Here is a 141,443-nt window from a genome sequence, read left to right as displayed (position 1 = left end):
GAACAAGATGAACGAGATCAACCATCTTCCTCAACTACGGTGCTACCCCCAACTCAAGACGATGAACAGGTTCATCAACAGGAGGCGGATGATCAAGGGGGAGCACAAGATGATCATGTGATGGAGGAAGATGCGCAACCGGCACCTCCAACCCAAGTTCGAGCGATGATTCAAAGGGATCATCACGTCGATCAAGTTCTGGGTGACATTAGCAAGGGAGTAACTACTCGATCTCGATTAGTTAATTTTTGTGAGCATTACTCCTTTGTCTCTTCTATTGAGCCTTTCAGGGTAGAGGAGGCCTTGCTAGATCCGGACTGGGTGTTGGCCATGCAGGAGGAGCTCAACAACTTCAAGCGCAATGAAGTTTGGACACTGGTGCCTCGTCCGAAGCAAAATGTTGTGGGAACCAAGTGGGTGTTCCGCAACAAACAGGACGAGCAAGGGGTGGTGACGAGAAACAAGGCTCGACTTGTGGCAAAAGGTTATGCCCAAGTCGCAGGTTTGGATTTCGAGGAGACTTTTGCTCCTGTGGCTAGGCTAGAATCAATTCGAATCTTGCTAGCATATGCCGCTCACCATTCTTTCAGGTTGTACCAAATGGATGTGAAGAGCGCTTTCCTCAATGGGCCAATCAAGGAGGAGGTGTACGTGGAGCAACCCCCTGGCTTCGAGGATGAACGGTACCCCGACCACGTGTGTAAGCTCTCTAAGGCGCTCTATGGACTTAAGCAAGCCCCAAGAGCATGGTATGAATGCCTTAGAGACTTTTTAATTGCTAATGCTTTCAAGGTCGGGAAAGCCGATCCAACTCTTTTTACAAAGACATGTGATGGTGACTTGTTTGTGTGCCAAATTTATGTCGATGACATAATATTTGGTTCTACTAACCAAAAGTCTTGTGAAGAGTTTAGCAGGGTAATGACGCAGAAGTTCGAAATGTCGATGATGGGCGAGTTGAACTACTTCCTTGGGTTCCAAGTGAAGCAACTCAAGGACGGCACCTTCATCTCCCAAACGAAGTACACGCAAGACTTGCTAAAGCGGTTTGGGATGAAGGACGCCAAGCCCGCAAAGACGCCAATGGGGACCGACGGACACACCGACCTCAACAAAGGAGGTAAGTCCGTGGATCAAAAAGCATACCGGACAATGATAGGATCTTTGCTTTACTTATGTGCTAGTAGACCGGATATTATGCTTAGCGTATGCATGTGTGCTAGATTTCAATCCGATCCTAAGGAGTGTCACTTAGTGGCGGTGAAGCGAATTCTTAGGTATTTGGTTGCTACGCCTTGCTTCGGGCTCTGGTATCCAAAGGGGTCTACCTTTGACTTAGTTGGATACTCAGACTCCGACTATGCCGGATGTAAGGTCGATAGGAAGAGTACATCAGGGACGTGCCAATTCCTAGGAAGGTCCCTGGTGTCGTGGAACTCTAAGAAACAAACCTTCGTTGCCCTATCCACCGCTGAGGCCGAGTATGTTGCCGCAGGACAGTGTTGCGCGCAACTACTTCGGATGAGGCAAACCCTCCGGGACTTTGGCTACAATCTGAGCAAAGTCCCACTCCTATGTGATAATGAGAGTGCTATCCGCATGGCGGAGAATCCTGTTGAGCACAGCCGCACAAAGCACATAGACATCCGGCATCACTTTTTGAGAGACCACCAGCAAAAGGGAGATATCGAAGTGTTTCATGTTAGCACCGAGAACCAGCTAGCCGATATCTTCACTAAGCCTCTAGATGAGAAGACCTTTTGCAGGTTGCGTAGTGAGCTAAATGTCTTAGATTCGCGGAACCTGGATTGAATTGTAGCATACATGTATTTATGCTTTTGATCATGTTCCTTTTTGCATTTTGTTGCTTATTATGGTGCTCAAGTTGTACAAACACTCCCTGGACCTCACAAGTCCGCTGCAAAGTGATGCACATGTTTAGGGGGAGATGTGTTACAACTTGATCCTTTGAGACTAACCATGTGCTTGAGTTTGATGATTTAGTCTCGAAGGAGGATTGAAAGGAAAGAGGTGGACTTGGACCATGAAAGACTTCCACTGCACTCCGATGAGAGGGTAACTTATTCCAAGTTCATCTTTAGACTCTTATTGCCTTTGTGTTCTCATTTGAAGATTTTGGTAAGGCAATGGGGTTAAAAAGGCCAAGATTGATCCCGTTTTGGTGCTTGATGCCAAAGGGGGAGAAAATAAAGGCCAAAGCGATAAATGGATCAGCTACCACTTGAGAGATTTTGAAAATAGTAAAATAGAGTTTTTGTTTTGTCAAACGCTTTTATTGTCTCTTATTGTCTCTCTTGTCAAAAGTTGGCTTCTTGTGGGGAGAAGTGTTGATTATGGGAAATAGGGGGAGTTTTTGAAATCTTTGATCAATCTCTTTTGGAATGACTCTCTTTATGCTTCAACATGTGTGTTTGACATAGAGATAGAGATTTGAGTTTGATTTGCAAAAACAAACCAAGTGGTGGCAAAGGATGATCCATATATGCCAAAATTGAATCAAAATCAATTTGAATTTTATTTAAAGTGATTTTGCACTTGTTCTAGTTGCTTTATGTTGTGTTGGCATAAATCACCAAAAAGGGGGAGATTGAAAGGGAAATGTGCCCTTGGGCCATTTCTAAGTATTTTGGTGATTGAGTGTCAACACAAGTGCTTAAATGTGATTCATGCCCATGGATGAACAAAGTGCAAATCTAGAGCAAAGGTATGTTTCTAAGTCTTAGTACATTGGTTTTGTGTACTAATATATTTATCTAAGTGTTAGAAACAGAGAGAAGAAGAAAAGGAGGGCACCGGACTGTCCGGTGGTGCACCGGACAGTGTCCGGTGGTGCACCGGACAGTGTCCGGTGCGCCAGGCTGCCTCGGCCGAAGAGGCCGCTCTCGGGAATTCGCCGACGACGTACGGCTAAAATTCACCGGACTGTCCGGTGTGCACCGGACTGTCCGGTGAGCCAACGGTCGGCCGGGCCAACGGTCGGCCGCGCGATCTGCGCGGGACACGTGGCCGAGCCAACGGTCGGAAGGGGGCACCGGACTGTCCGGTGCGCCAACGGCTCCCGCATCTGCAACGGTCGACTGCACTGTTTATGGAAATAAATCGGGCACCGGACAGTGTCCGGTGTGCACCGGACTGTCCGGTGCGCCCGACGACAGAAGGCAAGATTGGCCTTCTGGATTTGCTCTCAACAGCTCCTAGCTGCCTTGGGGCTATAAAAGGGACCCCTAGGCGCATGGAGGATATAACCAAGCAACCTTAGAGCATTCCTAATCATCCACACTCAGTCTTTGCGCATCCGATTGTCATTCTAAGTGATTCGAGCTCCGTTCTTGTGAGAACCTTGAGATAGTCTTTTGAGCTCGACTCTTGGCCGTGTGTGTGCGCGTTTTGCTGTGGATTTGTGTGTTGCTTCCCTCCCTTACTCCGTATTTCTTTGTGAATCTCAAGTGTAAGGGCGAGAGACTCCAAGTTGTGGAGATTCCTCGCAAACGGGATATTGAAAGAAAAGCATAACACTGTGGTATTCAAGTTGATCATTGGATCACTTGAGAGGAGTTGAGTGCAACTCTCGTCCGTTGGGACGCCACAACGTGGAGTAGGCAAGTTTTGTACTTGGCCGAACCACGGGATAAATCACTGTGTCTTCTCTGTGTTGAACTCCTTGTGATTATCATATTGTGCAAGATCTTCTCTTCAGCCACTTGGCATTAACTGTGCTAACACTTAATCAAAGTTTTGTGGCTTAAGTTTTAAAGTTTACAGGATCACCTATTCACCCCCCCCCCCCTCTAGGTGCTCTCAGTTAGTTAAAATATAATCCGGAAACTGCAGGAGAAGACCTTGGGGCAGTAGGATAATACTATCATAGAGGTACATCTGAGAGGGTAGCTTTCTTTCATAACTTATCATGCATGGGTGCGAACCAAAGGCCGGGTTTATGGGGACAGACCCCACCGGGTTGGCGTACACGTATGCGCTACCTAGTTATAAAAAGAGAAAAAACTTCGACCCCTCAGACTTGCTCTTATAGATAAAACTTACAGAGATGTTCCGGCATTGGGGGAGGTACTCCTTCAGCCGCAGCTAGATAGTTGCCCTTGGGTCGGGGGATTCCCATTACCATGAAGGGTCCTTCCCAGCTGGGGGAGTGTTATGGAACCCTAATTTGGTCTGGTACTTCCGTAAGATTGGGTCCCAACCCTGGGTCCCCATCTGCGTTTGACGAAGGAGGCCCCGCCTTTGGCTGTGGTCATTCTTAGGTGAACCTGTCAGAAATCCGGACCCGCGGGGAGCCCAGATGAGTTTCCGGAGGAAGGCGGGCTTCAGCTTCGTAGGCCAGGGGACATGGGGTCCTGCCGGCGGTCCGTCTAGTCGCCTCCATCGGAGTGGGAGTCCTAAGTGAAGATGTCCTTTAGGTCCCCCTCGGGCAACTGATACCCGAGGTCTCGCTCAGCCGCGGCTTCCTCGTCGTCGTCGACCTTTTCCTTGCCAGGACGGCGGCGAGGTGGGGAGCCGTCCTTGGAGGACTGCTCACGTCGCTCGCTGACGCGCTTTGCGAGATCAATGATCTCGCGACACTCCATGGCACTGTGGCGACCGTTGGGGTGTACAGGGCACGAGCCGCTGCTACCCCTTTGTGGTCATGAGCGCTTGTTGCGGTCGCCCTGGCCCCCGGTCGCAGCTGCAACGACCAGCACGGTTGACTGCAGCCTTTCGTAGCCGCGGCCCTTCTTTTTCTTTTTGCCGTCCCGGGGGCGGCGCCCGAGCCACCTGTTTGGGCGACTTCGGTTTGTGGGGCCAAGTGCCATGCACGGCCCTCGACGGCTTTGGCGCATTTGTTAGCTAGAGCGAAGAGCGTGGGGACAGTCTCCACGTCGTGTGTGGCCAGCTTCTCCAACATTTTCTTATCACGCACCCCCTGACGGAAGGCTGTGATGATGGAGGCATCGGAAATACGAGGAATAGTACCTCGTACTTTGGTGAAGCGGGAAATAAACGTCCGGAGGGTCTCTCCGGGCTCCTGCCTTACTGCGTGTAGGTGGGCCTCCACGCCATGCTGCTGGTAAGCGCTGGCGAAGTTCGCAACGAACCGTGCACAGAGCTCTTCCCAGGTGTAGATTGACCCTGGGGCAAGGTTCATGAGCCAAGTCCGGGCAGGCCCAGACAGGGCGACATGAAAATACGTTGCCATCACCGCGGTGTTTCTACCTGCTGCCGTGATGGCGGTGACGTACACCTGCAGGAACTCCGACGGGTTTGATGTTCCATCGTATTTTTCTGGCAGGTGCGGCCGAAACTTGGGCGGCCATGACGCCATGTGTAGATGGTCTGCAAGGGCGGCGCAGCCCACGCCGGTCAAGGGGACATCCGTTTGGGACCGGGCGCCCATTAGGGTCTGTGGTGCTTCCGCAGCAAAATCTCGGTCGAGGTTTCGACCCTCGATGTTTTGTCGGTGCTCCCGCGCCCTTTCCAAAGAGATCCGGGCGTCCTCCCCCATACGCCTACGGTTGAGCTCTGCCCGGAGGTCATCGGTCTGTGCTCCCCTTACGGAGGGTGAGCGCACAGACGTCGTCGCCTCGCGTTGGCGTCGGGATGACCGAGGCCTAGACCTGGTCGAAGTGGAATGCGCCATGCCGAGTAGGCGGTCGACGTCATCACGCCACTATTTCATGGCCCCTGGCGAGGCCATGGAGCTAGGGGGTGGCGTAGCAACTCTCTGGCTGCAGACAACATCGTCGGCGCTGCCCTCGACGGAGTTCGGGACGCCTGCGCTGGCGTGTGTTGCTGTACGGCGTGTACGGCAGCAGTCCCAGAGTCGGGGCGATCGGGTACTTGTGGTGCGGAGGATGCAACCTCTTGCTCCATCGCGAAATCCTCCGATGCCCCGGCGCGTGGTCGATGATCCGCACCATCATGCTGAGCAAGAAAATAAGCAAAAACTTGAAGCCTAGCCCCTACCTGGCGCGCCAAATGTCGGAGAGGAAATCTCCCCAGCCGGGTGGCGGATTGCACCCGCCCTAGATCCTAAAAAGAGGAGGGGCCTAAGCGTTTTGCTTGTTACGAGACTGGTGGATCAGCACACGGGAGCACGCAAGGGTTTAGAGTGGTTCGGGCTGCCGGAGCATAATACCCTACTCCACTGTGTGTTGTATTGCTTTAGGAGCTTGTATGAACTTGTGAGTGTCTGCCTAAGATTGGGTGTGTCTTATAACGCCGCATGCCTCCCCTTTTATAGCTGAAGGGGGGCATGCACAAAGGTACTGAGCCCCGACATGTGGGCCCAGGGGCTTAACAAATATTGTACTTGGAGCCACGAACGTGTGCTGCTGAGGCGATCTTCTAGCGCTCTGACACCCGAGATCTTCATATCCTCGGCGTGCAGGGGAGGCTTCTTACAGAAGGGATGATAAGTACGGTGCACCGCTCGGCACGAGCGCACTGTTTCCCAGCTGACCGGTCAGACGTGCCGCCTGCTGGATGACCCTGACGCCGCCTGCCATTGGATTGGACAGGACGCATTAAATGCTGGGAGGGCGCGTCGCCCGCTGGCGTGGTGGAAGGCGGCGCGTCCTTTCAGCAATAAATGTAGAGGCCGCTCGGCTGGGTGGGCTTTATGCCAGGCTTGGCCCGCTGGTTTATGTGTCGGGCCACAAGCCACGCGACAGCAGGGGGCAGTGCAGGACAAGGTCTGGGCACGTGCCAGTACCGGACCCCTACCTTCGCCGGGGTCCTCCCCGTCCCGGGACCCTGCCAATGCTGAGGCCTTCCAGGGGATCCGGCATACCTTCTTGGGGTCCCGGACTAGTATGTTTAGGGGTCCGGTGTCTTCCTGTGGGGTCCGGTCCTAGCGACGAACACCGGGATGTACTCCCTTTCCTTGCCACGTGGCGCTCCTGGACCTACCCATTGGGCGCCATTCTCCACGTGGTCTTGAGGCGTTGCACGGGTGCGGCGCCTTTATGCAGTAGCAGAAGGTACCCCTGATTGAGGGTACTGACACATATACTTTTCAAAGCCATGGTAGAAATGCTAATACTCCCTCCATATCTCTAAAACTGTAACCCCCACTTTTCAAGGAGTTAAATAATATCAAATTTAATTTGGACTAAATATATTCAAGGAGTTAAATATAAAGATGCTAACCTTTATGATAGCTAAGAAAAGTATTATTAGACTAATTATGAAATACATATTTTGAAAACAAAGATATTCGAAAATAAAATTATTCCTATTTTTATATATAAATGTAGTCAAAACTCAATTCTTCAACTCTTGGGAAACGATATTTAAATGGTCGAGTGGTTTTATTGACCTCATCTATTTTTAAATGAATAATTGGTGATCATGTGGCCTACATTCGTTCTTTATGATATCACTATATCATTCGATTTTTTGCTCCCTGAAAATTTCTTAAAGATTAAAAGGTAATGTATTAAGATTTGTTGCTTAAGAGTGAGCATGCCATTTTTAAGGAACTTATTAATTAAATTTACTAATGAATCATAGGCTCCAACTATTTCCATGCATTTTAATATGAGCACTTGTTTCTTGAGTGTTGTGTGATGGTTGCTTTTGGTTCAAATTTAAATCTTGCGTTTGAATTTGAACTCATAACCAAAACAAATAAAAACTGGAAACACTAATACTTCCCCTTCCTCCTTTCAGTTTTACATAATGCAAGTCACGTTTTTTAAAAAGTTGAACATTTTAAAGTTTGATCAAATACACACAAAAATATATGATACACTAGATTAAGCATAAAATATACTTTCATAATAAATTTATTTGGAGATATAAGCTCTAATAATTTTTCCTATATTTCTACTCAAGTTTTTGAAATTTTGGCTCTTCGAATTGATGGAGTAAATAAATACTGTTGACTAAAGTTTTAGCTTGAAGTCAATGGTTACATTTATTTAAATACAGGGGGAGCTATAGATTGCAGGGAAGAAACTAATTATAAGGGCTAGTTTGGAAACACCATTTTTCCAAGGGATTTCTATTTTCCCAAACTATTTTCTCTTGGGAAAATGAAAATCCCGTGGAAAAATGGTGCTCCCAAACTAGTCTTAAGAGTCTAGTTTATATTTTCTTTTGCTAGGATTAAAGTTAGTTTTCAGAAACTACACCATGCCATCAAATGACGCCTTATATTTTGAAAGGATACCAAGAAAAATAGCCAAGCCAAGAAATCAAGTATTGGGAAAATTGCAGTGACTGCCAAGAGAAATCTTGTTGCAATTGAATGCCAGTGCCAATATATTCTCCACTGGTTTAACGGCCATCCATGACTCTCCATGAATGAATGATCCAATGCAATATGATGACCTACTTTATGCGATGTTTATACACCATCGACTTCAAAAAAAAAAACACAACATTGTTGACTTTTTTTTAATTAATTTGACTATGCGTCATCTTTATGTTTTAAAATTATTTGTGTAAATAGACAAGCATGCTTATAGTATTCTTTATGACAGATCTATTTACTTAATTAAGAAAATGAATACAGTAAGTATTATCGGTCAAAGTCTCAGCAATGATAACATATATTTAAAAATAATGGGGTTATTGTGAGCTATAGTTTGCATGAGAGAAACTGTTGAAGTTTAGTTGATCTCTTTTCCTCTTCTAGGATCAAACGTAAAAGCTACTTTTCAAAACCGCACAATGTCAAATTATGCTTGTGCCTTTATATTTTGAGAAGATGCCAAGAAAAATAGCCAGGCCAAGGAAACCAAGCCTTTGGAAAATTGCAGTAACCGACAAAACTGCCAATAATCTTCACTGGTTCAATAGCGATCCTTGGCACTCTATGAATGATGCTACGGATATTTTTCTGATAACTATTTGTGTAAATAGACAAACAAAGAAGCATGCCTAATAAATAAGTACTATTTTTATGATAAATGTATTTACATAACTAAGAAGTTGAATATATTAATTGCCCCTCAAAGTCTGAACAATCGTAGAACTGATCGTCACGTCGAATGGTGGAACGTAGCCTTTATCTCTTTCTCTATAATAACTAACGACTACGAGCACAATGGCGGTGTCGCCCCAACCCAGGGCCGCGGTGGCGGCTCCGTGGCCGGCGGTGGCGAGGCCCATGGTGGCGGTGCCCTAGCCAAGCCCCTCGATAACAGCTGCGTAGCCCATGGAGGCGACGCCCCAGCCAAGCCCCGCGGTGGTAGCTGTGTGGCCTGTGGTTGTGGCATCACCGCCAAGCCCCCCAGTGGCGTCTGCATAGCCAAGCCCTGCGGAGGCGGGGACCCGTCCATGAACGGCGTCGATAGAGGGATTTCCCCGCTCGATGGGGACGCCTCGCTAGAAGAGGACTCGATCCATCTCCTGGGTGCACAATCAATTACAAGAAAAACACAAGCGAATAGAAGCAAAACATAATGACATGCAATCTGGTGAGTAATTTTCGTGTAACTTTACGAAGGGGTACGAAAACCTTGTTTTTGAAGCAGCTATTTTTAGGTAGAAGAAGCTACAACGCACCTATTTAGGTAGAAGCTACAACAGACATGAAATACTTGGATTAAAGCCCTCCAGCCTGAGCTGGACCTGAAATTCGTAGAGTCGAGACGCGTCGGCATCTCACATGCATCTACGATATACCACCATCATATCATACAAACAAAAAACTCATTATGTAAATTATATTTTATTACAGGCATAATTTATGAAATCATACGACAACATAACGGCTCCCTCTGCTGATCAAAACATATCAGCGATCTACCTCAAAAACAAGTTCTATTCTTAGGTACATCCTTCTATTCTTAGGTACATGCTCGAGGGTGAAATACAGTGAAAACATAGCACAGAGCTATACATCCGGCATATCCCCGCTGGCTTCGTCTTCACTTGATCAAGAGTGAAGGGCATATCGACAGAAACACGTCAACAGAAACGCAAGGCATCCTCAAGCTCCTTCTCATCAGTGCAGTTGTAGCCCAACATAATCGCCCGTGCTGTTTTCGTTGTGTCAAAGGCATGATCGCGGTCAGTAACTCAGTGTAATGGAACACTGCAATACTAGAAGACCAGTGTCCAAAGAAAAGAAAACCACAACGAACAGTATGCAGAAGATTACATAGTGCAACGCAGTTACTTGCATAAGATGGTTCTAAAAGAAGACATGACCAAGACACAGTAACTCGGTGTAATGGAATATGGAACACTGCAATACTAGAAGACCAGTGTCCGAAGAAAAGAAAAACAAAACGAACAGTATGTAGAAGGTTACATAGTGCAACGCAGTTACTTGCATAAGATGGTTCTAAAAGGAGACATGACCAAGACACAGTGACCCACCTACTTCTATCCTCACTTTCACTATGTGTTCACATCTTGATATCAATAGACACTGTACTACATAACATGCAAAATGAGTAAAAGAATACTTTGAGGGTGTTTGATTGATGGATGGATGAAAGCCTAAAAAGCCATTTTTTGGCGGGACTATTCCGTCCCTATATTAATCATGTGCACATGAGGAATGAGGCTGATGATGTTCATCCCATTCCATTCCTCAAAACGAACAAGAATGTGAGGGCATGAGATTGCTGATGGGTCACCTCATTCCTCAAACCAAACAAACCCTTTATCCGTAGTTTTCCATTAATTCTACGAGGTTAGAATTAAAAACGAAACAAATGAAGAAATATTTCTTTCTTAATTTCAAACAAGAAAACTCGGCTCACCGTAACGTCCAGATCCCATGAATGGCTCTGCTTCATCCACTACACCAGCCTGTTGCAGATCCTGAAACTTACCAAATGTTAGCTACAAGGGCAAAACAGACACAGAAACCTGGTAGAATTTGCTAATACACTAGTGACATGGCAATTGAGTGCATAGTGCAGGCTATGGTTGATTTTCCCTAGCAGAGACTCGACTTGAAACCGTGTACATGCACATCAAAGGAAAAAAGAAAATCAAGAAACTTTGTAAAGAACTTACGGTATCATCAGCATCCCATTCATCATCAGGACACAGCCACCTCTCAAAGCAGTGGCCAGATATCGTACAAAGAAGCAGCCCACTAGATTGGTCCAAGACAAATTCACGACAAGCGTCATCACAAACTGAAAGCAAAAGTAACCAAGACATTTTATGCATGATCTAATTACACATAAACAGATAGAGGAAATATGTACTACCGTGGACACGACCAGTCTTCTCACAAATGTAAGCATCACCAATCTGGGTGTACGAGCATGTATTTCCAGAACAAGAGTGCCCCTTGACAGCTTCATCAGTAAGCCCCCGGCTGTTTTTCCAACTAGATACCTGGTCAGCTACTGTCTTATCAAGCATAACCTTGTCGTCGTTGACCTTCAAAATCCATATGAAGAGCACTTGAAGTTTCATCAACACAACACAATTTTGTTGGAGTGAAGGGAGACTACAAGATGGACATGTGACAGAGATTAAACAAGAGTCTGAATTTAGTAATTACTTCTGACGGACGGGGAGCTTGACTCCTTTTTGCAGCCTGCATCTGAATATAGTACTCCTTGAACTCTGTAGGAGTATTCCTCACAAATTCAACCATATCCTCTCTATCTCTCTGGAGATTAAACACAACAAAAAAACGACATTAGCAGCAGTTCATTAATACAACAGTAGCACCAAACAAAAATATTGCACAACAATACTACTATTTTGTTCTGCTGAGCATGGCGTAAAAATGGAAACTTTGCACTTCAACGACCTGCACCTAGTGCCCAAATTGGTTCACATTTACAGCATGTAACTAGACCATATCCAAATCACCTGTGAGCACTAAAACTAACTAAAAATGTCATTTAAAATCTCCCTGAGACCCTGACTACCTCGAATTAGAAGCAGTGATGATGAGCGGATGAATTTACCTGTATGTAGAGGTTCTTCCAAGCGCACTCCCTGAATTTGGCATTGGAGGCCAGTCCCCACCTCATGCAGTACCTGGAAAAAACATCGGAAAGGCATGCAATATGTAAGTCTCGATCGAGTTGCGCCACATTTGGCAACGAATCGATACTGCAGCCTCCCCAGCCAACTTACAGGCGGCGCCAGAGGGTCTCGTCGGACGCGGCAGCATTCATGAAGCGGCAGACTAGAGCGCAGGAGATGAGGTCCTCCGAGGAGAGGAACTTGAAGATCTGCAGGAACAGCTCAGGGGGGACGTTGCTGAACAAGCCCGTGTCGATCTGAGGCGCCACGGCTTTCCCTTTCGCCTGCCTCCTCTTCTCCTCCCTCCTCGCCCTCTTCGTCTGCTCCCCCTCGCTGCCGCTGCAGCCATCCCCGTCCGATCCTGAACCCTGCTTCCGCTTATTCTTCGCAGCATCACCTTCCTCCTTCTGCTGCCGCTGCTCCTGCCGCGGCAACCAATTCGATTGCTGTCAGAAACCCGATTCCCAGCCATGAGAAAAGATTCGGTTCGAAGGGAGAGAAGAGACAGAGAGCGCTCACGTCAATAGGATCCTCGTCGCTGGATCCGGAGAGGATCTCCGACTCAAGGAAGCTGGCGAGGCCGTCGACGTCCTCCTCCTCTTCCTCGTCGCCTCCGCTGATGGGTTCTCCTCCACCTCCCTCCTCCGTATCTAAGGGCCCGTCGTCGGGGAAAGCGTCGTCCTCCAGAACTGCTTCGTTGTCTCCCTGCACGTCGGCCATCCTCCTCCACCGCTCCGACACCACCGACGGATCGCCTCACCGGCACCGCCCTTGCCCTAGCGGAGAGGAAGATATCGGTCGGTGCGGTTGGAGAGAAGGACGCGTGATCCACCAGAACACCGGCGATGGGCCGAATCTCTAGGCCGGCCCTTGGCGCAAGGATCTGGGCCGTATCATCTTATTTGTTCTAAACGTCATTAGTCATTTAGTCTTATAGGCCTGTCTTACTTTTCAGTTGGGCCATGATCGTAGCTGCTAATTCATCTTTTAGTCTAAAAAAGAGAGAGAAAAACTATATTTGTAGCATGTTTGGTTCGAGGAATGAGTTGGTTCATCATCTTCTTACTCCTCATTTTTTTACTAGGTGGATGCCCGTGCGTTGCAACGGGAAGATAAAATACCATGATAACTCATGTACAAATGTGTTATAATATTATAGGAAAAGATTTCGTAATTTATTTGTGATCCTACCCATACATTAATATACAAAAACACTAATTATTATTCTATATTTTTGTTAGTATCACTAAAAGTAGATGTTTACATACCTTAAAAGATATAGGTGTATATTCGTCTGTTGCTATGGAATCAATATGATAAGATACATTGATATGCAAAAATATACTAATTATTATTCTATACTTTTGTTAGCATCACTAAAAGTAGATGTTTTCATATCTTAAAAGATATAGTAAGGTACGTGCCAGAGTAAGTCACTTTTTAAGGAATATACTCTGACATCATGAACTTAGAAAACTTAGCAATCCACCACCTACTGCTTGTCTCTCTAGAAGAGGTAGTCAGCTCCCCTTCCTTCAAATACATGGAATGCTTGGTGTGATTTGAGTACACGGAATGACAATTTCTACAATCAGAAGCCGCTAACTGCATACAAGCAAAACAAAAGGAATAATTCCATTTCACATTGAATCAGAGATTAGAAGTTGGAGCACAACTCGTTTGTCAGTTTTTTTGCCGAAGCCCGACGAAAATTACAAACAGGAAATGGATAGAGCAAGAAAAGGAGTGCTCCAAATTAATGACATCTAAGTAAAAGGCATCAACCTTTTCCTTTCTGCTTCTATGTACCCTAAATAAACAACCTAAAACCTAAAACTTAACCCCCCTAACTCTGCTCGTGTCAGCTGCTATAGGTTTCCCTATAATGTGCCATCTATCAGCCTCTCAATATCAGACTCACAGAATGGTTCTAGAATCTTGAATTCAATCTACAAGTACTCTCTCAGAACCCACATGTTCAAAAACTGAAAACATTGTGTTATTAGTGTATCAAAAATGAGTATATGAGTGGCATTATCTGGGGTTGGGAGGTGAGGAGAACCAGAAATGGTTTCTTCGGATGCGCTTCTTTTTTTTCTGATTTAGGAGAAGCACATCCTATTGAAGTTAAACAGAAGAGAAATGCATACCATTATTAAAATGCCAGAAGTTAAATAGAAGGGCAATGGATACCTATATATACACACACACGCCCCTTATTAAGCTACGATGCAATATGTTTAAGCATGAAATTAGCATTGATTAGGGATGAACAAACCTCATGCAAAATAGAGATACAGATGAATTAGGTTACCAGACGAGTACAATGGTTCTTTTGTTGTATATTATCTGTAGCAATATCATAGTGATGTTTGACCTTGACAGTGAATTCGTTAATCCCAGCAGAGCTGCTTTACGGAGCCTCTGATGCTAATGATATGGCAAGTCATTGGAAATTTGGATTGGATAAAAAATAATCTATTTAGATTAAACAAATTCAAGCCCAAGAAATATATGCACATCCTGAATTGCAACCTCACCTTAAGCATATCTTGTACATGCCGACCATCCTGCATTGCATATATCACGACAAATCGATTGGAATGAAATAAAAAATCAATGGAAGCATGCAGGGAGAGGGCTCGAGACTGGACCACCTTGTACATGTTGATCTTGGTGATCTGGTAGGAGACATCGCGCCAGGTGGTCTTGGCGACCTTGTCGCTACTTCCTCTCCTCCCTTCTTTAGAGCAGCAGCACACCACCTCACTCGATGTTCTCGATGAAGCGCGTGAGCGACACCCGCCCTGTGGACCGGCCTACGTCGTGCATGTTGAAGGTGACGGCAGTGTAACTCCACCACGCAATGCCTTCCGCCATCCCCCACAACATTAGTACTAAAATATTTGACAACTAATATCCTAATGTGAATTGAGTAGCAGATTTCTCACTCTAAAATGGAGATACAATACTAAAAGCATTTAAGAAATAATATTGGCAAACATATGTTTTTGAAAGGCTGCAAGTTGATGTAAAAGGATAATTTATGATTGTAAGATGTCCAAAAACTGAGAAAGGAAACATTGCATTTAATCTGGAGTTACAAGTAGCCAAATTTAGGTATGACACTCAAATCTGGAACAACCCAAACTGTAGTTCCTTAGACTCCTGGTAACATCTAAAAGGATGATTTACTCAACACGTCTTCTTCATTCCTATATTTTGATTTAAACTTTATTTTGATTTCTCATACTAATCCTACAAACGACAAACCTAGCTAGAACATAAGTCATGTAGTAGCTAGCTAGTAAATAAAGGTTATTGTTTAAAACACAAGCAAGGGTTCACCATGCACCCATATTGCACAAACAAAAACACACACATATATGCATAAATGGTAATCAATCAAGAAGGAAAAATTTATTGTAGCAACAAGTGGCAACAACTACATCTTCTACTGAAAAGAAGGATCGACTTTTCATTTGACAACAGGAACTGTAAGACAATTTTTTAGAAACTGAGAAACAGTTGCATAATCACCATAGCACGATCATGAATCTGTTGTCTAACCAAGAGCCTTTATTTTGGTCTCAAATAAAAAAAATAGCGTGATTAAAGAGGTCCTTGAGGCTGCCACAGCAGGCGCAGGGGGCCTCCATGCAGGTGTCCCAGTCCTCCTCCTGGCAAATCCTGCACTCCACCACCTTCATCGCCGAGCCGCCGCCTAGCTCGCGATGGCAGTACTCGACGTCCACCGTCTCCTGACGCAGATCGACCATCTGCTTCCCACCGCCGATCGCGCGTCCAGCATCGACTCTGTCACCAGCCGGCCCACGATCAACGCGAGATGGTCGCCCATCAGTCCTGCGAGCACGTGATCCATGGTTCAGTTCACGGAAACAATGCCACCATCCTCGCGAATTGCAGACACTCAGATGCAGAAAAGCAATCAAACGCAATCACAACTGACAGATTGAAATTGTGTTTGAAACATAGGTAAGAGTAACCAGAGGTAGACCAAAAAGCCAAACCCAATGAATGAGGAGCACGCGGTTGCAAGCGGTGGGGATCCAAATGTCCAAGGAAACCGGGCAACTGCTCCCTTATGATATAGGAACTGACTGACAGGAACTAACCGGAACCGCTTGTTGGAGATAAATTCTTTGATATATATAAATATACTGGTTTGACAGACTCAACCAAAACTCCACCCAATTAAGTACCTTGTAGATGGTATTAGACTGGGTAGAAATAATAATATTTCATTCAGCAAACTCATTGGTGGCGTCTCTGATAGCATCCAGATCAAAACTCTGCTCAAGGTGGGCTATAATCTTATTAGGCCTGGTGCATGCTCATGTTCTGTTCAAAACAATTATGATTGAACAATCTTTTTCCCATGAATGAAATTATATAAAAGTCATGATCATACATAAAAATCATGAATGGTAAGTAATAATCGTGCATACCAAGTGCTAGCATTAAATGCTTCTGTTGGCTACGATGATATCAAAATCCTAGCAGTGCAGAGATAAGCAACTAACCCTCTGACAACAGAGACAGTGATGAGAGCAGTTTGTCAAGCTGTAAAAAGAATTGATCCCTATGGTTGCTAATAAAAACAATAGTGATACCTGTGTGCGGCGGGTCATCATTATGAGAAATCCGAGTTACAGATCATTGATCCCTAGAGTAAACTGAACAATATCATTTCTACCGAGTCTAAGACCATCTGCAAGGTACTTAATTGGGTGGAGTTTCGTTTGAGTCTGTCAAACCCTCTGACAACAGAGACATGCGATGAGAGCAGTTTGTCAAGTTGTAAAAACAACAGTGATCCATATTTATAGCAATAAAGTACTAAATAAACTATTACATAGTTACATTGGTAGGACCGATCATACCTGTGTGCTGATGGCCATCATTATGAGAAATTCGAGTTACAGATCATTGATCCCTAGAGTAAACTGAACAGTATACCTGACCATATGACATAGGCATTGTCTCTCGGCAATGCGTTGCTACAAAAGCTTTCAGTCTGCTGCAAATTGAATTAATAGGCTTTCTAAGACACTGCATAGCCTAAGCATTGCTACAAAAAATAATATCAGTAAATTTTTTCCTATTACCCATAGGTTTTACACATGCAAAATAACATTTTATACCTTTGCAAACATTTGATACCTTTGCAACTAAGAGATTAATCGAAAAGCATGATCAAGTTTACACCTTTTCACCTCTCTTGCAACCACTGGCAGACTGTATACACTTTACTACTGCATGTCTGCAGCATCACATTTTTTGTAGTCTTCACCTGTCAATTTTTTTGGTAACTTAATATTTCCAAAATGTATCAACTCCATTTTTTTTATTTTCAAGTCATCGGTCCAGAGTAAGGAGAAGACTGAAGAGCATAAACAGATGCAAGCTAACTTATAAACAGATGCTAAGCAAATAAGGACACCCCCTTTATAGACAAACATTCATGTCAACCCGATATTGTTTCTATATTTTTTAAGAAATTGGAACTGACGAAAGGACACTAAGAATCAATAGAAGATAATGTTACTCCCTTAAATTATCAAAAAAATCTACAAATAAATTCATAGTCTCAAACGAATTACTAAATAGATTAAAAAGACAAAAACATGAGTATATAAATTGGTGATTGCATAACAACATCCCCTAATCTCTACAAACATACACAATAGGAGCATCTCTGATATAATATAATGGCTCATGGATTCAAATAGAAACTCCAATATTATCAGGGAGTCCTTCGGATAGGCATAAATCAGAATAGATAGTCATAGCTGATAAAAATACTTTGACAAACCTTTAGAAGTAACGAAGGTAGATAATAAGATTAGCTACAAATGTAATTAGGAGAAGCATAGTGTACACCTAACCAGTCCATACTTTGCAGTTACTTAATTTGGAAGGTTCTCTGTCATGTCAGGAATATGGAATCCTTTCTTTAGAGAGGTTGGGATGGAGAAGCTACCACGACATAGAAGAAATGAGGAACAATTGTGTAGCAAAAGAAGCTGAACAACCAAGACAATTATTACAAAAATGATGGTTACGAGGAAGACCCTACCTCAACATTTCTTGATTTTTTCTACCATGTGTATATGGGTAAGACACAATCTGAAAGTAGTTTTTTACCGAGCCTTGAATACTTGAAGGGTCTACAAACTCATACTTAGACTATAGAAGTTATAATAATGTAAGGTTGCTATTAACAAAGAAAAAGCATTTCATGTGATATCAGAAGAACATATCAACATACACTTAGAAAAAAATGTAATTTGAGTTCCACGTGTAAGCATTTTCTCAGGACCAATCTCATCCTTGATGACATAAAGAGCTACCACCAGCCATAGCTTCCCACACATACTGTTTATCTGATTTTAGACTCTTGGTGGACACACCACAACCTGCAGATAAACAGTATCCATGAATGGCACCATCGAATGATTTGTCATAGATTTCCAGATGAAGGTACTAACCAAACAAACTCACGAAGAAATACTTCCTTATGACTATACAGACTTCAGACCATTAAATCCGTTAGGCGGCTCACCTATAAGGTACAACAGAAAACAAACATTCATGTTTCAGTAACCACTAACAAGTGGTGACACACAATAAAATGTGCCTTTGTTGAAAACAAGTGTCCAGCGGACTAAACATAAAATAGTTCTTGCATGATATTATTAGATCTTTCAAGTTCATGTTCACCATCCGAACTTTCCTGTAAAGCAACCGCAATAAGATCCAGTTTGGCCATCCTACAGTAAACAAAAAAAGTTCTTGCATGATTATCACCTCCAATTTGGTCATTCTCATTTTCATCATAGACAGCCTCAATCTAATTCTTCCCTGTCGTGCCCCTAGGAACCCCGTTCCCTCATCTTGCTTGGACAAACAATCAGGAGTTAGAATGTAGAGTTTCACCTTCTTCACTGCTTGTTCCCGCCTCCCCCCCGCCCACCATGCTCCCTGACCGCCGCGGTGGGGCCCTGGCGAGGCAAGGAGACCCGAGCGAACCCCAGACCCAAACCTGAATCTGCACCACTCGCCGATCTGCAGAAACGATGGGGGCAGTGGGTCTGGTGCGCAGAGACCTCGTTGGGGGCGACAACCTCACCGCAGGCCACCCCGGCGGCTGTAGCGGCGGGGACGCGGGGAGGCCGGGCTAGGGGAAAGGAGTTTCGGGGGGGGCAGGGCAGGGATGACGCGACAGATCTCGTGGAGGGGTGCGTGGGCGTTCGGTAGCAGCGGATTTCGCGGCGGTGGGCATGCGGGCGTGCGGGCGCTTCGGTAGAGGCGGCGAGCGGTTGCGTGGGCGTTCAGTTGCGGCGGGATTCGCGACGGCGTTGAGCGTGCGGGCGCTTCGGTAGCGGCGAGATTGGCGGCGGCGGGCAGGCGGGCGGTTCCGTAGCGGCGGGGGCAGTCTACAGATGACTCTTAATAGTTGTAGAGATTTGATTTATGTAATAGAATAAGTTGATTCGTCGCTATTTCATTCCTCATATGCTAATAATTAGTAATAATACTATAAATGAGTTCACTCCACCAAATTTGTGAAATTAACGCATGATACATCACCTCATCTAGAATGAATTGACTCTTCAAACCATATAGATCACTTTTGGTGTTAATAATTGGTCATAATAATATAATGTTATCAATAATCACCAAAACACGACTAGAAAATATAGAGGGTTTTTTTAACATCGTCACTGTGGGCTGGCCTTCTCATCTAGTGAGCTCTCTATGCTCCTCGAACCCTAACTGTAGCCAATGGGAGAGGAAGTCTTGGAACACTCAAATGCCAAAAAAAAAACTTGAGTCCATGTAAGCGCTACAGACAATGCGTATACTTCCTAAATCCATGTATGGGCTACATACAATGTGTGGTTGCCAGCAACTCAAACATTGAAAAGAGTAAAATCACCTAAACATAAACCATAGGTTAAGAGCATCTCCAACAACGTGACCTATAAAAATGCCCTATAATTTGAAAATAAGTATATTTTATAGAATTTAGGACACCAACAAAACACCTCGCTCCAACAGTGTAATACCTCAAAATCTCATTTTGAGAATTAGGTAAAATTTTCCAAAGGTTTTGAGTTATAATATATTTTTTTCTTTTGAAGTCACACCTCCTAAAATAAATGTCTTATGATAAAGATTCAATAAAGGGGGGAACGAGGATTCTTATATAAATGATTCCTTGTTGAAATTGATAAGTAGTATAAGGATAAATATTAGAGCTTCGTTTAATCGATATTATACAATCAAAAATATTTTTTGCAAAATAATTATGTGGAGCAACATATCCAAAAGTATGTACTTATGTAGGATAATAAACAAATAAATCAATTAAAATAAATATATCTATTGCTTTATAATTAATTTTGAGTATGTATTAAAAATATGAAATTCTAAACTTTATCTGGGATTTGAATTTTAAATTTGTAAACCAAAAAGGAATAGAAAATAGGAGAGGAAGGAAAAAAACTCAATATAAAATGCAAAGAAAATTGTATAAATAAATATACCATGTCATATTGGTAATTCGTTTTATTTTAATTATGCACTTAACCTCGAGGATGGATCCACAACTCAAATGATAAATTCAAACACTGAAATTTGAATTTGGAAACAAAAACAAAAGAAAATAAAAGGAAAAGAAAAAGAAAAGAGGCGAGATCCTAACTGGGCCTGACTCTCCAATTCGGCCCATCCACTCACTCACTCCGCGCGGCCCATCACCCTTCGTGTACGCGCACCGATCTGTGGACCCACTGGTCAGTCTCGTTGATTTTTTTTCTTTCCATCGCACTTTGCGCACTTGGTCGCTGACTTCGGGGGTCCGCGTCCCAGCCTTCCACACATCGCGTGTTTGAACCATCTCTGATACTGCGGGTGGGTCCCACGCGGCAGCTCCAATGCTCCATCGTCTTCACCGAATCGCACCGGCTCCTGCGGGATTCACGTCCACGGGTTCGTAACCTCCGCCGCCCGTATCGGCCTCGCCGGCGGAATTGGGGTCAGTTACAACCACCCGGTCTCCCAGCTGGCCGCCAAGTGCGGACTCCATGGGCCATATAAAGTCGTGCCCGGGTCTCCTGTTGTGGGGAGAGAGGAAGCCCTCGCTCGCGCTCATCTCACCAGGACGCTAGACTCGTCGTCTACCTCCGTAGTGAACGCAAACACAACAACAGACTCAGCGCAGATCCGCCAGGGAGCTTCGCGTGCGTGGGCCACCATGGCCGACGGATGGGAGAGATCCAGAGGGAAGCCCGCTGCTGTAGTCAATCCCATGTGCATTGCCGCGCCGAGAAGATGTGGCCGCCGTGGTCAACTCGCGCGGACCTCGCCGCGCGGTATGTCTTCCCCGCGCGCAGATTGAGGTGGGGGCATCCGCCACCGCCGAGCTCAGGAGCCCCAACTCGAGCTCTTCTTCGCCATGCCGCGCGTGGCACCTGTGGTCGTGCATGCGGCCGGCCATGGCGCCATGGCAAATCAAAGCGGCGCTACCGGTCTTCACAAGGAAGAAGATGCACTAGGATCGTAGATGTGTGGATGGATGGCCCAGATTGAAGCAACAGGTACCCCTTCGAGTTATTTGATCACAGCCGTCGATCTCTGGTTGTGTGGCTCGGGTTATGTACTCGAGTCCGATCTAATCTGGGCCACCGGATCGTGATCGTGCGGTTGTGGTTTGGTCGTACCCCTTCGTCGTGTCCCTTTTCTTAAAGAGCCCCTGCCTTTGTATTTATTCAACCCGGCGTCCATCTCGAGTCTGGGCTGAGTCTTGTAAATCTTTTGAAATTGCCCCGGGGTTTCTGCTTAATTGACGATCAGTCCAGGAAATAGAGAATAGGGAAAATGAATTTCAGAACTTATTTAATGCATAGAAAATTCATTTTAGCTCCCTTTAAATTCATTCCAGTTGCATTAATTTTGTTTTAGTATTGTTTATCACCTAGTACCTTTGTTTAGCCATGAAACTTGATTTAAAATTATTCACTTGAATTACTCTATTCTAGGTACTAAATAATTCCAGAAATTCATAACCAGAGAACCATAACTCCGATTTGATCCGTTCAAATTGCGTTAGCTTCGTAATAAAATTATCTACACTTTGGTAACCTTATTTTATCATGATACATGTTGTAAATAATTAATTTTTTATCCTATGTTAATTATATTAATTTATGTCTATTGGATTAACTTCTTTAATATTAATATAGTATTATGATCTTATGGTTATAATTTGACTAGATGATCTTTAATCAAATAATGATTTAGATTAAAGTGGAGATATTTATTTATAGAATAATCTCTCATATGATTTACACCAACCAATTTATAATATAGTTTAATATTTTAATCACATAGATCTTCTATAAATCATAACTCCTTAATCGTAACTCCGAATTTAGTGATTCTCATAGCAACGTGTAGATTATTATTACACAATTTGTTTTTATGTTTGGTGTAATGTTAATTTTGCCTATACCATGTTTGTTTGTATTGCTACGACTAGCGTGAGGTCACGAGTCATCTGAAAAGCAAGTTGGTACGTGGAATCTCAAGTCCCAGGCAAGTTGTGCCTTTGATCACTTCTTTTTACCCACTCATGTTCTAATTAATCATAATGATATGCATAGGTTAATTTTGATGGGACCCAATAGGATACCCTAGTTTGTCTATCTTTATACCTTGTTTACCACTGAACTTTTTGGGTAGTACTTGCTAGTGTTATATGTGGTTTTGGGTATGGAGATACATTATTCATGATTACACTTTTGTTATCAGTTGTTATTTACTATTCATGATAAGATCATTATGTTAATTGGAACATGGAGAACCACCCGGGAAAACAGTGCTACCATAAGGGTTTATGGACGCCCTTGGCTGATTAATTAGGAAAGCTAGTGGATGACTACCTTACCCGAAAGGGGCAAGGGCAGTAGGGGAGTGGTCAGTGTAGGGAGGCCCTTGGGATGATTTTGCTGCGATGGCGGTCATGCGAGGGATTCCTGCACTGGAGCTTCCTATAAACTGTAGCGGGTTTTCTGAAGCTAGTGGAACTTTGTAAAGGCCTCGTAGTGTTACCCTGCCTCGCCTCCTCGGTAGAGGTGTATGGGATTGGCCGTCTCTTGGCAGATGGGTAACATGACTTGTAGGTAAAGATGCGCAACCTCTGCAGAGTGTAAAACTGGTATACTAGCCGTGCTCACGGTCATGAGCAGCTCGATTAAAGATGCGCAACCTCTGCAGAGTGTAAAACTGGTATACTAGCCGTGCTCACGGTCATGAGCAGCTCGGACACTCACATGATTAAATTATGGAACTTAAACTCAATTTGTCATATGCATTGCATCGCAGGTGATGTTACTTCTGTTCTACTACTTAATTGGGTTTGGTATTTACTTATACTTAGTAACTGCTAATAAAATTTTGACCAACTTTAAAAGCAATGCTCAGCTCTAACCATCCTCTTTGGTAAGCCTTACACTTCACATGAGCTCCCATCTTTGGCGAGTTCATGCACATTATTCCCCACAACTTGTTGAGCGATGAACGTATGTGAGCTCACTCTTGCTGTCTCACACCCCCCACAGGTCAAGAACACGTACCACAGGATGAGGTGCGTGGAGGATGCTGAGATGTGTTCGTGAGAGGTCTAGGTCATCGTCTCCCAGTCAACTTTGGGTTGCTGGACCGTTGTCTCCTTATAATGTAATTATTCATTTATTTTGTATAGAACTCCAATTATATAGTAATGATGTGACATTCGATCCTGTGCCATGATTCATCATATGTGTGAGACTTGGTCCCAGCACACCTGGTGATTATGTTCGCGTCCGGGTCTTGGTGCCCTGAAACTCGGGTGTGACAAACAGTAAAGCCACAAATCTAGATTATAGGGCAGCCCACTACGGTGTAGTATATTTGAGTCACTTGAGAGGGTGCCCTATTTTTTGATAAAAAATTATGAAATAGGGCACTGTTGAAGTAGTTTTTCCTGTGTAGAGCCTCATATTTCAATTTGAGGCACTAGTTTGAGGCATTGTTGGAGATGCTCTAACGTTTAAAAATACAAATAACTTGTTTTATACGTGCTCTAATTTAAGATTTAAATTTATAGGTATATTTTATACTTTGAAGTCTTGAAATAGCAGAGCCCGACGCACGAAAAAGAGCATCGGAGAAAATAAAAGGAAGAAAAAGAAAATAGATGAAACTTAGACCCGTGGAGCTTTTAAGAACGCGATGAAAAAATCGACAATATTAAGCCTGTTTATTTGGTTTTAATCCATATCAATTTCTACTAGGTCCGTGACTGTGCGTTGCCACGGTAGTAAAAATTTGTATAAAACATAGATAGGGAACGATAAACATCACTATAATATGTAAAATACGTGTGGCAAACATTATTAATATCACATAAATTATTTCTAAAGAGTCAATATAGAACTTTTAATGACAGGCAAATATATCGACAACCGTACACTAATCTAATCCTTTTTAACGATATTGATAAGTCTATGTATTTAGAAACATAGGTACAAAACATCTTAATTGCAAGAGAACGTGCAGCAGTATTGGTTCGCCGGTTAAGGAATCTCGGGGATACAGCTCAAGGTATTGTTGGGAGGAGAGCATCAGGAGTGGAGCACTGCTCTATGCTAGAGGTAATTGCTGCTCGTTGGAGCCTTGGTTTAGAGTTCTTTGTATGGCTTTGATAGCGTTTGGAGTTGTCCTGTAGCAGCTCCCGATAAGCGTAGCCCCATCTATGCACCATTCATTTACATAAGAAACAAAATCACCATCTGATACACCAGTGGATTCATACACATCATATGAAACTTTCAGAGCTTAGGCCCACTCTGGCTTATTGTCATGTACTAAATTTGAACAGTTTAGGAGACAAAAAAATTAAGTAGGTAGCACCGTATCAAGATACTTGCAAAGTTAGTGGGGCACGAGGCCATAGCTACCTTTTCCTTTAGCGTATACAATTATGAAACAACATACACAAATGGAATAGAGGGAATACCTACTGTGTAATTTTCAACTTCCAAATATGCAGACTATTTCATAGTTCTTACCTCTGTCTTGGACAGAGGCTTCTAAAACGACCCCTTGGCTTTGGATTTTCTTCTGTAATTATACCCCGATGGCTGCAAACACAAACAAGAAGGTAATGCTTAGTAAGTGAAATTATTTAATTGACTAAGTTGTCAAAGACAAGATGTGAAATTGTCACCTGCATCTCTGACTAAAGTAAATATACATAGTTTCATTCATGTTGTACAATATTACCAGCAACAAACGTTTGATGCAAAAAGAGCTCACAATTTGCAAGTATAAGGCACACGTATGTATATGTAGCGTGTGTGAGCTCTTTGTATCAGTGTATGACTTGCCACTGCAAGGTTTACAACTACAAAAATGTGACCCAAATAACCAGTGTTTTAGTACAGTTTTAGGGTGTAAAGTCATGCACAAGTGTTTTTCATGCATATTGGTTAATGTCTATTCGAAACCACACCATAGGATTATGAGTTATGACTACAAATTTTTTTAGCTATTTACACTATGGGTTCCTGGTCGCTAGAGCATGTTTCTTAAAATCTAGCAATGGCAATGGTTACAACAGCATGCAGCTACAAGTGTAAAGTAGAAACTTTCTGTTTGTCTACCACAACATCTATAAGCGTCATTATACCGTACAATAGTGTGGTTCGGAGACAGTTTTAGAAACATGTTGATCCATGTCCTGGACCATCCGGATGTCAACAAGCAAAACTATCACACAGTGCAAGCCAAGACATCAACTGTATTAAGTGAAGTAGCGTGTTGCATATGTAACGAGAAAAGATGAGCTCTTATTTAGTGTGTTTTCATCGCAGTACACATCATTTTTCAAAATTGTCTATAGTGTGTTTATTCATTTGGTTCTACAGTATCTTCAATGACAATACCTACAGTTTTTGTATGTGTAAAAGTGTCTAACAACATTTGATCTAGTGATATTTAATTATCCACATAGAGCAGTAAATAAATTACTAACTTCAGAAAACAGTGGATTGGGAGCGACACTCACCGGATAATGGCAACAATCTGCATTATAAACAGAGGCGGGAGATCATGGTGTCTCAAACGTGGCGTGTGGCTGCATCGAAAGCGGACGGGCTTGGTTGTTGGTGGCATGCACGAAGCGGTTGTTGGCGTGGTCGCAACATGCGCAGAGGGGGAGGGGCATGGGTGCGGTTGCGGCTTTCGCGGGTTTCTGTGCGAAAGGGGGAGATATGCAGGGGCAAGGGCATGTTAGGCGGAGGTGGGGACATTAGCTGTGGACGCTGACTTTAGAGTCTTAATAGAGTAACTAGCTGGATGCCCGTGCGTTGCAACGGAAACATATCGTCAGTATAGGGAACGTGGTTCCTACCAATCTGGTATCAAAGGTCTCGACGATCATGAGCTCTGCCGCTGCCCCCAGACAGCAGCCGCCGCCAGCATCAGGCAGCCCCCAGCAACGTCCACCGCGCTGGTCGCAGCCCCTGCTTCGTCGGGAGCCATGATGCTTCACCGATAATCCCCCAAATACCCGAAATACACACAAGTTTGGAATATTATACTATAGAAAAGCCAAAGTGACCAATAATTAGGAACACAGGGAGTAGATAATAATGTAAATAACAAAAAATCACCTCCCATGGTGCAGGATAGATACAGTAGTTTTACATGTTATAGCAGTAAGAAAAATCTTTTTAAGAAATAAATGGAAACCAAAATAAAATTAACAATAGCATAATATTGTGTGAACTGCGAGCACTTTAATGCTTAACACATGTATAAATTAGTGAATAGTGAACAGATCAATGTATTACGTTTTCCATATAAGATCATGTTCAAAATATCGAGTATCTGAAGGCTGGAGGGAGTATAAAATTAGTTTAGAAGTCTCACATTATGTGCATCTCTAAACATCGACTTTTGCATTTTCCATGTTGGAATCTGTTCGTGCATGGCTTCTGCCTGTCAACGGTAGGTGCTTCTAGCCGCGTGGTACAATTTTCAGTCTGATAGTTTCACCACGAACACAAACTCGAGATGACAGCAACACAACATATGACGTTCAAACTCAGAGGAATCACAAACCCCAGCCAAAAAGTAGAAAACATGATTAACAACCGTCGATCGCCATCCCTTCAACACAACACCCCTGTCATCTCAGGACGTGGACTTGCACCACTTGGCATTGGGCGTCGCCGTGGCGCTCTTCTTCCCCTTGGGCGGCGTCCAGCGCTCCATGCCGCTCTCCGAGTCGTCGACCTACGTCGGCGCCCATGCCGCCGCCGAACCAGAACGCGCTCCACTTGAAGAACCCGCCACCGCCGCCCCCGCTGCGCCGACGCCTCTCGGAGCCCAGCCTGTCCACCTGGGCCTGCAGCACGTTGCACTACACCTGCACCATAGAGCACACGTATGTTTCAGCGTCAGTCGGAGCACCACCGAAGTTGGTGTACATGTGCGGGCTCGAGAACTCAAGACAAGCCGACTGACGGACCTGGAGCCTGGCGACGTCGTCGTGGAGGCGGCGCACCTCCTGGTGCTGCGCGAGGACCTCGCGCTTGGAGGGGCAGCGGCCGGGGAGCTCCAGCGCTGGGTTGGGGCTGGGGCTGGGGCTGCGCTGGCCGCTAAAGGAGGCGCTCAGCTCCGCGAGGCGGTTGAGCTTGCCGTGCTCCGAGAAGAGCACCTGCACCACGGCATGCACCGGCATGCGCTCGTTCTGCACAGCGTGCGCCGCGGCCTCCACCGTGAGCTTGCGCGCGTCGATCAGCCGTGCCAGCGACTTGCGCTCCTCCTTCGCAGTGCTTGGGTGCGCCTGCCGGAGATGGAGCCATGCCGAGTAATGGATCAGTGGACATTCGGACATTTCCACAAGCACGTTACAACACTTTATTTTGGATTCTTTTTAACGCGATCTTAATTCTAGCAAAACGTGAATCGTCAGCGCGCGCCGCACGAAGCATCGATCCTGATTCCTGGATCTTTACGTTACGTGGCTTTTCATGGGTGGCTAGTGTATCTTCGACTTGACATGCGAATCTGTCAGCTTCGTCAGCATTATGTTCCCAATCTATGACAGAGTCTCAGCGGCGGAACAGAACAGAACGCAACACAGAGCAGGCTGTAGGCCCATGAAATCCAAGAACAGATCCTGTCACTGTTCTGTCCTTCACCTAGCTAGGCCCCAGCAGACCGCAAAGGCACACCCAGGGCATCTAGGATTTCCGTTGGCACCTGCAAGATCCCTGAGCAAGTTGCAGGCGCTGCTGTAGCTTGCTTGGGGAGTTCCATCCGCACATTTCCACCAGCCACATTTGGACGGATATTAGCGGGTACTCCTACTGTACCATCAGGCACATCTAGTTTCCTGTGGGAATAAAAAACCACAGGTGTACAGTAATCCAGCTGGTGGTTGGTCGTAGCAGCTAGCAGGAGTGCAGGACAAAATAAAGGAAAATGCGGCCGAGTAGTTCGGCGCACAGGGCACCAAACCAAAGCCCAAAGGGACAAAGCAGTGGAGCGCCTATTCCCATGTGTTTTAACAGGTCCCTCCCTCTGTTGGTTAACTGGTGGAGCTCACGTGACACTGGCATCTCTCTCTCTCTCCTGATGTCTGTCGTTCACTAAACAGAGTGTCAATGCTGCAGAGCGTGAGGTTTCAGCGATTAGCGGTGGTTTTGGACACTGCCGTGACACCAGTAGACAAGATGTTTCGGCCTTTTTTCGACACAAGAATCGCCTATGCGATGCAACATGCCGATGCTGCTAGCTAGCGATGGTTCCAGCGACAGAAGGGAGTGAGGTTTTTTTTATCCTGTGCATTGGCAAACCGGGCAAGCAAGCATGTTCGTTTGGCTTTAATCTATACCGTTTTTCACTACATCTACAGTTTTGTTTTTATAGATTATAGCACCAGTACAAAGAGCTAATTTTAATCCAAAACGAACAAGCAAACCAAACGATGTCATTCTCAGTTCACTCACAGGCGGAACAAACAAACCCATGGAATAAAATTCACTGCAAGTGTGTGGTCTGTTCCCGTGCCTCTAGAACATAGTAGAATAAAATAAGCATGGTTGTGCGTTGCTGGCTTTGATATGATTCTGCTCTGAATCTGATGACTGTGCACTACGCCTAGGACCTCTTAAGGCCAGTTTGGTTTTGAGGGACTACAGATTACTCTCTTTATTTTAGTCTCGTTTAGTTCATAAATTATCGAACGACGAGATTAAAACATGAACTAAAATGTTTGTCTCTAGTTTTTCGAGGAATGGCAAAAAGAGACTAAACAATATTAATTTCATTTGTTGCCTCTTATTTATTTTAGTTACACTAATTGTGAAAAATGTTAAATAGTATTTTGGTCCTCTTATGATTCATTTAATGTGTTCTATATACTTTTAGTCCTTAGAACTAAACAGATTAAAGCCTAAACTTTAGTCTCCTACCTAAATTTTAGGTTAAAATAGGATGAGGCAGGGACGACACCGTTCACTCGATTTTTTTGGATCACGCCACCACCAAAATTTTCTATGGTGTTTAGCTCGCCTCGTCTCCACTCAACTCTTAGCCAAACACTATAAAACTATGGCCGCACGCTTTCATTCCTCGTTGTACATCCAACCAAAAACACTATAAAATAACCAAACGGCTTAAGGTTGCAGATTTCACCTAAAAAACTAATGATTGCATGATAATTGGATTTACGAGCAGGCAGAAGATGCCTCGAACAATAATAGAAATGGACACTACTACAGTGCTAGCATTGCGTTGCGTGGTCCGCTGCAAATCACAGGACAGTCAAACACACACCCACATGGACATGCGTCGCAAGTTTTCAGGCGCTCGAGAATCAGAGCCACCCTAGTATATGTATATGCATGCATGCCTGGTTCGGTTGTTCCTATCGCTTTTTTCACTTTATTACTACTGATTGCTGCTATCTGAATAGCACAGATTCAAACCCGACTTGCTGGGCTGGGAATTGGGATTGTCTGCAACCCAAGGCACCCTCACTACCCATCATCGGTTCAAGAACACAGACTTCGCCGCCCCTGCCTTTTCCCCCTGCACGAAAAGGCGTCTCCGAGCGAACCCCAAACCAACGGTCTCTCCTAGCTTTTGACCAGTGTGACTGCGAGAAATGGCGGTTGCCGATTGCAACGCAACAAATAAGCACTCTTACTGTCTTACCTAACAATATGGGTGGTACTCGTCAGTTCAAAGGGTTTCTGAAAACTGAATTTAGTATTTAGTTCTGTTAGTTCAGCATAAACTGTGGTGCTTATTTGTTGGAGTAAGCCTATCCGGATTGCATTGCATTTTTGGCGAACTATAAGTTCTGAATGGGGCAACTATTTTATTTATGTACAGATGCTGCTAAAAGATGGGTATCCCATAGTTTGTTTGCGCTTTCACAAGTATGTTTAAGCTCATATGGCCATATATATGATTTCCTAACAGGACTAAGCACAAAACTGATTGTGCTTCTACCTTTATGATGTTGAGTAGGCTAAGGAATGATTATGTCATCCATGTAAAAGCTAGAGCAGGATCACCACTGGAGGTGTAATTACCAACCCATTGTGTCCTTACTCCTTAGTACAATGTAATATTGCATTATTGCGGGGTTGGCAGTTCTGATTTCTGAAGTTCAGTTATGCTTTGTGAACTACATTTTTTCATCATTTTTTTTCCTAATCAGGATAGCTACTATACTGTGGAATCTTGTGAGTGTGTCGGTGTGCACTGAATAAGAATGATAATTTTGAGTTGTGTGTTGTGTCAGTGTCCTATTAATTCTTGGGCCTTCATTCATTTATGCTTGATTCAGGTACTGCTTGACACATCACAATGAGAAGTTGATAGAGGACAATTCAACGCTTTCTTCTTATGACGTTCAGAATAACTCTAAGGTAGTTCTTCCTTTTAATAAATACATATAGTTTATTACTAGTAGGGTGCCCGTGCGTTGCAACAGAACCGAATTATAATACGATAACTTACATGTCTCTGTTGTATGTTATAGATATGTGTCCGTGCGTTGCGACGGAAGTAAAAGATTTGTATGAAACATTAATACGGAACGACAAACATCACTATAATATGCAAAATCCGTGTGGAAAACATTATCAATATCACACTAAGGGATTTTATATGTTTACAGGTGGCCCTAAAGCTACATGCTTTGGATGTGTGGGGTTTGCTGCGTTCTCAGTGGCAATTGAGAAGTTCTTTGATCGGCATACTTGAAATGGCCATGTTTGTTTGATTCCAAAACCATAGGGATTGAGGTGGATTGGAAGGGATTAAAGAGGATTTTGACTTGTAGGGGATTTGATCCCCTCAATCCCTATGGATCAGAGCCTTAGCTGAGCATGAGCAGCATTGGCAGAAGAACCTGATTGTTTGCAACATTCAGTCATCTACAACTCATGAAGGACTGTAACCTAATTTTTTTTACTTATTCCCAGTGGATTCGTAATTACTGAACTACCGGAACGCCTAAGAGATCTACCCTGATCAATATCGATGCACGATGACATTGACCAGAGTTGTTGTTCTCGAATGTGTTTTATGTTATTCTCGACATCTGTAGCCAACGGGTCTCTATTTATTGTTGTAATCTGTTGGCGATGCTGACTGAAGTCATTGAACGTTTGTTGTTCTTCCCTTCGCTGCTCATGTAACCAAGTGATCCACACAGAACTCCTTTCATCCTTCTGCATTTTATCCGTCAACGCAATAAATGTGTCAGGATAAATGTATAGTTCGATAATTAAATCTTTGATTTTGTCATTGCCACATAAAATTGCCAGCCACAGTAGTTCTTACGGCTTGTCTGAAATGAAAGCATCATTTCTGTCCAATAATGATTTGTTAAGTTATAAGGGTCATCATGCAGTACCATGTAAGATCTTTTCATAGTATAAAAGAGAAAAGGAAGTGATACAGAAAGAGGGCATAGTTGTTTTGCAGAACAATCGCATGCTAACATTAGTTGTTGGTTATCAACTCACAATATCGGTTGTCTTAAGGAATGGTTTCTTATGGGATAGTCAAAAGAACCTTGATGATGTTACATTAGACGTCGCGCTGTGGACTGTCCATGGATACATGGCTTACTACTGGAAAAATAATCCTAGAACAAATCTAGCCCGTGTCGAGGACATGTGGACTGATTCTAACGTGAAAAAAAGCAATCTGCTAAGCCTCGCTACATGATGTTTACTATGACCAGCTGCTTGCTTTTCTTTATTGTTTTCAGTCTCCGGCTCAGCTGATGATTTGATCCTGGCATTGAGGACGACCTAGAGAGCCTTCGGAACATGGAGCTAATCTTCGATAATGGCGATGAGCAAGGAAGCTTCATCGGCATCAGGCGCCTGATCATCTGCAGTAAAGAGAGAGGAAAAAAAGATTGTCAGTTCAAACTCCAATACAAAATGATGTCACGACTCACGAATGGTCTATATATTTTCCTCACAAAGTGTAGCTTCCGTAATCATATACCTGAGGGCAGATTGGAAATGATCTGCTCGACTATTCTACCACCGTTCACACCACGCCCCTTCTCCTCGCCCTTGCTACCGTGACCAGGGTCGCCAGCGCTCGTCTTGGCACCATCCTCAGCGCTGCCGCTGCGGTCCCCGTTGGCGCCGGACACGACCACGCCAATCCTGGAAGCCACAACGCTAAGTATCCCGCCACCGTTGGATTCATCCCCCTGCTTCTCTCCACCGTTACTGCCACCACGGGCCGCTTTGCCATTGCTCGACTTAGCGTCGTCCCCGCTGCCGCTAATGCAAACATTTATTCAATAATATTGACATGTTGGAACACCAATGCAAACATGGCATTTATGATACGACAACTAAAATAACAGGAGAGAAAAATGATCATGACCACATATCACAGGCATGTATGCCCTTAAAAAAAGCAGCAAGCTTTCCAAGTTACTACAAGAGCCAGAGATCGACTAACATAAACGAGCACATGAGCTCAACATATCGCTAAGAAAAAACAGTGATGTAATCTCATTCAATATACAAAACAGAAGGATCCTTTGCATTGCAGTCACTGAGCATCATCCACCAAAACTCCAAAAAAACATTCTGACAGCACCAACGGCCTTCAGCCCCTGCTAAACAGCCACCTGAAGGTTCAGTTCAGGCAGGGAAGCAAGTACAATACCAGGGAGATTAAGCATAAACAAAGACAAGCAGTGTTACCTCACTTAGTCTCTCCCTCATTGTTAAGCATGAAGCGAGGGAATATAGCATGGACATCATCGACAGCATCCTAACCAAGAAGTTAGCGATAGAACATTAGTGTTGGAATTTTCTTAAGCCTGTCTGCCTAATTATCTCCCAGATGTGATGGTTGCTTCATATACACAACTTCAATGTCCGTGGAACTAAAGAACTTTTAAGTATGTTCCAGCAATTTAGTCATTAGAAAACATTCCCATCACTTCAGTTATGAGGTTCAGACATATTATTTCGTATTATTGTTTGAATTTACTTTAGGAAACGTATAACCAGATTTTACAGTGTAGGGTTCAGATATATCCTATTTGTAGTTATGTTTCCTATTCTCTTGTTTCTTTTCAGTGTGATTTCTTTTCGAAAATCAGTGGATCAAGTTCACCTGCCTCATCGCTACAATCCTAGCCATCAAAAAATTTATATGTTAATAAATGGACAATATATTTGCTATTTATCATTAGATACTTGAGAAGATTTTAAACTAAAGCAAAAAATAATTAGGATTCAGAAATACACAGAACATGTTATTCACTATTCTATTTGCTAGTTGTTAGCCACTTAGTCTGTTACCTGAAGTCCTGAACTGGCCAAACAAGTGAAGTCCTTGTCTCCTGCGATGCGGGCTGCTTCTCTCCTCTGCTTCTTATTGACATATATAATGCTACCTGATCTTCATATCGTTCATTATTCTAGCCCTAAATACACAACAAATTTACTGATTAACGATTATGACCATAACAATAGAGCTGGTTAGAATACAAAATGCACCTAGGAACGGTTCATTTTAAAAATATGTGAAGCCTATAAGCTTAAAAAACAGTGATTAATAATTAAATCATGTTCCTGGTTGGATTTCTTTCTAATTGTTCAACAGAAACAATTATGTCTAAGAAACACGTAGTAGTAATGCGAAGGTTAGTGTTCCCAAAATCTGTCCATGTGTACCTAAGCCCTGCTGAACTTATTGAGTTACACAAAATGCCACCAATAATATATCATCTAAGGCATTATAGTGCTTGAATGGAACCATAAGTACCTTCCCTCTAAACTGTTAGTTCAAATCTAGCACTAAAAACATACTACAGATTAAAAGGTGCGCATAACTACCATACATTGTGAACCAAATACCAATTAGAGATTACATTGAAGTATTGAACCAAGCTCTTTGGTTGTGGCTACCTCCTCCTCTCTCGCATGTTAGTTTCCCCTTGCGATTCATTTCGTCTTCTGTTCTGTCCACCATGAGCAGCCTCATTCATCCCCTGTATACTCAGCAGAAAATCAAGATGAAGTAGCACTGAGGAACGATGAGCAAACCTAATTAAGCATTTAGAGCCATGCAAATAGTTATTAAACCGTGTAGATTCAATTCCTGGGCCATGAATCTGAGTAACTCATCGAACATGCTTTTGGTAAGCATCAAGTTTGCTTTGATTCAACGTTTTTCCTGTGGCCTTTATGCAAACAGGGAACTTAAAATTTTAAGAGCTATGGGAGACAAAAATAGTAGGGAAGGGAACCTACGGCGACGTTAGGAAGAGAACTGCCAAAGGAGGGTGGCAAAGGAGGAAACCTGGCTAGTGTTTGAGATGGATCACTGGAGGGGCCAACCTGTGATGTCCATCGCATGTCCCCATCCAGCTCGACCTTCCTGCCACCGGCCGCAGATGCATCTGGCACCATGCCCATTTGCTCACTGGAGGCCTGGTACACACCTCCTTCACTACCCGGCTCACCAGCTACACACCTACACCAGTCCCGCTTTGTTGTTGCTCTGGTGTTTGAGGATCATGAGGTGCTTGGGCTTCAGGTTGTGGAGACAGAGTCTGCGGCTTCAAAGCTACCTTTGGTTTTGTTATGATCGGTTTGCAGAACCTGTAAAAATGGTTTCAGAAGCAACAGTCTGAATCAATGTCATACTAAAATTGATGAAGAGTGTTTTTGTTGCAAAGACCAGAAAGTGGAGAAGCGATGCAAGCTTGATTCTGGAAATACCAAGCCCTTAGCTTGGGAAAAGAATCAATATAAATCGGCTGAGCAGGAACCTCATTTACTGAGCCCATATCATTGCAAGAATCCCTATTAGAGGCAGACGAATTTGAGAACTCAATGTGATTATTGTGCATCAACAACAGATAGTCCAGAGTCAGTTCCAGCTTTACTGAGCCTCCACGACCAGCAATACAATACTCTTGAGGAGGTCTATAAAACTTCCACAAGCGAAGAAGACAAAGAAATGCACAAGAGAAGACTCTATAAACAGATATTTCACCATGAATGGTAGACTTGTGATTAGGAGGCGGTGGTATTGACCCAAAAGCCTCACATATTGGCATTAACGCCACAACAACATCTGGAACTTGTATCACATAAAGATTTTCTTAAATTCAGGAACAACAATCAGTGCAGCAATGTTAAATAATTTTGTGCCCAATTAATAAAATGATTTACATTTGTGACATAGAATATTAGAACACGCATAACACTACTACTACTTGCAGGATACCTAAATAAATGCTCTGATTGTTGCACTGATTGCTGTAATGTGGGGAATAATGTGATGTGTAAGCTGAGGTACTTGAGGGTCAGGATACCCCTCTTGGACTGCACCTCGTCACCGACGTAGGCGTCCTTCTGCCCCATCCCGACCATGACACCAATGTGGCGCGGGCGCCCCACGATGCTGGGGAAGACGGCCCTCGGGGCGTCGTCGCCAGCGAACCCAGCCTGCCGAGGTTGGTGTTGTTGTTAGGGCCCCAGCAGCCACCGAGAACCTTGCATTCTCAAGAACAGATGTGACCAAACCGGTGGCTTACCTTGACCATGCCAGTTCCGTTGTCGCAGACGAGGGGCTGGATATCCTCGGCATCGGCCATTTTCTACCTACACCAGAGCTCGCCCGATGCCACGTTTGTTAAAACAAGAAGAAAGTGTCCATGAGTTGCTCTACAGAATCCGTTCTAAAAGGCATCAATTGAAGCTATTCTCTGTTTCTGTTTTGCTCCCAGCAGAAGACAGTAAGAAAAAAAAACATGGCATTGACCACCAAACCACAGATCGGGCCATGCATTTCGTTAACGAAAGGCCCGCGACGACGCCAGATCACGCGCGCAAGCACGCGGATCTGCTGCATTTGAAATAAACGCACGCCCCAATTCTAGCAAGATCTAGCCGGATCCACGGCAGGAGTGCGCAAGCGCGAGATCGAATCGGCTTGGCACGACCCCGAGCGAGCAATGCTAGGCGAATCTTGGAGAGCCGCACCACGCCCCCGCGCCACGCGCTGGCAGGAGCAGGCAGAGAGGGACTCTAGGGTGAATGCAGAGATGGTGAGAGAGTTACCGGATTAACGGAGGATCCGCGGTGAGGAGGCGAGGTGCGGTGAGCTCAGGCAGGCATTGAAGAGCAGAGGAAGAGAGAGCGGTGGTGGTGATGGTTCTGTAGGGTTGCTCCCGTGGCCGCGAACCTCTTGGCTCAAAAATGACCTCGAACCTCTTGGCTCGCGACGGGTGGGAATCACGCCGAGCGTCGGCTTTCTGCTGTGGCTGCCATCACCGCCTGCAGAAGAGAGAGGTGGGCATCGACGGGAGCGCTATCGAGGGGCAGAGGGAGAATAGAGGTTGCGGCGGCTGGAAGAAAAGGGAGGGGTTAGGGTTTGCCCCCACCTAGCCTTCCGCCTCTGGACCCGGGCCCAACGACGACGATGGAGTGAGGCAGAGGGGAGGAGTCGGGAAAGGCTAGGGGACGGTGTAATACTCAAAAGTGCAATAATGAGAACAGAGATAATCTCAGTAATTTGTGTCCTCTACTTATCATCACATGTGATCAACCCTAGTTATAAGTGGATAATTAACACAAAGAACACATAGATAACCTGTGCATCATGCTGGAGTTTATTTGATTGTGCATTTGTGGATAATAAAAATAAAAGCATCAATAGCAATGTAATAATGTGCCCATGACTTCCAAACCCTAAATTAAAAACAAAACCATGAAAATGGAGAAGGAAAGGAATAAATATTGTACAATGCAAAATAAATATATAAATAAATAAATTCCTCTCATTTTTGGGTATGTTAAAATTGCACTTATAATCTGTGGATAAACTTTACACAAGGGTGGAATTTAAATTTGAAATGGAAATATGAATTTGGAAAGGAAGAAAAGAGATTAGGAAAGAAAATAAAAAGAAAAGGATTAAAACCTTACCTGGGCCTCGGACTCCTAATCTGGCCCAACAACTATTTCCATCCTCGCGCCAGCCCAACTAAACACCCACTGCGCCGACACCTGGGGTCGCGATGTCAGTCGCCTTGCGCTGCCCTGTCGGCCAGGACCACACGCCAGCGTCCGCTCTACAATCGGCTAGCTTCCCTATCGCTGTCTGGGCGGGCCCGCTTGGCAGACCCGTCCTCTTCCCCGACCGGTCTTCGCGGCGACGGAATCGCGCGCGCAACGGCTCCGCGCGAGTCGGCCGGGACCGTTGGCGCCTGTGCCCACCTCGCTCTGGGTATATGACCGACCGCTCGAGACCTCTTCTCCGTTTAACCTCAGCCGCCGCGCCGAACTTACCCGCCAAGAGAGAAGGGAGCTTGAGATTCGCTGTGTGAGTTGGGACCGCCGCCGTCGCCTCGCCTCCGTTCGTCGCTCTGGGCGGTCGGTTGGTCGTCGTGGGAGCTCTGGTTGGCGCAATTGGTGAATCAGAGCATTGCCAGTGCGACGCCGCCAGGATTCTCGCTCGCGCCGCCGCCGCGGGGTGGTCTGCTCGGCTACCGGCTCTGGGGCGTCGGCAATCATCGTGGGTATCCCCGGGGACACACCGAAGGAGTCCGTGCTGTCGCCAGGCCAACTCGGTGGGCGAAACCTCGCCAATTTCTCGCCGTGATTTTCAAGCCGCCGCGAATCCGCCTCTCGTCGTGAGCAGCTTCAACCAGCGCCTAGTCACCGGTGAGATAGCTTCCAACTGGCTCGCTTTATCCTTACGAACGTGTAGGACCTTTTAATTAGGGTTTAGTGCAGTAGCGGGCCCGATTGGCCATCACCGGCGTCGCGTGTTCGTCGGTGGTGGGGGTGTCGTCGGGGGTGGTGAGTCGCTGGGAGAGGGAAGAAGAAGAACGACCGTGGACCGTTGCTCTGTCCAGGAACGGCGAGGGTTAGGTTTTGAGTGATCTCTTCGCCTATTCGATCTGAGCCAGAGATCGGAAAATGGGCGGACAACATTAGATTAGGCTATTTTAAATCTGGATCGTCGACCGTCGATCGGACGAATATCATTGTGTACCGGTTCACCTTGGCGCAGATCTAATCTGCAGCGCCCACTTGCGATCGCACGGCCAGGAATAGACAATACCCCTTCGCCATACACATTTCACAGAAAAGACCCTCTGTTACTTTAGAATAAACCCGCCATCCTCATTCACTATTTACTGAGTCTAGGGAATCTTCTGCGCTAGCCCCTGACCTTTCTGCAAAATGAGGCCCAGTCCAGAGACGTTTAAAAACAGAGAAATAATATTAGAAATTCATTTTTAATACAAAAACAAATCTAGAAACTTGTAAAATTCATAGAAAATTCATTTTAGCTCCAAATTGAACCATTCCAATTTCTAAAATTTTGTAATAAGATTCTCTATCATTTAGTATCACTGTTTTGACATGAACTCAGTTAGAAAATTAATTTATCATCTAATCCTATTTTAATCACATTAAACCTTAGGAAATTCATAACTTGAAATCTATAACTCCAAATTTAATAATTCCAGTTCCAATGATCTCATTTTAATGTGTAGATTTTTACTGTATATTTTATTTACATGTTTGATGTGATGTTAATTTATGCTATACTATGTATGTATTGTGTTGATGCGAATAGACGAGCAAGCCACTGTGGAAACTGAGGTTCAGCAGGTAGAAGTAGCTGAGCAGGAGCTCATTGAAGGCAAGTTGTGCCCTTGATCACTTACTTTCCCAGCCATGTTCTTATTAATTTTAATGATCTGCATAGGATAATTTTGATGGGAGCCTTTATGTTACCCCAGTTTTGATTACCTCTATACCTTGTTCACCCCTGAAATATTTTTGGGTAGTACTTGCTATTGCTTTATGTGGATTGGGTATGGAGATACACTATTCATGATTATTCTGTTATTAACTTGTTATTATTATTGTTCATGTTAAGATCATTAAATTAATGGGAACATGGAGCGACCACCCGGGAAAACAGTGCTACCACAAGGGTATAATGGGACGCCCTTGGCTGACTAATTAGGAAAGCTAGTGGAAGACTACCTTACCCGAAAGGGGCAAGGGCAGTAGGGGAGAGGTCAGTGCGGGGAGGTCCCTGGTTGATTTTGCTGCGATGGCTGTCAGCCAGGAACCCTGTACTGGATCTTCCTATAAACTGTAGCGGGTTTTCGGAAGCTAGTGGAACTTTGTAAAGGCCTCGTAGTGGATCCCTAGCCATTCACCTCGGTAGTGTCTAAGGGCCTTGCAAACCCAGGCGACATGGGATACACGACTTGTGGGTAAAGATGCGCAACCTCTGCAGAGTGTAAAACTAGTATACTAGCCGTGCTCACGGTCAAGAGCGGCTCGGACCCTCACATGATTAATTATGGAACTTAAATTCAATTTGACATTTGCATCGCATTTGGGATTATTTTACTATTACTGTTCTTTATTATTATTAAGGTTTGGTATTTACTTACACTTAGTAATTGCTAATAAAATTTTGACCAACTTATAAAAGCAATGCTCAGCCTCAACCTCTGTTTCATTGATCAGCCTTACACTACATGAACTCCCACCTTTGGTGAGTTTATGCCACATTATTCCCCACAACTTGTTGAGCGATGAACGTATGTGAGCTCACTCTTGCTGTCTCACACCCCCCCCCCCACAGGAGAAGAGCAGGTGGTCGAAGAGGAGCCGCCTAACACTGAGGAGTTCGATCTGATCTAGGTGGCGTGTCTCGGTCGACATTGGCGCCGGCGATCCTTAGTTCGCTTTATCTTTATTATTTTATTTTGTAATAAGACTTCCGCTATGTAATAAATACTCTGATGTTTTATGACATTTATCTCTATACACTCTGTTATTGTATATGTTGTCTTCTTGGCGCATGTATGAGATGCACCCGGCTTGGTTCCTTAAAACCGGGTGTTACAGAAGTGGTATCAGAGGCAAATGTTGACTGTAGGACGAAACCTAGATAGAAATGGACAGAACCCTTATCTACTTATCTTACTCTGATTCATTCCATACTTACCTTATCTTGATCCTATCTCACCTTCTACTGTTCTACTCTGATCATTCTTACCTTTTCTACTCTGAGACAAGATGGATTTCAAACCTTGGAATCCCTACCCCTATGACATTCTTAAGAGTTAGGGAACCCGAAACAAAAGTTAAAACTATTTTCTTAAAAAAATGTTGGTTGATTGTGCTGATGCTAAATGTCTGATTTGCTTCTTTGATTGATTGAATTATTATAGATGGACATCTTAGCATGTACCAACATAAGGTATTGAATTAGCTATAGTAGGTGAAATATTAATCTGCTTAGCTAATAAATCCCCCAAAGTAACACGATTGTAATTACTGCCTTGTCTACTGCTCTTTCTTACCATATGTATCTAACTCAGATGGTCAATACCAGGAGGGGTGGTGGAATTGATTTGCCTCCTAACCGACACACTCGAAGAATTTATAGACAACCTCAGCCGCAGCCTGCAGAGATGAATCCCCCTAATCCTCCACCAGGCGGAGTTGACCCACTGGTTGCTGCTCAGATGGCGGTGATGCAGCAAATGGCGGACACTATGGCTGATATGCGTGCCCAGATGCAGCAAGAACGCCAAGAGATGCGTCAGGAAAGAGAAGACATACGCCAGGAGTTGCGCCAGGAGAGAGATGAGATACGCCAAGAAAGGAGGGCGCAACAGCAGCAACTGCAACAGCAAATGCAACAACAGCAACAGCAGCAACAAGTGCCATTGCCTCCACCACCACCACCAGCTCCACCAAGCTACATAAACATATATATAAATTACTACTATTTGTAAGATCTACATGTTCCTTTAGTTAGTATTCGGTATGATACTATTTTAGGAGGAATAAAAAGGTCTATTTGACCCCACGAGTGGCTAATAAAATTGTGCGTCATGTTGAGATTTTGGTTTGGGCACATGTGTTGGACAATATGAGAAAACCCGTGAGAGTAATTACACCTAAAGGGCCTATTGTGGCGAATCAAATGACACGTAGATTGACATTAACCATTATGGGTAGAGAATTTGGAGCTACTGCTATAATATTGGAGTCAAGCAGTATAGATTTGATCCTTGGTATGTCATGGCTAAGAAAGGCAAAGGCCGTTATAGCATGTGGTAGAGGTACCGTAGAACTCACTACTACTAAGGGAGAAAGGTTTCAAGTTAATATTGCAGTAACCTCCTCACCCATGCGTGCAATGTTCTTTATACCGGAGAGTTTGTTGGTGACAACATCCGGGTGGTTAGAGATTTTCCGGATGTCTTTCCAGAGGAGTTACCAGGAATGCCACCTGAGAGAGAAGTCGAGTTTGTTATTGGCCTCTTACCTAGAACCGCCCCTATTTCTAAACGGCCATATAGGATGTCCGTAGAAGAACTAAAGGAACTTAAGAAGCAGTTAACTGAGTTACAAGAGGCTGGGTACATTCGTCCGAGTTCCTCACCTTGGGGAGCACCGGTCTTGTTTGTACAGAAGAAGGATGGATCGCAGCGGATGTGTGTGGATTATAGATCTCTTAATGATGTTACAGTGAAGAACAAGTATCCGTTGCCCCGTATTGAGGATTTATTTGATCAAATGAGAGGTGCAAGAGTATTTTCGAAGATTGATCTCCGATCGGGATACCATCAGATGAGGATTAGACCATCGGATATTCCCAAGACGGCTTTCTCGACTCGATATGGATTATATGAGTTTACTGTTATGTCGTTTGGATTAACCAATGCCCCAGCTTATTTTATGAACTTGATGAATAAGGTGTTTATGGAGTATTTGGACAGATTCGTCGTGGTATTCATCGACGATATTCTTATTTATTCTCAGAGTGATAGTGATCACGAGGAACATCTAAGGATGGTGCTACAGAAGCTACGAGATAATCAACTCTATGCCAAGTTCAGCAAGTGCGAGTTTTGGATTGGCGAGGTGCCATTTCTTGGTCATATTATTTCTAATGGAGGAATTTCAGTGGATCCTGCTAAAGTTAAGGAGATAATGGAGTGGAGAGTACCCACTACAGTTACTGAGATTCGGAGTTTCTTGGGACTTGCTGGATATTATCGGAGATTTATTGAAGGATTTTCTAAGATTGCTAAACCTATGACTTCACTTTTGGAGAAGGGAAAAGAATTTAAGTGGGACGAGAAGTGTCAAGACAGCTTTGATCTATTGAAGAAGAGGTTGATGTCGCCACCGGTATTGGTTATGCCAGACCTACAGAAGGGATTTGACATTTATTGTGATGCATGTGGCCAAGGACTTGGATGTGTGCTTATGCAAGAAGGACATGTGATTGCCTATGCATCTCGTCAGTTGCGGAAGCATGAACTGAACTACCCCACTCATGACTTGGAACTAGCAGCAGTTGTGCATGCACTTAAGATTTGGAGACACTACATTATGGGGACTAAGTGCCAAGTATATACGGATCATAAGAGTTTGAAGTATATATTCACTCAGAAGGATCTCAACCTTAGGCAACGCCGTTGGTTGGAGCTTATTAAGGATTATGATTTGGAGATTCACTATCACCCGGGCAAGGCAAATTTGGTTGCAGATGCCTTGAGTCGCAAGGAGCATGTTCATTCAGCTATTGTTGCCCAGCTACCCGATGAGATTGTTGAGGATTTCAGGAGACTTAACCTGGGGATAGTCGCTCATACTGAAGGAGTTACTATTGATGTGGAACCTACTTTGGAGCAAGAGATCCACAAAGGACAAATTGGTGATGCTAAAATAAAAGAGATTAAGGATCTGATTACTGAAGGTCGAGTTCCGGAATTTACGGAAGATGAGCAGGGCACCGTATGGTTCAAGGACAGGATGTGTGTTCCTGATATTAAAAGCCTTCGAGAGATTATATTGAAAGAGGCCCATGACTCGGATTACTCTATTCATCCTGGTAGTACTAAGATGTATCAGGATTTGAAGCGGAAGTATTGGTGGTATGGATTGAAAAGAGATGTAGCTGCACATGTGGCCATGTGCGATGTATGTCAAAGAGTTAAGGCTGAACACCAGAGGCCAGCTGGACTATTGCACCCACTTATGGTACCCGAGTGGAAGTGGGAAGAGATTGGTATGGATTTCATTACTGGATTGCCTCACACCTCGAAAGGATACGATTCTATATGGGTTATTGTGGATAGACTAACCAAAGTGGTTCATTTCATTCCGGTCAAGACTACTTATAAGGGATCTCAATTGGAAGAGTATATATGGCTCAGAATGTGTATCTACATGGTGTACCGAAGAAGATCATTTTGGATAGAGGATCACAGTTTACCTCCATATTTTGGAAAAGTTTTCATGAGAATATGGATACGAAGTTGAATTCTAGCACAACCTACCATCCTCAGACTGATGGACAGACTAAAAGGACTAACCAAGTATTGGAGGTCATGTTGAGAGCTTGTGGCCTTCAGCATGGTAGTAGTTGGGACAAGAGTCTACCTTATGCTGAGTGCTCATACAATAATAGTTACCAGACCAGTCTAAAAGATGTCACTGTTCGAGACTCTATACGACAGGAAATGCAGGACTCCTCTATATTGGATCAGACTAGAGGAAGACAGTTCTCTAAACCTGAACTTATTCAAGAGGCAGAAGAACAAGTCTGTATAATCAGGGGGGAACTTGAGGGTAGCTCAGACCAGGTAAAAGAGCTACGCTGATAATAGAAGAAGACCACTGGAGTTTGAGGAAGGTGATCATGTGTACCTCAAGATGTCACCACTTCGTGGTATGAGGAGATTCAAAGTCAAAGGAAAGTTGTCCCCTCGCTTTATTGGATCCTTCTTAATCTTAAAGCGAGTGGGTGAGGTTGCATACCAATTGGAGTTACCGGATCATCTTGCGGATGTTCACGATGTATTTCATGTATCTCAGCTGAAGAAATGTCTCAGGGTGCCTGAAGAACAGTTACCAATGGAAGACCTGAGTGTACAAGAGGACTTGACTTATGTTGAGTACCCCATCAAGATTTTGGATACTTTGACTCGAGTTACAAGGAATAAGGTTATAAAGATGTGTAAAGTTCAATGGAGTCACCACGGTGAAGATGAAGCAACTTGGGAAAGAGAAGAAGAGCTTCGTATAGATTTTCCCCACCTTTTCCCTAGATCTGCCTAAATCTCGAGGGCGAGATTATTTTTAAGGGGGGTAGGATTTGTAATACTCAAAAGTGCAATAATGAGAACAGAGATAATCTCAGTAATTTGTGTCCTCTACTTATCATCACATGTGATCAACCCTAGTTATAAGTGGATAATTAACACAAAGAACACATAGATAACCTGTGCATCATGCTGGAGTTTATTTGATTGTGCATTTGTGGATAATAAAAATAAAAGCATCAATAGCAATGTAATAATGTGCCCATGACTTCCAAACCCTAAATTAAAAACAAAACCATGAAAATGGAGAAGGAAAGGAATAAATATTGTACAATGCAAAATAAATATATAAATAAATAAATTCCTCTCATTTTTGGGTATGTTAAAATTGCACTTATAATCTGTGGATAAACTTTACACAAGGGTGGAATTTAAATTTGAAATGGAAATATGAATTTGGAAAGGAAGAAAAGAGATTAGGAAAGAAAATAAAAAGAAAAGGATTAAAACCTTACCTGGGCCTCGGACTCCTAATCTGGCCCAACAACTATTTCCATCCTCGCGCCAGCCCAACTAAACACCCACTGCGCCGACACCTGGGGTCGCGATGTCAGTCGCCTTGCGCTGCCCTGTCGGCCAGGACCACACGCCAGCGTCCGCTCTACAATCGGCTAGCTTCCCTATCGCTGTCTGGGCGGGCCCGCTTGGCAGACCCGTCCTCTTCCCCGACCGGTCTTCGCGGCGACGGAATCGCGCGCGCAACGGCTCCGCGCGAGTCGGCCGGGACCGTTGGCGCCTGTGCCCACCTCGCTCTGGGTATATGACCGACCGCTCGAGACCTCTTCTCCGTTTAACCTCAGCCGCCGCGCCGAACTTACCCGCCAAGAGAGAAGGGAGCTTGAGATTCGCTGTGTGAGTTGGGACCGCCGCCGTCGCCTCGCCTCCGTTCGTCGCTCTGGGCGGTCGGTTGGTCGTCGTGGGAGCTCTGGTTGGCGCAATTGGTGAATCAGAGCATTGCCAGTGCGACGCCGCCAGGATTCTCGCTCGCGCCGCCGCCGCGGGGTGGTCTGCTCGGCTACCGGCTCTGGGGCGTCGGCAATCATCGTGGGTATCCCCGGGGACACACCGAAGGAGTCCGTGCTGTCGCCAGGCCAACTTGGTGGGCGAAACCTCGCCAATTTCTCGCCGTGATTTTCAAGCCGCCGCGAATCCGCCTCTCGTCGTGAGCAGCTTCAACCAGCGCCTAGTCACCGGTGAGATAGCTTCCAACTGGCTCGCTTTATCCTTACGAACGTGTAGGACCTTTTAATTAGGGTTTAGTGCAGTAGCGGGCCCGATTGGCCATCACCGGCGTCGCGTGTTCGTCGGTGGTGGGGGTGTCGTCGGGGGTGGTGAGTCGCTGGGAGAGGGAAGAAGAAGAACGACCGTGGACCGTTGCTCTGTCCAGGAACGGTGAGGGTTAGGTTTTGAGTGATCTCTTCGCCTATTCGATCTGAGCCAGAGATCGGAAAATGGGCGGACAACATTAGATTAGGCTATTTTAAATCTGGATCGTCGACCGTCGATCGGACGAATATCATTGTGTACCGGTTCACCTTGGCGCAGATCTAATCTGCAGCGCCCACTTGCGATCGCACGGCCAGGAATAGACAATACCCCTTCGCCATACACATTTCACAGAAAAGACCCTCTGTTACTTTAGAATAAACCCGCCATCCTCATTCACTATTTACTGAGTCTAGGGAATCTTCTGCGCTAGCCCCTGACCTTTCTGCAAAATGAGGCCCAGTCCAGAGACGTTTAAAAACAGAGAAATAATATTAGAAATTCATTTTTAATACAAAAACAAATCTAGAAACTTGTAAAATTCATAGAAAATTCATTTTAGCTCCAAATTGAACCATTCCAATTTCTAAAATTTTGTAATAAGATTCTCTATCATTTAGTATCACTGTTTTGACATGAACTCAGTTAGAAAATTAATTTATCATCTAATCCTATTTTAATCACATTAAACCTTAGGAAATTCATAACTTGAAATCTATAACTCCAAATTTAATAATTCCAGTTCCAATGATCTCATTTTAATGTGTAGATTTTTACTGTATATTTTATTTACATGTTTGATGTGATGTTAATTTATGCTATACTATGTATGTATTGTGTTGATGCGAATAGACGAGCAAGCCACTGTGGAAACTGAGGTTCAGCAGGTAGAAGTAGCTGAGCAGGAGCTCATTGAAGGCAAGTTGTGCCCTTGATCACTTACTTTCCCAGCCATGTTCTTATTAATTTTAATGATCTGCATAGGATAATTTTGATGGGAGCCTTTATGTTACCCCAGTTTTGATTACCTCTATACCTTGTTCACCCCTGAAATATTTTTGGGTAGTACTTGCTATTGCTTTATGTGGATTGGGTATGGAGATACACTATTCATGATTATTCTGTTATTAACTTGTTATTATTATTGTTCATGTTAAGATCATTAAATTAATGGGAACATGGAGCGACCACCCAGGAAAACAGTGCTACCACAAGGGTATAATGGGACGCCCTTGGCTGACTAATTAGGAAAGCTAGTGGAAGACTACCTTACCCGAAAGGGGCAAGGGCAGTAGGGGAGAGGTCAGTGCGGGGAGGTCCCTGGTTGATTTTGCTGCGATGGCTGTCAGCCAGGAACCCTGTACTGGATCTTCCTATAAACTGTAGCGGGTTTTCGGAAGCTAGTGGAACTTTGTAAAGGCCTCGTAGTGGATCCCTAGCCATTCACCTCGGTAGTGTCTAAGGGCCTTGCAAACCCAGGCGACATGGGATACACGACTTGTGGGTAAAGATGCGCAACCTCTGCAGAGTGTAAAACTAGTATACTAGCCGTGCTCACGGTCAAGAGCGGCTCGGACCCTCACATGATTAATTATGGAACTTAAATTCAATTTGACATTTGCATCGCATTTGGGATTATTTTACTATTACTGTTCTTTATTATTATTAAGGTTTGGTATTTACTTACACTTAGTAATTGCTAATAAAATTTTGACCAACTTATAAAAGCAATGCTCAGCCTCAACCTCTGTTTCATTGATCAGCCTTACACTACATGAACTCCCACCTTTGGTGAGTTTATGCCACATTATTCCCCACAACTTGTTGAGCGATGAACGTATGTGAGCTCACTCTTGCTGTCTCACACCCCCCCCCCCCACAGGAGAAGAGCAGGTGGTCGAAGAGGAGCCGCCTAACACTGAGGAGTTCGATCTGATCTAGGTGGCGTGTCTCGGTCGACATTGGCGCTGGCGATCCTTAGTTCGCTTTATCTTTATTATTTTATTTTGTAATAAGACTTCCGCTATGTAATAAATACTCTGATGTTTTATGACATTTATCTCTATACACTCTGTTATTGTATATGTTGTCTTCTTGGCGCATGTATGAGATGCACCCGGCTTGGTTCCTTAAAACCGGGTGTTACAGACGGGACTGACCTGCTCCTTTGCCATGGGCCGCCATCAGATCGACAAGCGCAACGACCTCGTGCGGGAGGCGCTGTGATGCTCGGGGTAGGGGTGCGGACGGGGGATGGAGTTGTCGCGTGTGGCGCGGCGGTGATGGTGGGGTGTCACGGATGGGGGCGGGGATGGCGGCGGCGGGGCTGGAATATCACGAGCAAGATCGCGGGAGGCAGAACACGCGCACATGTGCACGCCTACAATAAGGACTTATAGAGTAGTAAAGATTTTGTGCCCAATTAATAAAATGATTTACATTTGTGACATAGAATATTAGAACACGCATAACACTACTACTACTTGCAGGATACCTAAATAAATGCTCTGATTGTTGCACTGATTGCTGTAATGTGGGGAATAATGTGATGTGTAAGCTGAGGTACTTGAGGGTCAGGATACCCCTCTTGGACTGCACCTCGTCACCGACGTAGGCGTCCTTCTGCCCCATCCCGACCATGACACCAATGTGGCGCGGGCGCCCCACGATGCTGGGGAAGACGACCCTCGGGGCGTCGTCGCCAGCGAACCCAGCCTGCCGAGGTTGGTGTTGTTGTTAGGGCCCCAGCAGCCACCGAGAACCTTGCATTCTCAAGAACAGATGTGACCAAACCGGTGGCTTACCTTGACCATGCCAGTTCCGTTGTCGCAGACGAGGGGCTGGATATCCTCGGCATCGGCCATTTTCTACCTACACCAGAGCTCGCCCGATGCCACGTTTGTTAAAACAAGAAGAAAGTGTCCATGAGTTGCTCTACAGAATCCGTTCTAAAAGGCATCAATTGAAGCTATTCTCTGTTTCTGTTTTGCTCCCAGCAGAAGACAGTAAGAAAAAAAAACATGGCATTGACCACCAAACCACAGATCGGGCCATGCATTTCGTTAACGAAAGGCCCGCGACGACGCCAGATCACGCGCGCAAGCACGCGGATCTGCTGCATTTGAAATAAACGCACGCCCCAATTCTAGCAAGATCTAGCCGGATCCACGGTAGGAGTGCGCAAGCGCGAGATCGAATCGGCTTGGCACGACCCCGAGCGAGCAATGCTAGGCGAATCTTGGAGAGCCGCACCACGCCCCCGCGCCACGCGCTGGCAGGAGCAGGCAGAGAGGGACTCTAGGGTGAATGCAGAGATGGTGAGAGAGTTACCGGATTAACGGAGGATCCGCGGTGAGGAGGCGAGGTGCGGTGAGCTCAGGCAGGCATTGAAGAGCAGAGGAAGAGAGAGCGGTGGTGGTGATGGTTCTGTAGGGTTGCTCCCGTGGCCGCGAACCTCTTGGCTCAAAAATGACCTCGAACCTCTTGGCTCGCGACGGGTGGGAATCACGCCGAGCGTCGGCTTTCTGCTGTGGCTGCCATCACCGCCTGCAGAAGAGAGAGGTGGGCATCGACGGGAGCGCTATCGAGGGGCAGAGGGAGAATAGAGGTTGCGGCGGCTGGAAGAAAAGGGAGGGGTTAGGGTTTGCCCCCACCTAGCCTTCCGCCTCTGGACCCGGGCCCAACGACGACGATGGAGTGAGGCAGAGGGGAGGAGTCGGGAAAGGCTAGGGGACGGGACTGACCTGCTCCTTTGCCATGGGCCGCCATCAGATCGACAAGCGCAACGACCTCGTGCGGGAGGCGCTGTGATGCTCGGGGTAGGGGTGCGGACGGGGGATGGAGTTGTCGCGTGTGGCGCGGCGGTGATGGTGGGGTGTCACGGATGGGGGCGGGGATGGCGGCGGCGGGGCTGGAATATCATGAGCAAGATCGCGGGAGGCAGAACACGCGCACATGTGCACGCCTACAATAAGGACTTATAGAGTAGTAAAGATTTATATTTTTTAGACAAAATATGCATGTTCATTTCTGGAAGACCAAATAAGGTGGCTCCTGAAAACAAGAGCAACCGCTTAGAAGCATCAACCAGTGTTGTTCGCCCTTTAATAGTTGGATCTGTTTCTGTAATGTTTTATCCTTTGTTCTATGTGTTTTTGGCTGGGTGGCCTTGTGGACATTTTAGTCCCCCGCTTCCAATAGTTTGCTGTGAACTTTTGGTACTTATAACAAGGCTCCTCCCAATATTTCTAAAGTAAGTTTTACATCTCTGTCTCTGTTCTGTTTATCTAGGTCTGTTTCTCGCCGCACGTCATGTCCAGAGTACATCGGAAACACTCAAGAAGAAGAAAACACCGCTTCTTCCATGGTCTTAGCAGGAAAGCTAACCCCACCCTGTGATTTGTTAGCTATATAGGAGCAAAGCTGGTGCCAAGCCGCAAATGCATCGTGACTATCATCCTTGTCAGTAGTATGGTCATTTCAGAAACGTGATCGAGCTGGCTTGGACTGTGTGAGTTTAACTGGAAGTATGCATGGATTATTCATTATTCATGGAAGCTATGACAGGGCGGAGCGCGGGCGCACCTTGAGGTAGGTGTCGACGGCGCGGTACAGCGCGTCGTCGGCGGGGCGCGCGTGGGCGGGCACGGCGCGCGCGAGCTCCTCGAACTCGGCGGGGCGCAGGCCGGCCTCCAGCGCGGCCTCGGCCAGGTACACGTCCACGAGCCTGGCCACGCGGGCGGCCTTGCTGCCGCCGCCGCCCTCCTTGAGGAACCCGCGCACGAGGCGCAGCACGAGGGGCACGTCCAGAGCAGCGCCGGCGCGTGCTCGCCGCCGTGGCCGAACGCCGGTATCACCACGGCGCCCAGCGTCGCCTGGTTCAGCCGCCTCGCCGCGCGCGCCTCCAGGTCCCGCAGCAGAGCCGTATCCGCGCCCACCATGCTCCCCGCGCGGAGCAGCTTCAGCAGGAAGTCGCACGTGATGCCGTCGGCGGCGACGGCCGCGGCGCAACAGCCGCTGCCGCCCGCCGGCGGATCCGGAGGGAGCGCGGCCACGAGGGACTTAGGAGGAGCCGCTTCTTCAGCCACGTGGTCGTGGGGCTCTCCGGTGGCAGGAAGCGCCCCGACGCGGACGACGATGTGGGAGGCGCCACGTCCGGGACGGATTTCGCGGTTGATGCGTCGTTTAGGTAGTGGAGGACGACGGGGCGTTCGGGAGGCCGTTGCGGGAGCGAGGTCATCGACGCGCGCGGGCGTGCGGGAGCGAGGGTTGCTGGCGTGCGGGCGTTTCGGGAGCGGCGGTTTGGCGGGCGTGCGGGAGCAGAGGTTTGGCTGGCGCGTTTGGCTGGCGCGCGGGGTGCAGGAGCGGGGGCAGTCTACACTGCTCACTTAATAGTTAGTAGAGATATAGATTGTCTCTATATTGTTTTAACTTTATGGATTGTAACTGTATTAGTCTAAACGACTTATTTTAATTCGAATCGAACAACTCATTACGATGAAAATCTATACATAGGTGCTAAAAACAAACGGTAAAAAAAATTTGTCGTCAGAGCATGGATGGGCTTAAAAACAGTTGAGTTGACGCCAGCGAGTGCAGCGTGCCCGGCGAGGTGCCGAGACTTGTGAGTTGTGACGCTGCCGGGTTGGGCACTCGGGCCAAGCACCGCAGGCACGTGGCTTTTTTTTGGAACACGTCTTCCCTGTCGATCTTGCCTTCGTGTCGGAAAAGGGACCAGCAGGCGAGCTGGCTGCTGCGTGCTGCCCATCGAAAATGAATGACGCCATCGATCACTGATGATATACTTGTCATGTCACAGTTATTATTAGGAAGGAAGACAGCAAGATCGAAAGCCATGCGTGGCCGTCAGGATAAGATCAAACAAGCATGCAAGGCGCGCGCCGCGACAGATCGAATCGACGTGCATTTATGCCACACCGGTGTCTCGTGCAGTGCCGCCCGTGCCATCAATCATTCTTCTGCTCTCCCGACTCGTCGCCGTCGCCGTCGCCGTCGCGCCCGTCACCGCCCTGGTCGTCGGTGTCCGGCGGACCACCACCCGGCACCACCGCCAGCAGCTCCGTGCGCTCCGCCGGGCCCTCCCCGTCCTCGACGCCGAACAGCTGCCTCCGGAGCACGCCGTGGAGGCCGTCGAAGAGCCTCCTCTTGACGGCGCCCAGGGCCCAGTCGAGGCGGTGGAGCAGCTCGGTGGAGTTGTCGTTGTACATGAAGAGGGCGTTGTAGAGGTCGAAGCTGTCGCGGCACGTGTTGTCCACCAGCCGGAGCAGCGTCTCGTACCCCCTGGTGTCGACGGGCGTCGCGCGGAGCTCCAGCGCCGCCAGCATCCTCCCGACGGTGTGCGTCAGGAACTGCGTCTCGGCGGCGTGCGCGTCGTGCTCGGCGCAGGACATCTCCACCATCCGGCACCCTTCCCGCGCGAACACGCCGAGGAACGCCTCGGCGCGGGCGCGGCGCGCCGGGCACGAGTCCCCCACGCGCACCCTGTCGAACACGAACGGGAGGCCCGTCCAGCCGCTGGGCGCCGACTCCGGCCCGAACATCGGGTGCGTGCAGATGATGTCCATCTCCTCCGGCAGCGCGCCTAGGAGGAGCCGCTTCGGGAACTCCTTCACGGACAACACGTCGACGAAGAGCGTGTCGCGGCGGAGCCGGTGCAGCGGCAGCGACCGGACCACGGACTCGGCCGACAGGATCGAGGTGGATAGGATCACTACGTCCGGGTGGCACTCGCACAGGTCGTGCGCGTCCGGGAAGAAGCGCGCGCCCATGGCTGCCGCCGCGGCGGAGTGGTCGGACCGGGAGTGCGCCAGGACCGTGTGCCCCTGCGCCACCAGCGTGCGCGCCAGGAACTGCCCGAAGTTGCCGAACCCGACCACGGCGATCTTGAGCCGCGGCGGGGGCGGAGGCTGCCGCTGCTCCTCCACTTCCTCGCCCTCCTCCCGGGTTCCGCGGGACAACGGAGCGTTGCTGTCACTGCCAAGAGGCGGCTGCGGGGAACCCGTGGCGCAGAGGCGTAGGGGAGGAGGTGCCGCGCCGGGAACGAGAACCCGCCGCCGCCACCGGCAGCTCGCCGCGAGGAACTGGAGGTTGGTTGGGGCGGACGACCGGCGAGAGGTGGACGGCAGGTGATGGAGGCGGACGCAGGAAGATGACGCCATGATCTTGGCTCTTGGGTGAGTGGCAGAATATACTGCCACTTTTTTCTTCGCCCTCAGTGAAGTGCCGGCGAGGAGAGGACGGCGGCGACCTTATTATTTTTCTCGAGGGAAAAAAGAAGAGGGTGACCCCTCCTTAGGTTTCGGAGGGACAGTTCTTAACGGGCCGATCCGGGCGGGCCGAATTGCCAAGTGGCACAAACAGCTCAATTTCAGGCTGGGCCACTATGGCCTGCCCAGATGACATTTGCACACACTGCTTTCCCTGTTCAGAATCAGAAGTAGCGGATCATATCCTTTAAAAAAACCTAAACAAGCAAATAAACGAGTAATGGATTAGCGTTAGGCCCGGTTTGGTTCCATAGAACTAATCTTTAGTCCCTACATTTTAGTCTCTTTTAGTCCCTAATTCCCCAAACACAATAACTAATAGAGGGTCTCTAGTCCCTCCAAGGGCTCCTAAACGGGACTAAACAGCAAAAATTCCTCTCCTTGCCCTCGAGCCGCAACGGCAAAAAATCTTCCCTACCCTAGCCGCCACAGCTCGTCGTCCAGCCGCTCCCCGCTTCACCGCGCGCGATCCCCTCTTCACGCTGGCCAGCCGCTCGCTCCTTCTTCCCATCCAACCACCGACAGCTTGCTCCCCAACCGCTTACTCCCCATCCAACCACCGACAACTCGATCACCAGCCGCTCGCCCCTTCTTCTCCGTCGTCGGTCGCAAGATGGAGAACCACCGCAACTTGAGGGACTTCTTATCCCAAGGTTGCTCTTCATCGACGTCCAGGAACCGCACTGGTCATGAAGCTCCCGAGGACGACGACTTCGTCACCTTCTCGCAGTCGTCGTTTGCTCTGCCACCACGCATCAATGTCCCAGCACTTCACAGCCGCATTGAAGCTCTTGATCTGAACTCCCAGTCCCAGGATACCGATTTTCTATATCTCTCATCCTACCAAGATGTTCTCCAGTCAGGTGATGGTGGATCCGACCTAGATTTGTCTCCTCTTGGTCATGGTAGATCAACGCACACACTATTTCAATCCGCCAGATCCAGTTCTGCTCCTATTTCTCATGCCCGAGGTGCATTTCGAGGTTGCCGTGGAGTTAGGGGGAGAGGCACTAGTAGTCGTGGTGGAGGTCGATATGCTATTTCTGCACCTATTGACCCTGTCCTCATTGAAGATTTTGAGATGAACCAACCAATGAAATGGATTCTCGTGCTCCAGTGGTAAGTAAAATAAATGAATTCCGAGAATGGATATGTGATGGTTTGTTTAGTAGAATGTAAAATACATTGTGTGTAATAAATTTGTGTATCGTTGTAGACTGTTCTATTATTTGAAACTCATTTGTGTTGATGTGGTATTTCGAATATTTGAAATACATTTATGTTGGCGCCAGTTCTTTTACTATTGGCTGCTTTGAGTTTGGCATTTGGAATATTTGAAATATATTCGTGTTGGCTAGTACTATACATTTGTGTTGGTTACTATTCATCAAAACATGAGTTTGTACTGGAATATTTTGAAACTGAAGAAATTCTGAGTAATTTGGCGCCAGATTGCTATTCATGGGCTGTTGTTGGTAGCGCCAGGCTGCTGGCAGGTATTTAATTGGCGCCGGTTGATGTTGGTGGGTAAAGATAGAAGCAACACATCATGTGAGGGCATTTTGGTATTTGTATACTGCATTAACTGTGTTTAGATCATGTTTAGTCTCTAGAACCAAACAGGGTAGGGACTAAAGATTAGTCCCTCGATTAAACTTTAGTCATAGGACTAATGAAACAAAACATGGCCTTACAACATGAAGAAACTAATACGGGTATCCGACAACTAAGGATGTAAATGGTCGGTAAAATTCGATAAATTCCCGGTACCGTTTACCAGGTTTTTCCGACCATTTCATATTTTTCGGGATATACGGAAAACGGGACGGAAACGAGATGTGTTATTACGAAAACGGTACGGTAAACGGTGAGACATATTTACCGTCCGTTTTCGGAATTCTCGGGAAAATCCGGTATTTTCCCGTATTTTAACCGTATTTTTCCGGTCCACAAAAAAAACAAAGGAGGTAAGAACTATACTCGTTAGGGTTTAGAGATTATGGTTTTAGATGTCATAGAAGATATTCAAGTGATCCAGACGACATGCCACATGATTTCTAGTTTATGTATCGTGTGTTTAAGACTTATATACTATGTGGTTAAAACTTTAGTGAACATGTATGATCATTTATATGTGGTCATGACTATGTATTGTATATTTGTGTGGTTGAGACTTGTATGTGAATGTGAATGAACAATCGTGTTTTAAGACTTACGTGTTGTGTGTTATAATTTAAGAGTGGACATGGATGAGTGTATGACCAATTATATGTGGACAAGATTGTGTTTTGTGTACTTTTGTGAATGAGACTTGTATGTGGATGTGAATGAACATCTGTGTGGTTAGGATTTGTTTATTGTGAGCTTTTCCGATTACAGTTACCGTTTCCCGATCAATTTCGAGCTATTTTGCTCGGATTTGTCCGTTTTTGATATACCGGAATTTACCGGCCGTTATCCGTTTCCGACTTTCCCGTTTACCGATTCCGACCGAACAAAAATTTATGCGGGTGAAAACGATAAGAGGTTTTTTCCGACCGTTACCGGTCGTTTTCATCCTTACCGACAACATCAGAGGTGCACACCAAGTTTGGAGGCATATATGAAAAATGATAGATGATCAAATGTGCTATCATGTCTACAAGAGTAAAATTACTAAGCTTTTGCAGGCTAATATGGAGAACAAGAGGACTGACATGAACAGCATAAACAGTTTTGGCCACCGTACATGGTACTCACAGGTCAGAATCAGCAAGCAAAATTTTGTCCACAGGTTCCCATTTTCTCATGTTGATGTTCAACTCATGAAGAACCCTGTAAACCCCACCCAACCCAGGACAGGATTCATCCCCAGAGATGAATCGGTGAATCCGCCCTCCTACCTCGACGCAGCTCTCCCCCGCCATCTTCTTCATCCCTCCTTCCCTCATCACCCTCCTCGCCATGGCTGCCTTGTCCCACAACCCAATGTCAGAGTAGATGTTCGCGACCATCACATGGTTCCCACTTCTGCGGGGCTCCAACTCCAGCAACCTCTTCTGCGCCTTATCAGCGATGCCAATGCAGTCCTTGGAGCTGTGCAGTTGGCAGGCGCTCAGCAACGTCCTCCAAACGACCGTGTCAGCCTCGACAGGCATGTCCACGACAAACTCAAAAGCTTCCTGGAGGCGGCCGTTGCGTCCCAGGACATCAACCATGGCACTGTAGTGGGTCATCATTGGCTTGATGCCATAGACATGCTCCATTTCATGGAAGAATTTGCGGCCCTCGTTGACCAGACCAGCATGGCTGCATCCGCAGAGGAGTCCAAGAAATGTGACATAGTTGGGCGCAACTGATGCATCCTTCATCCTGTCGAAAAGCTCCAGTGCTTCTCGTACCATCCCGTTCTGTGAATACCCCATGATCATCGCGCTCCATGTCCAGACGTTCCGTGCTGCCATATTCTCAAACAAGCGCGATGCATAACTCACCTCGCCGCACTTGGTGTACATATTCACAACAGCCGTGCCAAGCTGAAGCGTCATGTCAGTACGTCGGGTAAGGACCTGCCCATGCGCCCACTTGCCAAGCGCCAAGTTCCCCAGCTCAGCCGCAGCGGTGAGCATGACCACGAACGTCGTCTGATCGGGCACAGACCCAGCCTCTAACATGTTCACGAACATCCCGGCGCACCGGTCGTGGCGGCCGTTGTCCGCGCAGGCAGTGAGCACGGTGTTCCATGACACAACGGTCCAACGCGGCATTTCGTCGAACACCTGCATGGCGCGATGGAGGTGGCCGCAGGCAGAGTACGCAGACATGAGGGCGTTCGGCACGTACACCACGGCGCGCGCAAGGCCGGTCTTGACGGCCTCCGCGTGGGTGCAGGCGACGAGCGGGAGGCATCCTGGACCGAGGCGCGCGAGCGCCTTGAGGACGTGCGGGAGCGTGTGGGCATCCGGGCCAAGGCCCCGGCGGCGGAGGTGGATGTAGAGTCCGGCCGCGGCGGCGGGATCGGGCGAGGAGGCGAGCGGCGGCAGTAGGAGGTTGAAGAGGTCGAGCGGCGGGGATGGGATGGAGAGGAGAAGGCGGTGAGCGTAAGCAAGTTGGAGATGCGGCGGGTGCAGCGAAATGAGCCGGTGCAGGAGGGTGGGTCCGAGGGAAGAGAGGTGTCCGGAGGTGACGAGGTGGGCGTGGATCTGCCGGAGGTGGCGCCCGGTGGATGCGGCAGCGGTGAGGGCACAGACGGCGGCCGGAGGCGTGGCCATGCGCCCATGCCATTGAGGGGCAGGACGCTGGTTCGCTTGTTTAAGGAGGGAGAAATTTGCCATTATGGAAGTCCTCAGATACGGCTTCGACGATTTGGAGGCGTAGGCGAGGGATTCTCTATTATAGAAAACAAGGGGACAACCCACACTCCAAAATGGATATGACTACACCATTACAAGGTAATATCTATGATTAAACCAGTGATACTCACGTCGTCTACATCTGTTACTCTTCCCCACGTCCTCTACATCTGTTACCCTTCCCCGGAGCGGGATTACAACCTGCCCCGGAGCGGCCGGCGCTGGAGGCTGGCCGTCCCGTCCGCCGCCGGCGCGTCCAGTCTCGCCTCGTCGCTCTCGCGCTCCCTCAGGTGGAAGCGCCGGCTCCCGGGTCTCCCCTCCCTCACCCTGCGCAGCGGCTCCGCGGCCGCCGTGGTCGACGCTGTCGCGTTCCGCGTCATGTACGTCGTCGAGGCCGTCGTGCTGGGCCTCGCGCTCTCCTGCTTCTTCCTCTGCGCTATGGGTGGTTCTTGCATGTTTAGGCTCTGCATAGCAAACACGGAGGAGGACTGGAGGCCGGGAACGGAGCAGTACAAGTTCATCGATCGAAGCAGCCCTGGTGTAGAACAAATCATGCCTTTAGCATGTTCATATGAATGCACTGAAGCCGGGAACGGAGCAGTACAAGTTCATCGATCGATCGAGACATGTGTTGATAGATACACTGTTTGATATACTTTCAGCATTGTCCTTTGGTTACCATTGGTTCTGAATGCACTGAAGCTTCTACCTCGACACTACATGCTACATATCAAAAGGGCAATGGTGTAGAACAAATCATGCGCTTCTCACTTTCATCTGGTTCTGGTTTCCAGCGCAGATTCTGGCTGGATCTTTAGCATGTTCATATGAATGTCCTTGTTCGAGCATGCCTTAGCCTGACCCAGACGAAAATTCAGAAAATGATACCTTAAGATGGCAGCAGCAAGGGGTTCAACTTGCATTTTGTAAGCATTGAGAAGACATCACGTGAAGAAGCCTCAAAACGATCAACAATTCCCTTTTTTCACAACAATAATTCGACACTACATACAAGCTATATATCTCTCAAAAAGCAATGGTGTACAGTGCAGTGGACTATTGGTCCACAGAAAACAGAAGTTTCTGGGCGTTAACGAGTACATGTGAACCTTGTTTAGTTCTCTCTACGATCTGCCGGATCAGCACTGCACATTCGTCATCGTCGTCATCGCCACCTGACTCATCCTTATCGCGCTCGTGATCTCTGCTAGGATCTGCACTCCTTAGAGCTCTCTCCCAGGTGGGCACTTTTCTCAGCTTCATAGAGCTGTCCTCCATTCCCCAGACTAGACCACGCTCTGCCAAGCAATCCATGGTCGGGAACCCCGGCGACGTCCGCGCGGTGGTCCTGGACCCGGCCGCCGGGGCCCTCGCGGGCCTCCGCCGCGGCGGCGTGCTGGTGGACTGCACGAGCTCCTCCCCGTCCCTCGCGCGCGAGGTCGCCGCGGCCGCGGCCGCGGCGGGCTGCCACGCCGTCGACGCGCCAGTCTCCGGCGGCGTGCTGCGGACTGCACGAGCTCCTCCCCGTCCCTCGCCATTACAGAGCTCTCTGGTGCGTTTCTGAAGCGAGGAGAAGGAGAGAGAGGTCTTGTGAGGCAGCGGCGGCTGTATCAACGGCGCTGGGACGGGAAAGCAGCAGAGATCTCACGGCGCTGGGACGGTGGCTGTATCAAAAACACTAATTGTCGTTCACTACTGGTAATAGAGTGGTCTTGTCTGTTTTAGAGTGTGGGCTATTCCCTGCTTTTCCATAACAGATAATCCCTCGCCTACGCCTCCAAATCGTCGAAGCCGCACCGACGGCTTTCCATAATAGCAAATTTCTCTTAAGGAGGGGGAGAGGTGGATAGTGTGAGACTGCAATCGATTGTTGACTGGGCCGAAATTCCATATACCGTTGGCCTATATGGAATCCCGGCCCATATAATATTTGATCCAACTCAGAGCTGCTGGCGATAGCCGATAGGGGTCTTTCGGTAATTTTTCGAGGAGTTGGGGAGGGAGGGATTCGACCGGCGGCGATCGGGATAGGCGGAGGCCGGCGAGAGCGATGGAGGAGGAGGTGACGGGGAGCGGCGGGGGAATTGGGCGGAAGATGGCAGCGGGGGAGGTGGATCTTAAGGAGAAATCGGGGACGGCGTGGAGCCACTCGTACCTCAACCAGAAGCCGTGGCACCCGCTCTCGTACCCGAACCAGCGCCGCAAGTGGATCGCCGAGCAGGTCCACGCCAATCACGCGCGCCGCCAGGAGGAGGTGCAGCGGGAGTTCGCACAGGAACAGGAGTTCTTCCGGCAGACCGCACTCTTCTCTAAGAAGGACAAGGAGAAGGTATAATACTCTCTAATGTTCGTCCCTTGCAATAATGGCTTCTTGCCATTAGCTTAAGCCTTAAGGAGATCCTTATCTGAATCCTGTGTTGTCATGTGCTGGTACCGGTGCTGTCTATTGCAGTCACATTCAATTTAGCATAAGAGCTATAAGTGAAATAATGCCATGGGTCTGGTTTCACGTTTCTGTGCAAGTAATTGTGCTACGATGATGATATTTTACTAAACAATTGTTCTAATGGGGCCTTACCAAGGAAATAGTTCCAATCGCTGATCCCAATTCTGCGTTCTGAACCTAGCAGAAACACCTCATTGATGTTTTTACTATAGTGAACCATAACGTGGATGACTGGATGAGTGGATGTTGTCTTGTATTTGTTGTATAGTTATAGTGCACTCCACACAAGAATGGACACTTCTGTGCAAACCAGCCTTATAGAAACTTTATGTTCCTCATGCTGTTAATTTCTTCTCGGATTCAAAGTCCATTTACCCATTGACAGCAGCACCAAGGTATGGTATTCTACAATTTGTATCCTACAGATAAATGGTCCAACTTATTAGTTTTTTTTTTCAAAAAAATATGTTGCCAGCTCCAATGTTTACAAGTCGGGCGACCAGCTGGTCGAGTGAGAGGGGCGACCAGGCGACTAATCGCGATTAGGGCGACGATTAGTCGACCTAATCGGTCCTGGTCGACCTCTGGTCGTCCGTTAGTCGTCCTATGGATTTAAGGACATATGTATATGTATATAACTATATATTAACTATATAAACACTGCATTTCTGCAATAATATAGACATAATTAGTAGCAGACTAGCAGTAATTCAGTAAAAGTGTAAAACTGAATCCATCCAAAGTCTAAACTGAAAGTAATATTACCTGCTGGCTGCTACCTAGAGCAGATCAGCATCCAAACAAAATGCATCAGCAGCAGCACCATCTTCGTCCAATCCAGTTGCTTCTTGGGTTTGTTCTGCTTGTGCTGCAGCAACACCATCTTCTTGATCATCACTATCCTCCTCTCCAATATCTTGAGCTGCTGTATTTCTTGAACGCTTCCTTGTCCTAACATATGTTCGTTGAGGCTGAGAAGACGAACCGGCACCTGCAGCAGCTATTCTTGGCAAGTTTCTGCCTCGAAGAGCCTGAGTTGCTCCTAAAGCCTCATCCACAGCATGCCATATGTTGTTGTCACCATCATCTTCATTTTCTTCAACCCATTCATTTTCCCACATGAACTCTTCAAGCACCAGTGGGTTGCTTCTTTTTCCTTTGGATCCCAGCTCTCTTAGTGTTTGAAACCTATTTTCCATCTTCCTATTGTAACTGACATAGACCAATTTATTAAGCCTCTGGTGTTCTAGTCGGTTTCTCTTTTTTGTATGGATCTAAAAATGCACAATTGCAAGACATCAGATTCAGCAAAAAAAGGGCTGACCTATACAACCACTCAAACAAGTGAACAAGAACAACAATACTTACTGCTGCAAAATCTGACCAATTTCTCTCACAACCTGAAGCTGCACAACATAGGCTTATAACCCTTTTTGCTAAGCTTTGTAGTTCATATGCCAGTCCTCCATATGCACCCCACCATAGGACTGTTATAGTTATACAAAAAATAGATCAGTTGTAGTGCCAAACAGAAACAGGCAAACAAACTAACTAATGCTGCAATAGTAAAACAGACTTACTAGGACTTTTTTTCTCTCTTTCTCTTATTGCTCCAGCCTTTGAAAAGCATTCCCCTTCTGATCTTTCATAGTCATCTGCTTGTTTACTTATTTTTGTTTGCTCATCCTCATCACTGATCATTTTCCACAAAACATCATTGAACATAGCTCGAAGTCTTGCAGCTTGCCTCCTGTCTTTATCCCTTAAGGTAAAGAATTTACCTGGATTCAAATAAAGGGCTGCCCCATATAATTTTTGCTCCATCTGAGTATCCCACCTCTTCTCAAAGCATGAGATTACTTCAGCAAGTAATCGTGGCTTCTCTTTCAAAGACTCCTGTATGGTAGCTTTTGCTTTGTCCATAGCTGCCATTATCTCTGGAGCTGCTGGCGTCTCATCACCGTCAGCAATCCTTAGAGCAATGAGTAGTGGTTGTGAAGCCCGAAGACAATTTTCAAGAGTTTGCCAAAATGATACTGAAAGGACAATATTTTCAGCTTGTTCACCTTCTTTAACTAGGGCAAATTTAGACCCGTTCCATTCATCACTAACAAACAAGCCTTGTAATTTACTCTTATGCTTATACATGCTTGCCAAAGTCAAGAATGATGTTGCAAATCGAGTCACACCTGGCCTAACAAGGTCCCCACCTAGCTTTTCTCTCATTAGGCTGTGAAGTCGCCCATGCTTGTACAGGAACCTCGAAACCTTCTTGGCCATGTTGATGCAAGTGTTGAACTCCTTGATCTTGCCAATATCCTCCAACAACAAATCCAAGCAATGCGCAGCACAAGGAGTCCAAAACAGATGGGGAATTCTGTCCATAAGGATCCTCCCTGCTGCTTTGAAATTGGCTCCATTGTCAGTGATCACTTGGACCACATGTTCTTTCCCCACCTTAATTATTTGCTTCTCCAATAGATCTGCCAACATATTGGCATTTGCTATCTCACTTGATGCATCGACAGAACCTAAGAAGTAGGTCCCCGCTGGACTGTTGGCAAGGAAGTTTATCAAATGCCGTTGTCGTATGTCAGTCCACCCATCTGACATAATTGAGCAACCATATTCCTTCCAAGCCTCTTCGTGCTTAGCTCTCAATGTTGATGTTCTCTTCACTGCCCTTTCAAGCCAAGGTACCCTTGCCTCATAGTATGATGGGCCACGATATCCAGGACCATACTGACCAATGGACTCCATCATAATCTGCCAGCTTCTTGAATTGACGACATTCAATGGAATCTTGTTCTCATATAGAAAATCAGCTACATGGTCGTCAACAATTTGCTTTGCTTCTGTTCCTTTCTTTGTGCAATGCTCAAGAGTGGTCTGAGAAGTTCTATTTTTATGTCTCTCTGCTACAACTTCCTCTGGAGTCTTGCAAAGCATGGCACTCACTGATTTGCTTGCCTTCTGTGTATTTGGTTTTATAGGAGCTGCTACAACAAATGAAGACATGGAAGCTTGAGCAATTTGCTTTTTTGTTTGCTTGGTTTTTGTCCCAGAACTTGGTAGGGGGCCTACATCAATCTGCTCCCCTTCCTCTTCACCTTCATCACCATCCGCAGAAATCACAACCCTCATGTTCCTTCTCAGATAGGTGTGCATCTCCTTTGAAACCACTTCTGGTACTCTAGCACACTTCATGGTGTCACCAAACCCACCGGCTAGATGCTGCTTAAACCTCTTGATTCCAGATGGCACAATCTTCTTACAGAAGACACACTGAACAAAGTCCTTCTTTGTTGTGTCTGGCCACCACCCAAACTGCCATCCTGGGTCCTGTGACCTTGCCTTTCTCTTGGGGTCATTTGCTTGTGCACTAAGCTCAGGAGGGAGTGCTGCAATTGCCTTTTCAGCAAGGGTTTTACAATCTGCAGCAGCTGATAAAGCAGACGCAGGACCAGTGCTACCTGCATTTGAGGCCACTTGAGGAACAGAAGCACTTTGACTTTCACTGCCGACCATATTTGACTCAGGGAATAAGACCTCAACGTTATTAGCACGTCCACAGCCACCATTAAAATCTGAACAGACAACACAAACACACAAACAGAGATGCACAGTTACTACTGGGTATTGGGCTACTGCTATCTTCCGGGCGCTGCAGAGGTAACAGAGGGAAAGGGAAGGCTGGGAAATAATCAGAGAAGGGAGAGCAAGTGCTACCTTCAGATGACGAGCTCATCTTCAATTCTTGACTAGCTGAGTAGCTGGCAGACACCGGACGGCTGGAGCACTTGGAGGCCTGACCGCTGGAGCAGAGACGCCGGCAAGGACAGAGGAGAGGAGAGAGATGTCGGCAAGGACAGAGGAGAGGAGAGGATTAGGGTTTTCTGGCGGCTAGGAAATGTTCTGGCGGCTGGGAGCCTGGGGGGTTTCTGAAGGGGCGCTACTGTAGATGGGCCAAAAACCAGAGGGAAGCCCAGTACCAAAAGTCCAGAACTGAAACGACCAAAAACGACTAGACTTCGCTCGACCAGGCGACTAATCGCCCAGGTCGACGACTAGTCGGACGACTAGAAACCCTAATCGCGTCGTCCTCCTAATCGCCCATCTCCAGGCGACCAGCCCGACTAATCGCGATTAGTCGGACGACTTGTAAACACTGGCCAGCTCACTTGCTGTCCAATTTAGGTCTCCAAAGAAAACGTTGCCAAAGAATAAATTCAATTAGATGGGAAAATTTTCTTCATTCTTGAACGTGCTAGCTATTCTTACGTTTCAAGAAATGTAAAATTCGAATGTTGCTTTTAAGCTGAATAAACAACTATATTTATGTTTGAGTGCTCATCATTCTGTTTCCACTCATGAAGAATTGATGTCATCAGTATCCAATTTGTTTTGTAAGTTCAGATGGAGGTAATGAAAGCTGTGAGTTTTATGTACGTGCGCCCACCGGGATACAATGCAGAGAGTGCAAAAGCTGCTGAAATTGAAGATGAGAAGAAGAGGTCGGATCCAGGTGACATGGGTACTGCATCTGCAAGTACCTCTTCAATGTAAGTTATATGTATTATTATGCTTCCACATATTGCTGGTTTTCCTCTTTTGAGGGAGTTAGAACTTTCGACCTCTATTCAACTGTCTGAGTTTTAATAAAGGTTTATTAGCATGCAACCGTAATTAGTAAATTTTGAATTTCATTGTAATTTTTCTTTCCCTAGAACCCGCTTTATGTGGAGCTTTCAGCTTGGGTCCACGTTTCTTTTGTCCTAGTAAGTAGTAACTCCAAACTGCTTATACATTTCATGGTGGTTATTTTTCCAGACCTGACAAGGGACCTGAAAAGGCTAAATCAGGCGCAGATAAGAAAAATAGGCCAAAAGATGTTTTTGGTCGGCCATTGGCAACAGAACAAGAATTTGAAGTTCTCAAGAATGCTCCAAGGTACATTGAACTCCTTGTTTGCTGATGATCTGTTAAACAACCATGCGACATGAAACATGACATATTCCTTGTCTGGTATTTTGAAATTTGAGTGACTGAGCAAAACATGAGGTCTATTATTCTATTCCAGGTTTTTGTTTGTCTGTTATATAAATTATCGTTCTTTATATGTTTTCTCATTTCACTTATCCAAATAGTGCAGCATTATGATGTATCTAGATCATTGTTAAGATTTTTATTAACATTCACTGCGCATTTTCCTCTTATTCTCAGGTTAGACACAGGTGCTCCTGCAAGGGTCAAACCATTTGGAGTTGAAGTTCGTAATGTTAGATGTTTAAGGTGTGGAAACTATGGTCACCAAAGTGGTGACCGGGAATGTCCCTTGAAGGATGCAATCATGCCTAACGAGGAGAGTCGGTTGAAAAGAGACGATCCACTTACAACTATAATGGCGCAGACGGATTCAAGTGAGGTTAGATTTGTTTTTCTCTTCGAAGTGTATTTCTGTTGCAATTACAAGCCATATAAAAATATGGAAATCTACTTGTCCCAGTTTTATAGCCTATTTGATCTTTACCCTGCCCCCATGATTACATATTATTTAACTTACAAATTAGCATGACATCGTATAGCGGTTTTTTAAGTAAATGAGTAAATGTCAGTATTGTCTTTTTATTCCATCATTATTCTTCAAACCATATTGCAGTGTTGCACATTAACATATAGCAGACACCTGAATATTTTGAACAGTCTGTGATAAATATAATCCATGGTCTTGGTGGCAATATTTGATCCATACATGTTGCATGTCCAACCAATGTAGACAATAGGAACATGAATTTGCTCATTACTTGTTTAAATGCCAATTTTAATGCAAGGAATCCTTTGACAGCCTCTGAAGTGGGAACTTAAGCAGAAACCAGGCATGAGCCCTCCTCGTGGTGGATTTGACCCAGATGATCCTAATCAGCAGATTGTGGCAGAAGACATCTTTGATGAATATGGAGGTATACTAGTAGTAAGAAACATGATCCGTGTCTATTTATAACTTCTGCAATTTAATATTTTTGTTGCCCATCCCGGCTTCTTGTCTTTCAGGTTTTCTGGGCAACTGTGATATCCCAGCTCTCATTTCCAATTTTTCTGCTACCAAATCCAAGAAACGTTCCAAGAAGAAAAGCAAGCACAAGCAGGCTAAGTCTGCTATTCATGAGGACTCTGGTAGACATGAAAGCAGTTACCATCTATCATCGGACTTTGACAATGAGAAGAGAAACATAACATCAAGAAGCAAGAGAAAGAAAGCAAACTGTTCTGATTCATCATATTCTGATTCCGAGATAGATGCTAGAAAAGGCAAGAGCAAGTCAAAGCATAAGCATACGAAGAAATACCAGTTAAAGTCTTCTGATTCAGAATTTGATGTCCGTGAAGATACAAGGCGGCGTCTGAAGAGAGACCACATGAAGGAGAAAAGAGATGAGTCACCATTGCCGTTCTCTAAGGATCAAGGAGACACAGAAGGCAAGAGGCATTCAAGGTGTTCAAGGGAGAAGCACAACTACAGTTATTCATCGAGTTCTTCTGAGAGAGGCAGGCGGCGTTCGAGGGAGAAACGTCACTACAGTTATTCACCAAGTTCTTCTGAGAGAGGCAGGCATTCTCTACGGCACAAGGAGAAACAATATTACAGTGACTCAAGTTCTGATCGGAGCCATCGACACTCGAGAAGATCGAGGGAGAAGAGACATGATAGAGACTCAAGTTCTCCTGATGCCATCAGGCGCTCAAGTAGATCGACGGAGAAACAGCGCCGTCCTGATACAAGCCCACGTCATGCCAACGGGCATTCAAAGAAATCAAGTGGCAAGCAAGACTATACTGAGCGTAGCCGTTACGAAACCAGTAGACATTCAAGGAGATCTCAGGAGAAACGGCACTACCCTGATTCTAGCGCCTCTGATTACTCGGACTCTGATCAGCACAAAAAACATCGCCACCATCATAGGAGAAAATGAACTGGCAGTGTATAAGGTAAAATGCCCTATCTGAAGTAGTGATATTTATATATCTGGGGACCGCTCTGGATGTGACGCATTAAGGGTACCTTGTCCCTTTCTTGAGATCACCAGAATCCGCCTGGAGTCTTGTGCTCGGTGGCTGATCTCAGGGCTTTGTGATGTTATTACAGTAATGTACACGGTGTAACAGAGTTTCTTCATACTGGGAGAATGGTTGTTTGGGTCTTCAAACGGTTGTGTTGTTGTAGAACGTGGTGGGGGGCGTAACGTCACGGGCTGTTTAGTTCTGTGCCTGAGCTAGCCTTCTGATCTACTGTGGACTCACTAATAAGCTTCATGTGAAATGTGTAGCACTTGTACGCAAGAGTGCTTCCCAAATGCCAGGACTTCATTGTTTATGGCTCCAACATTGAACGTTTTATCTTTTCTTAGCTGTTTTAGAAGTTGTAACGTCCTTACTAAGGCTGTATGCATGGAAGTGCAAAAGACTGGAACTTGTTTCCATTATAGAAAAAAAATGACAGGACTTCAGAAACACTTTTGAGAACCTGGAATGGTTTACCTACTCCCGGTGGCAATACCTACCAAACACTTTGGCCTCTAAATGCTAGGTAAAACCACTTTTTTCTTCCTCTTGTGATGTGCTGAGCATGCATCTAGTTATGGGAGTGAGGCAAGTATAGCATGGGTACAGCAATTAGCACGTTTTGGTAACGTCTTCGTCAAAATAAGCACGTTTGGTAACGTGGATACTGGAAAATGTGTAGCTTTGAGAGTTAAACTGATGGGCAACCCATTGGGGTAGACATGAATGCGAGCTTTCTATCCATTATAGGACTATCAAACATTCATTGTGATGGGTCCATCTCCACTTGGTTGATTTACCTCCTACAACAACTACAATAATGGTTAGAAAAATGATGGTATTGAAATACACCTACTAAATATTGAGTAAGGTCATTGTAGGACACCCCTCAATGTGTCAGGTATACCAGATGGGCTATGGGCTATTGTCGTGTCAGGTATACCAAATGGCCTATGGCTATTGTCAAGTATGTCTGATGGGCTATGTGGGCTGGAGGAGAGATATAAGTAAATGTTGAATACTCTATACGAGCGACAACTTCCGTTCGGTCTTTCTTCTTCCCCACGTTGTAGTTCTTCTACCCTTTCTTCATTCTCTCTGTTGAGTCCATTCGTTCCTCCCGTCAAGCATTTCTTACGTCGGAGCCACGGAGAGGGGTGCTAACACAATGTTAATATCAATATACACCATTCAACGGTATCTTTGCTGTCAGTATCCTAAATATGGAGTACCCACTCCTGCTGGGTCTAGGCGGGGCCATGGATGACGAGCAGTCTACTCCAACCTAGAGTTGGACTCGGCAGGGCCACTGGCCTCTGGGTCACCGGCGTCATCACATACCCCGATAGTGAGATTACTCAACATCTACAGTCTAGGGTCGGACCCCAGTAGGACGGTCCCGGACCCCTGCGTGTGCCATCCGGACCTCCAACTAGGGGAGGTTCGGTGCTGCCAAGTGTCCAGGCCATCGCGGATGGGACACGAACCTCCATAAGTGCCTTCCAGACCCCGGCCAGGGGCGCGGCGCTTCCGCATGGCCCAAGACATATCGCGGAAGCCACCATGCTTCGTTTGACGTAAGCCTCTGACACCAGGACCGCCTGCATTAAATATGGGCAGGATTTGCACCTGTCCACATCAGGGGCAGGTAGCATGTACCTCGTATTAAATGCATGCAACGTGTGCAGTCCATAAGGCTTGGGGCGCGCTAATAACTCGCATGTTACCGAGACGAAGACCATTGACCCACTGCGCTGTGCGTGGGTAACTCCCATCATGACTTCCACAATTCCCGTTGTCGAGCCATGCATGAGACAGGCGGAGGAGACAGGACAACACCATCCACCTACTCCCCTACGCAAGACGACGAGGCAACCGACACCGCTTGAAAGTCACCTAGAGGGGAGTGAATAGGCGAAACCTGAAAAATTATAAACTTTAAAGACAAAATTCACCCGAGTTTAGCATTTAGAACTAGTAATAATGAAATCAGAGTGCGGAAGATAGTTCTTCTTGCCACGAGTTGCTCAATCAATGCGGATAACCTTGGGAGCTAACTTAAAACGATCTCATGCAAGAGAACTTAGAGAGATGGGAGAGGAAGAATCAAATCGCAAAGCAAGATTAACACATAGACAAGAGTGATTTGTTTCCGGGGGTTCGGTTCCGAAGAATCTACTCCCTATTGAGGAGGCCACGTAGACCAGGTCTTTCAACCCTTTCCCTCTATCAAAGGGTTGCTTAGACCAGTTGAGTGCTTCTTCTTAATCTCGAGGGTCACTTAGACCCCGCAAGAATCACCACACAATTAGGTGTCTCTTACTAGCTTTACAAATCACTAAGAGTCTAGAAGGAGATGAAGAAAGCACGATCAAGAAACCAAGCCAAAAGAGCAACAACAAAATCACAATGTCACACTCTCTTGAGTCTCTCCAAAGCACTAATCACTAATGATCTTGAAACACAGTTATGGCACTTATAAAGGACTTTGAAGTTGAGTGCGGATAAAGTGAAGAACTTGCTCTAAGCAATGTATGAAAGTTGTAGAGGCTTGGGTGAATTGAATGGAGTTGATTGGGAATGTATTTATAGCCCCTCAATCACCACATAGTTGTTGCTAACTTTCCTGCTACACGCGGACGGTCCGCCCCTGCATATCAATGGTTGAAATCGCAACGGTCGTCAGTAACGATTATAAGTGCATTAAATGTGTCGTCAGATGTCAGATAAAGCAGTCGCAGACGATCTGGGCGTGCCCCTGGACGCTACACAAGGACGCTAAAAATGATTTTTACCGAACCCGACACCTTCGAGTTTTCAACTAGACAAACTAGTTAGTCCATAAGGTTGTGATGTCATCAAGCACCAAAAGCAATTAGAGAAAATGGTAAAGACCATTTCCCTTTCACCGGTGCCTACACAGTTGTCTTCACCCTCATGCCGACGAGACAGGACGAAGGTGCGGCTGGGCATGGAATCCGCACGGTGACCAAATGAAGATCTTGAACCGCAGGATTAATAGCTCCAAGTTCCGTTTTTTATACAGCTAAGGCCCACCTGTCGGGGCTCCTCATTGCCCATGTACATGCCTCCCTTTGGCTGTAAAAGGGAGGGCATGCACGCTACTTAGAAATAGACACACACACGACACACGGGACCAGACTCGAGCCTATACAGGGACTCGGGGACGGGAAATTCACTCTTGAACTCCCTCGGAGGCATCTCCAACCAGTCTCATACATTGTCAAGCTCTCAGCAATATAACTCACAAGTAGAGTAGGATTACGCTCTAGCGGTCTGAACCACTCTAAACCATCGTGTGTTCTTGTGTTCGTCCATCTCTCCAGACAAACCCTAGATTGTCCCCTGTTCTTAGGATTAGTAAGGGACATTCCGTCACCCAGCTGGAGTTTTTATCTTCGACATTTGCTATAAGACATTTTCCAATTATGATAATTTACTCCTAGACGTTTTCCAATAGCAAAAAATAGTTACCGGAGGAGATACAAAAATTGTTTTGGATTTTGTTCTTTCCAACAATCCCCTTTATTTGAAGGGAACGAGGCTATGATTTGAGGAACTGGTGATTTTTTTCATTCGAGTTGGGTCTGGAGAGCCCTGTAACTTTTTTGGTTATTCCTATCTCATGTAAATTGGATGTGATTGAAAAAAATTATAATTTTTTTAACTTGTTTTGTATTGAAACCCACTAAATCTCATCCAATTTACATAGACTGAGAATAATAAAACGAACCACCTTAACGTGGCTGTCGTATTTTCAGCTGGAGCTGCGGTTGCAACTTTAGCTGCAGCGAAAGGATGCGTTGTTGTAAATACAAGTCCAAGACTCCCCAACAAATGATCCTAGCAGGTGTCTGTCACCTACTACTTAGGTTGGGTCGTTCGGTGTGATGTGATGTTGACACGCACACGCACTCCCATCTAATTCTCCAGCGACCAACCACACCCAAAGGCCCAAGTAAACGCCAGAGAGGAGAGGAGAGGAGAGGAGTGGAGAGCAGAGGAGAGCAGCAGCCAGCCAGCAGCAGCAGCCGAGAGCCCAACCCCAACTCCACAAGCAAAGATGCTGTCGTCTTCCACCTCCACCCTCCGCCTCCACCAACCAACCCGACCCCACCGGCGCCACCCGCCGGCCCCGGCCTTGGGGGTCGCCACCCACCTGGCCTCCCCGCGGCGGTGGCGCGGACACGCCCCGGGGGCGGGGGCGCCCCTCCGCGCGCGGCCCCAGCGCATCCGCGCGGTGGACGCCGCCCAGCCGTTCGACTACGAGTCCCGCGCGGCGGGGCTGCTGGAGGAGCGGCAGCGGCTGAAGATCGCCATCGTCGGGTTCGGCAACTTCGGGCAGTTCCTGGCGCGCACGTTCGCGCGGCAGGGGCACACGCTGCTGGCGCACTCGCGGACGGACCACACGGCGCTGGCGACGACGCTGGGGGCCACCTTCTTCGCGGACCCGCACGACCTGTGCGAGTGCCACCCGGACGTGGTGCTCCTGGCCACCTCCATCCTGTCGGCCGAGGCCGTGCTGCGCTCGCTCCCCGTGCACCGCCTCCGCCGCAACACGCTCTTCGTGGACGTGCTGTCCGTGAAGGAGTTCCCCAAGAACCTGCTGCTCAGCTCCCTGCCCCCCGACTTTGACGTCATCTGCACGCACCCCATGTTCGGGCCGGAGTCGGCGCGCGACGGCTGGGACGGCCTGCCCTTCGTGTTCGACCGGGTCCGCGTCGGGGACTGCCCCGCGCGCCGCGCCCGCGCCGACGCCTTCCTCAACATCTTCGAGCGCGAGGGCTGCCGGATGGTGGAGATGTCCTGCGCCGAGCACGACGCGCACGCCGCCGAGACCCAGTTCCTGACGCACACCGTGGGGCGGATGCTCGCCATGCTGGAGCTGCGCTCCACGCCCATCAACACCAAGGGCTACGAGACGCTGCTCCGCCTCGTGGACAACACCTGCAGCGACAGCTTCGACCTCTACAACGGCCTCTTCATGTACAACAAGAACTCCACCGAGCTGCTCAACCGCCTCGAGTGGGCCATGGACTCCGTCAAGAAGAGGCTCTTCGACGGCCTCCACGACGTGCTTCGGAAGCAGCTCTTCGAGGGGTCCCCGCACGCCCCCGACGTCTCCTCCTCCAACGTCCGCAAGTAGACACGGCCGCCGCCGGGGGGGGGGGGGGGGGGTTCGTCTCGCCCCCAATCTCATCATCATCTGTTGTTAGTAATAAATTAAATTCCAGTTCCAATTCTCCTTGCCATTGTATTTGTAGTACCAGCCTGTATCTGTATTCTCCGTTTCTCCTCCCAACTCCCTCCTGTCAGTTCAGTTTTACAGTTGAGGGATGAAATGTGGCAGCTTGGCATTGCAATTTGTGACAAACAAACTGAATAAATAAGCAATCTTTGGCATTGCAAGTCTGTAATAATAACACCAGGACGAGGGAAAATCAGAAGAGGTCTCAAATACAGTGCGCAGTCAAAAACCAGATGGCTTTCGGGTCCCTAATTCATGAACGCTGCTGCTGCTGATTACGGTTGGTAAGCTGCTTTCTTGACAGCGGTGGCAGGAACACTGACTGGGTCAGGTGCAACACCACAGAGAAAACTAAAAACCGTGTGCTTCGGGGGCGCTGCACCGCCGTGGAAAAACAGCTTCTGGTATAGGTCCGGGTCACATCGTTGTCAGCGGAGTGCTCTGTCTGTCTGTCTGTCTGTGAGAATCGCGCGGTTGTTAGAGCAAATGGTTGGTCGGAGCTGAAGGTGCTGTGGAAGTAGAGATGCCCACCATTTAAATGGGCATTTAGGGTGTGTTTGGTATGTATATAGTGAGATGAAAGGGGGCGGATATAGTTGGTTGGATAAGAGTCACGTATGAGTGAAGTAAACATCGGAGTAGTTTTTTGTGACAACGTGACCCAAAAAATCAAGGGAACTGTGTCAACCCCGCTCCATCATATTTTGACCTCAAATCAAACATATCCTAATTCATTAGGATATATATATATATATATATATATATATATATATATATATATATATATATATATATATATATATATATATATATATATATATATATAGACTTAATATTTTAATTGTGGATTTTTTATTGGGAAAAAGCCTTTACTCAATGGGTAAAATGGGTATTAGAACGTTACACCTTAACTCATGCCCCGTTAACCCGTGGATATAAAATATCCACTATAAACTTAGTCTAAAGGCATGAATTTGAGCTTCATTCATCCATCTCTTTTACTATTTAACAATCTTTTAAGGCATAGTGTCATAGAAGGCTTAACGGCTATTTGATGACCATAATGAACATGTAATATGCTATGTAGTACTATCTAATGTTGCTACTTTATCCAATTATCTTTGGTGTTGTTGAATGGATGGTTAAATGATGCTAAAAAAATTATAACAATATTTAGATAGATATACTTGACATTTGTACAATATACCATTTTGATAGATGTTTATTTTTTGTGGATCAGGATGACCCGACGGGTGACTCATACCAATATAGTTATAGGTATAAAGTAAATTCATACCCAATAGTGTATATAGATGATTTCGGTGGATATTTACCCATTATCATCTCTATGCGTGGGAGTCATCATAAATCGAAGAAGACGTGCAAGCACGGCCGCAGATTGAACTAAGTCTTTGTTATTTTTTTCTCGTTTTTTTTATTTTTTTAGAAGTGCGTTTTTCTAGTTGAGGGCAGCACGCAGTCCCCATTTGTACAGTAGGAAACTAGAAATTACTGCTGCAGTCTACTGCTAATCGCTAGCGGGATTCATGTGGTCAAAAACATGAACTGGCCCGCCCACATTTTTACTGCGAGGGCAAAGCCAGACACGTGCCGTGACAAGTTCAAGCACGACCCCGCCGGCCACCGGATCGGATCAGGGGTCCCCGGTCCCTTCCTTCCGTCCAAAACTACCATAGTATTCTCGTGCTTCGTTCAGGGTACGCTCCCCCCACCACACCCCCCCCCCCCCCCCCCACCCACACACAACAACATCTGTGCAGAAAGCTTATTGACACTGAACGAAGCACGTTAGGCCAAATTAGGATGTGTTTGATTGAATATATATGAAGGGATGGAATAGGATGGCCACAATTTCAATAGTGTTTGGATGAGAGTCATGTAGAGACTAGATAAACTCCGAGTAGTTTTTGGTGGTGGCATGATCCAAAAAATTGTGTGAGGGCAAAGTCAGGGTACCATATAAACATGGATAAAATGATCAAACGTTTCACTCTCACGATGTAAGTAATCTTTACTCCTGAGCAAACAATTATCTAAAGCGAAGCTGAAGCCACCAAACAATAGTGCATATCTATACTATACTTAAAGCAACAGTTTCAACGGTCGTCCCGCGTCATCTTTTTACAAATAACCTCTCACAACTATTTCAAATTAATCCGTTGCACGCATATAGATGGCCAAACGGCGACCCGGCACGGGCCAAACACCCGCGGGCCACAAATCTGACACAGGCACGTCATGCTGGCCTCCTGACTGTGCCGGGCCAGCCTGTTAGCCCGTCAGTCCATTTAATTAAATCAGGGCAAAACTGTCTAACCAGTGCAACAACATGCTCAGATGTTTTTAAAATTGAATATAAATTGTATATATGTATATACGTTTTTGTAAAATAAATAAATATAATCGTGTCGGGCCGGGCCAGCACTACGGGCTAGGCTACAGCCCAAGCACGACATGATGTTCTTGGCTCTTGCAAGCATTAGGTCGTTTCTGAGACCATATTGGCGCAATGGACTTCATAGTGTTTGAGGTTGCTGAATTGGATGGAGCAACAATGATTTGTCACACTAATAGTAAAATGAAAGGTTATTTGTTGGTTTTAAACGTTAGTAATTGCTACGAAGTAGCATAATTTATATGGAGCGCATCCAGTTTTTATTGATGCGTGACTTTAGCAATCACTCCATATTTTGATTTATCTTTTTTATAAGTTTGAGTTCATGTGACTTACAAACTTGTCGGCGTTTCGATCCCGGGGGGTCCCTGGACCGACGAGTAAATTGTCGCTGCGTGTCCCAGCCCAGATGGGTCGGCGCGAGACGGAACACGAGGGGGGAAAGACAACAAGGGGAAACCGCGGCCTTCGTGTTGTCCTGCGCCCAGGGCGGATGCGCTTGCAGTAGGGGGTTACAAGCGTTCGCGAGGGAGAGAGAGAGACCGTCCGCCAGCCCGTTCTCCCCGCGCGGCCACCTTCTCGTACGAGAGCCCTGGGCCTTTCTTTTATAGACGTAAGGAGAGGGCCTAGGTGTACAATGGGGGGTGTAGCAATGTGCTAACGTGTTTAGCAGAGAGGAGCCAGAGCCCTAAGTACATGCCGTCGTGGCTGTCGGAGAAGTTTTGGCGCCCTGTTCATGTGATGTCGTGGCCGTCGGAGGAGCGCTTGAGCCCCGTGGAAGTACAGCTGTCGAGGCTATCGGATCCTTGTTGACGTCTCCTTGCTTCCGTAAGGGGCTGAGAGCCGCCGTCGTCATGGAGCACGCGGGGTGCCATCATTACTTGTTTACCGGGGCGAGCCAGATGGGACGTCGGTCTTGTTCCCCGTAGCCTGAGCTAGCTAGGGGTAGGGTAATGATGGCCCCTCCTGTGACGTGGTCGGTCCGAGCCCGAGGTCGGGCGAGGCGGAGGCTCCTCCGAGGTCGAGGCTGAGTCTGGGCCCGGGGGTCGGGCGAGGCGGAGACCGTCGTCCGAGGTCGAGGTTGAGTCCGAGCCCCAGGGGTCGGGCGAGGCGGAGACCGCCTTCCGGAGTCGAGGCTGAGTCCGAGCCCTGGGGTCGGGCGAGGCGGAGTCCGTCTTCCGAGGTCGAGGCTGAGTCTGATCCCTGGGGTCGGGCGAGGCGGAGACCGTCGTCCGGCGTCGAGGTTGAGTCTGAGCCCTGGGGTCGGGCGAGGCGGAGTCCGTCGTCCGAGGTCGAGGTTGAGTCCGAGCCCTGGGGTCGGGCGAGGCGGAGACCGTCGTCCGGCGTCGAGGTTGAGTCTGAGCCCTGGGGTCGGTCGAGGTGGAGTCCGTCGTCCGAGGTCGAGGTTGAGTCCGAGCCCTGGGATCGGGCGAGATGGAGCTTCCTATGGCGCCTGAGGACGGTCTTGGCGGCTGTCAGCCTCACCTTGACGGGTGGCACATCAGTCGGAGCAGCACAAGCGACGCTGTTTTCCTGTCAGGTCGGTCAGTGGAGCGGCGAAGTGACTGCGGTCACTTCGGCTCTATCGACTGAGGAGCGTGCGTCAGGATAAGGTGTCAGGCGGTCCTTGCATTAAATGCTCCTGCGATACGGTCGGTTGGCGTGGTGATCCGGCCAAGGTTGCTTCTCCGCGAAGCCTGTCCGAGCTGGGCCTCGGGCGAGTCGAAGGTGTGTCCGTTGCTTGAGGGGACCCTCGGGCGAGACGTGAATTCTCCTGGGTCGGTTACCTTTGCCCGAGGCTGGGCTCGGGCGAGGCGAGATCGTGTCCCTTGAGCGGACGGAGCCTTGACCTGAATCGCGCCCATCAGGCCTTTGCAGCTTTGTGCTGATGGGGGTTACCTAACTGAGATTAGGAGTCTTGGGGGTACCCCTAATTATGGTCCCCGACAGTAGCCCCCGAGCCTCGAAGGGAGTGTTAGTACTCGCTTGGAGGCTTTTGTCGCACTTTTTTGCAAGGGTACCGGCCTTTCTCGGTTGCATTTCGTTTCGGTGGGTGCGCGCGAGCGCACCCGCCGGGTGTAGCCCCCGAGGCCTCAGAGGAGTGGTTTGACTCCTTTGAGGTCTTAGCGCGTTTCGTGATGCCTCGGCCGGTCTGGTTGTTCCCTCATGCGAACTGGCCGTAGCCCAGGTGCATAGTCAGGTTCCAAGTTCTCGGGCTGGTATGTTGACGCTGTCAACGGTTTGGCCGGAGCCGGGTTTGCGAGAGCAGCCCTCGAGCCTCCGCGCAGAGCGAGAGGACGGTCAAGGACTGACTCGGCTTTTTTCATACGCCCCTTCGTCGCCTTTCCGCAAGGAGGAGGGGGGGGGGGGGGAAAGCGCCATGTTGCCCTCGGAGGGCGCCGAACATGGTGTCTCCAGTGAGTTGCTAACGGGTGATCCGAGTGGACGCCCGTGCCCCGTTCGATAAGGGTCGGCTAGTGGCCCAGAGGCGCGCTCCAAAAGTACCTGCAGGTGATTTGCTGGACCCGGTCCCGTTTGATAGGGTCCGAGGGCTCGATGCCTCCCTCTGATGGGATTCCATTATAGAATCGCTCCTGCTGGTCTCGGAAATGTCCTAGGGTACCTCGGGAGCTTAGCCCGAGCCTCGGCCATGTATCGGACGTACCCAGAGTCATCCCTCGCTCTGCGTGCTCTGAGGCGGCTGTCGAACCCTTCGGGGGCCAGCCTACGAACCCCTGATCAGTAGTGGGCGCGGAGCCCGAGTGGTCTGAGGCGGCTGTCGAACCCCTCCGAGGGGCCAGCCTTCGAACCTCTGACCAGTAGTGGGCGCGGAGCTCGAGTGCTCTGAGGCGGCTGTCGAACCCTTCCGAGGGGCCAGCCTTCAAACCTCTGATCAGTAGGAGGGCTCGGGGCCCGCTTCCTTCGCGGAGAAGGATCCCTTTCGGAGTATCCCCTTTCCCGGTCCCTGTAGCAAGAGAGAGAAAGAGGAAGAGGAAAAGAATACGAATTTGAACGACGTGGCGCACCTTTTTTGACGCAGTCATTATGGCGGAGGTGAAGTGTCGCCCGCTTCGCCTGCCAAAGGTGTCGCCTGTTCTGCCGCAGAGTTAATGCGACGGGACGAGTGGTTGGCGGGGCGGCCGTTGTGCGTGCGCGAGCCGTTCGAGGAACGGAACACGGGCACATCGTCTTCACGCCGTGGGAGAGGGCTCTCTCGCTATCCCAGGAGGGGACGTGAGCCCGCAGACGACTTGACTGCTGCTTCCGCCCGACTGCCGCCGCCATTACTACCAGCCCACTTTTGGCCATATCGACCGTCGCGCCTTCTCCTGCGGCTGAATGACCCATGACCGATGTGCTCGGTTGGCACTGTTGGGCCATGCGCAGGGTTGCCTCGAGTCGCGGCACTGGTTCCGCAGTCGAGAAGGCGCGGTACTGGCGCAAGTGGCGGTGCAGTTTCTCGCACGTAATAACCGGCGCGCCGGTTACATGACGTGTGGGCCTGGGCCTCCATGCTGGACGCGTCAAAGTCGAAAGGGTGCGCCCCCTTGGTGCAGTTGCATGCCGCCTGCATGGCGGTCCGCCCTTTCACCCGCTGGTCTGGGCGAAAGTGGAGGAGTGCTTGTAACCGCTGGGCAGTTACGCGCACCGCGCGCGGCGGTTTGGCTCCTTCTATCCTGGGCCTGCTTGCATGACGCGTAGGACCCAGCCCCCGTGTCGTAGAGGGAAGACCTTGGAGCGTGTTGGTGAAGACTCAGTCCGCGACGGCTGAGGACGCAAGTGGGGAGAGTCACCTTTAAAAGGAGGGCAACCCCCTTGGATGGCAACCATGTCTTCGCACTCTCCTCATGCATCGCGCCCTTCCACCTTCCGAGCCCCCGGATGGGGAGCGCCCGCGTTGCTTTCATCTTGTCGTCGTTGGAGGAACGCAACTTCGTGGAAGTTGGTACCTTTCAGCCATCGCTCGGCTTCAAGGATTTTCATCAGGCGGCCCGGCTGCATCCCCTCGCCGGTGGTCACCCAAGACGGTGGCCACCAGTTTGATGGTGGGGAGAAGCAAGCCGGGCTGCGGCCTCCGCCCCGCCCTCAGCTTCAAGGATCTTCATCATCCTGGCTGGGGCGGAGGCCAGGCTGAGCCAGAGCTCTACCTCCCGCACGGGTCGGCGGGCCACCTCTTCTTCCAGCTTCTGGGGGTGGAAACCATCCTCCAGCTCTGCGGAGGAGGCGCCCTCCAGCCATGCCGGGGAAGGCGAACTGTTGCTGCCCAGCCAGGGTGCAACATTCCGTCCTCTGTCCTCGTTTTCGTGGCGAGGACGGGAGTGAGGACCTGCCGGTGCACTTTGGGGCGGCCGGCGCTCGCTGGTGCGGTGTTGGTGGACAGGTGGACGCCGCCGTCGGTGCTGAGGTGGTGGCAGCTGGAGAAAGCTTATCCGCCGACGAGCCCGTCAGCGCTACCCGCGGACCGACCTCCGGCTCTTTGGCTTTAATGTCTGGTTCTCGTCCCTTGAGTGGGGACGCGAACGAGAGCCTTCCGGCGGCAGCGTCCGTCCCGGGACCATCGCTGCTGCTGCAGAGGTCACTGGCGAGTCGCTCGGAGATTGCCGTCCCGCAGGCTCTCCGATGTGGAGGTTGTTCATACCCGCAGGAGTGGAACCAGAGTTCCGTTTGTAATGGCACCTTGAGTGCCGGTGTCTTGTTCATTGCAGCTGTCGGGGCCTGAACATGTAGGTATTTTGGGTGTAATACCATGTTTCTTCCTTATTTCGAGCACCAGGACTCGCCTGTCGACTAGCTGGACCGCTTAAATAAGTGTGAGTTGCCTCGTGCGGAAGGTGACGAGTGAGGTATCCGTATCCCGGAGGCGTAGGAGTCCCTCGGCTCGGTCGGCCTTGCCGCCCGAGGCTTCTCTTGCTTAGTTAAAGAAACCCTCGGCCGCTCTGCGATGAGCCGGTGCCGGAGGCAGCGGTGTCAGCATGGACAGAGACGGAGTTGGCTCGAAAAGAAGCTTCGTCGGCCGGAGCCTGGCCGGGCTATCCACTGGCTGGACCAGCGCCGGAGTCGGGTTGCCGAGGCCATGAGCCGGGCTGATGTCCTCGGGGGACAGCTGGCTGAGGCTACGGAGCGGCCGATCGAGCCGTTTGCTCGGGCCGGGTTCCTGGAGGAGACCCTAGCGGCGATGGCCCAGGCGTGGTGCCGACAGGTTCCTTCGAGGTGGAGATCCTCCGACCGTGTTGCCGTCCGAGGCCGGGTCAGATTCCGCCGAAGGTGGAGTCGATGCCGAGGGTGCTGCTGCTCCCCTACTGATGTCTGATCCTGTAGGAACAGTTTATCTGTAGTGTGTGTATGTTTTTTGCAGCCGCCGAGGCCCAAACATACCGTCGTCGTGTTGTAAAGCTGCGTTTCTTTTCCCTTTGTTTCGAGTATCAGGACTTATTTGTCGGTAACAGAATTGTTTGTCCGAGCGAGAGTTACTTTTCACGGAAGGTGATGAGTGAGGTATCCGTATCCCGGAGGCGTAGGAGTCCCTCGGCTCGGTCAGCCTTGCCGCTTACGTGTACTCTTACTCGTCCGTTGGATTCTGTTATCGATATAGTCGAGAAGGCACGAAAAATCATTTCGGCAGAAGAGTTTTCGAGCGTTAAGACTTGTTCGGTCAGCGGAATCGCTTATCCGAGCGTGAGTTACTTATCGCAGAAGGTGATGAGTGAGGTATCCGTATCCCGGAGGCGTAGGAGTCCCTTGGCTCGGTCGGCCTTGCTGTTTACGTGTACTCCGTCGTTTTCAGGATCCCACTTTCGAAGTAGTCGAAAAGCACGAAAGATGTTTTGGCAGAAAGACTTTTTCCGAGGAAAATTTTGACGCAGAGGGGGTGCCCCCCCTTCTAGCCCCCGAGGGAGGGTCGGGCTTTGCCGAGGCAAGGCTGACCCTTCCTTGATGGTTAGACTTTATTTGTGTATGTAAACGAGGTATATGAACGACTTGAAAACATCTTAAGGGTAGAAGCGACGTAGTTGTTGGATGTTCCAAACGTTGTTGTAGAACTCGCCTTGACTGTTGGCCAGTTTGTATGTTCCGGGCTTCAAAATCTTGGTGATGATGAACGGCCCTTCCCAGGGAGGCATGAGCTTGTGACGCCCTCGGGCGTCTTGTCGTAGCCGAAGTACCAAGTCGCCCACCTGGAGGTCTCGGGACCGAACCCCTCGGGCGTGGTAGCGTCGCAGGGACTGCTGATACCGCGCCGAGTGTAGTAAGGCCATGTCCCGAGCCTCTTCCAGCTGGTCCAGTGAGTCTTCTCGATTGGTTCGATTGCTTCGGTCGTCATACGCCTTCATCCTCGGGGATCTGTATTCTAAGTCTGTGGGCAAGATAGCCTCGGTCCCATAGACTAGAAAGAACGGCGTGAAGCCCGTGGCTCAGCTTGGCATTGTTCTCAGACTCTAGACCACCGAGGGGAGTTCCTTCATCCATCGCCTGCCGAACTTGTTGAGGTCGTTGTAGATTCGTGCCTTGAGTCCTTGCAGAATCATGCCGTTGGCACGCTCTACTTGCCCATTCGTCATGGGGTGAGCTACGGCGGCCCAGTCCACCCGGATGTGGTGATCCTCGCAGAAGTCCAGGAACTTTCTGCCGGTGAACTGGGTGTCGTTGTCGGTGATGATGGAGTTCGGGACCCCAAAGCGATGGATGATGTTGGTGAAGAACGCCACCGCCTGTTCGGACCTGATGCTGTTTAGGGGTCGGACCTCGATCCACTTGGAGAATTTGTCGATAGCGACCAGCAGGTGCGTGTAGCCCTCGGGTGCCTTCTGCAAGGGACCGACGAGGTCCAGACCCCACACAGCAAACGACCAGGTGATGGGTATCGTTTGCAGAGCCTGAGCGGGCAGGTGGGTCTGCTTTGCGTAGAATTGACACCCTTGGCAGGTGCGTACAATCCTAGTGGCATCGGCCACCGCGGTTGGCCAGTAGAAACCCTGTCGGAAGGCGTTTCCAACGAGGGCCCGAGGTGCTGCGTGGTGACCGCAAACCCCCGAGTGTATTTCTTGTAATAATTCCTGACCTTCGGCGATGGATATGCATCGCTGGAGGATGCCTGAGGGGCTGCGGTGGTAGAGCTCCTTTCCGTCACCCAGCAAGATGAACGACTTGGCGCGCCGCGCTAGTCGCCGAGCTTCGGCTCTGTCGAGGGGTAGCTCTCCTTGGTGGAGATATTGCAGGTACGGGGTCTGCCAGTTTCGATTAGGTGTGACCCCATTCCGCTCTTCCTCGACGCGCAGTGCCTCACTCTCGGGGGCCGAGGGTGCCTCGGGCTGAGCCAAGGGTGCCTCGGGCTGAGCCGAGGGCGCCTCGGGCAGGGCCGAGACCTTCTCGGGCTCGGGCGTGTCGTCGGTCTTGACTGAGGGTTGATGTAGGTCTCGGGAGAAGACGTCCAGGGGAACCGTTGTCCGCCCCGAGGCTATCTTAGCCAGCTCGTCCGTAGTCTCGTTGTATCGTCGGGCGATGTGGTTGAGCTCGAGCCCGTAGAACTTGTCCTCCAGGCGCCGAACCTCATCGCAGTAGGCTTCCATCTTCGGGTCACGACAATGGGAGTTCTTCATGACTTGGTCGATGACAAGCTGCGAGTCGCCACGAGCGTTGAGGCGTCGGACCCCTAGCTCGATGGCGATGCGCAACCCGTTAACCAGAGCCTCGTACTCGGCCACGTTGTTGGACGCCGGGAAATGGAGGCGCAGCACGTAGCGGAGGTGCTTCCCGAGGGGGGAGATGAAGAGCAGGCCCGCACCCGCTCCTGTTTTCATCAACGACCCGTCGAAAAACATGGTCCAGAGTTCCGGTTGGATCGGAGCTGCTGGAAGCTGGGTATCGACCCATTCAGCCACAAAGTCCGCCAAGACTTGGGACTTAACGGCCTTCCGAGGGGCGAACGAGATTGTCTCGCCCATGATCTCCACCGCCCACTTTGCAATCCTACCCGAGGCCTCTCGGCACTGGATGATCTCTCCCAGGGGGAAGGATGACACCACAGTCACCGGATGAGACTCGAAGTAGTGTCGCAACTTTCACCGCGTCAGAATTATCGCATACAGTAGCTTCTGAATTTGCGGGTAGCGGATTTTGGTCTCGGACAGTACTTCACTGATGAAGTAGACTGGCCTCTGGACGGGCAATGTGTGCCCCTCTTCTTGTCTCTCGACCGCGATCACGGCGCTGACCACCTGAGTGGTAGCGGCGACGTAGATCAAGAGGGCTTCTCCGGCAGCGGGGGGCACCAAGATGGGCGCGCTTGTAAGGAGCGCCTTTAGGTTCCCGAGGGCTTCCTCGGCCTCGGGGGTCCAAGTGAAGCACTCGGTCTTCCTTAAGAGGCGGTACAGAGGTAGGCCTCTTTCGCCGAGGCGTGAGATGAAATGGCTCAGAGCCGCAAGGCATCCCATGACCCTCTGTACTCCTTTCAAGTCCTTGATGGGCCCCATGTTGGTGATGGCCGCGATTTTCTCCGGGTTGGCCTCGATGCCTCGCTCGGAGACGATGAACCCCAGGAGCATGCCTCGGGGGACTCCGAAGACACACTTCTCGGGATTGAGTTTTACGCCTTTCGCCTTGAGACACTGGAATGTCGTTTCAAGGTCGGAGAGGAGGTCGGAGGCCTTTCTCGTCTTGACTATGATGTCATCGACGTAAGCCTCGACCATTCGACCAATGTGCTCTCCGAACACGTGGTTCATGCACCTTTGGTATGTCGCACCCGCATTCCTCAAACCGAATGGCATAGTAACATAGCAGTACATGCCAAAGGGTGTGATGGAAGAAGTCGCGAGCTGGTCGGACTCTTTCATCCTGATTTGGTGATACCCTGAGTAGGCATCGAGGAAAGACAGGGTTTCGCACCCAGCAGTGGAATCCACGATTTGATCGATGCGAGGCAGAGGGTAGGGAACCTTCGGACATGCTATGTTTAGACCGGTGTAGTCTACACACATCCGCCATTTCCCTCCTTTCTTTCTCACAAGCACAGGGTTGGCAAGCCATTCGGGATGGAATACCTCTTTGATGAACCCTGCAGCCATCAGCTTGTGGATCTCCTCGCCTATGGCTCTGCGCTTTTCTTCGTCGAATCGGCGCAGAGGCTGCTTCACGGGTCAGGCTCCGGCTCGGATATCCAGCGAGTGCTCGGCGACATCCCTCGGTATGCCAGGCATGTCCGAGGGACTCCACGCAAAAACTTCGGCGTTCGCGCGGAGAAAGTCGACGAGCACTGCTTCCTATTCGGGGTCGAGCTCGGCGCCGATCCGGATCTGCTTGGAGGCGTCGTTGCTGGGGTCGAGAGGGACGGACTTAACCGTCTCAGCTGGCTCGAAGTTGCCGGCGTGGCGCTTCGCATCTGGCGCCTCCTTGGAGACGCTCTCCAGGTCGGCGATGAGGGCCTCAGATTCGGCGAGGGCCTCGGCGTACTCCATGCACTCCACATCGCATTCGTACGCGTGTCGGTACGTGGAGCCGACGGTGATGACCCCGTTGGGGCCCGACATCTTAAGCTTGAGGTAGGTGTAGTTGGGGACAGCCATGAACTTAACGTAGCATGGTCTCCCCAGTACTGCGTGGTAGGTTCTCCGGAACCCGACCACCTCGAACGTGAGGGTTTCCTTTCGGAAGTTGGAGGGAGTCCCGAAGCAGACGGGCAGATCGAGTTGCCCAAGGGGTTGGACGCGTTTCCCGGGGATGATCCCGTGAAAGGGCGCCGCGCCGACCCGGATCGAGGACAGATCGATCTGCAGGAGCCCGAGGGTCTCGGCGTAGATGATGTTGAGGCTGCTGCCTCCGTCCATGAAGACCTTGGTAAGCCTGATGTTGCCAATGACGGGATCGACAACGAGCGGGTACTTCCCCGGGCTCGGCACGCGGTCGGGGTGGTCGCCCTGGTCGAAGGTGATGGGCTTGTCGGACCAGTCTAGGTAGACTGGCGCCGCCACCTTCACCGAGCAGACCTCCCGGCGCTCTTGCTTGCGGTGCCGAGCCGAGGCGTTCGCCACTTGCCCACCGTAGATCATGAAGCAGTCGTGGACATCGGGAAACTCCTCTGCCTTGTGATCCTCCTTCTTCTTGTTGTTGTGGGCTCTGCCACCTTCCGCCGGTGGCCCGGCCTTGTGGAAATAGCGCCAAAGCATGACGCACTCCTCAAGGGTGTGCTTGACGGGACCCTGATGATAGGGGCACGACTCCTTGAGCATCTTGTCGAACAGGTTGGCGCCTCCGGGAGGCTTCCGAGGGTTCCTGTGCTCGGCGGCGTCGCGTTTCGCTTGCGACTTCTTCTTGCCCTTCTTCCTCGCGCCGCGCTGAGCGGATGCCTCGGGGACGTCTTCCGACTGGCGCCCCTGAGGCTGCTTGTCCTTTCAGAAGATGGCCTCGACCGCCTCCTGACCAGAGGCGAACTTGGTGGCGATATCCATCAGCTCGCTCGCCCTGGTGGGAGTCTTGCGACCCAGCTTGCTCACCAGGTCGCGGCAAGTGGTGCCGGCGAGGAACGCGCCAATGACATCCGAGTCGGTGATGTTGGGCAGCTCGGTGCGCTGCTTCAAAAATCGCCGGCTGTAGTCCCGCAGGGACTCTCCCGGCTGCTGGCGGCAGCTTCGGAGATCCCAGGAGTTCCTAGGGCGCACGTATGTGCCCTGGAAGTTGCCGGCGAAGGCTTTGACCAGGTCGTCCCAGTTGGAGATCTGCGCAGGAGGCAGATGCTCCAGCCAGGCTCGGGCGGCGTCGGAGAGGAACAAGGGAAGGTTGCGGATGATGAGGTTGTCATCGTCCGTCCCACCCAGCTGGCAGGCCAGCCGGTAGTCCGCGAGCCACAGTTCCGGCTTTGACTCCCCCGAGTATTTGGTGATGGTAGTCGGGGTTCGGAACCGGGTCGGGAACGGTGCCCGTCGTATGGCCCGGCTGAAAGCTCGCGGATCGAGTGGTTCAGGCGAGGGGCTCCGATCCTCCCCGCTGTCGTAGCGTCCCCCGCGCCTGGGGTGGTAGCCTCGGTGCACCTTCTCGTCGAGGTGGGCTCGACGGTCGCGGCGGTGGTGCTCGTTGCCAAGGCGACCCGGGGCCGCAGGCGCTGTGTTCCGCGTGCGCCCGGTGTGGACCAAGGCTTCCCACATGAATCGGGAAGTCGCGGCGCGATGCTCCGGGGGTATCCTTGCCTTCGGGAGGCAGAGCTTTCGGCCCGTCGGACCGCGACATCCTCCAGGAGATTCTTGAGCTCTCCCTGGATTCGCCGCCCCTCGGTGGTGAATGGTTCCGGCATTGCTCGGAGTAGTATCGCTGCTGCTGCCAGGTTCTGGCCGACCCCACTGGAAGCTGGGGGCAGCCTTGCCCTGGCATCGTCGGCGATGCGGTGTTGGTCGTCCTGGGCCAGATGACGCGCTTCTCCGGCCGGTGCTCGGCCTGCCCACTCCTGCCCGATATTTTGCCGAAGCTGCACAAGTTGTCCTGCTTCCTCGTCGAGCCTGGCCTGCATCTCGTGGATTTGCTCGAGCTGTGCGTCCTGACCCCCGCAGGGACTGGGACCACAACTAGCTCCCGAAGGATGTAAACGCGAGGCGCAGGCCTAGGGGGATCACCGTCCTCCGGCATACCAAGATGGTTGCCTTCGTCGAGACCCCCTAGATCGACGTGGAAGCATTCGCGACTTGGGCCACAGTCCTCGCCGCCGAGGCTGTGGCTACTATCGGAGCAATCGGAGATGCAGTAGTCACATGCGGTCATGAAGTCCCGCATGGCACTGGGGTCACCGAGCCCGGAGAAATCCCAACCAGAGTCGGGCTCGTCATATTCCTCGGAACCCAGGGGCCCGTAGGTCGAGACGACCGTCAGTCGGTCCCAGGTTGACCGCATATGATACCCCGGAGGGTTTGGACGTGCCTTTATGAAAGCGTCCACCGAAGCGGGGTCGCTTGGTGGGTCGCAGCTGAATCTAAAAGGCATGGAACGGGAAACGGACGGTACCTCTTGATCGACGGGTGGTGACGAAGTCGCGTGAGGGGCGGACTACACCGTTGTCTGAGGTACGAAGCTAATGCCCAACAAGTCCTTCGCGAGCGTGCTGGCGTCGTCCGTTAGCTTGGGGTTGGCGTGTTGCGGGGAGACGACGCCCGTCTTTGTCTCAGACGCGAGGTCAACGCCCGACGTGTCCCCCGCTGGGGCGCCGGCGCCGTCGACTCGCTCGACAACCGACGAGGTGCCGCCTCCTGCTTGGCCATGCCTGCCCCGCCTCCTCCTCCGTCGGCGGGGAAGGTGACGGGACAGACCCAGATGTTGCTCTTCCGCCACGTGGGGAAGACGTCGTTGATTCCGCCGCCGTTGGGCGGGCTGACGGCCGCCATTGTCGTTGTCGCGCGGCGGAGGAAGGAGTATCATGTCGTAGCTGCCGTCGAGGGACATGAACTCAAGACTCTCGAAACGGAGCATCGTCCCGGGTTGGAGAGGTTGCTGGAGACTACCCATCTGGAGCTTGACGAGAAGTTGTTCGTCAACACGCAGCAGGCCCCTACCTAGTGCGCCAACTGTCGGCGTTTCGACCCCGGGGGGTCCCTGGACCGACGAGTAAATTGTCGCTGCGTGTCCCAGCCCAGATGGGTCGGCGCGAGACGGAACACGAGGGGGGAAAGACAGCAAGGGGAAACCGCGGCCTTCGTGTTGTCCTGCGCCCAGGGCGGATGCGCTTGCAGTAGGGGGTTACAAGCGTTCGCGAGGGAGAGAGAGAGAGAGACCGTCCGCCAGCCCGTTCTCCCGCGCGGCCACCTTCTCGTACGAGAGCCCTGGGCCTTCCTTTTATAGACGTAAGGAGAGGGCCCAGGTGTACAATGGGGGAGTGTAGCAATGTGCTAACGTTTCTAGCAGAGAGGAGCCAGAGCCCTAAGTACATGCCGTCGTGGCTGTCGGAGAAGTTTTGGCGCCCTGTTCATGTGATGTCGTGGCCGTCGGAGGAGCGCTTGAGCCCCGTGGAAGTACAGCCGTCGGGGCTGTCGGATCCTTGCTGACGTCTCCTTGCTTCCGTAAGGGGCTGAGAGCCGCCGTCGTCATGGAGCACGCGGGGTGCCATCATTACTGTTTACCGGGGCGAGCCAGATGGGACGCCGGTCTTGTTCCCCGTAGCCTGAGCTAGCTAGGGGTAGGGTAATGATGGCCCCTCCTGTGACATGGTCGGTTTGAGCCCGAGGTCGGGCGAGGCGGAGGCTCCTCCGAGGTCGAGGCTGAGTCTGGGCCCGGGGGTCGGGCGAGGCGGAGACCATCGTCCGAGGTCGAGGTTGAGTCTGAGCCCCGGGGGTCGGGCGAGGCGGAGACCGCCTTCCGGAGTCGAGGCTGAGTCCGAGCCCTGGGGTCGGGCGAGGCGGAGTCCATCTTTCGAGGTCGAGGCTGAGTCCGATCCCTGGGGTCGGACGAGGCGAAGACCGTTGTTCGGCGTCGAGGTTGAGTCCGAGCCCTGGGGTCGGGCGAGGCGGAGTCCGTCGTCCGAGGTCGAGGTTGAGTCCGAGCCCTGGGGTCGGGCGAGGCGGAGACCGTCGTCCGACGTCGAGGTTGAGTCCGAGCCCTGGGGTCGGGCAAGGCAAAGTCCGTCGTCCGAGGTTGAGTCCGAGCCCTGGGGTCGGGCGAGGCGGAGCTTCCTATGGCGTCTGAGGCCGGTCTTGGCGGCTGTCAGCCTCACCCTGACGGGTGGCACAGCAGTCGGAGCAGCACAAGCGGCGTTGTTTTCCTGTCAGGTCGGTTAGTGGAGCGGCGAAGTGACTGCGGTCACTTCGGCTCTGTCGACTGAGGAGCGCGCGTCAGGATAAGGTGTTAGGCGATTCTTGCATTAAATGCTCCTGCGATACGGTCGGTTGGCGTGGCGATCCGGCCAAGATTGCTTCTCCGCGAAGCCTGTCCGAGCTGGGCCTCGGACGAGTCGAAGGTGCGTCCGTTGCTTGGGGGGACCCTCGGGCGAGACGTGAATTCTCCTGGGCCGGCTGCCTTTGCCCGAGGCTGGGCTCGGGCGAGGCGAGATCGTGTCCCTTGAGCGGACGGAGCCTTGACCTGAATCGCGCCCATCAGGCCTTTGCAGCTTTGTGCTGATGGGAGTTACCTAGCTGAGATTAGGAGTCTTGGGGGTACTCCTAATTATGGTCCCGACAAAACTTGAGCTCACAAACTCTCTTATTTGGTCTCTGTATGGTGGAATTATGTCATTTTATAATCTATGTTCGTTCAGCCAGTCGTTGTGAACTCTCTTCTAATCGCTCACTTTATTAGTCGTGTTGTACCAAGATATATTGCATGAAGTAAACAATAACATCGTTAGCCAAATCAAAAAATATTATACGGAGAGCGGAGACAATCAATAAAAAATCTTGAATTTTTTTGATGGATAGTTTACATAGGTATTGTTGTAAGTTGTCATAACGCACGGGCAATCGACTAGTTTACCTATATGCCATACTTTACTTTAAAAAACTTTAACGAAAGGATACACTTCGTCTCTTATGAATGCACTTCAGAACACCGTGTGGGACTTTTGTGTTCAAAATGAACATGTTGGGGTTAGAAAGTCTCTGCAAAATTGTCGAGTTTGTTGCCTAGACGGCAAACTCAAAACATGCAGTTGCTCTAGATAAACGAGTATTGTAGGTGCCCATTGACTGCAACTCTACCATTTGCCAAAAACAAACAAGGATTCAAGAGTTCTAGGAGCAATACAAGCATGACGGGACACAATACAAGCTGACGAAGGTACCCCAAAAAAAACAAAGCAGGTGAACATGTATTCCTCTGTGAAGACAGAATTTAACCACTAAACAACAAAATGATACCCCAAAGACCATGTATCAGAACGATCGGTTGCTGGATCCAAGGGCCATGTATTAGATTTTCAGCAGAGAACATAGTTCAAGTTACAGCGTTAAAAGCGAATAAAACAGGATAACTTAAATCGCTTCAACCATGAGTCGACAAACGGTATTTGGTGGCTAATTCATGACATCCAACAAAACTAAAGATTACAATTGGTCTTACAACAATCCCCACCCCACCACTCCCTCAAATGCTTCAAACATAACTAATCATGATATATATAGTATTATTGCGTAGCTTTGAATGATCAGCTTCACAAAATGTTTGCTGGTATGTAGTGTAACAACTCGCAAAAAATGCAGTAGTGTCGCAGTACAAGTAATCCTGACCACATTAAGCAATCAAATTACCAAGCAAATGAATATATGTTGTTACATTGGATGTGGGAGGGGGTTATTGTAAGCTAGGGACTAGGAAGGCCTTAAATCTGTGCATTGCTTTAAAAGGACAGGTTAAATTGCTTCACCCATGTGTTATACCTGACATGCCAAGCAGGCAGGACCAAACATGATTTCATGCTATCCAAAAAGAAAAACAAAGGTGGCAAGTGCTGTCATACCCCGGTGCCTCAAACACTACTCACCATACTATTGCATTATTGCCTAAAATTGAATGGTCCACTCTACAGAAGGTTATGCTAGCTGGCATATAGTAATGTACTACAAGTAATCCTGATCACGAAAGCACTGAAATTAACCAAGCAAATGAATAAGTGTTCAGTTACATTGAGGGGGTAACTGTAAGCTTGGGGCTTGGAAGGCCCTAAAATCTCTCGGTGAGGTGTTTGGTCTCTTTAGCCACCCTACTAAACTTTATGAACTAAACTTTAGTCCCTAGAAATCCTATTTGGAAGAGTTATTTTACTCACCCCGTTTGCTAATTTAGGGACTACATTAGTAGTTGGGAACCAAACACCCCCTTAACCATGTGGAGAGGAACTGAAACCACAACCCCAGCATTTGCATATGACTCAAACTAGACAACTGCCATTCATTTCTAGTCACAATACATTACCCAATAACAACTAGGCTTAATGATTGTCTAGACGTAAACAAAGGCAATTCAACATCGCTACTCCAAGGCATAAGCAACACAGGTGAACATTCGGGCTAGACGACCATATCCAACAATACGAAATATTTATACCTATGACAAGATAAGATCTGTCCCATGAAAATAGAACCCTTAACCCTCAGCTGGCAGTATTAAGCAACGAACAAAAGAATTCGCAAATCATGAACTTTACTTGCCATTAGAGGAAAAAGTAAACAAGCAACATATTTATGCCATTGTTCAAGGAGACCCGATCACATTAACAGTACTAGCAGCCATCGTCGCCGGCACCACAGAGAAGCAACACATACTCAAACATGCCAGAGCTGCCGGCGACGAGATTGATATATAGTTGACACATCTATCACACGACACATGTACCAGCAGTATAACAACGGAAATCAGCAGCAGACTAACAGTACACCGCAGGCCGACTGCGGCAGCCGCCAGGCCGGAGGGCGGCGGTTTGATTGATTATAGATCGGGTCGGCGGATGGGATTGAAACCGAAGGGAATTGCGCCCCATGCAGGCGGGCGAGCCAACCAAGCCCAGCAAGCTTACTTCTTGAGGCTGCCGCGGACGCCGGGCTTGGGCTTGGAGGTGGTGGCCTCGGCAGCGGCGGCGGCAGCGGCGGCGGCGGCGGCAGCAGCGGGGGCGGAGGAGTGCAGGTTGAGGAGCTTCTCCGGCTCGAAGGGGAGCTTGGGGTGGCGCGCCTCGTGGTGGATCTGCATGGACTTGATGTCGGGCGCCGGGGTGCGGCAGAGCGGGCACGCCAGCTTCGCATGCCCGCCCTTGTCCTGCCCCAGCCGGTCCGCCTGCCCGGCCTTGCCGCCGCCCCGGTTCGTCGTCGCCGCGTCGATCTTCGCGGCGATCTCCTTCGCCGTGTGCTTCTTCGGCTTCGCCTTCCCCGTCATGGCCGACCCCTCCTCCTGCTCTTCCTCTCGCGCTCTCGCCGCTGGCCGCCGCCTTCCTAACCCTACTTGTGTTTTGGGTGATGGGGGTGGGGACGAAACCGGGGCCGCCAATTATTAGCCTCCTGCGGGCCGGTAGTCGTCTCGCTTCGACCGTTGGATCTGTAATGAACGGTCCTGTTGCATGATCTCTGATTCCGATGAGGTAGTAGGAGTTGGAGTATTTTATCTGGACTCTCGAACATATTTATCTCGTCCAATCTATTCTGGTTTTGTAGTCCCAAACTAGGTGTAAATGACTTTTTCCGAAAGATTTCTGTTTTCCTAAAAAAATAAACTAATTTTCGTTAAGACAGAGAAATCTCTTGTGAAAATAAGGTGTTTGTTTATTGTGTCCGGATAAAAATATTTCATTTCGCATGTGGACCACATCTGACTCGTACGTGCGATATTTTTTCTGCGCTCTCATGCCAGTGACGTTTCTGGATAAAATCGATAGAATCCATGCCAAACAAAACAGGAGTGGATATATTCTTCAACGAATTCAAACAAACAAAAAAGTTCCGGCCCTGGAACAAGAATAGAGGAAATTGCGTGTTTTTAGGTGTTTGGTAGTGCACAAGCTAAAAGACGTGGTCTGACAACAAAAAAAAGATCACTGCTGTAAACAGAAGACTGTAAAGCCAATTTTCAGCCGCTAATTAAGCACGTGTTTGGCAACAAAGTTTTCAAAACCACACTAAAACCATAGTTTTCAAAAATACTAAGAACTGTTTATAGTTTTCAAAAATACTAAGAACTGTTTAGCCGTGTGCCGTATGCGTACGCATCACAGGCAGCGGTATGGCTGCTAAGCCTTTGAAAACTTAAGTCCAAGTGAAGTTTTCAAAACTGTAAAAATACTACGCTTTAGATAGACCATGGTATTCGAAACTGCGTTTTACCTTATACAAGCAAACAGATTTTGACTTTTTAAACCATAGTATTCCTTCAAAACTGTAAAAACAGTAAGATTCCAAAGAGGGCCTAACAGTTCTAGAACGACAGACGGCCACCAGAAACTTCTATTCATCATGTTTCGGGATGGAACATCAATTCAGCACGCCGTCACATCGGCAGCTCGCCGCTATCTGCTATCACAACCTTGCTCTTCGGCTCCCCACTCTGCCGGCCTTCAGCTTCGACCTTGTACACAACATCCATTCCAGACAACACCTTGCCAAACACCACATGCTTCCCGTCCAACCTAACACACACAAAGTAAAAAAGCACGAGGTAATCAGCATAGACCTTCAACGGATTAAGAAAAAAACTTTGGTTATGATACGAGAAAATGGTGTTATTGTTACCAAAGACCTGTGAATATCATCACTTTACTTACCAACTTGTTGTCACTGTGGTGATGAAAAACTGGGATCCGTTTGTATCTCTCCCGGCATTGGCCATGGACAGAAGGCCTGACCCAAGAACCAGGCACCAACATGTTATGAATCTAACAAGCCAGGCCTAACAGTAAAAAACGATCCTAACCGCTCGAACAAATTATTTCTATGCAACAGGTATGGACCCTTTCTAGGACCACGTATAGAATTCCAAGGAAAAACTGATCACCTGGACCAGTGTGCTTGATCTTGAAGTTCTCATCCGCAAACTTCAAGCCGTAGATAGATTCACCACCCCTCCCGTCCCCGAGAGTGAAGTCACCTCCTTGGAGCATGAAGCTGGGGATGATTCTGTGGAACTTACTTCCCTTGTAGTGGAGGGCTTTGCCACTCTTGCCAACCCCTTTCTCTCCTGTATAACAAGGAAGCTTAGGGCCACATGAACCCAAAAAAAACGAACAAGTGTCTCGAGCCTATTTAGAAAGACATCAGACATCACTGAGGAAGATGTTTCACAGATGTAAAACTGCTCACTGTTCGGAACAGGACCTCTTCCATTAAATGGCTGGCTGAATAATACTGTACTTGTATACGATGGTGAATGTGATAACACTAATTGTAAATGATCATGTTCATTTTTCGCTTTTCCCACAAAACAAGTTTAAGAACGTGCACATCTACTAGTTTGTTTGGAGAAGCTGCCCGTTTTTTTATTTGATATATACTACATTAAGATGTAACCAAACTATACTGTGCTGCATGGCAAAACAATTTCAGTTTAAAAACTGCCCAGCCTACCATGAGCCTCTAATCATTAGGAAACTATAACGAGGGTAACATAAACATTCTTAACAAATAACATATATACCTGTGCAAAGAGCTCGGAAGTTCTCTGTAGGAAAACAATAAGTAGGGTCCATTAGTTTTCTCTTGCCTCATGAGAAGATAGTTCTGAATTGTTAATAGCAAGTTCGCAATACCTGCCGTCTTAGGAACAGTCTTCCCAAAAAGCCCCATGACAATCCGGCCTATGAAAGTTCAGTTCAGGAGCAAGTAAGCACAAACAAGGCAATGGCTCAAAACAGTTAATAAGTGGACTAGTGGAGTAATGGCATTCATACACGAACACCATGTTGGCATTTCTCCATGATACAAATAACTAATACGACCAAAGAAAACAACTACGCAAACCTGCGGGCTTGCCGTCGATCTCGATGTCGAAGTAGACCTTGTGGGTAACCTCCGTCAGGTCCTTCTTAGCCTGACAAACCAGAAGCCAAACACAACGGCGTTGTTAGCTGCTCGGACCCCGATCCAACGGATCCAGACATCCAGAAGCTAGCGCAAGCGTCAGAAACAGTCATATCGACGACCAATCCCGCGCTGCGCAGTCTCTAATCAGATCGGTGAAAGAAAAGAGGTTGGAGGGACAAATCATGGGCCTGTGGGCAAGGGACGGACGAGGTTGACGAGCACCTGGGCGAGCGTCAGTGCGGCGGCGGCGAGCGCGAGCCACAGGCAAACCGTGGCCGGGCGCCAGGCGACCCGCGCCGCCGCGCTCCTCCTCCACCCGCTCGGCGCCATCTCCGGTCAACACGCGCTCCGCCAACGCCGATGAGGTCGAGAGAGTTCTGCTAGATCTGATGGTTTTGCTGCAGTCTTCTGTCTTCGGCTCTTCGCCTCGCCCACGAAAAGTAATAACAAGGCGCCCTCGCTGACTGACATGTGGGTCTTGCATGTCAGCGTGACGGCTCGGTGTGCTCGTCTCCCTGGGCGTGGGCAGTGAGCCCCTCGCTCGAGTGAGTTATGCGATAATTTCTTCCTTCTTGTTTTTTTATTTGGTTTGTAGAATGAAATGAATTGATCTATTATCATCTAATTTTTCAAAGTTAGTTAGTTAGTATTTATCGGTGTCTGAATCCGGTGGTCTAACCAACTAGTGAAATAATGTTGTGTGTCCATAACTCATATGGATGCTGTAAGATGACATAAGTTTTTATCTTGTTTCGACCAAGAGAATGTCATACTTCTTGCAGAGAGATGAGACTTATATTACTTGCACCTAAGTGCTTATAGTAGTGAATATAAGCTGAACCTGGATCCCAAGTCTCTGGGGTTGATTGAGATAAATGCCAATACCGTGGTGGCCGTGAAGTGTTTGTCTGCCTCTCTGAAGCCATAGGTTGTCATATTTATAGCCTCAAGGAGGGCTACATGGAGTACTCGAGTTGGCCGCATACGGTGAGGAAGTGTTGTCGTACCCATGTAGATGGTATGATCCGGAGCATGGTCTTGTACTTATTGTTGACTTATGTCCGCTTGATTTCTGTTGAGAGCCGAGGTCAAGATCGAGGGCTCGGTCATGTACCCGAGCACCCTTGGCAAGGGGGTTGCCCATACCGTAGTGGTTGGCACATTATTAAGTATAGGAAAAAGGCCCTAAGTAATATGTCAGCTATGCAGTATCCGGTGATGTTGGACGTCTTTCCGTTGCGGATATCGAGGTCAGATCCAGCCTCGGGCGAGTTGGAAGTCCGCCCGAGGCCGCGACCGAGCCCGTCCCAGGATTTGAAGACGTGCGCGCCACAGTTGAAGGAGTGGCCTCCTACGGGATTCGCGGTGAACAGGTAGCCGAGGCTGAGCTTTGGCGAGGCGGAGTTTGTCTCGAGGCTGGGATCGACTTTGGGCGAGGCAGAGTTTGCGTCCGAGAGCCAGCTTGTACTCTTATCGTATTGTATGTCCCATCGGGGGTTGACAAATGGCCTGCGGGAATAGTGGTCGCACGCGTCATCATAGTTGGTGAAGCTTGACAGGACCACAATCTTGTTGTTCCTGTTCACCTGCAACCCTGTGTAGAGTAGGTATGTGTGGGAGACAGATATCCCCCAGGTCCACTAGAAGATTAGAAGGCCTCGCGAAAGGTTTTGGGCCTATTATCTTGCAAGGTCGTCCCCTCGTGGGCCAGGGGAGAACTACTGGCAGAATGGGTCGATGCAGGGAAGGAGCGGACGCGGGCCCAGGCGGCTCACGGGATTTAAGCGTTATCCACAGCGCTAATCCGATCTTCCCGCGCGACACACTTGGACATCGGAACCAAATGAGAATAAGTCGGCAAGATTGTAGGAAGATGAATTCAGTCGGTTCACTATTACTTAGGTATACATCGTTATCATACACGCATGTAGTGCCCCACGGTCGGATATATAAGGCCTAGGGGGCACCCCATCAAAAACAGGTCATTCATCAGTCGTCTACTCAGTTCATTAGCTTTCTCCATACTGGAGAACTCCCTTGTAACCCACCACATAAAGATCCACACCAGGAAGTAGGGTATTACGTATCTCAAAGCGACCCGAACCTGTAGAAAACTGTCTACCGTCTCTCGTGCGTCTTGCACGAACCATTGAGTTACAGTCAGCAACGCCGTCCTACCCAAAAGCACCTCGAGGGGTAACCCCGGATGCGCGGTCGGGCTCCAAACACCGACAGCTGGCGCGCCAGGTAGGGGGTGTCGTTGATCCAAGCTAGCTCAATGGTTGTCACCTTCCAATGCAAGATTGCTCTCCGCCCTGGATCCGTATTCTGCTTCGGAACCATCTCGTCCGTAGCAGATGAGAAAGGAATTCTACACCGTGTAGCGGATCCACCGGAAAAGAAGCCTTCCCCGAAAATCTTCGAGAAAGCCGGAATAAGGCAGTAGATAGCGCAACCTCCAGCGCCCTGGGCGAAGACTACCTCCTGCAAGTCAAGAGCCGGGAACTCATTTACCCGAAGAACCCTGTAGTCCACCTCGTCCACAGAAGAGTGGACACGGATTACGAGGAAAAAAGAAGCGAGCGGGATAGAGGCCCGTCAAGTTGTTCTTTCGGCGCCTTTGCCCTCAAAGAAGGACGGAAAGAAATTCGTCACCGCAGCGACTCCTTTCTACCCTGACGTCCTCTTCATCGGGGGGAGAGTAGAATCATCTCCCATCTCCGACGACGAGCCAACCATGCCTGGGGAATAACCTCCTCAGCGAGAAGCTCGCCGATGGAGGAACCGACGCCAGAATATTCGACGACATCACGAAGTTGGGGAGCGGGACCCGCGTAGCCTGTATCCCGAGATGAAGTCTCGGAGGTAGGAGAAACTCCTGACGAGCGAGTCTTCAGAGAAAGGAGGAACTCTCGCCGACGTGATCGCCGGCAAACTCAAGAGCGAGATCGAGAGCAAGCTGAGCAGGATGCGAGGCTACGCCGAGAGAACCCTCTCTTCGCGCGAAACCTGAACCCTGACTTCGCTCGTGCAATGAACACACCGAGTGAAGTCAGAGGAGTGTTAGCTCGGATAGCCAATGGCCTCCCTCAGACCTCAGATGCTGAAGGCTATCGGTGGCTAATCATCTTCTACCCCTCGCTCATCCCTCAAACGATCTGCGGCACACCATCAACAGTCGGCGAGATGCGTGGAGCTCCATCAACGCTTCACACGAACGACGACATGAGAATGAAATACGGCGCCGAGAGGAGTACGATCGATACCATGGCGTTCTGGCACGAAGTCATGACACCAGAGTTGAGTCGGCAACGGCTTCAACTGGTGGCACAATCCGGGGACGGTCGAGACAACACATCAGCAACTCCCCTACCCAGGATCGGCACAACAATCGTCGATAGGAGGTCACGTGTGGAGTATCTGTGCTTACTTCGCGTCTCAGGGCCATCCAGTGGCCCCCAACCTTCAAGGTCTCCAACGTCGACAAATACGAGCCTAAGCAGGACCCAGGAGGCTGGTTGGCCGTCTATACAACCGCTGCCCAGGCCGCTGGGGCAACTAAAGACGTAATGATTGCGTACTTGCCCATCGTCCTCGGGCAAGATGCATTGCAATGGCTACGACACCTACCGTGACACTACATCGACGATTGGAGCGATTTCAGTCGGTGCTTCATCGCCAACTTTCAGTCCCTCTCCGACAAGTGGGCGCAGCCATGGGACCTCAAATCCATCAGGCGTCGGGGAGATGAAACACTTCGGTCGTACCTCAAGAGGTTTTAGACCATGAGAAATCGCATCCCCGAGGTCACTTAGGCAACAGTGATTGAGGATTTCTACTGGGGATCCAATGACTCGGCCTTCGTCCGAGCCATACTGCAAAAGGCGCCGACCACCTCTGAGCAGTTGTTCCAGGAAGCGGACCTCTACATCACCGCCGACGAACGGGCTTAGGACCTCATCGGAGGAGTGAAGCCTGCTCCGTCTGCATCGCGGCGTGACGCGAACCAGCAACCCGACAAGCGTTGGGAGAAGAGGCCTCGTGAAGAGGTTCACGCTGCTGGACCACCCGTCTCTCGTACCCGAGGTGTACCCCGCGGAGGCGAGCGGACACTGGACGACATCCTCGACGCCCAGCGCCCGTATCACAAGGATATGCGCCACACCTTGCGGAACTGCAGAGACTTCAAGCATTCCGTCGGGAATGGCCGACCGTTCCAACCTCTACCACCTCCCCCACCACGAGGAGGGCCCGGCGAGCCTCAGCGGCCTCAGCAATAGGAAGGGGAAGGAGGTGGAGCATTCCCGCGCGTCGACGGGGAGGTCAACGTCATCTTCGGAGGACACGGGTCGCAGGAGAACAAAAGGCAACAGAAGCTCAATGACCGACAGATACTGGTGGCAACCACCAGTGCCCCCGCCCCTATCGGTGGTCATAATACCCGATCACCTTTACCCGGGCGGATCAATGGCTCAACTTCGATCATCCGAGCAAGTACCCGCTCCTCGTTGATCTGGTGATCCGAGAGAGCAGGGTAAAGAAAGTATTAGTGGACGGGGAAGCAACATCAACGTCACCTTCCCCCGGACACTCTTAGGCTTGGGGGTTGCACTCAAAGAGCTCCACGAGTCAGACACTCCTTTCTTCGTCATTGTGCCGACCAAAGGAGAATACCTGCTTGGACACATCTACATGCCCGTTACCTTTGGAACCCCAGAAAACTACAGAAGCGAGTTCCTGAGGTTCGAGGCGGCGAGCTTCGACTGCGGATACAATGCCATCATCGGCAGGCCAGGATTGGCAAAATTCATGGCCATTCTGCACTATTCGTACATGATATTGAAGATGCCAGGGCCACAAGGGATCATCACCGTGCGTGCTGGCTTCTAAGGCGTCGCGGAATGTTTCCGAGTAGCTATCCAGGCGGCCCTCACTACTAAACCATCGACGACTTCCTCCGTGCAGGCAAATACAAAGCCTGAGGGAGACCTCGCAGTACCTGCGAACGAAGCTCAAGTCGTGACCTCTATGTGGTCGACTGAGGAGACGAAAAGGATCAACCTTGGGTTCGCTGATGAACGCAAGACTGCCATCATCAACTCTAGCCTAGACGACAAATAGGAAAGCGCGCTCGTCCGGTTCTTGCAAGATAACCAAGACGTATTCGCATGGCAGCTTGCGGATATGCCGAGAGTCCCAAGAGAACTGGTCGAGCACAAACTGAAGGTCTATCCCCAAGCAAGGCTGATCCGACAAAAACTATGTCGTTTCACGCCTGATAAAAGAGAGGCTATTCGCGCCGAGTTAGCTCGCTTAGTCACAGCAGGGTTCATTAGAGAAGTGGTGCATCCTGAGTGGCTAGCAAATCCTGTTCTTGTACTCAAAAAGAATAAAGTGGATTGGCGCATGTGCGTCGACTATACAGATCTCAACAAACACTGTCCGAAGGATCCCTTTGGACTCCCTAGAATAGATCAGGTGGTTGATTCGACCGCTGGATGTTCTATGTTTTCCTTCCTGGACTGCTATTCTGGATACAATCAAATCATCTTAGCAAAAGAAGATGAGGAAAAGACTGCATTCATTACCCCGTTTGGAGCTTTCTGCTATACCTCCATGTCGTTCGGCCTCAAGAACGCAGGAGCGACTTATCAGAGAGCTATTCAAACATGCTTAGCCGATCACTGGTGCAAGCGGGTAGAAGCCTATGTTGATGACGTGGTAATCAAAACAGAAAACTCAGAAAACTTCATCGAAGATTTGCAGCTGGTCTTCAATAGCCTGAGGCGATACCGGTGGAAGCTCAATCTATAGAAATGTGTTTTCGGAGTACTAGCAGGGAAGTTACTCGGATTCATTGTCAGCCACCGAGGAATCAAAGCCAACCCAGAAAAAATCGAGGCCATCATGAGAATGGAAGCGCCGCGATCACAGAAGAAAAAGTGCAGAGGCTTACTGGATGCATGGCAGCCTTGAGTAGGTTTGTATCAAGGTTAGGTGAGAAAGGCATGCCATTCTACAAATTGCTCAAGAAGGTGGACAAGTTTCAGTGGACCACAGAAGCACATGAAGCTCTAGAAAGCACTGAAAAAGTTCTTGACTACGCCACCAGTACTCAAGCCGCCACGCCGAGCCACACCGAATCAGCCGGCAGAAGATATGTTGTTATACATCTCCTGCACGACTCACATGGTGAGCACCGTGTTAGTAGTCGAGCGGGTGGAGGAAGGACACACATATCCAGTATAGCATCTGGTCTACTTCATCAGTGAAGTTATGGGACCCTCTAAAAAGAAGTATCCCCAAGTTCAAAAACTACTGTACGCGGTACTTCTAACCGCTCGCAAGCTACATCACTACTTTGACGACCACAAAGTCATAGTAGTCACCGGGTTTCCAATAGGGGATATCCTTCACAACAAAGAAGCCATCGGAAGAATAGCCAAGTGGGCCTGCGAGCTGGGAGCTCATGACATAGAGTTTCGGCCTCGCTCAGTAGTAAAGACTCAAGCACTAGTTGACTTCGTATCAGAATGGACTGAACAACAAGTTCCTGACAACCCAGAGGCTACTGAAGTATGGCGAATGTATTTCGATGGCTCGCTGAAACTGCAGGGAGCAGGCGCAGGGATCCTCTTCATTGCCCCTAGAGGTGAACAACCCAAGTATGCGCTTCAGCTATTATTCCCAGCATTAAATAATGCAGCAGAATATGAGGCACTGATCCACGGGTTGAACATCGTCGTGTCACTGGGCGTTAAGAGGTTGTTGGTATACGGAGATTCACTAGTGGTCATAAGCTAGATAAATAAAGACTGGGATTGCTCGACTGATTCTTTGGGCAAGTACTGTGCTGTCGTCCAGAAAATAGAAGACAAGTTTTAAGGGTTGGAATTCCATCATGTGGAAAGAGACCGCAACACAGCAGCTGACGCGTTGTCAAAGTTGGGATCCAGTCGGGCCTAGGTCCCACCCGGAATCTTCGCCCAGAAAGTATCACGTCCGAGTATTCTCTCAGATCAGACATAAGAATGCAACACCTTGAACCAACCAGAATCGGACACTAATGACTGGAGAGAGCCTATCATCAGGTACATAAAGAATGAAGAAAAATCGGATGATAAGGCTGCAGCGTAACGCATTGCAAGACAGTCGGCCCACTACACCCTCATAGGGGGCACACTATACAGAAGGGGTGCGACGGGAGTCTTCATGAAGTGCATATCCTCGACTACTAGGAAGCGGCTATTGGATGAAATCCATGCCGGACAGTGTGGAGTACACGCAGCATCCAGAACTCTATTTGGAAAAGTTTTCAGGTCTGGCTTCTACTAGCCAACGACGAAGAGTGATGCCGCCGAGTTAGTCCAGAAATGTGAAGCTTGCCAATTCTTGTCAAAGCAACAACATTTACCAGCACAGCAGCTGCAGACCATCCCTGTAACATGGTCGTTCGCATGCTGGGGGCTGGACATGATTGGACCCTTCAAGAAAGCTCATGGAGGCTATACTCACGTGCTGGTTGCCATTGACAAGTTCACCAAATGGATAGAGTACAAGCCTATTGCTTCTTTAACCTCAACCAAGGTAGTGGAGTTCATACAAGACATAATATTCAGGTTCGCGATACCAAATAGCATCATAACCGACCTAGGATCCAACTTCACCAGCTCTGAATTCTTCAATTTCTGCAAACAACGAAGTATCTAGATCAAGTATGCATCAGTAGCACACCCAAGAGCCAATGGTCAGGTGGAAAGGGCCAATGGAATGATACTGGAAGCACTCAGTAAGAAAGTGTTCGATAAAAATGAAAAGTTTACAGGAAAGTGGATCAGAAAGATGTCGTATGTGGTTTGGAGCTTGAGAACTCAACCTAGTCGAGCTCTACATGGAAATACCCCATTCTTCATGATCTATGGTTCGGAGGCAGTGCTACCCGCCGACCTCAGGTTCGGGGCACCGAGGCTGGTCTTCGAAAGCATAGTTGAAGCAGAAGCTACCAGGCTAGAGGATATTGATGTGCTGGAGGAAGAGCGATTGAACACAGTAATTCAGTCAGCCAGATACCAGCAGACCTTGAGGCGCTATCATGATAAAGCCATACGACACCGATCCTTTGTAGTGGGAGACTTGGTCCTTCGCCGAATTCTAACGGGGGAAGGACGACACAAGCTGTCACCACTATGGGAAGGGCCATTCATTGTGTCAGAGGTCACTCAGTCGGGATCATACTGGCTTACTCAAATGGATGACACGAAAGTGGGGAATTCATGGAACATAGAGCATCTTAGAAAGTTTTACCCTTAGCAAGGCCTCAAAAGCTATCGGATCAACATTGTACTCTGTAATTGGAGAATCCGCCATCAAGAAAGTTTTCATTCTCAAAGGCATTCAAACTCTTGACTATCAGCTGACTTCGATTCGTTTGGACTCGGAATCAACACGCTTACTCGACTTAGGGTGACCACTATACCCTACTAACGGAGCAATCGGCTTAAGTCGGCGACGACTTAAGACGGTGCAACATGCTCACACTCACTCAACTTAGGGTGACCACTATACCCTACTAACGGAGCAATCAGCTTAAGTCGGCGACGACTTAAGACGGTGAAACATGCTCACGCTCACTCGACTTAGGGTGACCACTATACCTTACAAACGGAGCAATCGGCTTAAGTCGGCGACGACTTAAGACGGTGAAACATGCTCACGCTCACTCGACTTAGGGTGACCACTATACCCTACTAACGGAGCAATCGGCTTAAGTCAGCAGCGACTTAAGACGATGAAACATGCTCACGCTCACTCAACTTAGGGTGACCACTATACCCTACTAACAGAGCAATTGGCTTAAGTCGGCGATGACTTAAGTCGGTGCAACATGCTCGCGCTGACTCGGCTTAGGGGAACCACTATACCCTACTAACGGGACAATCAACTCAAGTAAGCAATGACTTAAGTCAGCACGATACGATCACATCTACCTATCTTAGGGCGACCACTATGCGTCTATGCCTTACCAGCCAGGCGATTGGCCTAAGTCAGAAAAAGTTCCAAAACCAGCACGCCACATTTACTTTCACAATTGTTCAGGATGACTGTTATACCCTAACAACAAAACAATCAGTACTCCAGGAAAACATAATGTTATACTTGTCAGCACCAAGGACACATTCTAGTGCCCTATCCACAAAATATTCGAACACAACCATCACACGCACATAGAATTCATAGTACATTCAGTGTTTCGTAGGATATCACTGCATCGAAACGTCTCTGCTGGCAATGTTTTTTGCAGGAGCAATCGAGGAAAAAGGGTGACTCGAGGCATCAGGTGCAGCCTTGACATCGGCGACAATGTCATCAGGAACCACTACGCTGGGCCTCCTCATCAAGATCCGCCCCGCGTGAATGGCTTTGTCCATAGCCTTGTCACGCTGAGCCTTCAGAACGGCGCAGTTGTCCTCTGAAGCTTTGACAGCCAGTCGAGCAGTTTCTAGCTCCTGTGCGACGAGTCTCTTCAAAGCACGAAGATCTTTAATGGTCAAATCCTTGGCCGATAACTGCTGTCCAAGCCGCTAAACTTCATCCTGAGATACTTGCAGCTCGTAACTATGATGGTCCAGGTCCGACATAGTGAAGCAGTGGCTCCTTTCCAAAATAGTTAATGAGTTGCTAGCGTCACGATATAACCTGTCCAGATTATCACGAGAGGCCATAAGTGCTCGTCTCTCCTCCTACGAACAAGGATCAATATTCAGCACCCAGTCAGCAATAAGCATGGCAAAGTCAACCAAGGGAGTTTACCTCATGTGCCATCCTTTCTGAGTCAAGCTGAGCATTGAGAGAAGAGTTCAAAGAGTGCGCGTCATCCAGAGAAGCAGAAACTCGGGCCAGGTCGGCTTGACCTTGAGAATACTTCTCCTCAAGATCAGAGTACCGCTGGGTTAAGTTGGCTTGACTTCAAAGATATTTTCCCTCAAGCTCAGAGCACCGTCGGGCCATATCTGACAATGCAGCTGATAGGGGTACATGATTAAAAATAGGTTGATCGATAAAAACAATTAAGGAAGAAATGAGGTCACTAACCAGCGTTCGACGCCCTCAAGTCAGCAGCCTGTTTCTGAAGCAGCAATGGGTTCCACTGCATTAGAGACAGAGCTTCTTCTAGGACAGTGGCACCATACGACCTCAGCTGGGCAGACATTCCATCAACCAAAGCCTGTGGTCGAAGACAAATAAGTTTAAGAAAGATAATTCACCAATAAGAACAATAAAAGGCAAGTAGTTGACTCACCTGAAGATTGGAGAGGAATGATGGTAAACCCAAGTCAGGGGGAGCTATGTCATGGCTTGACGGAGAAAGATCAACATGAACAATTTGAAGAACGTTGTCAGAGGCGAGCCCAGCCCCGCCAGCAGATAATAGACTTCTCGCATCTAGCTCACTGACCTCCAAGGCGACTTGTTTGTTCAAAGCCGTGGAAGCATGCATCGCCGTCACCCCATCGGATCGAGGTGGAGATGACCCAACATGGACGTCCATGGAGGTGTGGGAAGGAGAGCTCACCTGAACACCCTCGGGGGCTGGGTTGCAGCTTGCGCTACCCACCAATGCTGGATCACTACCGGCAACACCTTCGGGGGCTGGGTAACTGCCACAACCACCCTCGGGGGCTGGGCTTTCTGCAGTAGTCACCTCTAAGGCTGAGGGCTCCCCTGTCACCTCCATGGGAGTCGGGCAACTCGAACCAACGTCTTGGCATTGAAGACTGCCTTCCAAAGTTGACGATGCACGAGACACTGCTCGGGATACCTCCAATCCAACGTCTGGAATTTTTGAACAAACAACCATCACGTCATCGGCAGTTGGCTCTGACAGCATATCCTCAGGGACGACCTCCTCAAGGGCCTGATCCAAATCCGATATTGATAATCCCTGAAGACTGACAAGAGCCGACAGAGCTAGAGAAGAAATATCACCCCCCCTCACTACCTCTGTAATGCCGACTGTTCTTACGGATCAACGGGACTTCTTCTTCTTCTTCATCATCATCTTCATCAAATATACAGACATCAGTCGGTGCACGGTCACAACCCTTGGCATCAACCTCAGGAAGGACCTCTGCTGGCACTTCATCACGAGCCAGAGCAGAAGGACCTACACCCTGGTCCAATCATGACAGCCACCGAAGCCGCCTCTTCTTCTTTTCCTCAACAGGTGCAGTCGGGCGGCTAACTCGGTGGGGACACTTTGGGTGAGCACCTTCAGGCTTCCGAGTCTCCACTGCTTTGCCAAGTTCTTGTCCAGCCGTGATAGCCATCGGCTCAGCATGGGTCGAGTCAGAAGATTCCCCAGCTAGCATACTAAGCACATCATTTATCTATGCATCATCTGTGCTAGCTGGCATCTCAAAATGAGTTTGCTTCTCATCATTGGGAAGATTCCGAAGAGGGGCAATCAGAGCCTCAATGTCCTCGGGAGAGGGTCGCACTCTAAGACCCAGACTACCATCACTAGCAGGAGGGTTGGACACAAATTCAGAAAATGACCTATGAGGTGGTAGATTCCAGGCAGAATAGGCAACAGGAGCACCAACATTTGACACTTTGCCCCTCAGAATCATATCCAGTCGACTCACCAGATCTTCAGTGGGGATTCTCTTGTTTGCGACCCGGGTAGAGTCATTGATACCATTGTACGGATAAGTTGGGTACACCGTGTGCTTCAAAGGCTGAATATTCTTAAAGGCGAAATCAGCGACCACAGCTTCAGCAGTCAAACCTCTGTCTTTCAACAAGCAAACCTCAGTAAGCAACACTTTTGCCTCTGTTATCTCCGAAGGGGTCGAAGATTCTACCTAGCTTGGAGTACGGACATCTGGCTGCCTCCCCGACCGAGGGGGAAGGGACTTGTAGTGATTCTCCACGATGAACCACTTGAGGCTCCACTCCTTGATGTTATCCTTCAGGGGGATGTCGAGGTACTCTGTTTTCCTCCCGCGACGCAGTTCCAGACTGGCATCGCCAACAAGTTGGTGCTGTCCCCCAGCCATCCCGGGCCGATAATGATACATATACTTCTAGAGACCGAAATGGGGAAGAATCCCGAGATTGGCCTCACATAGATGAATAAAAATGGAAACTTGCAAGATAGAATCAAGTTTAGATCGTAAAAATCAAGGAGACCACGGAAGAACGGAGAAACGGGAAGAGCAAGGCCGTGGATAAGAAAAGAAACATAAACGACGGACTCATGAGTGTCCTCCGTCGGAACAGTAACCCCGCGGCAAATCCGCCAAGAACAGAGTTCTTTTAGAGGTAAAACCCCAACATCCACAAGGTGAAGAAGATCAGACTCTGAAATTACAGACATATGGTTACCCGTGAATGACAACTTGAAAGTCGCCTAGAGGGAGGGGTGAATAGGGTGAATCTGAAATTTATAAACTTAAGCACAACTACAAGCCGGATTAGCGTTAGAAATATGAACGAGTCCGAGAGAGAGGCGAAAAACAAATCACAAGCAAATAAGGAGTGAGACACAAGGATTTGTTTTTACTGAGGTTCAGTTCTTGCAAACCTGCTCCCCGTTGAGGTGGTCACAAAGACCAGGTCTCTTTCAACCCTTTCCCTCTCTCAAACGGTCACTTAGACCGAGTGAGCTTCTCTTCTCAATCAAACGGGACACAAAGTCCCCGCAAGGACCACCACACAATTGATGTCTCTTGCCTTGGTTACAATTGAGTTGATCACAATAAAGAATGATAAAAAGAAGCAATCCAAGCGCAAGAGCTCAAATGAACACAAGTCACTCTCTCACTAGTCACTATTTGATTTGGAATGAACTAAGGACTTGGGAGAGGATTTGATCTATTTTGTGTGTCTTGTATCGAATGCTATAGCTCTTGCAAGGTGTAGAAAGTTGGAAAACTTGGATGCAATGAATGGTGGGTGGTTGGGGGTATTTATAGCCCCAACCACCAAACTAGCCGTTTGGTGGAGGCTGCTGTCGCATGGCGCACCGGACAGTCCGGTGTGCCACCGGACACTGTCCGGTGCGCCTGCCACGTCACATGGCCGTTGGATTCTGACAGTTGGAGCTTCTGTCTTCTAGGGCACCGGACAGTCCGGTGGTGCACCGGACATGCACTGTTCACTGTCTGGTGCGCCATCTGGCTCTGCTCTGACTCTGGCGCGCACTGTAGCGCATTCAATGCGTTCTGCAGACGACCGTTGGCGCGAAGTAGCCGTTGCTCCGCTGGCACACCAGACAGTCTGGTGCGCCACCGGACACTGTCCGGTGCTACACCGGACAGTCCGGTGAATTATAGCGGAGCAGCCTCCAGAATTCCCGAAGGTGAGCAGTTCGGAGTTGGAGTCCCTGGTGCACCGGACACTGTCCGGTGGTGCACTAGACACTGTCCGGTGGTGCACCGGACAGTCCGGTGCGCCAGACCAGGGCACACTTTGGCTGACTTTTGCTCTCTATATTTGAATCCTTTTCGGTCTTTATATTGGTTTGTTGTGAACCTTTGGCACCTGTAGAACTCATAATCTAGAACAAACTAGTTAGTCCAATTATTTGTGTTGGTCAATTCAACCACCAAAATCAATTTAGGAAAAGGTGTAAGCCTATTTCCCTTTCAATCTCCCCCTTTTTGGTGATTGATGCCAACACAAACCAAAGCAAATATAGAAGTGTATAATTGAACTAGTTTGCATAATGTAAGTGCAAAGGTTATAGAATTGAACCAATAAATATTGTCATAAGATGTGCATGGATTGTTTCTTTATTTTTAACATTTTGGACCACGCTTGCACCACATGTTTTGTTTTTGCAAATTCTTTTGTAAATTCTTTTCAAGGTCCTTTTGCAAATAGTCAAAGGTAAATGAATAAGATTTTGAGAAGCATTTTCAAGATTTGAAATTTTCTCCCCCTGTTTCAAATGCTTTTCCTTTGACTAAACAAAACTCCCCTTCAATCAAATCCTCCTCTTAGTGTTCAAGAGGGTTTTAGATATTAGTTTTGAAGAGGTTGTTCCAATTTGAAGTTCTATCAAAAATAAGATATCGATTGAAAAATCACCAATTGAAAAATCTTTTCTTAACTCAAGTTTTTTGAAAATTGGTGGTGGTGGTGCGGTCCTTTTGCTTTGGGCTAATACTTTCTCCCCCTTTGGCATGAATCACCAAAAACAGATACTTGAGTGAAATATAAGCCCTTATTACTTTCTCTCCATATGGTAAATAACATAAGAGTGAAGATTATACCAAGATTGGAGAGTTGCTCGGAGCGACGGCGAAGGATGAGTAATTTGATGGAGTGGAGTGGAAGCCTTTGTCTTCGCCGAAGACTCCAATTCCCTTTCAATCTATGACTTGGTTTGAAATACACTTGAAAACACATTAGTCATAGCATATAAAAGAGACATGATCAAAGGTATAAATGAGCTATGTGTGCAAAATATCAAAAGAAATTCCGAGAATCAAGAATATTTAGCTCATGCCTAAGTTTGTTAAAAGTTTGTTCATCTAGTGGCTTGGTAAAGATATCGGCTAATTGTTCTTTGGTGTTAATATAAGCAATCTCGATATCCCCCTTTTGTTGGTGATCCCTTAAAAAATGATACCGAATGGCTATGTGTTTAGTGTGGCTGTGTTCAACGGGATTATCCGCCATGCGGATTGCACTCTCATTATCACATAGAAGAGGAACTTTGGTTAATTTGTAACCATAGCCCCTAAGGGTTTGCCTCATCCAAAGTAATTGCACGCAACAATGGCCTGTGGCAATATACTCGGCTTCGGCGGTAGAAAGAGCTACGAAATTTTGCTTCTTTGAAGCCCAAGACACCAGAGACCTTCCCAAGAACTGGCAAGTCCCCGATGTGCTCTTTATATTAATTTTACACCCCGCCCAATCGGTATCCGAATAACCAATTAAATCAAATGTGGATCCCCTAGGGTACCAAAGGCCAAACTTAGGAGTATAAACTAAATATCTCAAGATTCGTTTTACGTCCGTAAGGTGAGCTTCCTTAGGGTCGGCTTGGAATCTTGCACACATGCATACGGAAAGCATAATATCCGGTCGTGAAGCACATAAATAGAGTAAAGAACCTATCATCGACCGGTATACCTTTTGATCTACGGATTTACCTCCCGTGTTGAGGTCGAGATGCCCATTGGTTCCCATGGGTGTCTTGATGGGCTTGGCATCCTTCATCCCAAACTTGTTTAGAATGTCTTGAATGTACTTTGTTTGGCTAATGAAGGTGCCCTCTTGGAGTTGCTTCACTTGAAATCCTAAGAAGTATTTCAACTCACCCATCATAGACATCTCGAATTTTTGTGTCATGATCCTACTAAATTCTTCACATGTAGATTCGTTAGTAGACCCAAATATGATATCATCAACATAAATTTTGCATACAAACAAATCATTTTCAAGTGTTTTAGTAAAGAGTGTAGGATCGACTTTTCCGACTTTGAAGCCATTAGTGATAAGGAAATCTCTTAGGCATTCATACCATGCTCTTGGGGCTTGCTTGAGCCCATAAAGCGCCTTAGAGAGTTTATATACATAGTTAGGATACTCACTATCTTCAAAGCCAGGAGGTTGCTCAACATAGACCTCTTCCTTGATTGGTCCATTGAGGAAAGCACTTTTCACGTCCATAGGCAAGTAAAATGTGAATTGACTCAAGCTGAGCTACGGGTGCATAGGTTTCACCGAAATCCAAACCTTCGACTTGTGAATATCCCTTGGCTACAAGTCGGGCTTTGTTCCTTGTCACCACACCATGCTCATCTTGTTTGTTGCGGAAGACCCACTTGGTTCCTACAATATTTTGGTTAGGACGTGGAACTAAATGCCATACCTCATTCCTAGTGAAGTTGTTGAGTTCCTCTTGCATTGCCACCACCCAATCCGAATCTTGAAGTGCTTCCTCTACCCTGTGTGGCTCAATAGAGGAAACAAAAGAGTAATGTTCACAAAAATGAGCAACACGAGATCGAGTAGTTACCCCCTTTTGAATATCGCCGAGGATGGTGTTCACGGGGTGATATCGTTGAATTGCTTGGTGGACTCTTGGGTGTGGCGGTCTTGTAGCTTGCTCATCTTCCTCATCTTGATCATGGGCATCTCCCCCTTGATCATTGCTCTCCTCTTGAGGTGGCTCAACTTCTTGATCTTCTCCTTCATCATTTTGAGCCCCATCCTTATCTTGAGTTGGTGGAGATGCTTGCATGTATGAAGATGGTTGATCTTGTGCATTTGGAGGCTCTTCGAATTCCTTAGGACACACATCCCCAATGGACATGTTCCTTAGCGCGACGCATGGAGCCTCTTCATCATCTAGCTCATCAATATCAACTTGCTCTACTTGAGAGCTGTTAGTCTCATCAAACACAATGTCACACGAAACTTCAACTAGTCCAGAGGACTTGTTAAAGATTCTATATGCCCTTGTGTTTGAATCATATCCTAGTAAAAAGCCTTCTACAGCCTTAGGAGCAAATTTGAATTTTCTACCTCTTTTAACAAGAATAAAGCATTTGCTACCAAAGACTCTAAAATATGAAACATTGGGCTTTTTACCAGTTAGGAGTTCATAAGATGTCTTCTTGAGGATTCGGTGTAGATACAACCGGTTGATGGCGTAGCAGGCGGTGTTGACCGCCTCGGCCCAAAACCGATCCGAAGTCTTGTATTCATCAAGCATGGTCCTTGCCATGTCCAATAGAGTTCTATTCTTCCTCTCCACTACACCATTTTGTTGTGGCGTGTAGGGAGAAGAGAACTCATGCTTGATGCCCTCCTCCTCAAGGAAGCCTTCAATTTGAGAGTTCTTGAACTCCGTCCCATTGTCGCTTCTTATCTTCTTGATCCTTAAGCCGAACTCATTTTGAGCCCGTCTCAAGAATCCCTTTAAGGTTTCTTGGGTATGAGATTTTTCCTGCAAAAAGAACACCCAAGTGAAGCGAGAATAGTCATCCACAATAACTAGACAGTACTTACTCCCGCCGATGCTTATGTAAGCTATCGGGCCGAATAGGTCCATGTGTAGGAGCTCGAGTGGCCTGTCAGTCGTCATAATGTTCTTGTGTGGATGATGAACACCAACTTGCTTCCCTGCCTGACATGCGCTACAAATCCTGTCTTTCTCAAAATGAACATTTGTTAGTCCCAAAATGTGTTCTCCCTTTAGAAGCTTGTGAAGATTCTTCATTCCAACATGTGCTAGTCGGCGATGCCAGAGCCAGCCCATGTTAGTCTTAGCAATTAAGCAAGTGTCGAGTTCAGCTCTATCAAAATCTACTAAATATAGCTGACCCTCTAACACTCCCTTAAATGCTACTGAATCATCACTTCTTGTAAAGACAGTAACACCTATATCTGTAAAAAGATAGTTGTAACCCATTTTACATAATTGAGAAACTGAAAACAAGTTGTAATCTAAAGAATCTACAAGAAAAACATTGGAAATGGAATGGTCAGGTGATATAGCAATTTTACCCAATCCTTTGACCAAACCTTGATTTCCATCCCCGAATGTGATAGCTCGTTGGGGATCTTGGTTTTTCTCATAGGAGGAGAACATTTTCTCCTCCCCTGTCATATGGTTTGTGCACCCGCTGTCGATGATCCAACTTGAGCCCCTGGATGCATAAACCTACAAAACAAGTTTAGTTCTTGATTTTATGTACCCAAACGGTTTTGGGTCCTTTGACATTAGATATTGTAACACCCCAAGTGTTACCATGGCCATGGCACCTCTATGCACTAATGACTAAGATCACATGTGGAAGAAACTTGAAGAGAAGAGCATAACACCTTGGGAACCATGTATTAACCAAGAATATTAATGACCAAAAGCACTACCCAAGCATTTATGCAATTATCACCTTGGGCAAGAGAAGAATAAACCCTAGACCTTTCTTGAGCTCTTAACTCCCAAAACCCTGGTAAAGGGGGGGAAGGTTAAGCAAATGTGCAAATCATGAGTTAACCTTTAGCCAAAGTTTAAGTAACATTATAATCTACAAATACAGAGAGGAAACATTGCAAAAAGACCCCTTAAAGAACCCAAAATCCATTCCTTAAGTGGAGAGAGAGAGAGCTAGAGCTCTCTAATTCTTTCTAAGTCAAATTTTGAACCTAATCTAAAGATCCACCATGTTCACTTAGTAAATGGCACCAAAACCACTTGAGTTGTATACCAAAAATGTGTCATACCACCTAAGGCACCCACTGGAAAAAGTTGAAACCGCGCCCAAGACGTTTGACATGATTTGACATGGCTTTTGTCGCGAGGTGGGCAGAGGGACAAGCCAGATTTGGCGTCTGCATATCTCCCTACCTAGGGCATATCTGCCATGGGGACTCACATACAAGAGACAGCCCTAGGTGCCAGGAAGAGGCCTGCGCCGGATTTTTGCCAAGATTCGCACGCTAGCGATCTCGGCGAGCTGTTGAACACGGGCAGAAGAACACTTCCACGTGTTCGACAAGCTCTGAGCGCGCTAGAGCACGCCCGCGTCCGAACCCGCGCGCCCCGCGCTGCGCTGAGCCGTGCCCGTGTCCCCTGCTCGCGCCCGCTCCTATAAAGCCCCTCAGGCGTCGACCGTACTCCTCCGCGCACGCTCGACCTCACCGGAGCCAGAAACCACTGGTGTTGCCCTGCAAACGGCGTGCCCGCGGCCACCCGATCCCCTGCCACCGTAGACCGGCCAGCAGAGCCCTTCCCAGCCATGCCCGACCCTCGGAAGTGACCGTGCATGCCTCGGTGAAGCTCCCCGAGCAAGGAATCGGACTTTGCTTCGCCGGAGAAGCCAGTCCACGGTCGCTGGACTTCACCCGACCGCCGGTGAACGTAGACCGGGTAAATCTCTGCCCCATTCTTCGATTCCTTGCGCACATAGCCCCTACGTCACCCCGTGGAGCTCATCGTGCCGTTTGATTGAACTAGATCGCTGTGGTTAAGCCGGAGCACTCGCTGCCGATGAGATCACCCGCCTGCGCACGTGGACCGGCCGATTCCGGCCACCACCGCCGTCGAACCGTACACCGCTGTGACCGCCAGGACCTCCAGAAGCCAACCCCGCCCCTCGCCGGACCTCTCTCACCGCCGGTAAGCCACGCCGCCCTTTTCTTTCCCGCGGGTACTATTTGCATAAGGGGAGGGACCTCGGGGAAGAAGAAGGAAAGGTCAAGGGGTTTGTGCACTGTCAGTGACTCAAGGGAATAGTGGCGCAGGGGTAGAAATGAGTGGATTGATTTAAAAGGAACCCAGGGTCTTCGGTGCAAAGTAGTTTTCCAGGAAACATTTTAAAAATTCTAATTTAAATCCAAACAGAACTTGGAAAATTCATAACTTCAGTTTGGTTTACCCAAATCGAGTCAAACCAATTTTGCCAGATCCTAAATAATGTAAACAACTTAGGAAAAATATAAAACCCATAAGTGTTGCAGAAAACTTTAGATTTTTGATTTAAATGATTAACTGGTCAAAAGCTAAGAGAAATAAGTAAAAATAGTTACACTTTTTGACTGGGGTTGAGAAAATTTAGAGAAGTACTTAATCACTTCTTAACCTGTTTAAAAATAATAAACCCCTCTATACACCAAGTTAAGGTATAGTTTACCAGTTAAATCCTTTTTAGCCTAAAGTTAGAGAAAATATTAAAGGTGGTTTAAATAAAGGACCAGGGAGCACCCCCATTTTTGTTAGTTTACTTATTCAGTATAGTTCACTAGAAAAATTTATTATACCCTTGTTTAGTACAGAATAAATGAGATACCTTTTATTTTAAGGAAACAAGGAAAACTTAGAAAAACCCTAGAAAAATAACCCCCAAAAGAAAACACCCCAAACCTTGGGATAACTAATGAACATAGGAAAAATATGAAATCTGTTGTTTGATATTTTTCAAATAACAAGTTAGTTATAAGCACCTTTTTGGCATGAAACTTTAGAAATTCACAACTAAATATCCAGTATGCCTTTTTTCTGTGATTTTTTACCACAAAGGCATAATATCACCTATGTATCTGGACAAAAATAAAATTTGATACAGAAATCTCAAATAAATTATAGCTATAGTGTAAAGTGCCCTTTTAAAACTTATCCTTGTTAATTTTGCACAAGTAGTATCTGAATTAGTATCCACCTCAAATTTATAGGACAGATTACAGTGACAACTAGTAACCCGCTGTAATTTTTACAGAATTTTTGGAAAAAGTTAAATCACTGTTGTAGTTCAAACCCACACTAAAATTCATAAATAGAAAATGAAAAAAGGAAATTAATAGTGGAGATTAATGTCACCCTAACCCAACCAGCAAAATCCCTTTTATTGCCCACTAAAATATCTCAGGTAAATACAATCCACTATGGTTATCCCTAACAAAACCTAAACCTAAATTGATAAGCATACACCACTAAGAGCCACGTATGACCAAGAAACCCTAAGTTACTAAACTAACTTAGTTTTCTTTCACTTAGCATAATGTTTACTAAATCCTGCATAATCATGGCATACATATTCTTATTCATTGCATTCGATAGATTGCAACCTCGCTGACGGAGAGTACATCCTCGTGCCGGAGCAAGGAGTTGCTCAGGAGGTAGCCCCGGATCCAGCACCCGAGCCTGCCCCAGAGGATCTGCCTGCCCCAGCTTTGGAAGGCAAGCCCCGGTTTTATGCATAACCTGTTTTATATGCTATTTTACTATACTTAATGATTGCAGGCTTGTATTGTGCACTTAAGTGTAGGAATTGGTTGAAACCCTAGTTGCATGAACTCAGGAATCCTTTTTGTGATGGATACTAGTATGCTAGGTCGCATAGCTGCTTTATTAATTAGGATCTCGGTAGAAGTCGAGTGATTTTTCTAGCACTCGCGCGAGGTCAGGAATTGGCTGTATCCATTTTTGATATCATAATGATGGTGGTCTGTGGACAACGGTCCATGGGGATGCGTTGTCTACGAGACGGAAACTGGAATAAGGATTAAGGTGTGGTATCGTGTGTCAAGCGTTTGAACGTACTAAACAGATGCCGAGAAATATGGTAAATCGGTAAGCCTAGTACCTGAGTGAACCTGCCCGCAGACTTTACCCCTCACGCGACCTGAGACGTGGTCTCCCATTCCAGTTATGGTGGGTACAAGTGCGGTCACTGCACGATGGCAGTCGGGGTCAGTGAGGCATTGTACGCCAAGGCGGTGAGCCCTGATCTGTTGCCAGGGAATCGATGGGGACGGTTGATGTGTGTGGGGACGGAGTGCCTCGCCACGTCGTGTGTTTAGGTTTACCTTGCAAGGTTTAAAAACTCGATTCGAATCGTCTGCTTCTCGCAGCTAATGAGACTGCTTGATCCATGCTGCTTCATTGAGTAACAAGTGGAAATGTGATGATGTGACAAAAAATGTTGATTGCTAAATTTTGCTTGCTACCATGAATGAGTAGATAGTACACATCTAGTCTTAAGAGAGTCACACTAAAACTTGACAAAGCTAAAACTTGATTTATAAACTCAGCTAGTGCTTTTGGCAACCAAACCCACAGCCAAACAACTGCATGTCTAGAGGTAGAGGAGTAGACTCATCACACCGGGTAAGTCTAGCTGAGTATTAGTATACTCAGCCTTGCTTGTGGCATAATTTTACAGGTTCTCTGGAGGACATGGTTGCTGGAGTGACTTGGCCGTCCATCTTGCCACCAGGTTGGACTGTCGAGTGGGACCCTGCCTCGGCTGAGGGGGAGCATGAGGAGTGATGGGACAGGCTTCCCCATCTCTCTGTTTAACTATCGTTAGTTTTATTCCGCTGCACTTCGAATAATGATGACTACTTTTGCTAAAACTCCGATCATGATGTAATAAGTTAATACTCTTTAATGTATGGTTTTATGCTTTATTGTATTTGCTCTGTGACTCACCATCGAGTGAGACTGTGGTACTTGATCCTGTCAGTGGCCTCGTCGGACTAGATCCGAGGGATTGACGGGTTATTCCCATTTAAGTGTGGTCTAGTCTCTAAGGCGGGACTTAGGCACTTAAGTTGGAATAATTCGGGCGGTTCCGCCACAGCTGGTATCGGAGCTTGTACCACCATAGAGGAATCAATAAACTATAAATGCCACCCTTTTTCAAGTAAAATTGGTTAGAAACAAATGTTGGATAGATCATCGAGACGATAAGGATAGACTTAGGACGTGAAGCCTTAGGATAATAAAGGGATAGCTAGGTGGCTATTTGAGTGAGCCCTACCGGCTACTATATGGGATGGGAGTTCTTCCCTATTCCCTCTACGTTGATGTAAGGTCGTTCAGGACAAGCATGCATGCATCCTTAACTAAACTAATTGATAATTGGGTAAGAACTTTAATGCCAAAATGATGACGAACTAAGTACCCCAGTACCATTGTCGTCGTTAGGGAGAGGCTAGGTTGTGTTCCTTTTTCTTTTTATAGTTCTTTTTCTTTTACTTACGCTTAACCGTACAAAGATGACTTCTCACGGATCCTCGGACGAAGGGAATGCACAGTCCCACACTAACGGGCTTGCACGAGAGGGTTTTCCCCGTATTTTGTGGGAGGTACTTCAGGGAGCTGGTTACACGACGCCTCCCCAGTACGCGATGCAGTTGTTCGAGAAGCACCGAGTGCCCCGCTGTAGGGTGAGGATGACCCTGGAGCCTCATCCCCTACAGCCAGGCTGGCGTTCGCTGGACTCTGAGTCTTTTGGTTACAGGGCTGAGGACACTATGGAGGCAATTGCTCTTCACAGACTGACCACATTCTGCGGATTCCACCCCTTGGAGCTGTCCACTCACCCCATTGGTTTGTTCCCTGCGGAAAAGGAGGACGACCCAATGTGGAAGGACCGAGTGGAGCATGCCAAGGATATCTGGGCTATCTACCCAGGTCAGACTGCTCACTTAACGGTGCGGTGCATGAATGCCCTGTATCGTCTGCAAGTGATGCGTGGTGAGGCGATGTCCCATCTGATGGCATTGTTGGAGGCGACCAAGATCACCTTGGATAACAGAGAGGAACTTGTGGTTGACTTGTCCACTGAGATGGTGGAAAAGGACTTACAAGTGGAGCAACTGTCAAATGAGATCCAAGAGCTTGAGGAGCTAGTGGGAACGAGGGAGAACACCATCGAGGTTCTTGAGGATCAGTTGATCAACACCCAGCAGCAGCTTGCAGAGGCTAACCAGCACTTGGATATGCACCACCAGGAGATCCAGGACATGGAGGCCAACGAGGATGTCGACATCGAGGGACGAGAGGAGCCTGCCTCCAGTTTGGACACTGCTGGCTCAGGGAGACCACCTTCCCCCGAGTCGAGCGTTGCCTCGTTTGCTCACTAGGTCATTGAGATAGAGTTAGAAGTCTGTAACGGTAGAACTCCTCGAAGCTAGCTTAGCTTTTGCACCCTTGGGGTACTAGGCTAGATAGAGTAGAGTCTTTTGAGTTATTGATGTAATCATGGCAGACTCTTTTGGAAGCATGGATGATGAATGATGTCGGCTTTTAATTTTAAGGAGAAAAGTTTATGCCATGTGGGATCTTTTATCATTATGCAAAATATATATTGGTTTTACCCTTTTGACTCTTTCACCACGATTGAACCTTGAACCTCAGAAATGTGTATTGAGAATATACATGATTTTTCAGATGACAGGAAGAGCGCGTCGTGGTCAAAATGAGCGCGTTCCTCCACCATCGCCACCGCCTCCTACTCTGCAAGAGTTGATGGCTCAACAGAACGAGATCTTGCGACAGCTAGCTCAGTGTCAGCCACCACCTCAGCACTATGGTGGTGGTGATCATCAGCGTCACCCCGCAGCAGCCACTTATTAGGAGTTCCTCAGTACCCAGCCACCGTTGTTCACCAGGGCCGAGGACCCCCTTGATGCTGATGTATGGCTGAGAGTAGTGGAATCCAAATTCCCGCTACTCCATGGAGTTTGTTCAGAGGTAACTAAGGTCAGGTTCACCACCCAGCAGCTTCACGGACCCGCGCGGACATGGTGGGACCACTTTCTTGCTATGCAGCCAGTTGACCATGAAGTAGAATGGAGAGAGTTCAAGGTAGCTTTCAGGGGGCACCATATACCAACGGGCATTATGGACCGCAAGCTCAACGAGTCTCTGGCACTCACTCAAGGGAACTGGACAATGTTACAGTATGCTCAGGCCTTTAATGACCTATGCCAGTATGCCGGATATCATGCAGACACCGACAAGAAGAAGAGGGACAGGTTCAGGAGGGGGCTCAGCACTAAGCTCCGTGACCGTCTCAACACCGTCAAGGCCAACAACTATAATGAGTTAGTCAACATGGCCATTTCTCAGGAAGACTGTATCACAGCTCGTCAGGCAGAGAAGAAGAGGAAGATCCCTGTGGCAGGACCTTCAGCTCAGCTGCAGCACTTCAGGATCGTGTCTGACACTCAGAACAGAGGACCCCAGCAGCAACAAGGACGTTGGGTAATCCTACCACAGCAGCAGCAGCAGGCACCCAACTGCACCCAGTTTCTAGTTCAGAGGAACATTCAGCCACATCAGCAGCAGTACCGTCAGGCCAATGACAACAGGTGTTTCACTTGTGGTAACACCGGACATTATGCCAAGAATTGCCCCAGAAACCAGTAGGGGCAGAATGTCAACCAGAACCAAGGCAAAAGGCAGAAGGTGCAAGTGAGGCAAGGCAGGCTAAACTTCACCACCATGGCTGACATTCCCGAGGGAGCACCCGTCATGACTGATATCTTTTTAGTTTTGAATTATCCTGCTATTATTTTTTTGATTCTGGTGCATCACACAGTTTTATCAGTGCCAAATTTAGTGCCAAGTGCCAATTACCTTTTCACCACACAAATGGGGGTATTACAATTTCAACACCAGGAGGCAGGGTTGCCACCTATCAAATCAACAGACATGTGACCATAAAGTTTGGTAGTCTAATAATTAAAACCACCCTCCTCATTTTGGGTTTGGATAGCGTGGATATCATATTGGGAACTGACTGGTTAACAAGACATCAGGCAGTTATTGATATTGCAGCTAGGGCCATTGAGGTGCACTCACCGACTTGTGGTGAAACCGCATTATATTTGCCCGACCAGGGTTGTACCCGTTCTTGTGCCTTCGTTATGATAGAGTCCCCAGTGGAAAGGATCCCAGTGGTCTGTGACTACCCAGATGTTTTTCCGGATGAATTGCCAGGGATGCCACCTGATAGAGACATTGAGTTCGCAATTGAATTGCAACCCGAAACTGCTCCTATATCCAAGAGACCCTATAGGATGCCTCCAGCAGAATTGGCGGAATTGAAGAAGCAACTGCAAGAGTTGTTGGACAAGGGGTTCATTCGCCCAAGTACTTCACCGTGGGGATGTCCGGCCTTATTTGTGAAGAAAAAGGATGCGAGTTTGAGAATGTGTGTTGATTACCGCCCTCTCAATGAGGTGACTATCAAGAACAAATACCCACTGCCTCACATTGATGTTTTGTTTGATCAGTTGGTGGGAGCCAAAGTGTTCTCCAAGATAGACCTTCGCTCGGGCTACCATCAGATCAAGATCCGTGCCAGTGATATTCCGAAGACGACTTTCTCTACCAGATATGGGCTCTATGAGTTTTTGGTGATGTCTTTTGGGCTGACCAATGCCCCGACTTATTTCATGTACCTGATGAACTCAGTATTCATGCCAGAGCTGGACAAATTCGTGGTGGTTTTCATTGATGATATTCTGGTTTATTCCAAGAATGAAGCTGAGCACATTAAACATTTGCATACTGTACTTCAGAGACTGCGTGACCATCAGTTGTATGCCAAATTATCTAAATGTGAATTCTGGCTGAAGGAAATTAAATTCTTGGGTCACACAATTTCTCAAGATGGGATATCAGTTGATCCTGAGAAGGTACAAGAGGTAATGGATTGGAAACCTCCTACCACGGTTAAATAGATTCAGAGTTTTCTGGGATTGGCAGGGTATTATCGACGATTCATTCCGGATTTCTCTAGAATTGCCAAGCCAATGACTGAACTATTGAAGAAGGGAGTCAAGTATGATTGGAGCCAGAAGTGTGAGGATGCCTTCCATACACTAAGGCAGCACTTGACAACAGCCCCAGTGCTAGCTCAACCTGACAACACCAAGCCCTTTGAAGTGTATTGCGATGCTTCCGGTACTGGATTGGGATGTGTCTTAATGCAAGACAACAGAGTAATTTCTTATGCCTCCCGAGCACTCAGACCCCATGAGTAGAATTACCCCACACATGATCCAGAGTTAGCAGCTGTGGTTCATGCTCTCAAGATATGGAGACATTACCTGATGGGAGCTCATTGTAACATTTACACTGACCATAAGAGCCTCAAATACATTTTCACTCAAGCAGATCTTGATATGAGGCAGAGGAGATGGTTAGAGCTAATCAAGGACTATGAATTGGAGGTGCATTACCATCCTGGCAAAGCCAATGTTGTGGCAGATGATTTGAGCAGAAAGGCCCAGTGCAATTGTATGAGCATGGATGCAACAGTCACCACCCTGTGTGATGAGTTGTGCTAGCTGAACCTAGAAGTTGTTTCTTCGGGTGCTTTAAATTATATCTCGGTGGAGCCCACATTGCAAGAGCAAATAGTCAGGGCACAGATTGAAGACAAGGGTGTTCAGGTCATTAAGGAAATGATCGAGCAGAAAGCAGAAAAATACAAATGCTTCCGGCAGGACAACAAAGGAATCCTATGGTTTGGAGATCGATTGGTTGTTCCCAAGAAACCTGAGCTCAGAAAGAAGATATTGGATGAAGCTCACCTTTCAAAATTCTCCATGCACCCCGGCAGTAATAAGATGTATCATGACCTCAGATCCTTATACTGGTGGACCAGAATGAAGAGGGAAATTGCCAAGTACATATCCGAATGTGACATATGCAAGAGAATCAAGGCCAGTCATTTGAAGGTAGCAGGCTCTTTGCAACCCCTTCCCATACCATCTTGGAAATGGGAGGACATCTGTATGGATTTTATCGTGGGATTGCCCAATACCTCCCGGCACCATGATTACATTTGGGTCATTGTGGACAGATTGACCAAGTCGGCTCATTTCTTGCCAGTACACACCATCCACAGGACGGAGAAGTATGCAGAAATCTACATCGACTAGATAGTTCGTTTGCATGGAATACCAAAGACTATAGTGTCGGACATAGGAGCACCCTTCATGGCACGATTTTGGGAGCAATTGCAGGAATCACTTGGGACCCATGTAATACATTGCTCAGCATACCATCCTCAAACAGATGGCTAGACAGAAAGGGTAAATCAGATTTTGGAAGACATGTTGAGGGCATGTGTGCTACACTATGGAAAGGATTGGGACAAGTGTCTTTCTTTGGCAGAATTCTCCTATAATAACAGCTACGAGTCTAGTTTGAAGATGGCACCTTTTGAAGCCTTGTATGGGAGAAGGTGTAGAACACCACTAAATTGGTCACAAGCTGGAGAGAGATAGATATTTGGACCAGACTTGGTACTTGAAGCAGAGGAAAAGGTCAGAGTTATTAAGAAGAACCTAGAAGCTGCCCAGGCTAGGCAAAAGTGCTATCATGACAAGAGAAGGAAGCCTCTACAGTTTGAAATGGGAGATCATGTTTATCTTAAGGTGTCACCTACCAAAGGTGTCCAGAGATTTGGAATCAAGGGCAAGTTAGCTCCTCGCTACATTGGACCCTACGAGATCAAGGAGACTTGTGGACCTGTAGCATATCAATTGAAGTTGCCACCCCACATGTCAGCTGTTCATGATGTGTTCCATGTATCTCAGCTGCGGAAATGTGTCCGCTTACCCACTGAAGTGCTACCTGAACCAGAAATTGAGATAGAACTAGACTTGTCCTATCAAGAGTACCCCGTCAAGGTATTGGATCAGAAGGAGAGATCAACGCGGGCAAGGTCGATCAGAATGTATAAGGTTCAGTGGAGTCACCATTTAGTAGAAGAAGCTACATGGGAGACTGAGGCTTTTCTACGCTCTCGCTTCCCCGACTTTCTGCCCAAAGGAGTCAGTACGTAACCTAAAACCCCACCCCCACCTGCCCTTTGAATCTAAATATAAGAAAAACTTAGATGTTAAAGGTAGTGTAAGCTTTAGAAATGACTTAAAAAGGACTTCCTTCTGAAGTCACAAAGAGAATGACATTCAAAGAGCAGTTAACTAGAGAAACTTGAATAAAAGAAGGAACAACGCACTAACACGCCTTCATGGCACCCCTCCAGAGGACTCTACCTAAAATCTCGGGGCGAGATTCCTTTAAGGGGGGAGGGCTGTAACACCCCAAGTGTTACCATGGCCATGGCACCTCTATGCACTAATGACTATGATCACATGTGGAAGAAACTTGAAGAGAAGAGCATAACACCTTGGGAACCATGTATTAACCAAGAATGTTAATGACCAAAAGCACTACCCAAGCATTTATACAATTATCACCTTGGGCAAGAGAAGAATAAACCCTAGACCTTTCTTGAGCTCTTAACTCCCAAAACCCTGGTAAAGGGGGGGGGGGGAAGGTTAAGCAAATGTGCAAATCATGAGTTAACCTTTAGCCAAAGTTTAAGTAACATTATAATCTACAAATACAGAGAGGAAACATTGCAAAACGACCCCTTAAAGAACCCCAAATCCATTCCTTAAGTGGAGAGAGAGCTAGAGCTCTCTAATTCTTTCTAAGTCAAATTTTGAACCTAATCTAAAGATCCACCGTGTTCACTTAGTAAATGGCACCAAAACCACTTGAGTTGTATACCAACAATGTGTCATACCACCTAAGGCACCCACTGGAAAAAGTTGAAACCAAGCCCAATACGTTTGACATGATTTGGCATGGCTTTTGTCGCGAGGTGGGCAGAGGGACAAGCCAGATTTGGCGTCCGCATATCTCCCTACCTAGGGCATATCTGCCATGGGGACTCACATACAAGAGACAACCCTAGGTGCCAGGAAGAGGCCTGCGTCGGATTTTTGCCAAGATTCGCACGCTAGCGATCTCGGCGAACTGTTGAACACGGGCAGAAGAACACTTCCACATGTTCGACGCGCTCTGAGCGCGCCAGAGCACGCCCGCGCCCGACCCCGCGCGCTCCGCGCCGCGCTGAGCCGTGCCCGTGTCCCCTGCTTGCGCCCACGCCTATAAAGCCCCCTCAGGCATCGACCGTACTCCTCCGCGCACGCTCGACCTCACCGGAGCCAGAAACCACCGACATTGCCCTGCAAACGGTGTGCCCGCGGCCACCCGATCCCCCGCCACCGTAGACCGGCCAGCAGAGCCCTTCCCAGCCACGCCCGACCCTCGGAAGTGACCGTGCATGCCTCGGTGAAGCTCCCCGAGCAAGGAATCGGACTTTGCTTCGCCGGAGAAGCCAGTCCACGGTCGCCGAACTTCACCCGATCGCCGGTGAACGTAGACCGGGTAAATCTCTGCCCCATTCTTCGATTCCTTGCGCACATAGCCCCTACGTCACCCCATGGAGCTCATCGTGCTGTTTGATTGAACTAGATCGCCGTGGTTAAGCCGGAGCACTCGCCGCCAATGAGATCACCCGCCTGCGCACGTGGACCGGCCGATTCCGGCCACCACCGCCGTCGAACCGTACACCGCAGTGACCGCCAGGACCTCCAGAAGCCAACCCCGCCCCTCGCTGGACCTCTCTCACCGCCGGTAAGCCACACCGCCCTTTTCTTTCTCGCGAGTACTGTTTGCATAAGGGGAGGGACCTCGAGGAAGAAGAAGGAAAGGTCAGGGGGTTTTGTGCGCTGTCAGTGACTCAAGGGAATAGTGGCGCAGGGGTAGAAATGAGTGGATTGATTTAAAAAGAACCCAGGGTCTTCGGTGCAAAGTAGTTTTCCAGAAAACCTTTTAAAAATTCTGATTTAAATCCAAACAGAACTTGGAAAATTCATAACTTCAGTTTGGTTTACCCAAATCGAGTCAAACCAATTTTGCCAGATCCTAAATAATGTAAACTACTTAGGAAAAATATAAAACCCATAAGTGTTGCAGAAAACTTTAGATTTTTGATTTAAATGATTAACTAGTCAAAAGCTAAGAGAAATAAGGAAAAATTACACTATTTGACTGGGGTTGAGAAAATTTAGAGAAGTACTTAATCACTTTCTAATCTGTTTAAAAATAATAAACCCCTCTGTACACCAAGTTAAGGTAGAGTTTACCAGTTAAATACTTTTTAGCCTAAAGTTAGAGAAAATATTAAAGGTGGTTTAAATAAAGGACTAGGGAGCACCCACATTTTTGTTAGTTTACTTATTCAGTATAGTTCACTAGAAAAATTTATTATACCCTTGTTTAATACAGAATAAATGAGATACCTTTTATTTTAAGGAAACAAAGAAAACTTAGAAAAACCCTAGAAAAATAACCCCAAAAAGAAAACACCCCAAACCTTGGGATAACTAATGTTTTGTTATTATGAACATACGAAAAATATGAAATCTGTTGTTTGATATTTTTCAAATAACAAGTTAGTTATAAGCACCTTTTTGGCATGAAACTATAGAAATTCATAACTAAATATCCAGTATGTCTTTTTCTATGATTTTTTAACACAAGGGCCTAATATCACCTATATATCTGGACAAAAATAAAATTTGATACAGAAACCTCAATTAAATCATAGCTATAGTGTAAAGTGCCCTTTTAAAACTTATCCTTGTTAATTTTGCACAAGTAGTATCTGAATCAGTATCCACCTCAAATTTATAGGACAGATTACAGTGACAACTAGTAACCCGCTGTAATTTTTACAGAATTTTTGGAAAAAGTTAAATCACTGTTGTAGTTCAAACCCACACTAAAATTCATAAATAGAAAATGAAAAAGGGAAATTAATAGTGGAGATTAATGTCACCCTAACCCAACCAGCAAAATCCCTTTTATTGCCCACTAAAATATCTCAGGGAAATACAATCCACTATGCTTATCCCTAACAAAACCTAAACCTAAATTGATAATCATACACCACTAAGAGCCACGTATGACCAAGAAACCTTAAGTTACTAAACTAACTTAGTTTTCTTTCACTTAGCATAATGTTTACTAAATCCTGCATAATCATGGCATACATATTCTTATTCATTGCATTCGATAGATTGCAACCTCGCTGATGGAGAGTACATCCTCGTGCCAGAGCAAGGAGTTGCTCAGGAGGTAGCCCCAGATCCAGCACCCGAGCCTGCCCCAGAGGATCTGCCTGCCCCAGCTTTGGAAGGCAAGCCCCGGTTTTATGCATAACCTATTTTATATGCTATTTTACTACACTTAATGGTTGTAGGCTTGTATTGTGCACTTAAGTGTAGGAATTGGTTGAAACCCTAGTTGCATGAACTCAAGAATCCTTTTTGTGATGGATACTAGTATGCTAGGTCGCATAGCTGCTTTATTAATTAGGATCTCGGTAGAAGTCGAGTGATTTTTCTAGCACTCGCGCGAGGTCAGGAATTGGCTGTATCCATTTTTGATATCATAATGATGGTGTGGACAACGGTCCATGGGAATGCGTTGTCTACGAGACGGAAACTGGAATAAGGATTAAGGTGTGGTACTGTGTGTCAAGCGTTTGAACGTACTAAACAGATGCCGAGAAATATGGTAAATCGGTAAGCCTAGTACCTGAGTGAACCTGCCCGCAGACTTTACCCCTCACGCGACCTGAGACGTGGTCTCCCATTCCGGTTATGGTGGGTACAAGTGTGGTCACTGCACGACGGCAGTCGGGGTCAGTGAGGCATTGTACGCCAAGGCGGTGAGCCCTGATCTGTTGCTAGGGAATCGATGGGGACGGTTGATGTGTGTGGGGACGGAGTGCCTCGCCACGTCGTGCGTTTAGGTTTACCTTGCAAGGTTTAAAAACTCGATTCGAATCATCTGCTTCTCGCAGCTAATGAGACTGCTTGATCCATACTGCTTCATTGAGTAACAAGTGGAAATGTGATGATGTGACAAAAGATGTTGATTGCTAAATTTTGCTTGCTACCATGAATGAGTAGATAGTACACATCTAGTCTTAAGAGAGTCACACTAAAACTTGACAAAGCTAAAACTTGATTTATAAACTCAGCTAGTGCTTTTGGCAACCAAACCCACAGCCAAACAACTGCATGTCTAGAGGTAGAGGAGTAGACTCCTCACACCGGGTAAGTCTAGCTGAGTATTAGTATACTCAGCCTTGCTTGTGGCATAATTTTACAGGTTCTCTGGAGGACATGGTTGCTGGAGTGACTTGGCCGTCCATCTTGCCACCAGGTTGGACTGTCGAGTGGGACCCTGCCTCGGCTGAGGGGGAGCATGAGGAGTGATGGGACAGGCTTCCCCATCTCTCTGTTTAACTATCGTTAGTTTTATTCCGCTGCACTTCGAACAATGATGACTACTTTTGCTAAAACTCCGATGATGATGTAATAAGTTAATACTCTTTAATGTATGGTTTTATGCTTTATTGTATTTGCTCTGCGACTCACCATCGAGTGAGACTGTGGTACTTGATCCTGTCAGTGGCCTCGTCGGACTAGATCTGAGGGATTGACGAGTTATTCCCATTTAAGTGTGGTCTAGCCTCTAAGGCGGGACTTAGGCACTTAAGTTGGAATAATTCCGGCGGTTCCGCCACAGATACAAGAACTTTGGGTACTGTTGGGGGCCTTCGGCTTCCGAAGGTCCTCAAAAAACGTGATTTAACAATGTTTTCTAAGTATACGAGCAGGTATCTTCGGAATCAGGAATCAGGTTGCGGGTATACAGAAGCATGGTCAAGACGAAGCTTGACTGGGACGGCGATCATGACGAAGGATAAGATGATCACGAAGCTATATGCAGAAGAGCTTCGGCATCACGGCGGGAAGGGGAAACCGACTTAAAGATGAAAAGCCAAACTAGACCTCGAAGAATTACTATAGAGTTATTGATAAATGTAAAGGGCGTTATTGTAATTTTGCATGGGCTGCGACCCGTGCCTATAAATAGGTGAACAGTATCCCTGTACTGTTCACGCTGACTTAGCGTTCACTTTTGCGTGACGCCTGTATTCTTTTCCTTCAAGCCGAAGGTACATTTGTAATTTATCCTTGTTCAAACAAGTAATAAAAATAGAAATAGATTAATAATAATGTTTATAGAAATTGTGTCACTTTCTATATTTTGTTTGAATGTTCTCCATTCTTTTATCATGATCATGAAGGTATGTCCTTCATGACCTTCGTCCTAAATTCGTTATGTCCGAAGGGAAATAATGATTTGAAGGACGAAGGGCCCTTGATATTTTACATTTTGTGTTGCCTTGTTCTTGATTCATAGCATTTGAGAACGAGTCCCCAACATTGGCGCCCACGTCCGGTGAACTCACTTCCATTTTTTGAGTCTTGAACACTTTCGGCAAGCATCACCTTCTGTCGGGGACCATAATTAGGGGTACCCTCAAGACTCCTAATTCTCAGCTGGTAACCCCCATCAGCATAAAGCTGCTAAGGCCTGATGGGTGCGATTAAGTCAGGGATCAGTCCATTCGAGCGACTCGATTACGCCTCGCCCGAGCCTAGCCTCGGACAACGGCAGCCGACCCCGGAGGATTTCCGTCTCGCCCGAGGCCCCCCTCCAACGGCGAACATATTTCCGGCTCGCCCAAGGCCCTGCCTTCGCTAAGAAGCAACCCTGACTAAATCGCCGCACCGACCGACCAAGTCGCAGGAGCATTTAATGCAAAGGTGGCCTGACACCTTTATCCTGACGCGCGCCCCCCCGACAGAGCCGAAGTGACCGCCGTCACTTCGCCGCTCCACTGACCGGCCTGACAGAAGGACAGCGCCGCCTGCGCCACTCCGACTGCGGTGCCATTTGACAGAGTGAGGCTGACAGACAGTCAGGCCCTGCCGAAGGCACCATAGGAAGCTCCGCTTCGCCCGACCCAGGGCTCGGACTCGGGCTCAGCCCCGGAAGACGGCAAACTCCGCTCCGCCCGACCCAGGGCTCGGACTCGGGCTAAGTCCCGGAAGACGACGAACTCCGCTCCGCCCGACCCAGGGCTCGGACTCGGGCTAAGTCCCGGAAGACGGCGAACTCCGCTCCGCCCGACCCAGGGCTCGGACTCGGGCTAAGTCCCGGAAGACGGCGAACTCCGCTCCGCCCAACCCAGGGCTCAGACTCGGGCTAAGTCCCAGAAGACGGCGAACTCCGCTCCGCCCGACCCAGGGCTCGGACTCGGGCTAAGTCCCGGAAGACGGCGAACTCCGCTCCGCCTGACCTAGGGCTCGGACTCGGGCTAAGTCCCGGAAGACGACGAACTCCGCTTCGCCCGACCCCAGGGCTCGGACTCCGCCCTGGCCTCAGCCGACGACCTCCGCCTCGCCCGACCCAGGGGCTCGGACTCAGCCTCGACCACGGAAGACAGACTCGACCTCGGCTTCGAAGGAGCCTCCACATCGCCCAACCTAGGGCGCAGGCCAGCCACGTCAACAGGAGGCGCCATCATCACCCTACCCCGAGCTGACTCGGGCCGCAGGAAACAAGACCGGCGTCCCATCTGGCTAGCTCCGCCAGATAGACAATGATGGCGCCCCGCGTACTCTGTGGCGACGGCGGCTCTCAGCCCCCTTACGGAAGCAAGAGGACGTCAGCAAGGACCCAACCGCTCCGACAGCTGTCCCTCCGCCAGGCTCCATCGCTCCTCCGACGACCACGACATCACACCAGCTGGGTGCCAAAATCTCTCCGGCTGCCACAACGGCATGTACTTAGGGCGCTAGCTCTCCTCCGCTAGACACGTAGCACTTTGCTACACCCCCATTGTACACCTGGATCCTCTCCTTACGCCTATAAAAGGAAGGACCAGTGCCCTCTTAGAGAGGGTTGGCCGCGCAGGGACGAGGACGAGACAGGCGCTCGCTTGGAGCCGCTCGCTCCCTCTCCCGCGTGGACGCTTGTAACCCCCTACTGCAAGCGCACCCGACCTGGGCACGGGACGAACACGAAGGCCGCGGGATTCCCACCTCTCTCACGCCGGTCTCTGGCCGCCTCGCTCTCCCCCCTTTGCGCTCGCCCTCGCGCTCGACCCATCTGGGCTGGGGCACGCGGCGACACTCACTCGTCGGCCCAGGGACCCCCCGGTCTCGAAACACCGACAGTTGGCGCGCCAGGTAGGGGCCTGCTGCGTGTTGACGAACAGCTTCCCGTCAAGCTCCAGATGGGCAGTCTCCAGCAACCTCTCCAACCCGGGACGGTGCTCCGTTTCGGGAGTCTTGAGTTCATGTCCCTCGATGGCAGCTACGACATGATACTCCTTCCACCGCCGCACGACAACGACAATGGCGGCCGACAGCCCGCCTGCCGGCGATGGAATCGACGACGTCTTCCCCGCGTGGTGGAAGAACAACCTTCGAGCTCATCCTGCCCTTTCCCCCGCCGACGGAGGGGAAGGCAGGGCAACCAAGGCCAAGCAGGAGGCAGCGCCTCGTCGGCTGTCGAGCAAGTCGACGGCACCGGCACCCCGACGAGGGGCGCCCCGGGTATCGACTTCGCGCCTGAGACGAAGACGAGCGCCGTCTCCCCGCGACACGCCAATCCTGAGCAAGCGGACGACGCCAGCACGCTTGCAAAAAGCTTGCTGGACGTCGCCCTCGTACCTGAGACGACGGTGCAGTCAGTCCCCGACGTGACTTTATCGCCGCTCGTCGACCAAGAGGTACCGACCGATTCCCATCCCACGTCATTTGGATTCAGCCTCAACCCGCCTAGCGACCTTGCTTTGGCGGGCGCTCCCGTAGAGGCGAGTCCAAACCCTCTGGGGTTTCGCATGCGGTCGCCTTGGGACCGGCTGCCGGGCGTCTCGACCTACGGGCCTTCTGGGTCCGAGGAAGACGACGACCCCAGCATCTGTTGGGATTTCTCTGGACTTGGCAACCCCAGTGCCATGCGGGACTTCATGACCGCATGTGACTACTGCCTCTCCGACTGTTCCAACGGTAGCCGCAGCCTCGGCGACGAGGACTGCAGCCCAAGCCGCGAATGTTTCCACGTCGATCTAGGGGGTCCCTCCGAAGGCAATCATCTCGGCATGCCGGAGGACAGTGATCTCCCTAGGCCGGTGCCCCGCGTTGACATCCCACGGGAGCTAGCTGTGGTCCCCGTTCAGGCGGGGGGCCATGACCCACAGCTCGAGCAAATCCGCGGGGTGCAGGCCAGGCTCGACGAGGGAGCAGGGGCGCTTGAGCCGATCCGCCGGGACGTCGGGCAGGCATGGGCGGGCCAACCCCCGGCCGGAGAAATACGTCATCTGCCCCAGGGTTTCCAGCACCGCGTTGCCGACGACGTTAGGGTCAGGCCGCCACCCGCATCTAGTGGGGTCGGCCAGAACCTGGCTGCGGCAGCGATGCTTCTCCGCGTGATGCCGGAGCCATCAACCACTGAGGGTCGGCGAATCCAGGGGGAGCTCAAGAATCTCCTGGAAGGCGCTGCGGTCCGACGGACCGAGAGCTCTGCCTCCCGAAGGCAGGGATACCCCTCGGAACCTCATGCCGCGACTTCCCGATTCATGCGGGAAGCCTCGGTCTACACCGGGCGCACGCGCAACACCGCGCCTGCGGCCCCGGGCCGCCTCGGCAACGAGCACCATCACCGCGACCGTTGGGCCCACCTCGACGAGAGGGTGCGCCGAGGCTACCACCCCAGGCGTGGGGGACGCAACGACAGCGGGGAGGATCGGAGTCCCTCGCCTGAGCCACCCGGACCGCAGGCCTTCAGCCGGGCCATCCGACGGGCACCGTTCCCGACCCGGTTCCGACCCCCGACTACAATCACAAAGTACTCGGGGGAGACGAGACCGGAACTATGGCTCGCGGACTACCGTCTGGCCTGCCAACTAGGTGGAACGGACGATGACAACCTCATCATCCGCAACCTCCCCCTGTTCCTCTCCGACACCGCTCGCGCCTGGTTGGAGCACCTGCCTCCGGGGCAGATCTCCAACTGGGACGACCTAGTCCAAGCTTTCGCCGGCAATTTCCAGGGCACGTACGTGCACCCCGGGAATTCCTGGGACCTCCGAAGCTGCCGGCAGCAGCCGGGAGAGTCTCTCCGGGACTACATCCGGCGATTCTCGAAGCAGCGCACCGAGCTGCCCAACATCACCGACTCGGATGTCATCGGTGCGTTTCTCGCCGGCACTACTTGCTGCGACCTGGTGAGCAAGTTGGGTCGCAAGACCCCCACCAGGGCGAGCGAGCTGATGGACATCGCCACCAAGTTCGCCTCCGGCCAGGAGGCGGTCGAGGCTATCTTCCGAAAGGACAAGCAGCCCCAGGGCCGCCCATCGGAAGATGCTCCCGAGGCGTCAACTCAGCGCGGCGCCAAGAAGAAAGGCAAGAAGTCGCAAGCGAAACGCGACGCCGCCGACGCGGACCTTGTCGCCGCCGCCAAGTACAAGAACCCTCGAAAACCCTCCGGAGGTGCCAACCTTTTCGACAAGATGCTCAAGGAGTCGTGCCCCTATCACCAGGGGCTCGTCAAGCACACCCTTGAGGAGTGCGTCATGCTTCGGCGCCACTTCCACAGGGCCGGGCCACCCGCGGAGGGTGGCAGGGCCCGCGACGATGACAAGAAGGAAGATCACCAAGCAGGAGAGTTCCCCGAGGTCCGCGACTGCTTCATGATCTACGATGGGCAAGCGGCGAATGCCTCGACTCGGCACCGCAAGCAGGAGCGCCGGGAGGTCTGCTCGGTGAAGGTGGCGGTGCCAGTCTACCTAGACTAGTCCGACAAGCCCATCACCTTCGACCAAGCTGACCACCCCGACCACGTGCCGAGCCCGGGGAAATACCCGCTCGTCGTCGACCCCGTCATCGGCGACGTCAGGCTCACCAAGGTCCTCATGGACGGAGGCAGCAGCCTCAACATGATCTACGCCGAGACCCTCAGGCTCCTACGTGTTGATCTGTCCTCCATCCGAGCAGGCGCTGCGCCCTTCCATGGGATCATTCCCGGGAAGCGCGTCCAGCCCCTCGGACAACTCGACCTTCCCGTCTGCTTCGGAACGCCCTCTAACTTCTGAAGGGAGACCCTGACGTTCGAGGTGGTCGGGTTCCGAGGAACCTACCACGCGGTACTGGGAAGGCCATGCTACGCGAAGTTCATGGCCGTCCCCAACTACACCTACCTGAAGCTCAAGATGCCGGGCCCCAACGGGGTCATCACCGTCGGCCCCACGTACAAGCACGCGTTCGAATGCGACGTGGAGTACGCCGAGGCCCTCGCCGAGTCCGAGGCCCTCATCGCTGATCTGGAAAGCCTCTCTAAGGAGGTGCTAGACGTGAAACGTCATGCCGGCAACTTTGAGCCAGTGGAGACGGTTAAGGCCGTCCCCCTCGACCCCAGCGGCGACGCCCCCAAGCAGATCCGGATCGGCTCCGGGCTCGATCCCAAATAGGAAGCAGTGCTCGTCGACTTCCTCCGCGCGAACGCCGACGTCTTCGCGTGGAGTCCCTCGGACATGCCCGGCATACCGAGGGATGTCGCCGAGCACTCGCTGGATATTCGGGCCGGAGCCCGACCCGTCAAATAGCCTCTGCGCCGATTCGACGAGGAGAAGCGCAGAGCGATAGGCGAGGAGATCCACAAGCTAATGGCGGCGAAGTCCATCAAAGAGGCGAAAAGCGTCAAGCTCAACCCCGAAAGGTGGGTCTTCGGGGTGCCCCGAGGCATGCTCTTGGGGTTCATCGTCTCCGAGCGGGGCATCGAAGCCAACCCGGAGAAGATCGCAGCCATCACCAGCATGGGGCCCATCAAGGACTTGAAAGGCGTACAAAGGGTCATGGGATGTCTCGCGGCTCTGAGCCGCTTCATCTCACGCCTCGGCGAAAGAGGTCTGCCTCTGTACCGCCTCTTAAGGAAGGCCGAGTGCTTCACTTGGACCCCTGAGGCCGAGGAAGCTCTCGGGAACTTGAAGGCGCTCCTCACAAAGGCGCCTATCTTGGTGCCTCCAGCTGACGGAGAAGCCCTCTTGGTCTACGTCGTCGCGACCACTCAGGTGGTTAGCGCCGCGATTGTGGTCGAGAGGCAAGAAGAGGGGCATGCATTGCCCGTTCAGAGGCCAGTTTACTTCGTCAGCGAGGTACTGTCCGAAACCAAGATCCGCTACCCACAAGTTCAGAAGCTGCTGTATGCAGTGATCCTGACGCGGCGGAAGTTGCGACACTACTTCGAGTCTCATCCGGTAACTGTGGTGTCATCCTTCCCCCTGGGGGATATCATCCAGTGCCGAGAGGCCTCGGGTAGGATTGCAAAGTGGGCGGTGGAAATCATGGGCGAGACAATCTCGTTTGCCCCTCGGAAGGCCATCAAGTCTCAGGTCTTGGCGGACTTCGTAGCCGAATGGGTCGACACCCAGCTACTGACGGCTCCGATCCAACCGGAGCTCTGGACCATGTTTTTCGATGGGTCGCTGATGAAGACGGGAGCCGGCGCGGGCCTACTCTTCATCTCTCCCCTCGGGAAACACCTACGCTATGTGCTACGCCTCCATTTCCCGGCGTCCAACAATGTGGCTGAGTATGAGGCTCTGGTCAATGGGTTCCGGATCGCCATCGAGCTAGGGGTCCGGCGCCTCGACGCCCGCGGTGACTCGCAGCTCGTCATCGACCAAGTCATGAAGAACTCCCACTGCCGCGACCCGAAGATGGAGGCCTACTGCGATGAAGTTCGGCGCCTGGAAGACAAGTTCTACGGGCTCAAGCTTAACCACATCGCTCGGCGCTACAACGAGACTGCGGATGAGCTGGCTAAAATAGCCTCGGGGCGAACAACGATTCCCCCGGACGTCTTCTCCCGGGATCTGCATCAACCCTCCGTCAAGATCGACGACACGCCCGAGCCTGAGGCGCCCTCGGCCCAGTCTGAGGTACCCTGGGTCCAGCCCGAGGTACCCTCGGCACAGCCCGAGGCACCCTCAGCTCGGGCCGAGGCGCCCTCGGTTCAGCCCGAGGTACCCTCGGCCCCCGAGGGTGAGGCACTACGCGTCGAGGAGGAGCGAAGCGGGGCCACGCCTGATCGAGACTGGCAGACCCCGTACCTGCGATATCTCTACCAAGGAGAGCTACCCCTCGACCGAGCCGACGCTCGGCGGGTGGCGCGGCACGCCAAGTCGTTCGTCTTGCTGGGCGAAGAAAAGGAGCTCTACCACTGTAGCCCCTCAGGCATCCTCCAGCGATGCATCTCCGTCGCCGAAGGTCAGGAACTCCTGCGGGAGATACACTCGGGGGCTTGCGGCCATCACGCAGCGCCTCGAGCCCTTGTCGGGAATGCCTTCCGACAGGGCTTCTACTGGCCGACGGTGGTGGCCGACGCCACTAGAATTGTCCGCACCTGCGAAGGGTGTCAATTCTATGCGAAGCAGACCCACCTGCCCGCTCAGGCTCTGTAGACGATACCCATCACCTGGCCCTTTGATGTGTGGGGTCTGGACCTCATCGGCCCCTTGCAGAAGGCACCCGGGGGCTACACGCACCTGCTGGTCGCCATCGACAAATTCTCCAAGTGGATCGGGGTCCGACCTCTGAACAGCATCAGGTCCGAGCAGGCGGTGGCGTTCTTCACCAACATCATCCATCGCTTCGGGGTCCCAAACTCCATCATCACCGACAACGGCACCCAGTTCACCGGCAGAAAGTTCTTGGACTTCTGCGAGGATCACCACATCCGGGTGGACTGGGCCGCCGTGGCTCATCCCATGTCAAATGGGCAAGTAGAGCGTGCCAACGACATGATTCTACAAGGGCTCAAGCCTCGGATCTACAACGACCTCAACAAGTTCGGCAAGTGATGGATGAAGGAACTCCCCTCGGTGGTCTGGAGCCTGAGGACAACGCCGAGCCGAGCCACGGGTTTCACGCCGTTCTTCCTAGTCTACGGGGCCGAGGCCGTCTTGCCCACAGACTTGGAATACGGCTCCCCGAGGACGAGGGCCTACAGCAATCAAAGCAACCAAGCTAGCCGAGAAGACTCGCTGGACCAGCTGGAAGAGGCTCGGGACAAGGCCTTACTACACTCGGCGCGGTACCAACAGTCCCTGCGACGCTACCACGCCCGAGGGGTCCGGTCCCGAGACCTCCAGGTGGGCGACCTGGTTCTTCGGCTGCGACAAGACCCCCGAGGGAGGCACAAGCTCACGCCCCCCTGGGAGGGACCATTCGTCATCGCCAAGGTTCTGAAGCCCGGAACGTACAAGCTGGCCAACAGTCAAGGCGAGGTCTACGGCAACGCTTGGAACATCCAACAGCTACGTCGCTTCTACCCTTAAGATGTTTTCAAGTTGTTCATATACCTCGCACCCACGCAAAGTTTAGTCATCAAGGAAGGGTCGGCCTCGCCTCGGCAAAGCCCGACCCTCCCTCGGGGGCTAAAAGGGGGGGAACCCCCTCTGCGTTGAAATTTTCCTCGAAAAACGATCTCTTCTGCCAGAATGTCTTTCGTGCTTTTTGACTACTTCGAAAAGTGGATCCTGAAAACGACGGAGTACACGTAAGCAGCCAAGGCTGACCGAGCTGAGGGACTCCTACGCCTCCGGGATACTGATACCTCACTCATCACCTTCTGCGATAAGTAACTCACGTTCGGATAAGTGATTCCGCGGACCGAACAAGTCTTCACGCTCGGAAGCTCTTCTGCCGAAGCGATCCTTCGAGCCTTCTCGACTGAGTCGGTGACAGAGCCTCATGGACGGGTAAAAGTGCGCGTAAGCGGCAAGGCCGACCGAGCCGAGGGACTCCCACGCCTCTGGGATACGGATACCTCACTCATCACCTTCCGCGAGAAGCAACTCTCGCTCGCACAAACATCCCTGTTACCGACAAAAAAGTCCAGATACTCGAAACAAGAGGAAAAGAGACGCAGCTTTACAACACATCGAGGGTGTGTTCTGGCCTCGGCGCCCGCAGGAGACACACGCTACAAGACAATCCGATCCTGCAGGCTCGGGTCTTGACGCTGGAAGGGGGCAGCAGCACCCTCGGCATCGATGACATCTTCGGCGAGGTCCGACCTGGCCTCGGACGGCGACGCGGTCCGAGGATCTCCACTCTGAAGGACGACGTCATCGCCACGCCCGGGCAATCGCTGCCAGGGTCTTCTCCGGGAGTCCGGCCCGAGCAGGCGGCTCGACCGGTCGCCCCGGGGCCTCGGCCAGCCTTCCACCGAGGGCGCCAGCCCGACCCGAGGCGTCGGCTGGTCAACTCCAACGTCGGTCCCGCCAACAGACGACCCGGCTAGGCTCCGGCCAACCAGGTTTCATTTTTGAGCCGACTCTGCCCCTGTTCATGCTGATATCGCTACCCCTAGCCTCGGCTCATCCAAGAGCGGCTGAGGGGTCCCTTTAACTAAGCTAGAGGAGCCTCGGACAACAAGGCCGACCGAGCCGAGGGATTCCTACGCCTCCGGGATACGGATACCTCACTCGTCACCTTGACACGGGGCGACTCACGCTTGGTGAAGCGGTTCAGACAACCAACAGGCGAGTCTTAGTGCTTGAAAATGAGGAAAAAACACGGCTTCGTGCCAAAATTACATACATGTTCAGGCCTCGACAGCCATAATGAACAAAAACACTGGCATTCAAAGTGCCATTACAAACGGAACTCCGGTTCCACCTCTGCAGGTACGAACAACCCCACTCGATGGGGGAAGGCCTGCGAAGCAACAGAAGACTGACGGGCGGCTCGCCGCCACCCGCTCTGACAGCGACAACAACGACCCCCGCTCCGGGTGGTCGAACTGCAGCAGCGCAGGCCTCAGGGTGGGCGCTGCTGCAATCTTGCCCTCGCCCGCGCCGACGCTCGAGGGGCGAGGACAAGTACAAAGAGCCGGAGGCCCGAAGCGCGGATGGTGGCGGTGATCCCGTCGGCGACGGGGACTTCTCGAGCCGCCTCCGCCTCGGCACCGACGACAGGGGCCGTCAGCCCTCCGGCAGATCCCCACTCAAATCCTCCCGGACGAGTGGGGCACCGACCTCTGCGCGGAGGCGCCATACCGGTGCAAAGGCAGGACCGCCCCAGAACACGAACGCCGCCCTAGCAGCGCGCGACATCTTGGGCGGTCCTCCCGTGCACACGGCGCGGCAGCCGCCTTCCGGCAGGAGGGGCCACCGAGAGCCAAGTCGACGAGCTCGACGCGCTGGGGCTGACGACGCCCGCCGTCGACCAACCCCGCGTTGTCGAAGTCCGGCCCGCCCGCAGGGCCAGCGAGCGCCCTCTCCCTCGAACACCGCAGGAGAGGGTGACCCACGAACCCGCGCGGGAGGTAGAGCTCCGGCTCGGCCCGGCCTCCACCCTAGCAAGGATGATGAACATCCTTGAAGCTGAGGGTGGGACCAAGATCGCAGCCCGGCTTGCTTCTCCCCACCTAGGGGCTGGTGGTCGCCGTCTTGGGTGACCGCCGGCGGGAGAGTACAGCCGGGCTGGCTGATGAAAATCCTTGAAGCCGAACGATGGCTGAAAGGTACCAACTCCCACGGAGTTGCGTTCCTCCGACGATGAGGCAGAAAGACGGCGGGTATCCCCCATCTGGGGGCTTGGAAGGTGGAAAGACACGATGCATAAGGGAGAGCGAAGACATGGTCACCTTCCAAAGGGGGTCACCCTCCTTTTAAAGGCGACTCTCCCTACTTGTGCCCCCGACCGTCGCGGGCTGAGTCTTCTCCAACACACTCCAAGGTCCTCCCCTGCGGCGCGGGGGCTGGGTCCCACATGTCATGCAAACCGGCTCAGAGCAGAAGAAGCCAAACCGCCGCGCGCGGTGCGCACGACCGCCCAGCGGTTACAAGTGACCCTCCACTTTTGCCCAGACCAGCGGGCGAAAGGGGCGGGCAGCCATGCAGGCGGCATGCAACCGCGCCAAGTGGACGCCCTTCTCCGACTCCCAACACGCCCAGCCTGGAGGCCCAGGCCCATGCGTCATGCAACCGGCGCGCCGAATGCTTCGTGCATGCAACTGCACCGCCACTTGCGCCACCACCGCGCCTCCTCGATTGCGGAACCAATACCGCGACTCGAGGCGACCCAGCGCACGACCCAGCAGCGCCAGCCTGGCGCGGCGGTCAGTGCGGCCAAAAATGGGCCGGCAGTAATGACGGCGGCAGGCGGGCGGGAGCAGCGGTCACGTCGTCAGCCAAGCTCACGTCCCATCCGGAGGCAGTGAGAGAACCCCCTCTCACGACGTGAAGACAACGCGCCCGTGATCCGTTCCTCGAACGGCTCGCGCACGCGCAACGGCCGCCCCGCCAACCACTCGCTGCGTCGTTCGATTTCGTATCCTTTTCCTTTTTTCCTCTTTCTCTCTCTTGCAACAGGGACCGAGAAAGGGGGATACCCCAAAAAGGATCCTTCCCCGTGAAGGAACCAGGCTCCGAGCCTCCCTACTGATCAGAGGTTCGAAGGCTGGCCCCCCGGAAGGGTTCGACAGCCGCCTCAGATCGCGTGGGCCCTACACCCACTACTGGTCAGAGGTTCGAAGGCCGGCCCCTCAGAAGGGTTCCACGGCCGCCTCAGGCTACTCGGGCTCCGCGCCCATTACTGATCAGGGGTTCAAAGGCTGGCCCCCGAAGGGTTCACAGCCGCCTCAGACGCCGAGCGAGGGATGACCATGGGTACGTTTGATACATAACCAAGGCTCGGGTTGCACTCCCGAGGTACCCTAGGACATTTCCGAGACCAGCGGGAACGATCTTGTAACGGAATCCCATCAGAGGGAGGCATCGAGCCCTCGGACCCTGTCGCCAGGGGACCGGGTCCGGCAGATCACCCGCAGGTACTTTTGTGCGTGCCTCTGGGCCCCTAGCCGACCCCTAATGAACGGGGCACGGATGTCCACTCGGATTACCCGCTTGCAGCTCACCGGAGACACCATGTTCGGCGCCCATCGAGGGCAACATGGCGCTTTCCCCCCTCCTCCTTGTGGAAAGGCGACGCAGGGGCGTATGTAAAAAAGCCGAGTCTGTCCCTGATCGCCCTCTCGCCCTGTGCAGAGGCTCGGGGGCTGCTCTCGCAAACCCGGCTCCGGCCGAACCGTTGACAGCGTCAACATACCAGCCCGAGAACTTGGGACCCGACCGTACTCCCGGGCTACGGCCAGCTCGCATGAGGGAACAACCAGGCCAGCCGAAGCATTACGCGAGGCATTAAGACCTCGAAGGAGTGAAACCACTCCTCCGAGGCCTCGGGGGCTACACCTGGCGGGTGCGCTCGCGCGCACCCACCGGAACAAAATGCAACCGAGAAAGGCTGGTCCCCTTGCAAAAAAGTACGACGAAAGCCTCCAAGCGAGTGCTAACACTCCCTTCGAGGCTCGGGGGCTACTGTCGGGGACCATATTAGGGGTACCCTCAAGACTCCTAATTCTCAGCTGGTAACCCCCATCAGCATAAAGCTGCTAAGGCCTGATGGGTGCGATTAAGTCAGGGATCAGTCCATTCGAGCGACTCGATCACGCCTCGCCCGAGCCTAGCCTCGGACAAGGGCAGCCGACCCCGGAGGATTTCCGTCTCGCCCGAGGCCCCCCTCCAACGGCGAACATATTTCCGGCTCGCCCAAGGCCCTGCCTTCGCTAAGAAGCAACCCTGACTAAATCGCCGCACTGACCGACCAAGTCGCAGGAGCATTTAATGCAAAGGTGGCCTGACACCTTTATCCTGACGCGCGCCCCCCGGCAGAGCCGAAGTGACCGCCGTCACTTCGCCGCTCCACTGACCGGCCTGACAGAAGGACAGCGCCGCCTGCGCCACTCCGACTGCGGTGCCATTTGACAGAGTGAGGCTGACAGGCAGTCAGGCCCTGCTGAAGGCACCATAGGAAGCTCCGCTTCGCCCGACCCAGGGCTCGGACTCGGGCTCAGCCCCGGAAGACGGCGAACTCCGCTCCGCCCGACCCAGGGCTCGGACTCAGGCTAAGTCCCGGAAGACGGCGAACTCCGCTCCGCCCGACCCAGGGCTCGGACTCGGGCTAAGTCCCGGAAGACGGCGAACTCCGCTCCGCCCGACCTAGGGCTCGGACTCGGGCTAAGTCCCGGAAGACGGCGAACTCCGCTCCGCCCAACCCAGGGCTCGGACTCGGGCTAAGTCCCGGAAGACGGCGAACTCCGCTCCGCCCGACCCAGGGCTCGGACTCGGGCTAAGTCCTGGAAGACGGCGAACTCCGCTCCGCCCGACCTAGGGCTCGGACTCGGGCTAAGTCCCGGAAGACGACGAACTCCGCTTCGCCCGACCCCAGGGCTCGGACTCCGCCCTGGCCTCAGCCAACGACCTCCGCCTCGCCCGACCCAGGGGCTCGGACTCGGCCTCGGCCACGGAAGACAGACTCGACCTCGGCTTCGGAGGAGCCTCCACATCGCCCAACCTAGGGCGCAGGCCAGCCACGTCAACAGGAGGCGCCATCATCACCCTACCCCGAGCTGACTCGAGCCGCAGGAAACAAGACCGGCGTCCCATCTGGCTAGCTCCGCCAGATAGGCAATGATGGCGCCCCGCGTACTCTGTGACGACGGCGGCTCTCAGCCCCCTTACGAAAGCAAGAGGACGTCAGCAAGGACCCAACCGCTCCGACAGCTGTCCCTCCGCCAGGCTCCATCGCTCCTCCGACGGCCACGACATCACACCAGCTGGGTGCCAAAATCTCTCCGGCTACCACAACGGCATGTACTTAGGGCGCTAGCTCTCCTCCGCTAGACACGTAGCACTTTGCTACACCCCCATTGTACACCTGGATCCTCTCCTTACGCCTATAAAAGGAAGGACCAGGGCCCTCTTAGAGAGGGTTGGCCGCGCGGGGACGAGGACGAGACAGGCGCTCGCTTGGAGCCGCTCGCTCCCTCTCCCGCGTGGACGCTTGTAACCCCCTACTGCAAGCGCACCCGACCTGGGCGCGGGACGAACACGAAGGCCGCGGGATTCCCACCTCTCTCACGCCGGTCTCCGGCCGCCTCGCTCTCCCCCCTTCGCGCTCGCCCTCGCGCTCGACCCATCTGGGCTGGGGC

At 49.4% G+C, this 141,443-nt stretch overlaps 10 protein-coding genes and 1 long non-coding RNA gene across 17 annotated transcripts; 3 read left to right on the top strand and 8 right to left on the bottom strand.

Moving 5' to 3' along the window:
• Positions 1 to 9,144: 9,144 nt before the first annotated feature.
• On the bottom strand, positions 9,145 to 12,851 carry LOC100284270 (uncharacterized). 6 transcript variants are annotated; one of them, NM_001412794.1, is made up of 8 exons: positions 12,490 to 12,847; positions 12,082 to 12,416; positions 11,910 to 11,982; positions 11,495 to 11,605; positions 11,196 to 11,370; positions 10,996 to 11,120; positions 10,737 to 10,797; positions 9,145 to 10,004 (listed from the first exon to the last, which is right to left on the bottom strand). In NM_001412794.1, the coding sequence occupies exons 1-8, from the start codon at positions 12,688 to 12,690 to the stop codon at positions 9,934 to 9,936; spliced, it is 1,152 nt and encodes a 383-aa protein (NP_001399723.1). In that variant the 5' UTR covers positions 12,691 to 12,847; the 3' UTR covers positions 9,145 to 9,933. The 6 variants fall into 6 exon arrangements, with proteins under 6 accessions (NP_001399723.1, NP_001150637.1, NP_001399724.1 ...); NM_001157165.2 differs by having other exon boundaries at positions 12,082 to 12,392; NM_001412795.1 differs by having other exon boundaries at positions 12,082 to 12,386.
• A 22,066-nt stretch (positions 12,852 to 34,917) lies between these two features.
• On the bottom strand, positions 34,918 to 48,325 carry LOC103626431 (uncharacterized). Its single transcript, XM_008646841.3, has 4 exons — positions 48,217 to 48,325; positions 36,161 to 36,227; positions 35,955 to 36,071; positions 34,918 to 35,219 (listed from the first exon to the last, which is right to left on the bottom strand). The coding sequence occupies exons 1-4, from the start codon at positions 48,239 to 48,241 to the stop codon at positions 35,084 to 35,086; spliced, it is 345 nt and encodes a 114-aa protein (XP_008645063.1). The 5' UTR covers positions 48,242 to 48,325; the 3' UTR covers positions 34,918 to 35,083.
• A 147-nt stretch (positions 48,326 to 48,472) lies between these two features.
• Positions 48,473 to 49,940, bottom strand: LOC118472017 (uncharacterized). Its single transcript, XR_004849430.1, has 4 exons — positions 49,801 to 49,940; positions 49,388 to 49,603; positions 48,862 to 48,928; positions 48,473 to 48,772 (listed from the first exon to the last, which is right to left on the bottom strand). It is a non-coding gene; the product is annotated as an uncharacterized lncRNA (long non-coding RNA).
• Positions 49,941 to 51,832: 1,892 nt separating this feature from the next.
• On the bottom strand, positions 51,833 to 53,470 carry LOC100284089 (arogenate dehydrogenase). The gene has a single exon (NM_001370579.1). The coding sequence runs from the start codon at positions 53,233 to 53,235 to the stop codon at positions 52,024 to 52,026; it is 1,212 nt and encodes a 403-aa protein (NP_001357508.1). The 5' UTR covers positions 53,236 to 53,470; the 3' UTR covers positions 51,833 to 52,023.
• A 2,474-nt stretch (positions 53,471 to 55,944) lies between these two features.
• Positions 55,945 to 57,606, bottom strand: LOC100281888 (selenium-binding protein). The gene has a single exon (NM_001154808.2). The coding sequence runs from the start codon at positions 57,591 to 57,593 to the stop codon at positions 56,079 to 56,081; it is 1,515 nt and encodes a 504-aa protein (NP_001148280.2). The 5' UTR covers positions 57,594 to 57,606; the 3' UTR covers positions 55,945 to 56,078.
• Positions 57,607 to 57,769: 163 nt separating this feature from the next.
• On the top strand, positions 57,770 to 58,366 carry LOC103626429 (uncharacterized). The gene has a single exon (XM_008646839.2). The coding sequence runs from the start codon at positions 57,783 to 57,785 to the stop codon at positions 58,323 to 58,325; it is 543 nt and encodes a 180-aa protein (XP_008645061.1). The 5' UTR covers positions 57,770 to 57,782; the 3' UTR covers positions 58,326 to 58,366.
• Positions 58,367 to 59,533: 1,167 nt separating this feature from the next.
• LOC103626428 (zinc knuckle (CCHC-type) family protein) lies at positions 59,534 to 67,638 on the top strand. The gene is made up of 6 exons (XM_008646838.3): positions 59,534 to 60,003; positions 64,537 to 64,682; positions 64,951 to 65,070; positions 65,344 to 65,545; positions 65,966 to 66,080; positions 66,172 to 67,638. The coding sequence occupies exons 1-6, from the start codon at positions 59,725 to 59,727 to the stop codon at positions 67,089 to 67,091; spliced, it is 1,782 nt and encodes a 593-aa protein (XP_008645060.1). The 5' UTR covers positions 59,534 to 59,724; the 3' UTR covers positions 67,092 to 67,638.
• On the bottom strand, positions 60,201 to 64,285 carry LOC103626427 (uncharacterized). The gene is made up of 4 exons (XM_008646837.4): positions 63,850 to 64,285; positions 61,701 to 63,707; positions 61,489 to 61,607; positions 60,201 to 61,394 (listed from the first exon to the last, which is right to left on the bottom strand). The coding sequence occupies exons 1-4, from the start codon at positions 63,866 to 63,868 to the stop codon at positions 60,900 to 60,902; spliced, it is 2,640 nt and encodes an 879-aa protein (XP_008645059.1). The 5' UTR covers positions 63,869 to 64,285; the 3' UTR covers positions 60,201 to 60,899.
• A 3,487-nt stretch (positions 67,639 to 71,125) lies between the features above and the next one.
• On the top strand, positions 71,126 to 72,615 carry LOC100281038 (arogenate dehydrogenase). The gene is given in 1 exon segment (NM_001153957.2): positions 71,126 to 72,615. A coding segment is annotated over 1 exon segment (1,083 nt). The 5' UTR covers positions 71,126 to 71,263; the 3' UTR covers positions 72,347 to 72,615.
• An 18,345-nt stretch (positions 72,616 to 90,960) lies between these two features.
• On the bottom strand, positions 90,961 to 91,765 carry LOC100274838 (uncharacterized). Its single transcript, NM_001149105.2, has one exon. The coding sequence runs from the start codon at positions 91,692 to 91,694 to the stop codon at positions 91,338 to 91,340; it is 357 nt and encodes a 118-aa protein (NP_001142577.2). The 5' UTR covers positions 91,695 to 91,765; the 3' UTR covers positions 90,961 to 91,337.
• Positions 91,766 to 92,573: 808 nt separating this feature from the next.
• On the bottom strand, positions 92,574 to 94,806 carry LOC100283475 (peptidyl-prolyl cis-trans isomerase CYP19-4). Of its 2 annotated transcripts, none has more exons than XM_020553371.2 (7): positions 94,535 to 94,806; positions 94,265 to 94,334; positions 94,054 to 94,101; positions 93,942 to 93,965; positions 93,303 to 93,485; positions 93,073 to 93,148; positions 92,574 to 92,937 (listed from the first exon to the last, which is right to left on the bottom strand). In XM_020553371.2, the coding sequence occupies exons 1-7, from the start codon at positions 94,655 to 94,657 to the stop codon at positions 92,799 to 92,801; spliced, it is 663 nt and encodes a 220-aa protein (XP_020408960.1). In that variant the 5' UTR covers positions 94,658 to 94,806; the 3' UTR covers positions 92,574 to 92,798. The 2 variants fall into 2 exon arrangements, with proteins under 2 accessions (XP_020408960.1, NP_001149847.1); NM_001156375.2 differs by having other exon boundaries at positions 92,641 to 92,937; positions 94,550 to 94,726.
• Positions 94,807 to 141,443: the final 46,637 nt, after the last annotated feature.

This window comes from Zea mays, chromosome 5 (assembly GCF_902167145.1).
Source record: "Zea mays cultivar B73 chromosome 5, Zm-B73-REFERENCE-NAM-5.0, whole genome shotgun sequence".
Lineage (NCBI taxonomy): Eukaryota > Viridiplantae > Streptophyta > Magnoliopsida > Poales > Poaceae > Zea > Zea mays.
The sequence above is the reverse complement of the archived record's forward strand: the minus strand, read 5'-3'. Positions and strand labels throughout refer to the sequence as shown.

Bases quoted from the DNA above. Each gene is read 5' to 3' on its own strand.
- LOC100284270 (NM_001412794.1), bottom strand. From the start codon at position 12,690: ATGGCCGACGTGCAGGGAGACAACGAAGCAGTTCTGGAGGACGACGCT. The intron at 11,121-11,195 runs GTAGTACATATT...TTTTGCTTTCAG, and splicing joins GAAGACTGGTCGTGTCCACG to TTTGTGATGACGCTTGTCGT. The intron at 10,798-10,995 runs GTAAGTTCTTTA...GGTAAGTTTCAG, and splicing joins AATGGGATGCTGATGATACC to GATCTGCAACAGGCTGGTGT.
- LOC103626427 (XM_008646837.4), bottom strand. The intron at 61,608-61,700 runs GTAAGTCTGTTT...TAACTATAACAG, and splicing joins AAGAGAGAAAAAAAGTCCTA to TCCTATGGTGGGGTGCATAT. The intron at 61,395-61,488 runs GTAAGTATTGTT...GTGCATTTTTAG, and splicing joins ATTGGTCAGATTTTGCAGCA to ATCCATACAAAAAAGAGAAA.
- LOC100274838 (NM_001149105.2), bottom strand. From the start codon at position 91,694: ATGACGGGGAAGGCGAAGCCGAAGAAGCACACGGCGAAGGAGATCGCC.
- LOC100283475 (XM_020553371.2), bottom strand. From the start codon at position 94,657: ATGGCGCCGAGCGGGTGGAGGAGGAGCGCGGCGGCGCGGGTCGCCTGG. The intron at 94,335-94,534 runs GTCCGTCCCTTG...CTGGTTTGTCAG, and splicing joins CCCAGGTGCTCGTCAACCTC to GCTAAGAAGGACCTGACGGA. The intron at 92,938-93,072 runs GTAAGTAAAGTG...TGTGTGTGTTAG, and splicing joins ACCACAGTGACAACAAGTTG to GTTGGACGGGAAGCATGTGG.
- LOC103626429 (XM_008646839.2), top strand. From the start codon at position 57,783: ATGATTAAACCAGTGATACTCACGTCGTCTACATCTGTTACTCTTCCC.
- LOC103626428 (XM_008646838.3), top strand. From the start codon at position 59,725: ATGGAGGAGGAGGTGACGGGGAGCGGCGGGGGAATTGGGCGGAAGATG. The intron at 65,546-65,965 runs GTTAGATTTGTT...ATCCTTTGACAG, and splicing joins CGCAGACGGATTCAAGTGAG to CCTCTGAAGTGGGAACTTAA. The intron at 66,081-66,171 runs GTATACTAGTAG...CTTGTCTTTCAG, and splicing joins CATCTTTGATGAATATGGAG to GTTTTCTGGGCAACTGTGAT.
- LOC103626431 (XM_008646841.3), bottom strand. From the start codon at position 48,241: ATGGCGGCCCATGGCAAAGGAGCAG. The intron at 36,228-48,216 runs GTCAGTCCCGTC...GCTCTGGTGTAG, and splicing joins GGCCCATGGCAAAGGAGCAG to GTAGAAAATGGCCGATGCCG. The intron at 35,220-35,954 runs GTGCAGTCCAAG...CCATTTTTACAG, and splicing joins ACGCCTACGTCGGTGACGAG to GTTCTGCAAACCGATCATAA.
- LOC100284089 (NM_001370579.1), bottom strand. From the start codon at position 53,235: ATGGCGTCATCTTCCTGCGTCCGCCTCCATCACCTGCCGTCCACCTCT.
- LOC100281888 (NM_001154808.2), bottom strand. From the start codon at position 57,593: ATGGCCACGCCTCCGGCCGCCGTCTGTGCCCTCACCGCTGCCGCATCC.